General features: G+C 48.7%; 1 long non-coding RNA gene across 2 annotated transcripts; it reads right to left on the reverse strand.

Moving 5' to 3' along the window:
* Positions 1 to 26,660: 26,660 nt before the first annotated feature.
* On the reverse strand, positions 26,661 to 67,570 carry LOC146072146 (uncharacterized). 2 transcript variants are annotated; one of them, XR_014472987.1, is made up of 4 exons: positions 67,207 to 67,570; positions 44,718 to 44,841; positions 34,562 to 34,614; positions 26,661 to 28,571 (listed from the first exon to the last, which is right to left on the reverse strand). It is a non-coding gene; the product is annotated as an uncharacterized LOC146072146 (long non-coding RNA). The 2 variants fall into 2 exon arrangements; XR_014472995.1 differs by lacking the exon at positions 34,562 to 34,614 and having other exon boundaries at positions 67,207 to 67,565.
* Between the last annotated feature and the right edge of the window lie 76,609 nt (positions 67,571 to 144,179).

The following is a 144,179-nucleotide window of genomic DNA, read 5'->3' on the forward strand; positions in this document are numbered from 1 at the left end:
TGACCCCCCCTCCCCCACTTGCGGCATTTCTGACCCCCACTCATGGCACTTCTGACCCCCCTCCCCCACTTATGGCACTTCCAATGCCGCCCCCCCTTCCCCCACTTGCGGCACTTCAGAAGCCCCCCCCCAACCCCACCCTCACCATAAATAAACTCACCCTGGTGGTGGCCTTGTCTCATCAGTGTCAGCGGCGGTCCTGGTCCCCATGGATGGTGGTCCGGGTCTCCCTCATCCATCGGCGCAGCATCGGAGCGGAGGATTTTTTTTTTTAAATAAATTAAAAATGGCCACGGGCAGCCAATCACAGCTAGCCATGTCATTGCCTTGCCCCCTAGAGCTGGCTATATTAGCCAGCTCAAGACAGGGGGCAGCCAGTCCAACCAACAGCGGAGGAAGAGCAGAGAAGAGCTCCAGAAGAACAAGCCCTGGGATGTGGGGGCCATGCAAAAGAGCTGAAAAGGCCACCGCCCCAGGTGAAGACTCTGCTGAAGCCTTGGGGGGGGGGGGGGGGGCTTAGTGAAGACAAGATGCAGTTTAATAAAATATTAACCTGTGTTTATGTTTTTATTTTAATATTTCCTTTACTGCACCGATGGGCCTCTAATAGCCCACATGCTGATACCTGTGGTTCTCCTAAGTACAAGCATGTTGGGGCAGGCTTGCTGGGACCTGTAGTCCTACTATAAAAGACAAAATTACTGTTTAAACAAGCTATCAACCCTGCACCCACCACCCTGGTGTGCAGGGGATAGCCCCAGGCTTCAGCCCAGGTGTGGGGTGCTCTGGAGAGGGGGGACTCCTTTATTCAGGGGGGGTCCACACCTCCCCAAAAACTCCAAGCATGGGCTGCCTAGTTAGGTTGGGTAATTCTTTGGCCATGGGACCCCATCAAGTGTGTCCCCTGACTATGGCATTACACCCCCTGCAAGTGGAGCCTGGTGCTGGTCCCCAAAATACAGGGGACTCCAATTAATTTTGTTTCCAATGTTTTGGAAACCAGGGCTGGCTCAAGAGACTGGTGCTGAGCCTCAAACTACGGGGGACCCCCACTCACTTTGGAATCAGGACCAATCCAAGAGCCCTGGGCTGTTCATGCTCGTGGGGAGGGACCCCGCTCCATTTTTTTTTACATCATTTTATTATTTTTATATTATAGACAAAGAAGATGACCCTCCACCAGGCTCTATTCCAACCCATTATTTCAATTTGAAGAGTTTTTTTTTATTCCCCTGAAGTCACAAAAGACTTTCTGTTAGATATATGAAATCTCTCATGCTGAATCTCCCATTATGAATCTTTGGCACAAATCTCTCCATGTGTAGGGCCCTTAAGAATAAGAAACCAAGATACTGTATACAGTAGGGGCCAGTCTCCTAAACTCCAGTTTAGGGAAGCTAGGAGTTACAGGCTGGGAGGACAATATGGCAAATATTCTTCTGTTACAACAAGGCAGTAATTTTGCTATCCTGTCAACAGAGGTTGGACACTGCCAAACAAACTTGCTTCCAATCTCTCATCTCTTCGCATGCCACAAACCCTAAGTGGCTTTTTAACACATTTAAGTCTCTTCTGTACCCTTCCTCTCCTCCCCCACCGGCTACCATCAGTGCACAAGATCTTGCATCCTACTTTAAGAACAAGATTGAAAACATCCAAGATGAAATGGTATGCTCTTCCACAACCTCTAACCCTCTCTCTTCCCCACCTGAACCCTCTGCCACTTTCTCTTCATTTGAGCTCACAAGACAGCACTGACTAAAATGGTGAATGACCTGGTAACTGCCAAATCTAAAGGCCAGTACTCACTATGTATTCTTCTTGATCTTTCTGCTGCATTTGACACTGTTGATCATACTCTTCTCATACAAACACTGCACTCCCTAGGTCTTAATGATACAGCCCTTTCCTGGTTCACATCTTACCTATCTGATCGCTCTTTCAGTGTTCACTTATCTGACTACTTCCTGTTCACTACCTCTGTCAGTCAGAGTTCTGCCTTAGTCTTAGGTATTCTGCTTTTCTCAATCTATTCATCCTCTCTTGGCAAACTCATCAGCTCTTTCAGATTTCAGTATTATTTATATACGGATGATACTAATATCTATCTGTCAACCCCAGAGGTGTCACCAGTGGTTTTGGGCCGAGTCTCTGAATGCCTCTCTGCCATCTCATCTTGGATGCCTTTACTTATATTCCCACCAACTAAGAACAGTTACCTGTTAGGAGTTGCTGGGACAGCACGACAGAAATATAACTGCTGGAGGCACAGACGGACAGAGGCAGGCTGGATGGAACTCACTGCTTTATCATAACTCAGGAACAGGTACACGGTACAGGAACAGATTCAAAAACATGATAACAGAACTCAGGAACTCAGGATACAAGGACTCAGGATACAAGGACTCAGGATACAAGGACTCAGGATACAAGGACTCAGGATACAAGGACTAGGCATAAGAAGCTCTCAGCAAACTCACATGAAGCTCACAAACCGAGAACTATCAAAGGCCCTGAGCTCAGGGCCAATGCCTCTTTAAAAGGCAGCTAAGACCAATAGCTGCTGCACATGGAGACAGGCCCACAATCAATCACATGTGCAGCAGCTGGGAATGGCACTCTGAGAACAGCCCAGCCCAGCTGATTACACCAGCTGGGACTGTCCTCAGCAACCACAACCCTGCATGCAGGGCCAAACAGCAGCACCTCTGGCCACACAGAGGTACTGCAGGATGCAAAACAGCAGCAGCACCTCTGAGTAACCAGAGGCACTGCACACAAGACCAAAATGGCAATGCTGCCATAACATTACCATCCTGATATCTCCATCACTGTTGACAACTCGACAACCTACCCTACCCCACAAGATCGTTGCATAGGGGTCATCCTCGACTCTGAACTGTCCTTTGTTCCCCACATTCAATCTGTCACCAAATCATGTTACATGCATCTAAAAAAACATAACAAAAATAGACCCTATCTCACTCAAGACACTACTAAATCTCTTATCCATGCACTCATTATATCCCGCATTGATTATTGCAATAGTCTCCTAACTGGTCCTCCCAAGAATAGACTCTCACACTGCAATCAATTCAAAATGCTGCTGCTAGGCTGATCTTTCTAGCAAGACGCTAATCGTCTGCTGATCCGCTCTGCCAGTCCCTCCATTGGTTACCTGTGTTTTACAGTATTCAATATAAACCCTTCTGCCAGCATATAAATATCTCCCATCTCGACCACTCCGCTCTGCACAAGATCTGCGTCTCTCTTCTGCACGGATCACCGGCTTCCATTCACTATTACAGGACTTTTATCGTGCTGCTACCACCCTATGGAATGTTTTTCCATGCATAATAAGACTCTCCACTAGCCTCCTAACTTTCAAGCGTTCCTTGAAAACTCACCTCTTCAGGTAAGCCTATCATTTTTAAGTTCCATACGCATAACTCTCTGAGGCACTTATGTATCATATAGCTTCCCTTCTGGACCTACAAGCTATGCTATTACTGGTGCCTGTCCTTATGTTTCCCTCCTATATCACTATAGATTGTAAGGTTGCAGCAGGGCCCTCCTACCTCCAAGTCTGTCTGTTGTTACCCAGTTTGTGTTATCTCTGTTTACATTTGTAAAGCACAACTGAATCTGCTGCACTATATAAGTAACTGTAATTACAGTGCTTCAGAGACTCCTCTCTGTAGTGGTAGGCTACAAAGATTTGACACTCAACTCCAGACAAATGGACCTTAGCAGTCCATTCAGGGTGTTATCGGTTAGAGTTCAAATGCATCCCTGTAATAACAAGATTTGTACTATGAAGAAATCCATCAACAGGGGAAGAAGTCGAGGCCCTACATCAAATAATTTGTGATCTATTAAAGTCAACTGCGATGGAACAGGTTCCTTTTCAGGAAAGAAGAAATTTGTTTTTATTCCAGAATGTTCCTAGTACATAAGCCATCAGGTGGACAATCCTAGACCTAAGAAATCAAATTCATGAGAGTAGTTCAAGAAGTTTACATGGAAACATTAAAATTGATCCTGTTGGGAATAAAATAACTACATTTCATGGTGTCAATAGATTTAAAAGACGCCTATTTTCATGTTCCAATATTCAAGAAAGACAGGAGATTTTTAAGATTATGTATCCTTGAACAGAATCTTGTCCTTGAATCAGAAGTTTACTTGTCTTCCATTTGGCCTTTCCACATCCGTAAGAATCTTTACAAAAATTCTACTGTCCCTGGTTGCACACATAAGGATACAGGGAGTCAAGGGCGTAACTAAGATAGGTGCAAGGGGTGCAGCTGCTATGGGGCCCAGAGCTGAAGGGGGCCCATATTTACCATCTAAGTGATATGTTTTAAATGCATTTATCACCATCAGTTGATTAATATGGGGCCCTTACAAACTTTTGCTATGGGGCCTACGAATATCTAGTTACGCCCCTGCAGGGAGTGGTAATATGGCCATATCTCTATGATCTGTTGATCTGCAGTAAGACAAAAGGAATGGTGAGACAAGCAACAGGAAAGATTATTTCTATTATAGAGTCTCGCGGTTGGTTAGTTAACCAAAAAAAAGTAATTTGAATTAAAATCAGAAGTTGCTGTTTCTAGATGTAGTTATAGATATGGTAGAGTATACAACTACCCTGTCAGAAGACCGATGCGTTTAGATCCAATTTCTGGCTGCAGTGGTACAGAGAGAAAATAAGAGTCCCTTATGCCTGATACTTTGTCTGCTAGGAATGATGGCATCCACAATAGATATTATACCTTGGGCAAGGTGGAGGATGAGAGGTCTTCAGAAAGAAGTGCTACACTTTGTAAGAAAAGGCATAGCACTGGAATACAGGATTAACCTAAGTCAAGAAGCAAGTCATTCCATACTGGTGGTTAAGCACAAGTCTGAAAAACAGGAAAACAACCTCAATATACACTTAGGGGAAGAAACTTGTCAAAATACATGGTCACAGCAAGCCAATAATTAATAATAAAGGCTGGAAAAAAGGTGTTAGTCCATCGAATTCAACCTATCTGACTTGTAACTACTTACTTGATTAAGTCATATCTATAGGATTCTCTTAGTTGCCAAAAATGCATCCAGTTTTTTTTTTTAAATTCATTAACAGTAGTGCTGTAATCACCCCCACCGGCAATGAGTTCCAGAATGTTACTGCTCTAATGGGGAAGAATCCTCTTCTTAATTCAGTATGGAATATCTTTTCCTCAAGCCTCAGTACATACCCGGGTGTCAGGGCTCGGGTCTCTGGTGTTCCCAGTTGTGGCAGCAGTGGCCTAGTGGTGGATGCTAAGAACTGGAACACAGGAGGCTTTAAGTAGGAACAGTTCATTGAAGTATAACTGGCACTGCGGGCACAGCTAGGTGGGGGGAGTTGACAAGACTCTGGTCAGAGGCACATAGTCTAACACCACCAATGGTTTTCACCTGGGACCCCCGCAAGGAGGTTCGGACTCTGCTGCATTCAGTGGCGAGGTTGCGGCCCTATGACCTGAGTTCCCCACAGCTAACTGGCCAGTCACGGGAGATGGATGGTGACTAGTGGCAGCTTGTAACTGAGGAATTTGGAACTTGGTACTTGATATTTTTTCTGTGCAGGCCTAGAAGGCCGGAGTGATAATGGTGGCTTAAGAGCCAGCATGGAGGGTTGATGACCTGGAAGCTGACTCGTTATACTGTAGACAGCCTGGGAGCCAGAGGGTAGTCGAAAACCTGGAAGCCAGAGGGGTATTGATGACCAGGGAGTCGACGGGAGCTTGTCGACGACCTGGGAGTCAACACAGGAGTTGACAGCCTGGGAGACAACATGGCTGTTGATTACTTGAGAGTCGACAGGAGCTTGTTGATGACCTGGGAGTCGCAAAAGGGAAGAGGTGGTTAACCGCTCAGGATCCTCATTGTGATTGAGGAAATTAGGACCCCCCTAGAATATAGTTCGATGTGGCATCTGCCATAGGATCGACTGTCGGGAGGTGTGCTACCACTGGACAATATTGAGATAACTTTAATGAGAAAGAAGAAAGAAAAGAATGTCCTTAACGGGTGCACCTCAATGGTCCTTAAGTGAATAAAATGTAACCTTTATTGATGTTATTAAAACTTAGCGAAATATGACAAAACACACATGTAACATTGAAACGTGAGTACAGGGGAAGGATAGGTGTGTTTATTAAAATCGGTGGCCTACTCGTATGGTACCAGTATAATGTTATATTAACAGGTATGTCTCAGGGTTGATAGAGATGTGCTCAAGTTAAATAAATTTATTGCTGTGTCTCAGTGTCTTTATTTTGCAAATAAGATGTAATACCCACAAAGATGAAACGGGTTGGTATGTATATAAATACACTGATCCCCTTAGGGGTAGGTGATTCCAGGGAGATAGTATATTAGGGTTCTTTTGTGATTAGTAGGCGGGGTTTAGACTGTAACTCCCAATAGGGGCTGAGTTATCAACTGTTGCTCAGATTGCTATAGTCGACAAGGTGTCACCTTTTTAATAATTGCATCACACTTGTAATTTCTGTAGATGCATCAGATATAATTTTAATCCATAGAGCAATAATAGTGGTTCTTATTGTCTGTATATTAGCCCAATGGCTTCTGCAGAAAAGTTTATTGTCAGAGTAAGTCTGCAGATTGGCGGGGGCGTGGCCACGGCAGGACGAGAGTGAGGGTGTGCGTCTGAGCTCCCCCGTGCACGCCGCTGCTAAAGAGATCCTGCTGCCAATGGTTTAACGGGCTAAAGCCGAGTAGAGAGTACCTGCCGAGAGTGCCTGCTTGCGGTCCAGTTTTGTGCTTGAGCTCCGGAGCATTCGCCCGGCCGGGTGAGAGACGGCGCGTGGAGTCGGGCTTGCTAGCTGGGGTCCTCACTCCTTACGGATCCCGTCTCCGGCAGTGCCTGTCCGTGGAGCGGGCGCCGGTCTGTGACGTCAGACGCCGCCAGGGATCCCGTAGTGCTGCGGGTGTGAGCCGCTGCGGGCGGGAGAACCAGCGGCGCCTGGATACAAGGGGCTGCCTGCATAACTGTCTCTAAGGGGTTACCCGACGGCTACAAGATCGTACCCCCAGCCTAAAAGTGCTTTATACGGCCCCGGGTAGCTGCGGGTGTGAGACGCAGCTCCTGGGAGGACAATTGAAGCAAGGTGGTGGCCGGCTGCTGTGGAGAGGTCCCCCGGTGTCCTGGTGTCCATCTGAGGCCATATAAGAAAGCATACCAGGTCCGTGTGAGAGATGGGCTATTGGGCTGGATCCCATACCCAGAGGACCATTTCCTGAAAACTGTGGGGATTGAACGGAGGCCCCTGCTGTGGGATACATCTGTGGACGAAGAGCCGGTGGTGGTGGGTGAGTCCCAGTGGGTATAACCCACTCAACGTGCCTGGTTTATAAAGACTGTGCAGCCAGAAGGGTCAATTTTCTGTTTGGTGTGCCCTGAGGTTCCCTGAGAGCGGTTCTGGACTGTGAGCGCGGTACTATATGGTGCTAGCTGGGCCAAGTATACCAAGTCTAGAAATCTACAGATTAAGTACGAGACTGTCTTAACGTGGGGCCGGAGGGTCTACCTGCCGTTGAATTTAATTTTTTTTTGGGTGACTCCTGACAATACCTGGTAAAGTACCAGCACTTGACAGTTAGCCCTGTGTAAATACGGTTCATTAAGTCTGGGCCAAGTATATTAACATCCAGAAACCTATAAAGTGAGGGTGAAACTGTGTAATTCTGTGCCGGAGGGGCTGCTTGTAGCTGAATTGTGCATTATGGGTAAAACAGGTCAAAATACGGCGGCGGCCAGATTGGAGAAGTTTGCCCGTTCCCAAGCAGGCAGCAGCTCCCAGACTAGTACCCCTCTCTCTACCCCTACGAAGGAGAGCATAAATCCACCTCCTTCAGAGGTAACACTACAACAAGTCCTTGAGGCTATTAACACCTGTGAAACTCGCCTACTTGAACAAATAAACAAAGTTCAGTCCGATATCACACTCCTCAGGAATGATGCTCAAAAAATTCGTGAGAGAATGACTGAGGCCGAGAACCGCATATCTACAGTGGAGGACATTGTGGGCCCTTTACAGATTCAGGTTAAATCCGTCAGTGACCAAATGTCCGATATTCGTAAAAAAATGTCCGACATGGAAGGTAGACTTAGACGGAATAATATCCGATTCATCGGTTTTGAGGAACGCATAGAGGGTAATGCCCCTGAAAAATTCTTGGAGGAGTGGTTATTTCAGATGTGTGGCAACAAGGCCTTCTCTGCTCAATTTGCTATAGAGAGAGCTCACCGCATCCCAGGTCAGCCTCCTCCCCCGGGAGGTCCATCCCGTACTTTGATAGCGAAGTTCCTAAATTATAGGGACCGGGACAGTGTGCTACGGCTGGCCAGGGAAAAGGGGGATTTTTCCTACAATGGAAGGAGGATCTCGGCCTTCCCGGACTTTCCCTTAGATGTCCAGAAGGACCGTGCAAAATTTAAGGACATCAAAGGTCGCCTTAGAGAGTTGGAATTAAAATATTCCATGCTCTATCCGTCTAAGCTGAGAGTGATAGCGGATGGGGCTACGAAATTTTTTTTCACTCCTGGAGAGGCGGCAAGTTGGCTTGATGCCACTTATCCGGGCAGGAAACAGGTGGCACTGAGCTAAAATCTATAAATGAAGTGTCCTGTTTCTGTTGTGGTAACAATTTGCATGTGTTTACTTTAGTTATCTCTCTTTGTTGTGGTGAACCCTAAAGGTTATCTGGACAACTGCTTTGGCAGTGCTAGGAGCAAGTTGAGCTCATAATATAAGTCTGTAGGTAAATAATGAGGGGGATTTGACGTTTGATTATTGAAATTCTGTGGAGGGCGGCGGGGGTGCACGGGGGAGGGCGGGGGTAGATCTCTTTGGTGGCCATTAGTTGATTGCTCTAGGAGGCTACTGTAGCTGGAGATAGCGTAAAGGGGTGATTTTTGTGGAGGGGGGGTAGGGATACAGGTATGCCACGGGAAATGGTTATACAGGGAGGGGGAGGGGGGAGGGGAGGGATGGGTGTTTATGTTTGTCTATGTATTTGTGTATGTCCGTTCACAGCAAAATTCAGCAGAGATCGTTCCATATATTGGCACCTGAAGGGCCTAGAAAACTGGCTAAAGTGCAGGCAGCCTATGAAATATGAACCTAAATGTTGGTCCACTGTATATATGTTAAAGAAGGTGGCCCATTGGCTAAATCTGTTTTAAGGCCCTACTGGTCAAATTATTGTTTATGTTAGAGAATGTGGGATATAGGTGGATCTCTTGTGCAGAATAAATGGTTAAAGTCTTGACCTGGAATGTCAGAGGTCTGAACTGTAGGGTAAAAAGAGCTTTGGTCTTGAAACAATGTAGGAGTTTGGACTCTGACATTATTTGCTTGCAAGAGACTCACCTGCCTAAAGAGCGTTTGGGTTCTTTAAAATGTCCATGGATAGGGCACAGCTTCCATGCCCCTTTCTCTTCTTCCTCTCGGGGGGTAGCCTTGTTAGTCAGGAAATCTGTGGTTTTTGATGTGGGCTCCGTGAAGATCGACACCAGGGGTAGATATATTTTTTTGGAGTGTGCAATAGACCATGTACGGTTTTGTATCCTCACAGTATATATCCCACCCCCGTTCTCATACGATGTGGTGAGAATGGCGGTGGAATTTGCAGCATCTTTTCCGGACAATATAGTAATTTGTTTGGGGGATTTTAATAAGGTACTTCAGCCCCACCTGGACAGATGGAATAGGCCTGAGAAAGAAAGACCTAGGGAAAGTAATACATTTTTTGAGTTTATAGAAGAGATAGGGTGGAAGGATCCCTGGAGAATCAGGAACCCAGACCGTCAGCAGTTTTCCTGTTAATCTTCATCCCATAGAGTGTTCTCAAGGATCAATATGATTCTGGTCTCTGAGAATGCCCTTACTAAAATTAGGCATGTAGACTATAGGGCAAGGGGGATTTCAGATCATTCTCCGGTCACTATGGAGATTGACCTAGAGTTCCAGACAGGGTTCAGATACTGGAAACTGCAGGCATACTGGTTGCAACAAATGGGGGAACAGGGGGTGATGGAGAAAATGATAGATGAATTTTTTGAAGGAAATGATGGGTCCTCTACAAATCTTGTCGTGTGGGACGCCTTTAAGGCGTATTTAAGGGGGGCGTTTATTAAAAGGATAGCCTTCCTGAAGCTTTCTAGTAGAAAGAGGGCAGGTGAATTGGAAGAGAAAATGATTAGTCTTGAAAACACCTTCCTGTCCAATAAGACAGATTCAGCAAGGTTGCTGTGGCTGGCTGCCCAAAAAGAGTGGGTGGAGTTTCTCCAGGAGGTAACCTGCCGACGGCTTACCTCAGGGTTAAACAGGTGGTACGCTGAATCGGATCGGACTGGGAAATTTCTGGCACATATTATGAAACAAGAGAGTCCATCTAACATTATATCCTTGATTAGGTTAGAATCAGGCCAAGAGGTGACCAATACCCCTAAAATATCAGAACTATTTTCCACACACTTTGAAGAGGTATATAGGTCTAAATTAAGTCGCAGTAATGAAGAAATTTGTCAGTACCTGGCAGGGTTGGAACTTCCAATTCTGCTGTCCTCCGCAAGAGATATATTGGAGGCCCCCCTGACAGTGGAGGAAGTGATCGTTGCGATCAACTCCTTTCCAGGGGGTAAAGCCCCTGGTCTTGATGGCCTCCCCGGGGAGGTGTACCAGAAATATATTGGGAAACTGGGCCCTCAGTTGTTAAGGGTTTTTCAATGTATGGAAAAAGAGGAGTGTATACCTCAGTCTTTGACAGAGGCTGCAATTATTATGATCCCCAAAAGTGGCAAAGATCCGACACGAGTTGACTCGTACAGGCCTATATCATTGATAACGGCAGACGCAAAGATATATGCTAAAATATTGGCAACCAGACTTCAGAGAGTAGTCGATCAGGTGGTCCATCCCGATCAAACGGGCTTCATGGAAGGGAAGTCGACCATGATTAATCTCCGAAGAGCATATACCTACCTTCAGAATGAGGAGCTGAGGGGGTCGGATGCAGTGCTCGCGTCTTTCGACGCGAACAAGGCATTCGACTCAGTCGAATGGCCTTTCTTGTGGAGGGCTCTGCAGGCCTTTGGGTTTGGGGAGATGTTTATAAAACGGGTCTCACTGTTATATCAAAATCCAAGGGCTCGAGTGACCATCAATGGGTTTACATCCCCCTCTTTCTCTCTCTCCAGAGGGACTCGCCAGGGATGCCCTCTATCCCCTCTGCTGTTTGCAGTGGTGGTGGAGCCTCTGGCGTGTGCATTGAGATCAGCCCTGGGGGGAGAGAACGGGGGTAGGGGTCATAGCAGGAACTTAGTTTCATTATATGCAGATGATCTGCTGGTTGGTTTATCGATGCCTGGGGATTTATCTGTGGTAATGCAACTTATACAAGAGTTCGGGGGATATTCCGGCCTTACAATGAACTGGGATAAATCTAACTATATCCAGCTGGGAATTGAGGGTGGGCTGAGCCCAGTACCCGAAGGTCAGCTAAAGAGGGTGGAAAAATTCAGGTATTTGGGTATTGCTTTTACCAGAAACTCAGGAGATTTCATTTCCCAAAATATAATTCCATATATTAGTTTATTAAAATCTAAATGCCGTAGTTGGTCCAGACTCCAGATATCTCAGATTGGGCGGGTTAACCTGGTTAAAATGGCATTATTGCCTAAATTTTTGTATATAGTGCAACATTCCCCAGTTTTTATTCCGGATGAGCACTTTAGGAAGATTAAGAGCATAGTCTCCTCATTTATCTGGCGGGATAAAATGCCTAGAGTAAAATTGGATGTTATGAGCCGGGATAGAGATAAAGGGGGAATGGCCCTTCCGGATTTCAAAATATATTACATGGCCGCTCAGATGGTTCAAATATGTGCGTGGGTAAGGCCAGGAGAAGACTCAGCTGAGTTGCGAAGTCTTGTGGAGTGTGTGGATCCAGACTATACACCTCTCCAGAGACTGTTTGTGAGAGGGCTCCGGAGGGACCTCCCTCCTATAATCAGCCAAGCGGTTAAAATCTGGAGGTGGTCCTGTAAACTAACAAAAGCAGTTGGTCTCGATCCGGACACTCCAATCCTTTCACTAACAGGCATGGGGGACCTCAAGGAACAACAAGGAGGGCTAGTGTGGAATACCTATGGGGTTAATACATTAGGCCAATGGTGTCTGGACGGGGTGCTGAAATCATTTTCCCAGCTGCAGGCAGAATTTAGTATTCCTAAGGCAGTTTTCTTTAGATATCTTCAAGTAAGGAGTGCTATGACTGTAGGGGGCAAGTCCACCAGGTGGGAGGTGGTGGAGGCCCCGTGCAAAACCTTCATTAAACAACTAGCGAAGGGTAAGCGCTTGTCTAAAATGTATCACTTTCTACATTCATTTGTTCAATCTGAAGAATTAGGGGCTCTACGGGAAAAATGGACCAAGGACATCCCCCAGTTAGATGAAATAGGCTGGAGGGTGGCCTTGGACGGCCCACGACAAGCAACAAACTTGATGCGGACTCAACAGGTCCAATTTAACATTTTACACAGGACTTATGTAACGCCTGTTAGATTGAAAAAAATTGCTGGGGGTGGGTCTGATAGGTGTCCGAAATGTGGAGAAGGGGACGCCACTCTTGACCATTTGTTGTGGAGCTGTAAGATGGTTAGTAGGTTTTGGGATGAAATAATTAAAACTCTGGTCCTGATTGGTATCCCACGAATTGTCTTAAATAAACTGAATTTGGTCCTCGGGATATGGGCAGAAGGGACAATCCCCCGGGAAATGAAACAGTTGGCAAAGAACCTAGCGGCCCTAGCGAAGGTAATAATTGCACGTAGGTGGATGTCCCCTTTGGGACCACTCCACGGAGAATGGGTTAATTTAGTTAATCAGACTAGTGAACATGAAAAATATGTGTATGCATCCCGGGGCTCGAGTACCAAGTACCTGGGCATCTGGGGATATTGGAATAGGTCAGCAGACCATAGAGTCAATAACAGTGAGAGGATGAATGTATAAGCACTGGTTTTGTGATTAAATTTTAAATTTAAATAATTAGATAATATAGGTGTAGTTGCACATATGAGGAGATTTCCTCTCTTACACAGAACGAGGTTTAATAAACTCACTAATAATAGAAATTTTTTTTTTTTTTTTTTTTTTCTTCTTTTTCCTTCACTGATATCCCATTAGATATTCTTACAGTAGGCACGTGATGTGAAATGGGTGCACATAATAGTGCTAGAGGAGATTCTAGTGAAAATTGTTGTAGGTAGTATATGTACACGGCGATGTTCTTGCCACATTATGATACACTTAGTAAATTTGGAGTATAAATCAATAGATAGTCTAACAATTTGGTTTTTTTTTTTTTTTTTTTGGTGTATACAATGTGATATTTAGGTTTTTTACTCTCCGGATTGAGGGACTTTATGGGTCTATTATGGTATATCACCTAAGGCATAGGGCCGGGCTTATAGTTAGTAGGGGCTAAAAGTTAACTGTGGAGTACGGTCTACAACAAGTGAAGGAGCCCAATAAGTAGGTCTGGTGGGCCAGGTAGGGGCTATTGGAGAGGAGAATGGATTGGGGGGTGGTGTAGGGGCTGTGTGCAACAGGCCAGGGGACACTGTCTTGGATAAAGCTGATTGGTCCTTCTGGTGGGAGTTTTTGGGAGTTGTGTTGTGAACTTGTCTATGTCTGTTTTGTGTTTGGCTACATGAGGTATTGTTTTTAAATTAATGAACTGTGAAATTTCTGTACAATGTAGGTACTTGAAAAAGCTGGAGGCGAAGCGCGCGCCGGCTAGCGGTGGTGCCTACTCGTTCGCCATATACTAGAATTGTATTTTGATTTCTGACATTTTACCCACAGGTTCATGTACTCAGAGGTGTCTTGTACCGGCTACTGACCCTGTATCCTCGGGTAGGGTAGCAGCGGCTACTAGACACGAGTCTGGCTGACAACATGCCAATGTGAGCATGTCACGCACCAGCTAAAGACTAATCCCGGTAATACACTGAGACGCAGTCAGTTACCTCACATGGCCATAGAGCCATTATACTGACAAAAGTAACGACTCTGGCCACTTCACTCAGTGTATTACATACCTCTGGGATTATAGATATTATTGCACCATGTGTCCCTTGTGAATAAACTTTCAATCTATGCTGATCAACAGCAGACGTGTGTTACACCTGCTGATCAAACTTATATACAGTGGCAACATCAGGGTTAAACTGCACCCTCTATAAGTGAATACCTACCTCATATACTTGGAGCTTATCACCATAGTATGTTATAAAAACAAAGTCTATTAGGTAACAGTGTGTAGACCACCACTACCAACATATCCTACCCATATAAGACAGAAAATTGTTAATATAAATGTCAGAGGTGATAATGTTGCAATAAATGTTTGGACACTGTAACAACTGTTCCCCACACTTGCAACATCTATTAACAGTTGTACCCAGACAGCTATTTTATCTGTGAAAGCCTGAACCTAATACACAAAAATATCTTAAAGATCTCTGCTCCGAGAAGCATACCACAACCATTGTATATATAAATTTATACAGGAGGGATATCATTAAAACTATCAACTAAGTTTACACACAGCGGGAACATACCAGGGTTATTTGAAGTGTGTCATCACTATGTGCTATAGAAATTAGGGTTTTTCTGTGTGTTGATACGGTGTCGATCATAACAGTCGACACATCATCCGTGACCTTCATAATCTGTTAAAACTCAGGAACTTACCTTCATTTAGGCCAAGGGGTGACACTAGGCTATGATAAGGTGTCGTTTTGACTCTGTAATTAATTATTTCCTGTGTATGCAATACCACCAATCTGCAGACTTACTCTGACAATAAACTTTTCTGCAGAAGCCATTGGGCTAATATACAGACAATAAGAACCACTATTATTGCTCTATGGATTAAAATTATATCTGATGCATCTACAGAAATTACAAGTGTGATGCAATTATTAAAAAGGTGACACCTTGTCGACTATAGCAATCTGAGCAACAGTTGATAACTCAGCCCCTATTGGGAGTTACAGTCTAAACCCCGCCTACTAATCACAAAAGAACCCTAATATACTATCTCCCTGGAATCACCTACCCCTAAGGGGATCAGTGTATTTATATACATACCAACCCGTTTCATCTTTGTGGGTATTACATCTTATTTGCAAAATAAAGACACTGAGACACAGCAATAAATTTATTTAACTTGAGCACATCTCTATCAACCCTGAGACATACCTGTTAATATAACATTATACTGGTACGATACGAGTAGGCCACCGATTTTAATAAACACACCTATCCTTCCCCTGTACTCACGTTTCAATGTTACATGTGTGTTTTGTCATATTTCGCTAAGTTTTAATAACATCAATAAAGGTTACATTTTATTCACTTAAAAGGACCATTGAGGTGCACCCGTTAAGGACATTCTTTTCTTTCTTCTTTCTCATTAAAGTGACCTGGGAGTCGACATGGGCATTGACGGCCTGGGAGCCAACTCGGCTGTTGACGCCCTGGGAGTCGATAGGAGCTTGTTGGCAACCTGGGTGTCAACTCAGGATTTGACGCCTGTTAGCCAACACGGCTGTTGACGGCCTGGGAGCTGACACGGGAGTTAACAGGAAACTGGAGAGTTGACGACTGTTTTGACTTGGGAGTCAAAAGGTGGTATGGCCCTTTAAGGGCAACAGCAAACTCTGCTTGAAGATGCTAGAGTGCTCTATCCTCTTCATTTTGGAGCTGGAAGACAGCTGGGAAGGTAACCTGGCAGGTGAGGAGAGCCAGGGAGCTTTAATTTCAGCAGCAGATTGCACAGGGTTTTGCACAGGGTTACCACAGGGACTCTGGACAGGATCCTGGAGCCTTGGAATGCTGAGGAATGGATACACAAAGGAATCAGACAAGTTGTTCAAGGCAGGGGTAATGGGCCATAGGTCTTACCTATATCCCCCCAGCTGGTCTGTGATTGACTGCAAGCTGCAGCAGCAATTAAGTCCAGGAAGTACCTTTGCACACATTTGGTCACATGAGTCAGTGCACAGGTCAGAGCAACAAAGTCACCGGTAAATCATTGGACAACAGAGTCATGTGATTGCAGGTGTCATGGCGGCACCAACGTGGCATGGGCCCTGGACCAGCATGGGACGTTGGCAATAGTTCTGGGCAATGCCACTCAGATCCTACCATGGAAAGTACCCAAGGACAGTACAGGATAGGGGCCTGCGCCACAAGACACACCAGCGAGCGGGTAAGGAATGTGGACGCATGCGCAGATGCGAACACACACCACGGTTTCTGACACCACATATCAAAAGTATAGGCCTATTAGTGAAGAAATCATCTCCCAGTTCCATATGATTCCCAATTCTTTATATGAACATGCTAATCATATCACCTCTCAACCTCTGTTTCTCCATTGAAAACAAATTCAGCCTGGTTAACCTATCTTTGCATTCTAGTGATTGGAGACCTTTTACTAGCTTAGTCGCCCTTCTGTGTACCTATTCCAATTCATTTATGTCCTTTTTAAGGTGCGGTGATCAGAACTGAACACATTATTCCAAGTGTGGTCTCACCAATGCCTTGCAAAGAGGCACTATCACATTGGCATGTCCAGTGTCACGTTTCGTGAAGCACCAGCTGGAGTGTAACGGAGGCTGGGTGCTTTGATGTAGGGCTGTTGCATGAATGATAGAAGGGAGTGAAGCAATTGGATAAAATAAAATCTTTTTTAATAAAGATACTGCGGTACAAGATATGAATGATGGCACAATGAATAACTGTAGATTTTGATAAATTGGAAGAAGACAATAACATACAATACTTATTGAAAGAGCTTTGACGAATGATTGATAAGTTGAATGATTGGATGATTGCAGGATTGGATGATTGGGTGATTGTATGAATGATTGGATGATTGGATGAAGGATTGGATGATTGGTTGAAGGATTGGATGATTGGATAAAGGATTGGATGATGAAGAAGAAGTCCAGTTGAATCTGTGCTGAGTAGGATCGTAGCTGCAGAACCAGGGATGCGACCGCAGATAATAACCATCAGGAATAAAGTAGAAGATGACACCCTTTGGGGGGTTAACCTTGTCCTATCCTTATAGTCGGCATAGGGTTCCGTGATGATATGGTAAAGCAGTGGACGATCAGCAGGGAGATTGGAGTAGACTTTCACCAGGTAGCACAAGAGAATTGTAGTGGGAACTACTGATAGCCAGGAGTACTCAATGATGTTAGCGGGTGGACACCATTGCACTGACTGCCGGTCTGGCCCGGCTAGTCAGTATTTGAAGGTTGAGCTGAGCAGTGATTGGCTGCGCATATGACCTCACAGATTGGAGCCGCGCAGCATAGGCTGTAGTAACCAAGAAGATGGCCACCGCCAGATGCGGAGACAGAAACCAGCCGGCAGTGAGTGTATGCAGAGGCGCTGCAGCAGGCGTGTCCAGCCAGAGGCCTAACCTGACACGGACCCATCATGGTGGCTCATGCCTCACGCCACCCAGAGCCTGCATGGCATGAGACTGCACACCACCACTGTCACCTGGCGGCGACAGAGTGACAGAACGCAGATAGCCAGCATGGGAATCATCAGCGGAGGTGAGCGCCAGGGCAGAGGGTAACCTATCAGTGGTCTGTGGGCTCGGGACAGCACAGAGAGCCAGGGTAGCTAACATGGTGGTCGTGACATCCAGAGAGCAATAATGCACTTCTGGGATCTGATTGTGGATATGCATTTAAGGGTGTTGTCAGACAAAGTTGCTGTTATACAGATGGAGCCTGCTTCAGCAAGCCTTCTCTGGATAGCCATGCTGAGCCATGGCGAGCCAAGGCCTATTGTTCTCAACTGCATTACAATACATAGAACAATACAGTAGGGGATTAGCATAGGATTAAGTCTGACAGCGCTGGCTCACTTAATCATATTAAAAGGCTAGATGAGGATGGCACTATCTGTAATTTACTTGAATCGACAGGTTAGAACCAAAAAACAACTTTTATTTCAAAAAAACTGTTTGGGGCAGAAAAAAAGTATTTTCTCCATGTCAGCATTGTATGTCCCGGGAAAAAGAAACATCATTGCAGATTTCCTCAGCAGGCAAAATATACTGCCTGGAGAATGGGAACTAGAGCAGAAAATGTTCATAAAGGTGGTAGAAAAATTTGGTGTGCCTCAGATAAACTAGTGGCAACAAATTCGAACAAGAAGCTTCATCGCTTCTACTCAAGGTATCACCTACCAGAAGCAGAAGGGGTTGACACTTTCTCTATAAAGTGGGAGTCCGACCTGGTGTACATGTTCTCTCCCCTTTCAATGATTTCCCATACTCTGGAGAAAATAAGGGAAGAATAGACCACAGTGATAGCGATTCTCCTTTTCTGGCCGAAAACAGGATGGTTTCCCACGACATTGAGGATGTCAGTACTAGACCTGCGGCAGTTACCAATATAACCCAAGTTACTGCAACATGGGCCGCTGAGTCATCTGGATCTGTGAACACTCCATTTAACAACCTGGAAATTAAACGGTCAATATTAAACAAGAAAGGCATTTCAGATCAAATAGTGCAACTTCTAGTGAAGGCTAGAAAAAAGCTTTCTTCTACTACAATATATTTTACAGGGTTTGGAAAAAAACTATCTTCAGAACCACTCCATTCCAATTTCCCTTATTGTTATAGGGAGATACTCAAAAGACTGGGTAGGTAAAGGGAAGGGGAGTATACTGGATTTACCAAGGTGGGTGGAGTTAGGGGAAAAAACTACCTGTCTCAGAGCTGGGCAATGGGATGTTTATCCCACAGTAATGGCTGCCATTGAGTGGTTCTGAAGAAACAAATTTATCATAAGTATAATTTGCAATTCTCATATAGTAAAATGTCCTGTACATCATTACCAGACAGTAAAGTAAGAGAGTGAGATATAAGCAGTGGCGGTATTTACCTATGGGATACAGGAATGAAGCCCCCCAGGGAATATCTGCCAGTGGCTTCACTGGGACTGGCAGTGACCTCTTATTGGAAGTCCTACCTGCCATTCACCCACATAACAGGCAAACCCATTGTGAGGTGTACCCTCCTTCCGTGACTGCCAGTCCAGGCTGCCATAGGCAAAGAGCTGGATTCCTGGAGGAAGCTGCTCTCTGAATCACTGTTCAGACCTACTGTAGTAGGCTTTTATAGGCTACAGCTGACACAGCCCATTGATGATAGGCAATGTACAGATAGAGCCGCTCTCATTCATCTTCCTTAAGCCATGGCCCAACATGGCTCACCATGGCTATCCTATTGTTCTCAGCTGCAATACAATACATACAACAATAAAGTAGGGGATTAGCATAGTAATCCAATTACTTAATCCTATTATAGGAATGGATGAGATTGGCTACAACTGTACATGCACAGTATTTCTGCTGGTTCTGTGCATGTGGTGCCTGACTCCTGCAATGTACAGGTGCCAGGACACTGGCAGCAGGGACCAATGGTGACCTGCAGAGACTTGGCAGGGAGCAGCAGAGACTGGTGCAGCCTACCTGGTGCCGCAGCTGGCGGCAGCCCCCCTCCAGCTCAAAGGTAGAAGCAGCCACTGGATATGACAATGTTACAGCCCAGGGACGGAAATCTGGTGAGGCATAGATGACCGTTAATATAGATCGGTGATGGTTGACAATTATCCCACATCATGGTGACATACTGTAGGCTTAGCACCGTGGGTGGTCTGGTGATAAGAGGAAGCACACATCTCGGACTAACATCTCTACAAAAAGTTCTAAATCTTGTGATGAAAGAATATACATACAGTTAGTGATGGGTACAAGTATTTTATGTAATTACAGGGATTTTAAAATGTTGGTGCAAATTGTAATACACAACAGTTTTAGTGGTTATTACAGAAGATAATTATTTCTCCCCTTTTCCCCATGCATTTATTGGTTAGTAAAATATGGAAACCAATCAGTACTGAGAAGTCTGTTTGGGGAATTGAACCAGCTCTGTCTGGAAAGCAATGCCTATTTACTGAATCCAGTACACACAACTAAAATGGGCAGGGAAGGAACTACTGGCGGTGAAGATGGTGCAGTGCACTGGGGCCCAAGCCATATCATGGGGCCCGCTGCAGCACTGCCATCTAAACTGGAAGCCAACGTTTCCATCGTTTTCTTTTTACAAAAGTGCTAGCGCAAACCCCACCTTCCCCCCAAAATCCCACCCACCCGCCAGTCACAGACATAGACGTTGGGGATGCTGAGCTATGGGGGGATGCTGCACATCGATCGGATCTCTGTTGTGGATCAGCGGCACTGCTCCCCTAGCCCAGTGACAGTCGCAGTGTGGGCTGGGACCGCTGACTTCTGAGCTGTCTGTGAATGTGCAGCCTGCATCGGGCTGCAGGATGGAAAACAGAGCCAGAAACCTGCCACATCTAACTTCCTCCTGCCAGAAGAGACCAGCAAAGATAGAGGAGGAAATGTGGGATATAAGGAAAGTGGGCAAGGAGGGTGTTATGGGATGTGTACAGGAATGTCAGGGACTGTCAGTAGCTACCAGATGGCCATATGGGGGGAGGAGATAGAGGATTATGGGGTGTATATTGGGGGAAAGGATAGAGGGTAATGGGGTGTATATTGCTGGACAGGAACTAAAGTGTATGATGTTTTGGGGGTAGCAGTATTTAGGGTGTTTCTAGGAGATAGGGGGAGTAAGGTATGTTGGGATAGAGAGGTATGGGGTGCATGTGGGAAGACATGGGCAGTAGTAGTGTGTGGTTGGACAGGGGAGTAGTGTAAGGGTACAGGGGTATGGTGCTAGCTGTTAGGGGGTGTATGTGGGCTGTGCAGCGGTGACAAAGGGGCTGGAGAAGTGCAGGGGTAACGGGCGTAGAGGTGCAGTGGGATGGAGAGGTTCAATGGTGACAGAGAGGTGATTGGGACAGAGAGGTGGAGGGAGTGAGAGATTCAATGGTGATGGGGATGGAGAGGTGGAGTGAGAGAGATATTCAGGGGTGACAATGGCCACTCTGGAGAGATGGCTCTGTGTAGTGTGCGGTCAGCTCTTTGGCTGCTTAGGGGCTTAAACCAGTGTTGACGGACATTTGAAATATGGCTCCTGCACACCAGCCTATCAGAGCTCATGGACGGGCAGCCACAGTTAGCAATTGGCTGACGGACTGCAAGCTCCAAGTGGCTCAATAGCCTCTGTAATATTTAAAATGTTTGTCAGCGGTGGTCTGAGCTGCTCAGCAGCATAGGAGCTGAGCACCACCACACAGGGCCGAGGCAAGCTATCTCCTCCCCTCTTATATGGCACTAATTTTTACGGTTGCCAACTGGGTGCTGGATGTAACTAACGGAGGCTGGAAGCTGGAGATCAGACATGAGCCCGTAACCAGGACCGCTGGTTAGGACAGCCACAGCAAAACCTACACTGACTCTATTGAGTCCCCCAGGCAAATGTCAAACTCCTGCAGGAACTAGGCTTCACCTGTGGCCGCTGCGTTCAAAGGAGTGAGTTAGGCCCGCTCCAGCCCCGATGCAGCCAGGTCTTATGGACGGACAAAGGGTGAGCGATCGTCAGGGGTTTACTCAAGAGGATGATCTGACTAACGGCCCTAACTAAGTAAGAGCCCCTATCTGCCGGCACCTGGCCAATGACGGGAGTGCGACCCAGTCGCAGGCACGTGACAGACTCGTGTAATCTCCAAACAACAGGTATAACACAGCACAGCGAATCCCCAAAGCAACCCAATACAGAACGGGGAGCCCTGCCTAACAAGGAACTGGAATGACGGGCAGAGGGTAACAGAGAAATGTGCACTGGAAACCACCAGAGAAATAGGCAGGCTAAGCCCACGGCAGGGCGAAGTCCAGAACCCCCAACTTAAACTACGGGCTGAGCAGCCCCGAAAACGAAAGAAATCGGAAAGCCGCTGAGTAAAAAGCGAGATAATATTAGGCTCCACTGGAGCACTTACGTGACCCACAGAAAGCGGGTAACGGTGGATCAGGGCCAGGCACGGAAGCAGGGCCGCAAATGTATTGGGACCCATAATGAGACAAGGGAACTGGGAGCTGAGCTGCAGAGAATATATCCTGAGATCCAAACAGGAGACCAGAACAAGGGACATGGTAGCGTAGCTGAGAGCTGACAGAGAGTTCCCTGCACAGGAAGCTGGAAATAAACACTGGTAACAGCAAGCTATCACTGGCAGGATTCCACAGATCAGCATGCCTTATCAAGGCCTTAGGTGATTGATAACACCTGGTGGATATCCAGGCAGCTCCCAAGCAAGTGCTAAACAAGCTAATTACCTCACAACCTTGTGAATAATTGCTCACAGAATATTGAGATGATGTGGCACAGACCTACCACTGGAGGCCACCAGTGAGTCAAATGCCAAACTCAAACTGAACAAAAAACCAAAACAGACTGAACCATTCAACCTGGTTCCTGACACTAATATGGGATGTCTGTAAGGGGCACTACTGGGGGAATTATGTGTAAAGGACATGTAATGGACTTCATGAAGTGGCATAATGTGTAATGGGCATTATAGTGTGTGTCTTAATGTGTAATTGGCAAGACGGTGTGCGGCAATGTGTAGGGGGCACTGCAGTGTGCGGCAATGTGTAATTGGCATTACAGTGTGCGGTAATGACCATTACAGTGTGAAACAATATGTAATAGGCATTATGGTGTGCAGCATAAGGTTTAACGGGCACTACAGTGTGCGGCATAATGAGTAATGGGCATTAGGGTGTGCGTAATACAGGCACAGTGTGTCTAAGGGTATATTTCAGATTGCTATCTCTGGTCAGACCTAGTATTTTGATCCTGGGTCCAACCATTTCGCCCATTATACACAATTGGTCCATTTTTGTCCTTTCACATTGCACATCGACCTGGGAATAACCTGGTTATGAAAGAGGTTTGAGGAGCTCTACCTGGTGCAAAGTGTACACTACTACAAGTGGCACTACTATGTGGTGTAATGTGAGTGTAATGGGGGGGCGGGCCCAAAGCATATTTTTGCACCGGGGCCCACAGCTTGCTAGTTCCGCCTCTGAATATGGGGGTGACCGTGGTTCCTCCAGCCTCCAAAGTGCTCAATCAGTAGACTCTGCAAATGCTGTAAATACTGAAATTTGTGCTTAGAGCTAACACATCATTAGGGTGTTTGTATACATTAAATAATGTATAAATTTATAAAAAAATATTTGTTATTGAAATATATGAAAATATTAATAAAATACTGGTAATTCACAGAAATAAATGTAAGTAGTATTTCAAAAGACAAAGATATGCTATTGTATCATGTTCTGTAAAGCTGTGTCTTATGTCGAGGGATTGCTGGGTGATTAGTACAGTAAAGGCTTTTACACAAAACTTGGACCTTTTAAAGCACTGTAACATACATCCCAACTGACACAGTAGGTAGTAGACGGGAGCCCAGTATGATCTTAGCGAACTGGGCTATTCTCCGTAGTGAAATCACATCACATTGGATCGCACGCCATTTATGGTGCTGTGAGATCCGATGCAATGCGATGAGATGTCCATTTTGTTAATATTATATGCACAAGAGTACTTATACATTGAAATATAGCATGGGATCGCACGACACCATCCGATGCAATGCAATATTTCATTGTATGGTCACCCATGTAGATGCGATGTGATATTTCATTGTATGTCCACCCATTACTTAATATTAAGTGTTCAAGAGTGCTTATACAATGAAATATTTCATGGGATTGCACGGCACCATTCACACTGTGCAATCCAATGTGATGCAATATTTCATTGTATGGCCACCCATGCTAAAGATATGATGGGTGCTTCATTGTGAAAGCACCCATGAAATTTTTTGGGTTTGTTTTTGCACACCCACACTATCCACGCGATCCCGAAGTGTAGCGAGCACAGCAGAACACATTCTACCAACCTTATTATACCCCCACTATCCATGTCGGGGTGGAGTGGATTTTATATAGTGTAGCGAGCTGAACTCGCCACTGAGCCCATGTATTTCGCGTCCGCTCGCCACACCATATAAAATCAACTCCACCCCGACGTGGATAGTGGGGGTATGAAAAGGTCAGGAGGATGCATTTAGCTGCGCTCGCCAGCGATAGAGACTGGGACGCGTCTCACGCGCATGCGCGTCCCAGAATTGCAGAGACTGGGCAGCGTCTCCCTGCCTTTGCTTCAGGGAGACGCTGCCCAGTTCGGGGGGGGGGACGGGCGGCGAGGGGAACCGGTGGAGACAGCGGGGGAGGTATCGGTGACCCCCGCTGAGCTCCATTGCCACGGGGCGCGCGGGCGTCTTGTGCCCGCGCGCCCCCTGGTGGGAGCCGGCACAGCAAGGACAAGACCGGCTCCATCTGTATGAGCAATAATCAAAATATAATGAACAATAATTACAGGAATAAAAGACTAAAGAAGTATAAAAAAGCAGTCACTGTGAGAGCACTGAAGTAGCCTTTGGCAGTAGGGTCCGCGCGTGCAGAATTTTTTCAAATGGATTGTGAGCTCCCAAACTTTTCCTCCACATGAATTCATGTAGATATGATTCCAAGTCGTGTCTTGCAGTGCCTCTTTGCCTTTTATTTCTCCATTTGTAGGCCCCCCACATCCGCTCGATATTTTGGGTGTGGGCCCCTGAATCAGGGTCCACAAAATTTAACCTGTGATTGACCCTGGAATTTTCATAGCCTGCCTGCTGCAGTTCCTGGGTAGTTTACGCCCTCCAGAATATATAACTGACCCAGGAACAACATGAGCATTTATAGTAGCCATAAGGGTAGTGGCATCTCACCTTTCAACGGCAGTCAGGAAGCAGGCCCCTGTCTCCCTGCATATACCGCCAAATACCCATTTCTGGGGAAGCATCCTCCCAACGTTGTATTTGCGCTTCACAAATAGGCTCCTATCGACCTTTACCACCATGCCAGGGCCTCCAATTTGTTTCTGCGCCTGGGACAAGACATCCATGGTGCACGCCTCCCTCATGAGACCGTTGTACTGCACCGTCGTCTTTATAGATATGTGCAGCTCCCTCTGGCAGTACTGCACTCTCGTCAGCTCCTGTGCCCAAGAATAGACAAAACGAACGCTCGAACTCTGACCTTTTTCCGACAACACTTAATGTGGCAGTGCCACGTCCCTTCCTTTACAGAGAGCCTTATTGGATGGCCGTTCACGCAAGTCTGAGTAACGGGCAGCAATTGCTTTTGCTGAAAAAACAGCACAGCCTCCTCCTCTGATGTAGGCAGGGTGAACATGGACATTTGCTCTCCTGCCATGCCTGCGCCTTGCACACCGGTCACAGTAACACTGGCAGAACTCTGAGAAGCATCCAGCACTGTCAGCTAATCACTTCAGAGTCAGTGCCCGGGAGAACTTACGCAAGTTCTGACTGACTACGCTATTTCCGCAGCTTAAGCTTATTCAGAAAGCATAGCTACGGTAACTGACAAATGTCAGTACTCCATCCATATACACTAGTGGAATCGTATCCCATTGAATCGCATTGATCGCATGCCACTAAAACGGGACATGATGTGCGATGTGATGTGATTTCCTTCCGCAAGCGTCCGTATGTTAATTGGGCACCCGGTTACTACATAAGTACCACACAATTACAGCAGGATAGTCCTGCTAATTGGAAACTGTCCTGCTGTCCCTCCCATGGTTATCAATGTCCCGCAGGTGGAGGGGCAGTTGGGGGGGAGGCGGAGTGCATCACTGCTCTGATGAAGAGATTCCACGTGCAGCCTCACAACTACAGTGCAGGGAGGGAGTTTAAGGAGGGAGCCAGGGGCTGCCCAGCTGCTAGAGGAGTGCTGAGAACGCCCCCAAAAATTATAAAAACAGGAATCGTGGCCTTAGGCCATATCCCCACTGCCCAAGGCCATGCCCAGCTGGCGAGTAGCTCCACCCCCTTCTCGGTTAATGGGGGGCTTTGGTGCGGCTTGTCACAATTTTAGGATAGCAAATGTTGGGAGGGTTGCTGTAAGCAGCAGTATCCGGCTGTTTATTTCTTATTATTATTATAATCTAGGACATTCATTTTGCCTTTTGCTTCTGTAACCATTGCAATTCTAACAATGGGGGTTATTCAGATTCACTCGGAAAGGCACAATCAGTCTCTAATAGACAAAAGCATATGCACTGCAGGTGGGGCAGATTTTACATGTGCAGAGATAGCTAGATTTGGGTGTTTTATTGTTTCTATGCAGGGTAAATACTGGCTGCTTTATTTTTACACTGCAATAGAGATATCAGTTTGAAGTACACCGCTCACCCAAATCTAACTCTCTCTGCACATGTTACATCTGCCCCACCTGCAGTGCATATGGTTTTGTCCATTAGAGAGTGATTGTGCCTTTCCGAGTGAATCAGAATAACCCCCAATGTGTAACTTAGTATGTGTACCTCATTTACTGAACTAATTATACTTAGGATTTATTATGGTCATATAGTTCATTAATTCATTTAGTTATTGACAAAATACTGTACTTTAAATACCATTTGCATTCATTAGCCATATATGAGTGTAACAATAAGCTGTTTATTCATCATTTTCAGCTGGGAAAAAGTGGAAATTGCATTTATAGTGAAACAATATATTCACATGGAATCTTGAATACATATACTGTAAGAGTGTAATCTAGAACCTTTCCTACTAAATTGTAGACTGAGATGCCTACTACTCTATACCATCCATAGATGTGTATGCTCAGATCCCCAGCATGTGGTTGTCCTGAAACCACCCAGTAATGTTCATTACCCATACATAAGATGTAACTGAGATGCCTACTACTCTATACCATCCATATATGTGTATGCTCAGATCCCCAGCATGTGGCTGTCCTGATACCACCCAGTAATGCTCATTACCCATACATAAGATGTAACTGAGATGCCTACTACTCTATACCATCCATAGATGTGTATGCTCAGATCCCCAGCATGTGGTTGTCCTGAAACCACCCAGTAATGTTCATTACCCATACATAAGATGTAACTGAGATGTCTACTACTCTATACCATCCTTAGATGTGTATGCTCAGATCCCCAGCATGTGAGGGACCTGATACCACCCAGTAATGCTCATTACCCATACATAAGATGAAACTGAGATATCTACTACTCTATACAACCCATACATTAGTTGCATATAGTAAGTTCTGCCACACGTGAGTGACCTATTGCCACCCAGCGATGTCCATATCTCATACATAAGATGTATCTGAGATGCCTACTACTCTATGCCATCCATAGTTGTACATAGTTACTGTAGCTATACAGCATGTGAGTTACCTATTGTCACCCAGCTATGCCCCTCACCAATAAATGAGATGCAGCTGAGATGCCTACTACTCTATGCCCCATAATCATGAATGCTCAGCTCTGCTGTATGGGAGATTAGACAGCATGATATAAAGTAAGTGACTGGGGCATTCTACACCGCATCTGCCCCAGGCTACATAATTGAATGTTAAAAATAATGGTAATGATACATCCTCTGCAGGATATGATGTCAAATTATGAAAAACCTTTGTTTCCCACACACAGAATCTCCCTTCTGTTCCTCTCAGGTCTCATCAGTATATTGTAGCATTTGGGGAAAAATATGCAGCCCAGAACCCCAATACATGAAGCTAATATAGCAAACACCTCTACAGTGACCATGTGTTTCCCCTTACTGCTCAGATAGGCCGGGATGGCACAGACCCACACACTGCAGAACATCAGCATGCTGAAGGTGATGTACTTGGCCTCATTATAGATGTCAGGTAATGTCCTCACCATGAAAGCCAGAACAAAGCTCACAGCTGCCAGGAGTCCCAAGTACCCCAACATGAAATACAGAGATAACACAGAACCCTCATTACATTGGATGATGATAGTCCCAGGGAATGTGTCCATGTTATACTCTTGGAATGGAGAAGAGACTGACAACCAGATGGCGCCATTCAGGACCTGGACAGATGAGCAGATCACCACTAAAGCATTTGGCAGTTTGACTCCCAGCCATTGTCTCCAGTAGCTTCCGGGTCTTGTGGCCTTAAAAGCGATGCACACCATGATAGTCTTAGCCAGGACTGAGGACACCACAATAGTAAATGTGATTCCAAAGGAGATTTGGCGCAGCATGCAGGTTATATGTACCGGACGGCCAAGGAAAAGGAATACGCAGAGTATGCTCAGCATGAGAGAGATGAGGAGAAGAAAGCTAAGGTTCCGGTTGTTGGCTCTGACAATATGATTGTTCCAATATACAGTAAAGACTCCAATTATGAAGATAATTACAGCAGAAAATAATCCGGCTGTGACAGAGAAAACTGAAGCTACAGCGTCCATTTCATATGACAGAAAGTCCTGTGCCTTGGCAATGCATGTGTTCCTTCCGTCATTAGGCCATTCATTATCAGCACATCTCACACAGGTTTCTGCATCTATGGGGAGAATATGACATAAATATAATATTATAGCAGCAATTTCACCATCATTCTCCCTCAGTCCTATTCCGGTAGGAACCCCGGTACTTGTTTCCTAGCACGGCGCCCGCGATTTTCATTGTATCAATCGTGGCCACAAAAATCACATCGATCGCATCGCATGCGATGCGATCGATGTGATCGACCCAATTTTTATATTGGAATCAATGTAAAATGGTCCCTGAGACCCGATTTTACATTGATTTCAATGTAAAAAGCCTCAAAACCCCCTTTTTTTTAACCCCCCCCCCCTCATGGTTGAAATGCCACCCCATTGTTAACGCCACCCCACTATTGACGCCAACCCGAAGCGTGGCGAGCGTATCGAGATCGCGAGGGGCGGCGGTACGCGTCCTCCGACCTTTTCATACCCCCTCTATCCACGTCGGCGTGTAGTTGATTTTATAAAGTGTGGTGAGCGCAGCGAGCCACCGAGCCCGAAGCATGGCAAACGCAGTGAGCCCCACGAGGGGACGCGCATAACTTCACAGGTATACGCGTCCCCTCGGGGGGCTCGCTGCGCTCGCCACGCTTCGGGCTCAGTGGCTTGATGCGCTCGCCACACTTTGTAAGATCAACTCCATGCCTACATGTATAGTGGGGGTATGAAAAAGTCAGAGGACGTGTACCGCCGCCCCTCGCGGGCTCGCTGTGTTTGCCACGCTTTTGGTTGGCATTAATAGTGGGGTGGCGTTAACAATGGGGGGCAGTAACCATACTTAATACCCATTACAGGGGCATATACAATGAGAATTTGGCCATATTGGCCGATTTCCCATTGTTTCCTATGTAAAATCGGGTTGATCGCGTCGATCGCATCGCGGGTGGCCCGCGACCGACGCGATCAACACGATCAACACGATTTTAACTTAAAAAGTCAATTAACATGGTTCTCTATGAGAATATCGCATTGATCACGTCGTTCGCATCGCGGGTGGCCCGCGATGGACGCGATCAACGCGATTTTCACTTTTACCGGCAATTAAGCTGGTAATTGACATAAAATCAGGTCCATCGCGTCGAAAGCATGCCTTAAGTACCTTAACTTAAGGCAAGTGATCAACCCCGATGGGCGACGTGCTAGGAAACAAGTACCAGAACCCCTTACACCTTGGATGCATTGTATGCTTACAATATTTTTATCTACGTGAGTCCAATGTATTAGTACATTAGTTATATTGTATTTTTAATGGAAATATTGTGGCAATTTCTAATTCCGATGGAGGTCTCCCCGGGTCCTCACCTCCGGTCCCCAACACTTGCCCTCTCCTCTCCGCACCCACTAACCCTGTCCATCTACCTGAAGTGGAGACGGACAGGGTCCCACTGCCCAGCCGCCGACTGAATGGGATACGTGTGCATGCGAGACGCTCGTGTGTCCCAGTCTAATGGAGTCCCTCTACACCAGCGTTGGCCAGCGGGCAGGTTCTGGCCAGCACCGGTAATGAAAGAGAGGGGCTCCATCTGTAGCTTTAAATTGTAAACTCTGGCTACTAGGCACTCAGCAAAGATTGGGCGGAAATGGGTGGGTTGGGAGAAGGGCATGCAATGGCAGAACTATCTGGGGGAAGATGAGAGATCTATTGGAAGGAGAGAGGGTATAAAATAGAAAAAGGAGCTGTTTCCCAAACCGAAACGTATTGATTAAATTTGACTAAATAAAATTGCCAAGAAACATAGTGTATAGAGTTATAAATAACTACTTATTGTGTATTGTCTTGTCTTTTGGTCAGTGTACGTAGAAACACGCAGCATTGTAAATGTATGTAATTCTTCTATGTTTGTCTGCTGGAGCAAGGAGACGCTCCAATATTTGTACTTGTATGATCTTAACTTAAAAATTTAAATAAAGATATATAAAAAAAAAAAAAAAAGAATATTATAGCAGCAATTTCACCATCATTCTCCCTCAGTCCTTCTATTCCGGTAGGAACCCCTTACACGGTGGACGCACTGTATGATTACATTATTTTTATCTATGTGAATCCAATGAATTAGTACATTTGTTATATTGTTGTCTTTTTATTGGAAATATTGTGCCAATTTCTTTGCTTTCCTTTAAGAAAATATTGATTGTAAATATATGTGACTAAGGTTTAAAGGAAGATCCACCTTCAGTGTCCTCTGCTGAAGAGAAAGACAAAGGGATAGATGTATCAAGCTTTGAAAAGTGATAATTGGAGAGTTATAAGCAACCACCCAATCAACTCCTAACTGCCGTTACAGGCTGGGTTTGAAAAATGACAGGTAGGAGTTGATTGGCTGATTGTTCATTACTCTCCACTTTATCACCGTTTGAAGCAGATTTTTTAAAATTAATGTTTTATTGTTATAATAAATTCACTTGTCGCTTGTATGTGTTATTTTTCTTTTTCTATTACATTTTTATTGTAAATTATTCATTAAAATAATAGCGGGGTACAGAAGGTAAAGAGGAAGGGGGGGGTGTTAAGAAGCAGCAAATGATAAAATACTATTTGTCTCACAAGTCACATCAGACCAGAAAATGCACCAACATTCCAGTCTACAGCCACACATAACAATAATATCAATGTACAATAAAGAAACATATCTACTGAGTACATAGTATAGATAAGTCAGGAGTACTGCTGTATATAGTCGAGTGGCCCATCTTTTCACTATAATGGCCCTTATTCTGGTCGGTGCGGATATATCCGCGTGCGTTCGGGCCGCCGATGTTTTGTGTCTGCGCATGTGCAGAGGCATCTCTGCGCATGTGCGAGCGGGGCGTACGGCCAAATCCCGCATGATATGTGAACACTCCGAACAGGGGGTGGAGAGGGGCGTGAAGGGCTATTTGTGCTCATTACCATATGCATACGCCCCGCGTTTCATGGGCGTTCCCATGCAAACGCTGGGCGTACGTATGGTAATGCGGCCGTGACGCACGTGTATGGGAGGACATATGACATCGCCGGATGTCAGCTGCCCACCAAGATCCCTGCTTTTGCACGGAAAAATGTCCGTGTGGTCTGAGGTTGCGGGAGCTGGTGGAGCACTCGGTCCTGCATTCAATGGTCTGCGACCATCGAATGATGGGGGAGGTTCTCTTACATGGAGGAGGCGTATTCCGTGTAAAATACACGTGCGGTCCGTTCGGCCAGCTTCTTACCGCGTACGGACGGAATTGGCGATCCGTATGGAAGGCGGGGTTTCGCACGAACGGTCCTGGCCGCATAATCGGATCCGGCCGCACCGACCATACAAGCCATTTCATGACTATCGAATTTAGAGAATTAGTGGTTATGTACCTTGTTTTGTATAGCTCCTATGGATGGAATTATATCAGATTTTCATAGTTTAGCAATAACAGCCTTGGTGGCAATAAGGACCAATAACAGTGGCGTAACTTCAAAAATTGTGCCCCCCCCCACCAAAGGTTTCTGGTGCTATATGAATGTCTTACAATACATTTCAGTGTAAGTATCCCTCTGCAAACAACGCTAAGATGCCCAATTTCATGTTATTACATACTTCCAGATATCCTGGATGAGAGTTAATATTTATCTGCGCTAAGTGTTATCCGGGGAGACCCTTATATAAATCCTTTTTATTTAAGGAGATATGTCCTTTTTTATATCAGTTGTCTGACCTGCATATATCCCATATCCGAATTTAAGCGGCTTATCCGCCGGATCAAGTGCAGTCAGAGCTCAATGTGATTATTTATTGGACCTCTCCACTTTATGAATCAACTTATATGATGCAGCCTATACCTGTTCACACAGGGATTGTTACCCAGTAATTAGCAATGTTAACGCTGGGATGAAAATGGCTGTCTTATTTATTATTTATTTTAATAACAGTCATAAGTTTTATAACAGTTTCATAATCCTCAGGGCTAATGAATGAGGGTCTAGGAGTAGTTTGTAATACTACTCTTCTACCAATCCCCCTGTTTATTATACCCGTTAGTAAGTGGTTTACCGCGGGTAGCGCAGTAATTAATAATGTTAATTTAAAATATTACTCATACATCAAGTCACTTTTCATTTTATTTACTGGAGGTGTAATACCAAAACTAACTTGCAATGGGCATCTATCCCCCACCGTGCTATGCTGGCTGGTGGAACTGCTTTACACTTAGCAGCGCGAGTGGCACACAGCGGTATTCCTCAGATCACCCGCAGATATCCGGGGGTCCGTGTATTCATATACATGTACCCTCTCTCTCTGCCGGGCTGCGGAAATTGCTAGTCTATGAGGTAACACTCTGTTATGTGCCGCTGTCAATGTATATGTAGGTCCCGGGTAACACGATATGCGTGTTCCTGGCACTTGCTGCTCACTCGTGCTTGTTCTAGACTCCTATCACTGACATTCACTTATAGGTATCTATACAGTCATAAAGAACATTTACAATCACTGTGGCGTTGTTTGCTAATATATTCCCTATGTGGTACAACTATGCTGACTAAACACACATGTTACATACTCTCTAACTGCCTACGATCGTTTCACTATTGTTTCTTCAAGGATGCCTTGAGGAAGCGATAGTGAAACGATCATAGGCAGTTAGAGAGGATGTAAGGTGTGTGTGATGTGGGGCAGTTGTAACATGTGCAGAAGAGTTACATTTGGGTGGGGTGTGCTGAAACTGAAATCTAAATTGCAGTGTAAAAATAATGCAGCCCATATTTACCCTGCACAGAAACAAAATAACTCTCACAAATCTAACTCTCTATACATGTTACATCTGCTCCACCTGCAGAGTACATGGATTTGCCCATTTTCCAAACAAATTTGTACTGAGCTCATATCTGAATAAGGCCCATAGGGTGGAGAGGAATTTAACATTTAAGGAATTATTGAAAATGCGGTATTGAAGCTACATGTATGGCCGACAAATCAACCTAGCTAGATATAGTTGTCGCACAGTCAAAACCGAACAACCCCTTATGAAGTCCGATTCTGATGAAACGCTTGGGTAAATTCTAGTGTGAAAACATTCTGGGTGACATTTAATAGAGTCCGATTTTGATATTTTGGCGATGATTACGAAACAAAATGGCGTTATCGCATTTTTTTCACAAATCGTCCATTTAATAGGGTGCGCAAAGGGCCGTATATTGTATTTTTTGTTCAGGAATCACACTTTCTTAATGTGCAGAAAAAAAATCGCATTCTGCTCGCATCCAGATGTTTTCGCACAGAAAAGTATACAAATCACTTATTTAATGGCATGAGAAAACAGAAAAATTGCACTTTTGAGGTGTCTATAATTCACACTTTTTTCAGACCAGGTTCTGATGGGCGAATTGGTTAGAGACATGCACAGATCATTGTGATCTGTGCATGTTTCTGGTGTAAAAATAGATTTAAATAAAAAATTGAAAAAAAAAGAGCCGGTCCTGGTTTCATAAAATCACGGGGCAAACCAAATAGAGGTCCCCTGGATTTCATAAAACCCGCACCAGGCTCAATGGCCGGTCCTGGTTCCCAAAATACTGGGGACAAATACGGGGTCCCCCGTATTCCAAGAACCAGCACCGGGCCCAACCAGCCAGCAGGGTAATGCCACAGCCGGGGGAGGCTTTTTATACAAGTCCCCCCGGCCAAAGCATTCATCCCCCTGACCGGTCAGCATGGGCAGTGGTCCTGGGGAAGTGGGGTCCCCCCCTCCAGAACTTACCTGCTCATGCTGAAGCCCAGGGCTGTCCTCGATGCCCCTGGGCTGTGGGCATTGAGCTGATATTTGGTGTAAAAATAGAAAAACTATTGTGTATTGCTGTGACACTACAAGTCCCAGCAAGCCTGCACCACATGCAGGGACTTGGAGAACCACAAGTCCCAGCAGGCGGGGCAATACAGGGCCTGCTGGGACTAGTAGTGCCCCAGCAGTACAAATAGTTTAAAAAATACACACACACACACACACACTTACAGTAAAAATGTATCTCATACGTAGTCCATTCATCCATACTCACCTATGTTGATAGTAGATTGGTACCGTTCTCCTGTAGAGTCCATAGTGGGGTACCTGTGGATAGAAAACATACTCACAGTAACGCTGTTCCCATGGTCCGGTCTTCTGTTTACTTCTGGGGCTCTGCCACCCACCAGCCTATGATGGTTCGGTAAAACCCCCATGCCGGACCATCATTGGCTGGTGGGCGGGCCTAAATAAAAAGTAATAAATAAAAAGTAATTGTGTGACAAAATGTATTTGATTGATGCCAGGATAAACTAAAGCTTCCCCTGTGAAATACACTGATCTTTCACGATTCTTAACACTGTCCAGGGACGGCCTGGGAACAGAAATCAGTCCTGGCATTTTGAGCACACAGACCCACCTGTAGTAGGCGGGACCCTTGCTCGGTGAAGCCGCATGGCAAAACAGTTTTCATGGAACAAAAATATCTTTAGCAACAGTTACAGTATCTGTGCATCATTTCTCATCCTGAGGGTGGGGGTGGGAGAGACAGAGAGAGGGGGGTGGGAGAGACAGAGAAAGGGGGGTGGGAGAGGCAGAGAGGGGGGTCAGATAGAAAGAGGGGGTGGGGGGTGGGAGAGACAGAGAGGGGGTGGGGGGTGGGAGAGACAGACAGGGGGGTGGGGGTGGGAGAGAAGAGACTATAGATAGACAGATGGACAGAGAGTGAGAGAGACAGGACAGAAACCAGGAGGAGGAGGGGGTGGGGTAAATAAAATACACAATAACAATACTACCTTCTACTGTATGATCCCAGCTCCTGAATGTGATGTCTGGATTCAGGTCTCTCCCCACGCTGCTGCCTGCTCCTGCCTCCGAACTGCTGCATGGACTTGCCATCTTCCTCTGTCACTTCATTTAGTTTTCACTTTGTGCTCAAATAAGAGCACAAAGCAAGAGACACCTAGAGGCACCCAGTGATACTGCAGTGAGCAGTGACTGACTGAGAGGAGAGCAGCAGCAGCAGCTGTCTTGTGTACTCCAGCCGGCCAGCACATCCACCCTCTCCTCAGAAAAGACTCAAAAAACTCAAATTCGGCCCAACTGACCATCGGCCCTTCTGGCATTTGCCAGAAGGGCCAGGTGGCCAGCTCGGCCCTGACACTGGCTATCCCCTCTTGGTGTGGGGTTAGTGTATAGTGCCAAAATATCACAGGTCACAAACCTGTAGTTGGGGTTCTATTTTAACCCTTCTATGAGCTTGATAAAGCTGGTGTTGTCTTGAATGTGTGATCTCAGAGAGGAAGGGTGACCCTGCATATAGCTGTTAACATATTGTGATATTGTAAGCTCCACTGGGGCAGGGACTGATGCGAATGTTCAAATATTCTCTGTGTGCGCTATATAAGAAACTGATATGTAAAAAGGGGATAGAGATAAATCCTCAACCAGCGCTAATATATAATAAATATGCAAACTTCCCTTGTATGGGGTTATTCCTTTGTACAGTTTTTCCCTTGAACTTCACAGGGACGTTTTCACATCAGCAAGCCTCAAATGTAGATATATGTGAAAATATAAACATGGGAGATATCATCGCATAAAACTGTATTTAATTTTCACAAAGATATAAAACATGGGGGTACAATGTTAAAGAAAGTTTTCCTTGGTATCTGAATAAGCATACAAAGTGCACTGGGCTATCAGCTTAGGCCTGGAAAGGTAATTACCGGATGGATTGGAACCGTTAGCGAAAACAGTTCAGAAAGACATATGGTAAGTCACATACGGATCCCGGGTCACGCAGGTGCTCTCACAGTCGATGGGTAACTTCCTCTCCTGGGCGTCTGCCTGGCCCTGTGTCCACCAACGCGTTTCGGATCCCTCTGGATCCTTTATCAAGGTGTATGCTTTGAGGGTGTCTGAATCTCTATTTATTTAAAAAGCAGCCAATCGCGGGTGTTCGTTTTCCCGCTCTTTTGCGGGTGTAAATGAAGCTTCTTTCCGGGTGTACATACATCACTTCCGGGTGTGCGCTGGCCGGAATGACGTTCGCGTCACTTCCGGTTTCGGCCAGACACCAGGATGTTTGGTGCGTGCTGCGGGGAGCTGAGTGAGTGCCGCGCGCACTTCCGGTTCCTGTTTCTGGCTCCACTGGGTGTAGTTGAAGCCAGCGCTGAGGTGTATGTAGCATCTATGCTACTTCCGGTTTTTTCAGCGTTGCGATCACGTGATACATGCTACTGAGGGCAAAACATTCTGCCCACATATCAATCCAAAGCAGTTCATATAAAGTCCATATAATTCGTGCAAAGTCCATATAAAGTCCATTTATTTTACTAGGACTCCAAATTATCTATAAATACAAAGAATGAAAGGATGAAAATAGCAGCATGGAATACGGTTTAAAAATGACGGTATAAAAATGGCAATAATCTAAGAAATGTGGATAAAATGATTTATGGGTAAAAGCAGAAGGATAAAATATCATGTGACATCATAAAAACCATTTTAGCTCAAAATCTGCATTTATACCATTTGGTTTGAGCGTATTAAAATTATAGATCATTTGCATTTCTGTTTTAGCAAGTTGAGTATTTAGATCTCTTCTTCTGCTGTTCCCTTCCACGTATTTAATACCCATAAATAATTTAATATGTTTGATGGAGCATGCATGAGTGCTTTTAAAGTGCTGAGAAAGTGAGTGTGTTTCCACACCCTTTTCAATGTTCCGTATATGTTCACTCATGCGTACTTTCAAAGGACGTGAAGTTCTACCAATATAATATTTTTCACATGAGCACCCGATCAAATAAATAACATTTTTGACATTGCAGGTTATGAACTCTTCAATTTTTTGTTCTTTGCCATTAATGTTAACTTTTTCCACCTTTTTCTCGCCCTTAATGTTAATGCATGCTTTACACGACCCGCACCTGTGAAAACCTCTTGTGCGGATCCCTCGCCTTAAGGTGTTGCTGGAATGCATGCTGCGGGTCAGTTTGTTCGCTAGGTTCGGGGCTTTCCTATAAATAAATGAAGGATTTATTGGTATTTCATTTCCAATAACAGGGTCCTTTTTCAGAAGGTGCCAATGTTTTTTTATTGAATATTCGATTTTTTTATGTTGACTATTATAGTCTGTGATGAAGGCCCATTTCTTGTCGTCCTTCTTTTTTGTCATCGGATTTTTGTTTTTCAATAGACTTGATCTTTCTATAATATCTACTTTTTCCATTTCTTTTTTTACAATGTTGTTCTTATATCCACTTTCCACAAATTTCTCAGCCATGATTTTAACTTGTTCTTTATAAATAGTTTCGTCCGTACAGTTGCGTTTGAGGCGTTTAAACTGTCCCTGAGGGATGCAATTGAGCCAGTTTTTGTGGTGGCAACTGTCTAAGTGGATGTAACTTTGTGAGTCTGTGGGTTTATTGAATGTTTTTGTTTTTAAAACACCTCCTTCCTCATAAATAGTTATGTCTAAAAAGTCCACAGACACATTGCTTATGTTAAAACTGAATTCGATGTTAAAAGGATTGTCATTAAGAAAAACACAAAAATCGTCTAAAAGGGCACGGCTTCCTTTCCATAAAAACAACACATCATCAATGTAGCGGGCCCAGGACACCAGGTTCGCTCTGAAAGGGGTGTCCGACCATATATACTCCGACTCCCACTGTCCCATGAATAAGTTCGCGTAACTCGGAGCGAACCTGGTGCCCATTGCAGTTCCGACCCGCTGCAAATAAAAATCTCCTTTAAACATAAAATAGTTATTGTTAAGAATAAAATATACTCCTTTTACTAAAAATTCTTGGAGAGTGGAGTCTAAAGTGCTTTTCTTAAGTGCATTAGTGATGGCTTCGATTCCATGTTGGTGATTAATCACAGTATAAAGTGATTTGACGTCCACCGTCACTAAAAGATACCCCTCTGCCCATTCGTAGTGGGGAATTTTTTGCAGTAAGTCTTTTGTGTCCTTTAGGTGTGATTTATTCAAGAGGACCAGGGGCTGTAGAAAAAAATCTATAAACTCCGATAGATTTGATGTGATTGACTCCATTCCGGATACAATCGGACGCCCTGGAGGTACCAGGGGGTCCTTATGTATTTTGGGTAATACATATAATACTGGAGTCATGGGTTCTGTTATCCATAAAAAACTGGCTTCCTTCTCCGTTAAAGTGCCGTTCTTTTGAAAGATGTCTAAAAGGATCTTTAGATTTTCCATTATCTTTTTTGTGGGGTCCGATCTTAACTTTTGGTACGTCTCGGTATCCCCTAGCTGCCTATATACTTCTGTTTCATATTTTTCTGTATCCATCACCACCACCCCTCCCCCTTTGTCAGCGGGTTTAATGGTGATGGTGTTGTTCTCTTTCAAAGTTTTCAGACTCTCTCTCTCCTTACGTGTTAAATTATATTTGGTTCCTGTAGTTTCCATCCTTCTTATGTCTTCCTGTACAGAGATGCTGAATGTTTCCACCCAGCTTCCCTTTACGTGGGATGGAAAAAAGATGGACTTTGGTTTGAATTGAGATCTGTATTCTGTCTGGTCTTCTTCAGTGTTAATGGATTCCTGTCCCAAGAAGAATTTTTTTAAGCAAATCTTACGGACAAATTTGTTTATGTCTACGAATGTTTGAAATTTATTTATGTTGGCCGTCGGAGCGTATTTTAATCCTTTCTCTAGGATATTAGTTTCTTCTTTTGATAGAATATGACTGCTAAGATTAAAAATTTTAACCTTGCTGATAATTGTAGGATTTTCGTTGGGTTCCTTTGACTCTTTTTGCTTTCTTTTCTTGTTTTTATTCTTTCGTTTGTTCGCTGTTTTTCTTTTCCCCCCCCGTGTGCCTCTATGTACGTTTTTTTTTATCTGAGATGATAACCGTCTCGTTTCCCTAAAAAATGAGTTGATTCTCGATCTCTAAGAGGGGAGTACCTGTTTGAGTTCACCCTTCTCCACTCTGAGTTGTTGTGTCTATCTCTCTGATGAGGCCGGTCTTCTCGCCATGTTTGTCGATTTCTATTTTCTCGTTGATGAGGATTATTGCTAAAGTAATCATCCTTTTTGAAGTGATCGTAATTTTCATATCTCACTCTGTGGTTATCGAATTTTTGGTGGATTTCCTGTGTTTTTCTTGGTTTTACGTTCTCTCTTCTAAATTGTACTTTCTGAGTCGGAATGTTTTTGATTATATCCCTACGTTTGGGATAGTTTCTTTCGATTGAAGAATACTCTGGCCTCTTTCTATCCCCTTCTACTGTTTTTTCAGATGGTTTAGGTGTGCTATAGGGGCAAGTTGCATCATGTTCGATTTCTGATGTAGAAAAATCATCTTCCGAATCTGAAGCGCCATCCTGAGCATCTTTTTTATCTCTAATGAATTTGCGCATCTTTTTATCCACCAGGGCTCTCTCGTTCTTTTTGATGCTAGTTTCTACCCGGGCCTCCAAAGTCTTGTATTCGGGCATATTTTCGAAGGGAGCGATCAAGTCCTTATAGATTTTGATTTCCTCGTCAAGTCTAACCAGGTCTTTCCTCCTTTCTTCTATTATAAGTGACATCAGTTGAAAAGAGCAGCTGAAGGTTATCTTATGCCATTCATCTTTAAAATTCTGTGAAGATGTGCTGAAAGATGCTTTTTTGTGTATTTTTAAGCCCTTTGGTATGAGTTGGTGGGCTTTATACTGTTCTAAGGTCACGGTTTCCCACCAAGCTCTATTTTCCTTTAGCATGACCTGTTCTAGTTTTTTCATGAGAACGAGAGAGCCCTGGTGGATAAAAAGATGCGCAAATTCATTAGAGATAAAAAAGATGCTCAGGATGGCGCTTCAGATTCGGAAGATGATTTTTCTACATCAGAAATCGAACATGATGCAACTTGCCCCTATAGCACACCTAAACCATCTGAAAAAACAGTAGAAGGGGATAGAAAGAGGCCAGAGTATTCTTCAATCGAAAGAAACTATCCCAAACGTAGGGATATAATCAAAAACATTCCGACTCAGAAAGTACAATTTAGAAGAGAGAACGTAAAACCAAGAAAAACACAGGAAATCCACCAAAAATTCGATAACCACAGAGTGAGATATGAAAATTACGATCACTTCAAAAAGGATGATTACTTTAGCAATAATCCTCATCAACGAGAAAATAGAAATCGACAAACATGGCGAGAAGACCGGCCTCATCAGAGAGATAGACACAACAACTCAGAGTGGAGAAGGGTGAACTCAAACAGGTACTCCCCTCTTAGAGATCGAGAATCAACTCATTTTTTAGGGAAACGAGACGGTTATCATCTCAGATAAAAAAAAACGTACATAGAGGCACACGGGGGGGGAAAAGAAAAACAGCGAACAAACGAAAGAATAAAAACAAGAAAAGAAAGCAAAAAGAGTCAAAGGAACCCAACGAAAATCCTACAATTATCAGCAAGGTTAAAATTTTTAATCTTAGCAGTCATATTCTATCAAAAGAAGAAACTAATATCCTAGAGAAAGGATTAAAATACGCACCGACGGCCAACATAAATAAATTTCAAACATTCGTAGACATAAACAAATTTGTCCGTAAGATTTGCTTAAAAAAATTCTTCTTGGGACAGGAATCCATTAACACTGAAGAAGACCAGACAGAATACAGATCTCAATTCAAACCAAAGTCCATCTTTTTTCCATCCCACGTAAAGGGAAGCTGGGTGGAAACATTCAGCATCTCTGTACAGGAAGACATAAGAAGGATGGAAACTACAGGAACCAAATATAATTTAACACGTAAGGAGAGAGAGAGTCTGAAAACTTTGAAAGAGAACAACACCATCACCATTAAACCCGCTGACAAAGGGGGAGGGGTGGTGGTGATGGATACAGAAAAATATGAAACAGAAGTATATAGGCAGCTAGGGGATACCGAGACGTACCAAAAGTTAAGATCGGACCCCACAAAAAAGATAATGGAAAATCTAAAGATCCTTTTAGACATCTTTCAAAAGAACGGCACTTTAACGGAGAAGGAAGCCAGTTTTTTATGGATAACAGAACCCATGACTCCAGTATTATATGTATTACCCAAAATACATAAGGACCCCCTGGTACCTCCAGGGCGTCCGATTGTATCCGGAATGGAGTCAATCACATCAAATCTATCGGAGTTTATAGATTTTTTTCTACAGCCCCTGGTCCTCTTGAATAAATCACACCTAAAGGACACAAAAGACTTACTGCAAAAAATTCCCCACTACGAATGGGCAGAGGGGTATCTTTTAGTGACGGCGGACGTCAAATCACTTTATACTGTGATTAATCACCAACATGGAATCGAAGCCATCACTAATGCACTTAAGAAAAGCACTTTAGACTCCACTCTCCAAGAATTTTTAGTAAAAGGAGTATATTTTATTCTTAACAATAACTATTTTATGTTTAAAGGAGATTTTTATTTGCAGCGGGTCGGAACTGCAATGGGCACCAGGTTCGCTCCGAGTTACGCGAACTTATTCATGGGACAGTGGGAGTCGGAGTATATATGGTCGGACACCCCTTTCAGAGCGAACCTGGTGTCCTGGGCCCGCTACATTGATGATGTGTTGTTTTTATGGAAAGGAAGCCGTGCCCTTTTAGACGATTTTTGTGTTTTTCTTAATGACAATCCTTTTAACATCGAATTCAGTTTTAACATAAGCAATGTGTCTGTGGACTTTTTAGACATAACTATTTATGAGGAAGGAGGTGTTTTAAAAACAAAAACATTCAATAAACCCACAGACTCACAAAGTTACATCCACTTAGACAGTTGCCACCACAAAAACTGGCTCAATTGCATCCCTCAGGGACAGTTTAAACGCCTCAAACGCAACTGTACGGACGAAACTATTTATAAAGAACAAGTTAAAATCATGGCTGAGAAATTTGTGGAAAGTGGATATAAGAACAACATTGTAAAAAAAGAAATGGAAAAAGTAGATATTATAGAAAGATCAAGTCTATTGAAAAACAAAAATCCGATGACAAAAAAGAAGGACGACAAGAAATGGGCCTTCATCACAGACTATAATAGTCAACATAAAAAAATCGAATATTCAATAAAAAAACATTGGCACCTTCTGAAAAAGGACCCTGTTATTGGAAATGAAATACCAATAAATCCTTCATTTATTTATAGGAAAGCCCCGAACCTAGCGAACAAACTGACCCGCAGCATGCATTCCAGCAACACCTTAAGGCGAGGGATCCGCACAAGAGGTTTTCACAGGTGCGGGTCGTGTAAAGCATGCATTAACATTAAGGGCGAGAAAAAGGTGGAAAAAGTTAACATTAATGGCAAAGAACAAAAAATTGAAGAGTTCATAACCTGCAATGTCAAAAATGTTATTTATTTGATCGGGTGCTCATGTGAAAAATATTATATTGGTAGAACTTCACGTCCTTTGAAAGTACGCATGAGTGAACATATACGGAACATTGAAAAGGGTGTGGAAACACACTCACTTTCTCAGCACTTTAAAAGCACTCATGCATGCTCCATCAAACATATTAAATTATTTATGGGTATTAAATACGTGGAAGGGAACAGCAGAAGAAGAGATCTAAATACTCAACTTGCTAAAACAGAAATGCAAATGATCTATAATTTTAATACGCTCAAACCAAATGGTATAAATGCAGATTTTGAGCTAAAATGGTTTTTATGATGTCACATGATATTTTATCCTTCTGCTTTTACCCATAAATCATTTTATCCACATTTCTTAGATTATTGCCATTTTTATACCGTCATTTTTAAACCGTATTCCATGCTGCTATTTTCATCCTTTCATTCCTTGTATTTATAGATAATTTGGAGTCCTAGTAAAATAAATGGACTTTATATGGACTTTGCACGAATTATATGGACTTTATATGAACTGCTTTGGATTGATATGTGGGCAGAATGTTTTGCCCTCAGTAGCATGTATCACGTGATCGCAACGCTGAAAAAACCGGAAGTAGCATAGATGCTACATACACCTCAGCGCTGGCTTCAACTACACCCAGTGGAGCCAGAAACAGGAACCGGAAGTGCGCGCGGCACTCACTCAGCTCCCCGCAGCACGCACCAAACATCCTGGTGTCTGGCCGAAACCGGAAGTGACGCGAACGTCATTCCGGCCAGCGCACACCCGGAAGTGATGTATGTACACCCGGAAAGAAGCTTCATTTACACCCGCAAAAGAGCGGGAAAACGAACACCCGCGATTGGCTGCTTTTTAAATAAATAGAGATTCAGACACCCTCAAAGCATACACCTTGATAAAGGATCCAGAGGGATCCGAAACGCGTTGGTGGACACAGGGCCAGGCAGACGCCCAGGAGAGGAAGTTACCCATCGACTGTGAGAGCACCTGCGTGACCCGGGATCCGTATGTGACTTACCATATGTCTTTCTGAACTGTTTTCGCTAACGGTTCCAATCCATCCGGTAATTACCTTTCCAGGCCTAAGCTGATAGCCCAGTGCACTTTGTATGCTTATTCAGATACCAAGGAAAACTTTCTTTAACATTGTACCCCCATGTTTTATATCTTTGTGAAAATTAAATACAGTTTTATGCGATGATATCTCCCATGTTTATATTTTCACATATATCTACATTTGAGGCTTGCTGATGTGAAAACGTCCCTGTGAAGTTCAAGGGAAAAACTGTACAAAGGAATAACCCCATACAAGGGAAGTTTGCATATTTATTATATATTAGCGCTGGTTGAGGATTTATCTCTATCCCCTTTTTACATATCATGTTCTTTTCTGGGTAAACGAAGAAATACCCGCGAGATAAAACCATCCCGGCAGCTTCTTTGCGCACTGTGGTGTATACCGACCCTATATTTGTATTCCTTATATAAGAAACTGTTAATAAAATAATAAAATAAAATAATTACAAGTTAAACTTCCGATCCCAGAAATAATAGGTCACCCTGGGGGATTGTGCAGTGATTTGTGAATTTTTGGAAGGTGATAATAAATGGGAGTGATGGGGTGGAGGAAAATAAATTTGTCACGTTTAATTATCCCGTCTTCTAAGGCAGGAATTACCAATGACCTAAGGTTAATTTGAAATTCAGCTGTGTAGTAATGCAATATGGAATTATTGTGCATTCATTGCCTCTGCACTTCATGTGACATCACCAAACCAAGATAGTACAATATTGTATGTACTGTACCTGTACGATTCGATATTTCTCCTTCTGAGCACGGGACACAGTCATAGCAACAAGCATGTTTTCCTCCCACTGGAGCCTTCCGGAACCCAGTACGACACCTCTCAGAACATCGAGCTCGTGGCTTCTATTAAACAAAGTTAAAGTTTAAGAGGTGTAGCTGAGACTCTGTCATATCACCCTATAACCCTATATAACCAATTATCCAGCATTGACATACTGGCTACACCATGTGGTTTTACTAAAATGGACACATTATGGTATCTCTGAGACTTTGGACAATGTTGTTATATTTAATGGTTTAATTACATTGCTATTGGAAGCAGCATGTGCTGTGTACACTCTGTCAGTGTTAGGAGAGGTGGAGACAGATAGGACCAGTGGTGGATTCGGGAATTTTTGTTGATATATTTAAAGATAGAGCCATCCTCATCTAGACCTTTAATAGGATTAAGTGAGTAATAGGATTACTCTGCTAATCCCCTACTGTATTGTTCTGTGTATTGTATTGTAGCTGAGAACAATAGGCTTTGGCTCACCATGGCTATCCAGAGAAGGCTGGCTGGTGAGGGCTCCATCTGTATACTGAGTCACATAATCTGACGCCCACCCACCTGCCCGACACCATGAGGAGGCTGCTTACTGTCATTTACCTGCCATCGGCCCTCCCCTGTCAGCAGTTCTAGCCCTAGCCATTTGAATTCCTTACGCAAGATTTTGACTGGGGCACCCTAGCGTGCCTCTAGTTCCTACATCACCCAGCAGCACAGATAATATATGCAGCCAGAAGCACCCATAGGATTTCCAATGTTTGTACCCTGTACCAACAACAGCATTGGTACCTCCAGACCCCATATTTTATTAGGGACAGTGTGTTCCAAAGGCCAGGAAGGGGCATGGCCACACAAAATTACCCCCAACTCAAATTACAACACACAGCAATTGTCAATCGCACAAGATGCCAATTTTTTGTGGAATCAATAATCAGATACTGCCCCCTATTCTGTTCATCTACTGTTTATATTACACTCTAGGGTTTTAGGGGTGTGCTACATGTACAAAATATAGGGCCTTATTCTAGTTCACTCTTTCATACAAAATCCTTCTTAGATGGACAAAAGCATGTGCACTGCAGGTGGGGCAGATGTAACTTGTGCAGAGAGAATTAGATTTGAGTGGGGTTTTACTTCAAAGTGAGATCTATATTGCAGTCTAAAAATAAAGCAGCTAGTATTTTCCCTGCACTGGAACAAAATAACTCACCCAAATCTATCTCTCTCTGCACATTTTACAGCTGCCCCCTGCAGTGCACATGGTTTTGTCCATCTAATCAGGGCCGGTGCTAGGGTGTCTGGCCCCCTCCTGCAAACCATACATTTTGCACCCTTTCACATTGCCATTGCAACAAGCTGCAGCCCGATTGTGGGAGTGTATTCAACATTGCAGGCACTAAAGGTGATTGCAAGGTTTGTCCAAAGTAGACAGAGGAAGAACGCGAGGGTTTTTGGGGCACACTTATATCAAATAGATGGTATATCAGTATGTGGAAGTGGATTAGATTTAAAACTTAGCTTTTATTACACAAGTTAATATAAGAACATTCAATAATTGGATAATTTAGTATAACATAACATCAAACATTATGAAAAAACACCACAACAAGTAAAAAACTTTAGCAGTCGTGAATTGCACTATAATTGGGTGAAAATGATTGGCAACGGGATATCCAATTTAATTTAAACACATGTAAGAGGAATTATATTAGCACTGGGAAGTATTTAGTACCATTAATTATATAGTAATTTCTACAGAACTTTAATGCTCCTCTGGTTGCACATTCCACACTTTATATGTACACAATTGGTTAGACAATCTGAGTTTTGATCATCCACACGGAGAGAGAGGTGAGAGGTGAACAGATAGATTTGGTATTATAGGGGAAAACTACTCACTAGATCAACTGCTGCTTCTGCTTTCTGGGTATAAAGTCACTGCTTAGCTGCTTAGTTCGGAATGGTATCAGGCGGCACAGTGGTGTATGACAGTATAACCTTACAGATGAGAGACCCCAAGAAGTTGTGAGCAGCTAAGAGCCACTTCTGCTGTTCACCCGGTGTGAACCAGTTGAATGAGAGAGTGGCGGAGTAGATGTAGACTTTGTTAGTGGGAAAAAAAGGGGTGAATATGTACCCACTGTATCTCGGATGTGTCTGAGTTGCCAGCAATGTAATGCTATGCAATCATGCACTTGCAGGGGTCAAGGAGTTGTTACTTGAATAAAGAGACACTATTGCAATATTTAGCAATTGATGCTTACACTTGCACTTACAATATGTTAATAAATCTCATAAACCCGCATAAGACACATGAAAACAGTGTAATTTCTCAATTGAGACAGTTTTAGTTGGAGAGTGAGAAATTAGAAAAATAAATACATTGGCACATCGGTATTTAGGAAAAATGTCCCTGAGATTAGGTAATCAAATTTGTATGGTCACATAGGAGAAAAGAGCATGTAATCTCCCAATAGAAAAAACTGTAAATATATTTCTTACAGATGTGAACTTGTTAATTAAATGAAAGCAGTTTCAGTTGGTAAATAAGAATTACAGAGACAATTAAGAGATGATTAGACTTGAAAAATGGATTTGAGCGATATGCACGCTCTGTGCAATCACAGGAAATAGCATATATAGTAGAAGAACAGTTAAGCTGATAAGTAGTGACTTAAATAAAGTATGAGAGCGATAAATTGTATCACTTTAACCAATCTGGTAATCACCTGTAATTGCGGAATTCATATCAGTGACTACAGTCTGTTTAAATAATGGCAGGGAGATTTAATAGCCTGCTTGATCAAATCATTATGCACCAGACTTTATAGAGAATAAGTATTATGCATATAGATGAGTAAGAAATTGTATATCAATAAAATATCCCATCGCGCTGTTCACAGCAGGATTGAGCTCTGATGACGAAGCATGTGGGGAGAGACGCACAATACCTGTATCGGTATGTGTGTCCTCCATGGGGCTGGGCAGGCGATGTCAGTTGGCGTTGCGCCCGGTGATCGTCCTCTAAGTGCTGCCGCAATGTGCACACTATCCGGGCGGGTATGTCCGGGGGTCGGTGCTGCCGGTTACAGTAAGCGGGGGTTCCCTCGTGTGGACTGACACAATCTTACCTCAAAAGAGGTGCGTGGGGAGGTGCCTGTAGATTTCCCGTGGGTGGAGACACGTGTTTCGCCTGGAGGGGCTTGTTCACGGTGGCGTCTAAAGGTGCCCATACACGCTGCGAGAATCGCATACGTTATGGGCTAGATCACATCGTACGGCATTCATGAAATGTGTGTGTGATGCGATCCGAAAGCAGTACAAAAAGTATGTGCAGCACTTTTTGTACAGTGCGGTGCGATGCCCGCCGGAGCGCACATTGCATAGCACACTGCTATTGCAGGAGGCAGTGACAGTGAGGGACAGCTTTAGCAGAACAGGGAGGGAGACAGCGCCTTTTCAGCATTGCGCCTCCCTGCTTTGCAGGAGTTGCTGAGTGGGTAGCGCCGGCCCTGCATCTCCTACTACCCCGCAGCCAGTCGGTGTTCCCCAAGGGTCAGTCCTTGGCCCTCTCCTCTTCTCCCTCTACACCACCTCTCTGGGCACCCTCATCAGCTCCCATGGTTTTCATTACCACCTTTATGCTGATGATACCCTAATCTATCTCTCCTCCCCTGACTTATCCCCATCACTCCTGTCCAAGGTCTCCGAATGCCTCACGGCCATCTCAGCCTGGATGACCCAACGCTTCCTGAAACTAAACATGGCTAAAACTGAACTTCTAATCTTCCATCCCCCGAACATCCCCTCTTCTCCCACTATCTCCATCAGCATTGGCGAAACCGAGATCACGTCCACCGACCAAACGCGCTGCCTCTGTGTCATCATTGACTCCTCCCTCTCTTTCACCCCCCACATTCGTGCTCTCTCACAATCTTGCCGCTTTCACCTACGCAACATCTCACGCATCAGACCATTCCTCTCCACTGACGCGACCAAAATTCTCATTCACTCTCTTGTCATCTCCCGCCTTGACTACTGCAACATCCTTCTCTCTGGGCTACCTCTCACCCGCCTCGTACCTCTCCAATCCATTCTTAACGCTGCTGCTAGGCTCATCTTCCTCTCCCGCCGCTCTACCTCTGCCTCCCCCCTCTGTCTATCTCTTCACTGGCTCCCCATTCCTTTCCGAGTTCTCTTTAAACTCCTCACCACCACCTACAAGGCTCTCTCCTCCTCCACAGCTCCCTACCTCTCTTCACTGATCTCTATCCACACTCCCTCCCGTCCTCTTCGCTCCATCACTGACCACTGACTGACCTCTCACCTAATCACCTCCTCCCACTCCCGTGTCCAAGACTTCTCTCGTGCTGCCCCCCTGCACTGGAACAACCTCCAGCCACCCATCAGGCTATCTGATTCCCTTACCTCCTTCAAGCGCTCCCTCAAAACCCACTTTTTTCGACTAGCCTATCCCTCCTCCTAACCTCTTTTTATCCTCCTATCCTGCCTCCGTTCCCCTCCGTTCCTACTTATCCTATTGTATTTTGTTCGTCCACCCACCTATTTTTAGTATGTTAACTCTTATGAGTAGGGTCCTCCTTCCTCACGTACTCACCCTACCTCATTACCTCACCTGTGCTCCTGTCCTGTTCTTCCCTTCCTCTACTTCATCTTCAGTCTCCTCGAAAATTTTGACACCTACTTCTGAACTGATGCTGATTTTAGTTCTACCAGCTATACCCCTATTTATACTGTATATGGACACCATCCTGTAATCGGGAGTGAAAGCTCAGATGTGAGTCCCAGATCTGGGAGAAGGAGACACTCAGAATCAGTGCTCCATCATCACATAAAAAAAACTGGGGGGTGTAACACTGAGCCTGCTGGTGCAGACATTAGACTGGGCAGAGTCTCAAGGAAAAGCTGACAGAATAAAAACCTGCGGTAATACAAAGCTAATGCCCTGTGTGGTTAGAAGTAGAGATGTGCGGTGGAAACTTTTTCGGGTTTTGGTTTTGGATCTGGATTGGTTTTGGCAAAACCACCCTTACGGGTTTTGGTTTTGGATCTGGATTTTTTTTTTGAAAAATTGATAAAAAATTGCTAAAATAATAGTTTTCAGGCATGTTTTTGCCCCTAAAGTGTTATTAAGCTCAATGACATTAGTTTCCACTCATTTCTAGACAATTTTGATCACTTCACAGCTCACAAAATCGTTTTCATTTACTGTAGTAGGGCCATAAGGTTATCCCGAGGTAGCTGGATGACTAAGCTAGGCGACAGCAGTGGGCATCACATACATGTGGACCTTACACTTCCAACCTGGCACATGTTGGAAGCAGAGCAGCACTACAGGGGCAGGCATGGTCGCAGTTTAATAACCCCCCCCCCCCAAAAAAAAAAAAGAGCAAAGAATACAAAGATGTGCAAGTTGAAATTGTCCCTGTAGCTGCACTCCTCTGTTAGAACCTCCACACAAGTACCAAGAGCCCAATGTGGATTGATTTTGCAGTTTGGCATGTGCAGCCAAGGAGCAGTGGGTTTTTGGTGCAGCATTGACTGTGTCTGCAAGGTAGTATCTGTTTGGATCAGTTTAATATCCAACAAGACCCCTATCTGGCGTGAGGTCACGTGGTTTGTGAACACTGGGAGCATTACAAGTTACCTCCTTATCAAGTTTGATCAGACTGGCTAGGCGTGCGTTCCATTTCCTCCCTCACCACTTCACCACTTTACATGTGTTCCTCCCGAAGCCACGCACTTGGTCTAGTACGCTGACCATCAGCAGCTGTTGGGACTTATTCTTCCCAAACATGTATCAATCCATCCATACTATCCCAAAAGGAGGATAAATACTCTGGATGTCACTGATGACATATATTCTTCCCCAATAGAGAAGGACCGATCTTCGTTCAAAGCTATACTAGTAGCTGCGCTCCTCTGGTAGAAGATCCAATCAAGTACCAAAACCCCTGTTTGGCTTGATTGTGCACTCTTCCTCATGTTCAGCCAAGGAGCAGTGGGCGTTTTGTGCAGCACTTATTTAGTCTGCAAGGTAGTATCTGATTAGATCAGTTTAATATCTAACAAGACCCCTATCTGGCGTGAGGTCACGTGGTTTCTGAATGCTGGGAGCATTACCAGTTGCCTCCTCATCCATCACCTAATGGGTGGAGGGGGTGGGGTAAGTGGTGGCAGGGGTGGGTTAATTGGTGGCCTCCACCTCTCTAGGACCCCAGGTTAGGAGATCCCTATATAGTCTACCCTTATAGACCGCTATCTAGGTAGTAGGGTCAATTTGTCTGCGACATCTGTCACCCAATTCACCGCTAAGGATAATTTGTTTGAGCTGGCAGGCTAGGTGTGTTTTCCCTTACCTCCCTCACCACTTCACCAAATCACGTGTGTTCCTCCCGAAGCCACGCACTCGGTCTAGGAATGGATAAGACCATGGATGTCCCTGAGGACATGTTTTCATCCATCATGGATGGGGTGGAGAGCGAATCACCCATCTCCCCACCATTAATCCATCAAAGATTTAAAAATTTATGACGCTACAAAGAGCCAACAAATGACTCAGAAAGAGGTGCAAGAAAGATTTGCTGGGGCCCTGCCACCCAGCCATCCATCCATCCAGGACATCCCATCCAAAAAAGAAGTACGATAGGAATGGATAAGACCATGGATGTCCATGAGGACAAATTTTCATCCATAATGGATGATGTGGAGAGAGAAACCACCCATCTCCCCACCATTCATCCATCAAAGATTTATAAATTTAGGGTGCTACAACAGCCAACAAATGACGCAGAAAGAGGTGCAAGAAAGATTTGCTGGGGCCCTGCCACCCAGCCATCCATCCATCCGGGACATCCCATCCAAAAAAGAAGTACGATAGGAATGGATAAGACCATGGATGTCCATGAGGACATATTTTCATCCATAATGGATGATGTGGAGAGAAAAAATCACCCATCTCCCCTCCATTCATCCATCAAAGATTTAAACATTTAGGACGCTAGAAAGAGCCAACAAATGACGCAGAAAGAGGTGCAAGAAAGATTTGCTTGGGCCCTGCCACCCAGCCATCCATCCATCCGGGACATCCCATCCAAAAAGAAGTACGATAGGAATGGATAAGACCATGGATGTCCATGAGGACATATTTTCATCCATAATGGATGATGTGGAGAGAAAAAATAACCCATCTCCCCTCCATTCATCCATCAAAGATTTAAAAATTTAGGAGGCTACAAAGAGCCAACAAATGACGCAGAAATAGGTGCAAGAAAGATTTGCTGGGGCCCTGCCACCCATCCATCCATCCATCCAGGACATCCCATCCAAAAAGAAGTACGATAGGAATGTATAAGACAATGGATGTCCATGAGGACATATTTTCATCCATAATGGATGATGTGGAGAGAAAAAATCACCCATCTCCCCTCCATTCATCCATCAAAGATTTAAAAATTTAGGACGCTACAAAGAGCCAACAAATGACGCAGAAAGAGGTGCAAGAAAGATTTGCTGGGGCCCTGCCACCCATCCATCCATCCATCCGGGACATCCCATCCAAAAAGAAGTACGATAGGAATGGAGAAGACCATGGATGTCCATGAGGACAAATTTTCATCCATAATGGATGATGTGGAGAGAGAAACCACCCATCTCCCCACCATTCATCCATCAAAGATTTATAAATTTAGGAGGCTACAAAGAGCCAACAAATGACGCAGAAAGAGGTGCAAGAAAGATTTGCTGGGGCCCTGCCACCCATCCATCCATCCATCCATCCATCCGGGACATCAAATCCAAAAAGAAGTATGATAGGAATGGATGAGACCATGGATGTCTAAGAGGACATATTTTCATCCATAATGGATGATTTGGAGAGAAAAAATCACCCATCTCTCCTCCATTCATCCATCAAAGATTTAAAAATTTAGGACGCTACAAAGAGCCAACAAATGACGCAGAAAGAGGTGCAAGAAAGATTTGCTGGGGCCCTGCCACCCAGCCATCCATCCATCCGGGACATCCCATCCAAAAAGAAGTACGATAGGAATGGATGAGACCATGGATGTCCATGAGGACATATTTTCATCCATAATGGATGATGTGGAGAGAAAAAAATCACCCATCTCCCCTCCATTCATCCATCAAAGATTTAAAAATTTAGGAGGCTACAAAGAGCCAACAAATGACGCAGAAAGAGGTGCAAGAAAGATTTGCTGGGGCCCTGCCACCCATCCATCCATCCGGGACATCCCATCCAAAAAGAAGTACGATAGGAATGTATAAGACAATGGATGTCCATGAGGACATATTTTCATCCATAATGGATGATGTGGAGAGAAAAAATCACCCATCTCCCCTCCATTCATCCATCAAAGATTTAAAAATTTAGGACGCTACAAAGAGCCAACAAATGACGCAGAAAGAGGTGCAAGAAAGATTTGCTGGGGCCCTGCCACCCATCCATCCATCCATCCGGGACATCCCATCCAAAAAGAAGTACGATAGGAATGGAGAAGACCATGGATGTCCATGAGGACAAATTTTCATCCATAATGGATGATGTGGAGAGAGAAACCACCCATCTCCCCACCATTCATCCATCAAAGATTTATAAATTTAGGAGGCTACAAAGAGCCAACAAATGACGCAGAAAGAGGTGCAAGAAAGATTTGCTGGGGCCCTGCCACCCATCCATCCATCCATCCATCCGGGACATCAAATCCAAAAAGAAGTATGATAGGAATGGATGAGACCATGGATGTCTAAGAGGACATATTTTCATCCATAATGGATGATTTGGAGAGAAAAAATCACCCATCTCTCCTCCATTCATCCATCAAAGATTTAAAAATTTAGGACGCTACAAAGAGCCAACAAATGACGCAGAAAGAGGTGCAAGAAAGATTTGCTGGGGCCCTGCCACCCAGCCATCCATCCATCCGGGACATCCCATCCAAAAAGAAGTACGATAGGAATGGATGAGACCATGGATGTCCATGAGGACATATTTTCATCCATAATGGATGATGTGGAGAGAAAAAAATCACCCATCTCCCCTCCATTCATCCATCAAAGATTTAAAAATTTAGGACGCTACAAAGAGCCAACAAATGACGCAGAAAGAGGTGCAAGAAAGATTTGCTGGGGCCCTGCCACCCAGCCATCCATCCATCCATCCATCCATCCAGGACATCCCATCCAAAAAGAAGTACGATAGGAATGGATAAGACCATGGATGTCCATGAGGACATATTTTCATCCATCATGGATGATGTGGAGAGAGAAACCACCCATCTCCCCACCATTCATCCACCAAAGATTTATAAATTTAGGAGGCTACAAAGAGCCAACAAATGACGCAGAAAGAGGTGCAAGAAAGATTTGCTGGGGCCCTGCCACCCATCCATCCATCCATCCATCCGGGACATCAAATCCAAAAAGAAGTATGATAGGAATGGATGAGACCATGGATGTCTAAGAGGACATATTTTCATCCATAATGGATGATTTGGAGAGAAAAAATCACCCATCTCTCCTCCATTCATCCATCAAAGATTTAAAAATTTAGGACGCTACAAAGAGCCAACAAATGACGCAGAAAGAGGTGCAAGAAAGATTTGCTGGGGCCCTGCCACCCAGCCATCCATCCATCCGGGACATCCCATCCAAAAAGAAGTACGATAGGAATGGATGAGACCATGGATGTCCATGAGGACATATTTTCATCCATAATGGATGATGTGGAGAGAAAAAAATCACCCATCTCCCCTCCATTCATCCATCAAAGATTTAAAAATTTAGGACGCTACAAAGAGCCAACAAATGACGCAGAAAGAGGTGCAAGAAAGATTTGCTGGGGCCCTGCCACCCAGCCATCCATCCATCCATCCATCCATCCAGGACATCCCATCCAAAAAGAAGTACGATAGGAATGGATAAGACCATGGATGTCCATGAGGACATATTTTCATCCATCATGGATGATGTGGAGAGAGAAACCACCCATCTCCCCACCATTCATCCACCAAAGATTTATAAATTTAGGGTGCTACAACAGCCAACAAAACGACGCAGAAAGAGGTGCAAGATGACATTGTCCTTGGGCCCTCCCACCCACCCTTATGTTGTATACAGGACATGCACAGTTTAACAAACCAATCATTTCAGCGACAGGGACTTCAGCGGCAGGACTGTCAACTGTGGCTGAAATGATTGGTTTGTTTGGACCCCCACGAAAAATAAATGGCAATGGGCATTGCACAAACTGGCTTTACAAGATGTCATCCTCAGCATCAGATTCCTCAGCCTCATCTTCTTCTTCACCTACAATTAATTTGTCGTCGCTGGAATCAACCAATACCGGAGGACTGTGTGTATTAGGAGGACGTTAGTGCTGGTGAAGGAGGTCAAGTTCGTGGAATTTGAAATGAATTTTTATGAACATCATCTTCTCCACGTTTTGTGGAAGTAACCTCCTACGCCGATCGCTAACAAGGTTCCCAGCTGCGCTGAAGACTCTCTCAGAATATACACTGGAGGATGGACAACTTAAGTAAAGCAAAGCCAGTTTGTGCAAAGGACGCCACATTGCCTTTTTTTCTTGCCAATAATGGAATGGACAATCTGACATACCTATATCGATGCTATCGGCAAAGTAGTCATCCACCATTCTTTCAATTGTGATAGCATCATAGTCAGTAGCAGTCCACATGTCCATTATGCTAGGAAGCTCCTTCAGTCCGGACCAGATGTCAAATATATTTCCGGACTGAATAGCAGTGGGTCTCTTAGGAAAATTTAGCTTTTTACTCGCAACCCCAGTGGTAGAAATTGAAGGAGAAGTTGTGTGCCTGCCACTTTCCGATTCAGCTGACAAATTTTGGAGCAAGAGGTCTTTGCACCTCTGCAGATTTGTTCCCATTGGTAACAAAGACACAATGTAAGACTTAAACCTAGGATCCAGTATTGTCGCCAAAATATAATGATCTAATTGTAAGAGATCGACGTCCCTTGGATCCTTGCAAAGTGAACTAATAGCGTGATCCACTAGTCCTACATATTTAGCAGATTCACTCTGCTTCAACTCCTCCTTCAATTTCGCCAACTGGTCTTGCAAAAGGCCTATCAAGGGAATGACCTGGCTCAAGCTGGCAGTGTCAGAACTAACTTTGCGTGTAGCAGCCTCAAAGGGCTGCAGGATCTTGCACACCACGGAAATTATTCTCCACTGAGCTTGACTCAGGTGCATTCCCGTTCCTCTCCCTATGTCATAGGTCAAGGTGTAGGTTTGGATGGCCTTTTGCTGCTCCTCCATCCGCTGAAGCATATATAGCGTGGAATTCCACCTCGTGACCACCTCTTGCTTCAGCTGATGGCAGGGCAAATTTAGCTTTTCTTGCAAGTCTTGCAAGAAATGGTGCACCACCAAATTTACTGTGTGAGCAAAACATGGGACAGGTTGGAATTCGCCCACATGTAATGCACTCACAATATTGGTGGCATTGTCGGATACCACAAATCCCGAGGAGAGTCCAAGTGGGGTAAGCCATTGCGCAATGACTTCCCGTAGTTTTTCTAGGAGGTTTTCCGCTGTGTGCTTTTTACTGAATCCGGTGATACACAGTGTAGCCTGCTTCTGAATAGCAATGGGAGATGATGTTGCTGCTGATGCTGTTGGTGCTGCTGCTGAAGGCAATACATCCACCCAGTGAGCAGTCACAGACATGTAGTCTTTTGTTTGCCCTGTTCTGCTTGTCCACATATCCGTGGTTAAGTGGACAGTGGGTACAGAGGCATTTTTAAGGACAGTAACAACGCTTTTTTAATGTCCGTGTACAGTCTGGGTATTGCCTTCCTGGAGAAGTGGAACCTAGATGGAATTTGGTAACGGGGACACAGGATCTCTAGCAACTGGGTAAAACCCACAGAATTAATTGCGGATACTGGACGCACGTCTATTACCAACATAGTTGTTATGGCGTCAGTTATATGCTGTGTAACGGGGTGACTGCTGGCATACTTTATCCCCCTTTCAAAGGATTGACTTACAGTCAGTTGCTTGGCTAAGTGATCAGGACTAGCATTCCTGGTCCCCTTCCTGGAAGCAGCAGCACCAGCAGCAGCCGCAGAAGCAACAGGTGTAGCTGTTAAGGATGCTTCTGAGGAATCCAGGATAGGAGAGGATTCAGTCAGGATCATGATATTGGGTGCAGGACTACTTCCCAATCCCATAATCTCTGAGGATGGGGATGATGCAGGTGTTTGAGGAGATTGCAGGACCTTGGATTTAACAGAGAAAGGGGAGCAGGACGGTGATGCTGGGCGGGCTGCTACATGTTTGTTCACAGTTTCTTTTGACAAAAACTTCTGATGGATGCGCTGCAAATGACGTAACAGTGAGGAGGTCCCAAGGTGCGGCACGTCCTTACCTCTACTTACAATAGCTTTGCAAACGCTACACATGGCTTGACAGTTGTTGTCTGGATTTGGGTAGAAATAATTCCATACAAACGAGGTGGATTTTTTGGTATTTTGCCCTGGCATGACAATGGGCTTTTCCACACCCCGGACAACAACTGTCTCCATCGGTGCCTTAAAACAAACAACATCATCCTCAACATCGTCATCATCCGCATCCCTCTGTGTGCCAGCTTCACCAACAGAATCCACATCCTCATCCAATTCCTCAGAAGCATCCTCAATAACCAGGTCAAAATCTTAACTGGGGATGCTCTTGCACACACTTGCAGAGGGCATGCAAATTGTGGAATGAACCTCCTCTTCACAAACAGTATTTGAAAGGTCCGGCTCACATATGGCATCCGCGGACACACTTAGACTCTCCTCTGGGATTTGTGACATTTGTGAACTCGCCTTTGTCTTAAAAACTTTCATTCTTTTTTTTGTAGTAGCAGAAGGGCTACCATCATTCTTCTGAGATGCTGTACCATCAGTCAGAAACAAAGGCCAAGGCCGTAGCCTTTCCTTCCCACTGCGTGTGGGAATATTGGCATATTGCCAATTTTATTTTTCTCCGCACGTGACTTAATTTTTTTTTTATGGACCATTGTAAAATGAGATTTCTGCTTTGCTTTTACATGGCCTCTAGGCCTTTGACCATCGGCCTTGACATCATGAATCTGACTGGTGGTAGCAGCTTCAGAAGTTCTATCAGGTTGCTGATCTCCCACTATTTCCTCCTCCATCATCCTCCAAAAATTATTTTTTTTTTTTTATACTTTTATTTATTTTTCTGATTTTTTTACACTGGACACAGCCTGTGACATTGGACACTGCCCCTGGTCACTGGACACTGCCCCTGGACACAGCCCGTTACACTGGATATATGTCGTCACACTGGACACAGGATATATGTAGTCACATTGGACACAGGATATATGTTGTCACACTGGACACTGGATATATGTCGTCACACTGGACACTGGATATATGTTGTCACACTGGACACTGGATATATGTCGTCACACTGGACACTGGATATATGTCGTCACACTGGACACTGGATATATGTCGTCACACTGGACACTGGATATATGTCGTCACACTGGACAATGGATATATGTCACGCTGGACACAGGATATATGCCGGCACACATTACATGTCACACTGGACACAGGATATATGTTGTGACTTGTGACACTGGACACTGGATATATGTCGTTACACTGGACAATGGATATATGTCGTCACAGTGGACACAGGATATATGTCGTCACACTGGACACAGGATATATGTCGTCACACTGGACACTGGATATATGTCGTCACACTGGACACTGGATATATGTCGTCACACTGGACACTGGATATATGTCGTCACAGTGGACACAGGATATATGTCGTCACACTGGACAATGGATATATGTTGTCACACTGGACACTGGGTATATGTTGTCACACTGGACACTGGATATATGTCGTCACACTGGACACTGGATATATGTCGTCACACTGGACACTGGATATATGTCGTCACAGTGGACACAGGATATATGTCGTCACACTGGACACAGGATATATGTCATCACACTGGACACAGGATATATGTCGTCACACTGGACACAGGATATATGTCGTCACACTGGACACAGGATATATGTCGTCACACTGGACACAGGATATATGTCGTCACACTGGACACAGGATATATGTTGTCACACTGGACACAGGATATATGTCGTCACACTGGACACTGGATATATGTCGTCACACTGGACACTGGATATATGTCGTCACACTGGACAATGGATATATGTCACACTGGACACATGATATATGCCGGCACACATTACATGTCACACTGGACACAGGATATATGTTGTGACTTGTGACACTAGACACAGGATATATGTCGTCACACTGGACACAGGATATATGTCATCACACTGGCCACTGGATATATGTCGTCACACTTGACACAGGATATATGTCGTCACACTGGACACTGGATATATGTCGTCACACTGGACAATGGATATATGTCGTCACAGTGGACACAGGATATATGTCATCACACTGGACACAGGATATATGTCGTCACACTGGACACAGGATATATGTTGTCACAATGGACACAGGATATATGTCGTCACACTGGACACAGGATATATGTCGTCACACTGGACACTGGATATATGTCGTCACACTGGAGACTGGATATATGTCGTCACACTGGACAATGGATATATGTTGTCACACTGGACAATGGATATATGTCGTCACAGTGGACACAGGATATATGTCATCACACTGGACACAGGATATATGTCGTCACACTGGACACAGGATATATGTCGTCACACTGGACACAGGATATATGTCGTCACACTGGACACAGGATATATGTCGTCACACTGGACACTGGATATATGTCGTCACACTGGAGACTGGATATATGTCGTCACACTGGACAATGGATATATGTCACGCTGGACACAGGATATATGCCGACACACATTACATGTCACACTGGACACAGGATATATGTTGTGACTTGTGACACTGGACACAGGATATATTGTCGTCACACTGGCCACTGGATATATGTCGTCACACTCGACACAGGATATATGTCGTCACACTGGACACTGGATATATGTCGTCACACTGGACACTGGATATATGTCGTCACACTGGACAATGGATATATGTCGTCACAGTGGACACAGGATATATGTCGTCACACTGAACACAAGATATATGTCGTCACACTGGACACAGGATATATGTCGTCACAGTGGACACAGGATATATGTCGTCACACTGGACACAGGATATATGTCGTCACACTGGACACAGGATATATGTCGTCACACGGGACACTGGATATATGTCGTCGATCTGGGCAATGGATATGTCACGCTGGACACAGGATATATGCCGGCACACTGGACACAGGATATATGTCGTCACACTGGACACTGGACATATGTTGTCACACTGGACACTGGATATATGTCGTCACACTGGATATATGTCGTCACACTGGACAATGGATATTTGTCGTCACAGTGGACACAGGATATATGTCGTCACAGTGGACACAGGATATATGTCGTCACACTGGACACTGGATATATGTCGTCACACTGGACACTGGATATATGTCGTCACACTGGACAATGGATATATGTCGTCACACTGGACACAGGATATATGTCGTCACAGTGGACACAGGATATATGTCGTCACACTGGACACAGGATATATGTCGTCACACTGGACACTGGATATATGTCGTCACACTTGACACTGGATATATGTCGTCACACTGGATATATGTCGTCACACTGGACACAGGATATATGCCGGCAAACATTACATGTCACACTGGACACAGGATATATGTTGTGACTTGTGACACTGGACACAGGATATATTGTCGTCACACTGGCCACTGGATATATGTCGTCACACTGGACACAGGATATATGTCGTCACACTGGACACAGGATATATGTTGTGACAATGGAGGCTGGATATATGTCGTCACACTGGACACTGGATATATGTCGTCACACTGGACAATGGATATATGTCACGCTGGACACAGGATATATGCCGGCACACATTACATGTCACACTGGACACAGGATATATGTTGTGACTTGTGACACTGGACACTGGATATATGTCGTTACACTGGACAATGGATATATGTCGTCACAGTGGACACAGGATATATGTCGTCACACTGGACACAGGATATATGTCGTCACACTGGACACTGGATATATGTCGTCACACTGGACACTGGATATATGTCGTCACACTGGACACTGGATATATGTCGTCACAGTGGACACAGGATATATGTCGTCACACTGGACAATGGATATATGTTGTCACACTGGACACTGGGTATATGTCGTCACACTGGACACAGGATATATGTTGTCACACTGGACACAGGATATATGTCGTCACACTGGACACTGGATATATGTCGTCACACTGGACACTGGATATATGTCGTCACACTGGACAATGGATATATGTCACACTGGACACATGATATATGCCGGCACACATTACATGTCACACTGGACACAGGATATATGTTGTGACTTGTGACACTAGACACAGGATATATGTCGTCACACTGGACACAGGATATATGTCATCACACTGGCCACTGGATATATGTCGTCACACTTGACACAGGATATATGTCGTCACACTGGACACTGGATATATGTCGTCACACTGGACAATGGATATATGTCGTCACAGTGGACACAGGATATATGTCATCACACTGGACACAGGATATATGTCGTCACACTGGACACAGGATATATGTTGTCACAATGGACACAGGATATATGTCGTCACACTGGACACAGGATATATGTCGTCACACTGGACACTGGATATATGTCGTCACACTGGAGACTGGATATATGTCGTCACACTGGACAATGGATATATGTTGTCACACTGGACAATGGATATATGTCGTCACAGTGGACACAGGATATATGTCATCACACTGGACACAGGATATATGTCGTCACACTGGACACAGGATATATGTCGTCACACTGGACACAGGATATATGTCGTCACACTGGACACAGGATATATGTCGTCACACTGGACACTGGATATATGTCGTCACACTGGAGACTGGATATATGTCGTCACACTGGACAATGGATATATGTCACGCTGGACACAGGATATATGCCGACACACATTACATGTCACACTGGACACAGGATATATGTTGTGACTTGTGACACTGGACACAGGATATATTGTCGTCACACTGGCCACTGGATATATGTCGTCACACTCGACACAGGATATATGTCGTCACACTGGACACTGGATATATGTCGTCACACTGGACACTGGATATATGTCGTCACACTGGACAATGGATATATGTCGTCACAGTGGACACAGGATATATGTCGTCACACTGAACACAAGATATATGTCGTCACACTGGACACAGGATATATGTCGTCACAGTGGACACAGGATATATGTCGTCACACTGGACACAGGATATATGTCGTCACACTGGACACAGGATATATGTCGTCACACGGGACACTGGATATATGTCGTCGATCTGGGCAATGGATATGTCACGCTGGACACAGGATATATGCCGGCACACTGGACACAGGATATATGTCGTCACACTGGACACTGGACATATGTTGTCACACTGGACACTGGATATATGTCGTCACACTGGATATATGTCGTCACACTGGACAATGGATATTTGTCGTCACAGTGGACACAGGATATATGTCGTCACAGTGGACACAGGATATATGTCGTCACACTGGACACTGGATATATGTCGTCACACTGGACACTGGATATATGTCGTCACACTGGACAATGGATATATGTCGTCACAGTGGACACAGGATATATGTCGTCACAGTGGACACAGGATATATGTCGTCACACTGGACACAGGATATATGTCGTCACACTGGACACTGGATATATGTCGTCACACTTGACACTGGATATATGTCGTCACACTGGATATATGTCGTCACACTGGACACAGGATATATGCCGGCAAACATTACATGTCACACTGGACACAGGATATATGTTGTGACTTGTGACACTGGACACAGGATATATTGTCGTCACACTGGCCACTGGATATATGTCGTCACACTGGACACAGGATATATGTCGTCACACTGGACACAGGATATATGTTGTGACAATGGAGGCTGGATATATGTCGTCACACTGGACACTGGATATATGTCGTCACACTGGACAATGGATATATGTCACGCTGGACACAGGATATATGCCGGCACACATTACATGTCACACTGGACACAGGATTAGGGCTAAATAAATCACAACAGGGCACGGGCCACAGGACAGCCCCTGGACAGTGGACACTGCAGCCCCTGCATGTGAGCACTGCAGCACCTAGTTAGTTAAATCACACTACAGGGTTCAGGCCTATAAACAGTCACTGACTCTCAATACAAGTCTACAACACAGGGCAGTGAGGGCACAGGGCAGGTCACGGAGCACAGCACAGCACAGGGCAGTGAGGGCACAGGGCAGGTCACGGAGCACAGCACAGCACGGAGCACATGGCACGGAGCACAGCACAGGGCATTGAGGGCACAGGGCAGGTCACAGAGCACAGGGCAGGTCATGAAGCACAGCACAGCACGGAGCACATGGCACAGGGCACAGAGCACAGAGCACAGCACACGGAGCTTACCAACCACCCTCTTCCCTCTCCAAGATTGGAGTGAAGATGGCGGGGCACGCGTGCGTCTTTTATAAGATCCCGCTCCCGCGAGAATCTGACAGCGCGATGATGACGTTCGGCATCGTTATTGGTCCGGAATTCAGGCGGGAACTCCCGAGCCGGCTCGGATCTGACCCGGATCCCCAATATTCGGATCTGACGGATCTCGGGAATCCGGACCCGCTTATCTCTAGTTAGAAGCACAGCACTGAGTCATGGCACCTGTTGCAAGTTCACGTCATGGGGCCCTCACTCAATATATAATCCAACATGCAGACATTGTCCCTGACAGGGAAAACAAACACACAATAGTCCCCTCATGGAAAACACACACATATTGGCCTATACAATAAAATTAGACATCTAGATTTAGACTCGATGATTTAGTGACACCATAGCCAGAAAAAAATATAAAAAATCTTTTCCCAGCCCCTACAGAAACCTGACATCACCTGCAGGGGTGTAACAGATACTGTAGCTGCAGAGCTAATCACAGGAGACCAGCCTCCTGGTGCCCCAGAAAATGCAGACCAGACTAGTGGGTTGAAAATTGGCCCCAGTATTCTTCACCTCAGCATCTGATCACTATACTCACTCCCTCATCCCATCACCTTTTCAGCCAAAGCACCCATCAATATCCTTAGCCACAGCCCTGTCACCTTCCTCGGCCCCATGCACAGCTACCAACAGTAATCATGAGGCCTTCCTATAACTAAATAGGCCCCCTGGAGTATGGTGCTGTGGGCATTATAGGGGAGACCATTAATGCATGAATATGGAAGGGCTGCAACTGGAGAGTCACTGTACCTGGGGATTCAGGACAGGGAGCACTGGACCTATTGGGGCACAGGGGTGGTATGCTTGAGTGGGTGCTGGCACTAAAGTATGTCCTACAACATTTAAATGCACTCGTGTCACACCAGTCACAGTTGGTACATCTGTGTTCAGTATCACCCCATTTTGCCAGGCCTTGGCACAGATTAAGACCTGTTAACATAACTGTGTTATTAAAAAAGATAAAAGAGAAGGATAATTGGGACAGGAGAAAATGTGGGAGGCAGGGATCAAAGGGTAGGGGGTTCTTGCATACTCACCACCACCTACAAGGCTCTTTCCTCCTCCACCGCTCCTTACCTCTCTTCACTGATCTCTATCCACACTCCCTCCCGTCCTCTTCACTCCGCCGTCAAGACTTCTCTCGCACTGCCCCCCCCCCCCCTGCACTGGAAAAACCTCCCGCCACCCATTAGGCTTTCTGATTCCCTTACCATCTTCAAGTGCTCCCTCAAAACCACTTCTTCTGACTAGCCTATACCTCTTCCTCCTCCTAACCTCTTTTGCTCCTCCTATCCTGATTACCCTACCCCTCCATCCATTCCCATCCGTTCCTACAGTACTTATCCTATTGTTTTTCATTCATCCACCCACCTCCTTTTAGTCTGTTAACTCTTATGAGTAGGGCCCTCCTTCCTCACGTACTCACCCTACCTCTTTACCTCACCAGTAGGCAGGCCAGTCATGTGCGGGCAGGCAAGATACTGTGACACAGTATAAATAAATGTAACTTACAGTACTAAATGACAGTTGCTCATGTGCCTTTGACCCCCCCCCCCCCCCCCTCTCCGAATCCACCTCTGGAACGAGCCTGCTGTTTATTAGTCTATTCTTTTGTTGATGTTGAGTTCGATTTTCAGCACATTTTACAAAACAACTGCCGAGTCTCCTGGAATGTCCGTGAGACTCCCGGAATTATGGGACTCCCGAAAGAGGGCACCTTCCTCCCGGAACATCGGCTGCGCGCTACCGCATTGGCTACTGCGCATGCGCCAGATATCATTGATGACAGGATGATGCCGTATCATTGCGTTGTCGACTTTATTGCCATTATCTGGCGCATGCGGGGGAAGCCAGAACAGCACCCACCTGTCCGTGTCCGAGCAGCCCTTCACCAGGCACTCTGCCAGCACACATCCGACAGCCAGCTGCACAGCGCAGGCAGCCAGGCAGTGGCCGCACTCACCAAGACCGGAGCAGCCTGCTCTGCAGATGCCATGGCTGCTGCAGATCTCTGTGACTCCCTCCTTCAGGTATAGCAGATGGAGGCTGGATGTTATGCTGCCAGCCTCATACCCTATGTCACATTGAATAGCTGCACGCCCTCTCTCTCCATGTACAGTCCACTCTCTGTTGCCTCACACACACTCCCCTCACTACAGTGCAAAGAGCAGACGTGCTCAGCTGTCACATTGGATAAAATGTAAATTGTCTTAACTCATGTCTGTGTCATTATCTGGCACACGGGGGTGGGAATATGATTATGATTTTAGGAACGATCACCTCCACACTCCCCGGGGACCTTTAAGTAACAGCTCCCCCCGACACCGACCTAAGTCAGTCACCTTACAGGCGCAGCCCCTTCCCCATCCATTAATCAGCCAGTCTTCCCCATCCACTGTTAAAGGGCATGCATACCCACCAGAGCCGATTGTATAGATACCGCAAGGCCCACCCCCTGGTGATTCAAGGCCCGCCCCACTGGTGATGTAAGGCCCGCCCCCTGGCTTTTTACTTCCCTGAAATGATTTCTCAAAAGTAGGCAACCCTGTAGTAAATCTGTAATTTGCAATATTCAACAATTTATTCTCTATGATCAGTATTGCTCACCAGTATATTCTATTGATGATATGTGAATATGACTTTACTCAAGTTCCATTTTGTTATATTAAACATTAATTTGTGAAAATACAAAAAATCAGTCCAAAGCAACTGTTACTATATACAGAATACACTGATTTGTTGGTATGGACAACACTTCTGCTTGCCATCTTTGGAAGGTTTGATTACTCTCCCCTTACATCTAATGTCAATGTGAATTTAGAACTTACCTTTCCATGTCTCCAGATTATGGCCGATGATATAATATATAGTTTCTCATCTACCAATTTTCCTGCTAATCTTACTACTAAATTTATATCATTTCCTTTCGGAAAAGTGACCCAACTTTTTAAAGTTAAAGAAAGTGGCAATTCTCCTTTTTCATTAAAAAATATCTTGTCCCCAGTATGATCCTTATAAATTACATTTTTTAAGTACCTTTGAAGCTTTGGAAGAAAAACAGGAGATTGAACATGTTAGAGATGAAAACAAGTAAAATATAGAACATTATAAAGGTGAGATAATGCAATACAGTAGATTGATGTGGGTAACATATAGAAACAAAGCTTATAACTTCACACGGCACCACAATGTCAGAAGAATATAATAATAATAATAATAATAATAATAATAATAATAATAATAATAATAATAAATTGCTGAGATGTGTAATAAAATAATAAAAATGTACTTCCGTTATTCTGAACAAAGTTCCATCCTGCTCCAAAGTATTTTCTTCAGATGAGTATCCAACTCAGATATTATATATGCACAGGAGAGAAAAGGCTTAAAATAGTGAAGCATGTTTTTGATACAAGAAACATACAAATAAAATACATAGAAATCCAGGAGGAGGGGCGCGGCCTGGCTGAGCAGGGAGCAAGACATACACAGAGTGAACTCCAACGATTGGCCCCATAAAAAGGCTCTCCACACTTCCCAGTGACAAGGAACATCCTCCCTGCTACTGCCACATACCTGCTGGACACCCTCCGTAGTGCGGGTGATGGTGCTGCGGAGCCGGGGGGGGGGGGGAGAAATCTCTCCATGCAGGTTGCGGCCCTCACTCTCTCCGAAGCTACGGCCTCAATTTCAGCACTATCCCCGAGGCGGAGCACCGGGTCCCCATCGCGCCAAGCAGAGAACTCCGGGGGCGGCCGGAAGCATTGATTATACCTCAGGGGGTCAGAGGTGAGCACCCCTGCCTCCCCTGGTACCCGTATTCAGCCTGAGTGGACCGGTGGACGTGGACTAGAGAGAACACTCCGCCCGTCCCTTAGTGTCCGAGGACCAGGTGGCCATCTTGGTTGTGGCAGACTCAGGTTGCCCAGCACTGCCTGCCTGTATTTAATGAGCTTTGACTGGCTATACATGTTCTGTGCCCTTCAGCATTTTTTATATTGAAGCTGGTTGCTGGGGATAACACATTCATACCCACTAGTGTCACACGCCGACGTCCGGTATCTCCAGTACCCGGACGGTCGGCGGATGGAGAGCGGGGCTGTGAGGCTGGTGACGCTGCTCGGCAGCGTTCCAAGCCTCCCTTTCAGTCCGGGCGTCGGGGCGTTGCTAGGCAACGGCCCCGACTTCCGCCCGGCAGCCGTGCTCGCACGGCGCGCCTGACGTCATGCAGGCGGCGCCAAATTTGAATAAGAAGCCGGCGTCTGCTGGGCACAGATGCCGGTTATAGCGTCTCCTTACGCCTGCCCGGTCCCTGGCTCATTCCAGCGCTGCCCTGTTTCCTGGATCCCTCCCAGGGGATCTCCGGTCTTCCTGCCTGTCTCTGCTGGATGTCTGCTTCTGAGCGTTTTCCTCCAGTGACCTGTTCCGCTCCGCTGTAGGTACCCTGGGTCAAGTAAGTGCTCCTTGGGAGCCTGGTTTATTTCTGTGGAGCCGCCGAGCTCCTTTTCTTTCTTATCTGGCTGTGCTCATATTGGTTCCGCTCCCCTGCTGGGGCAGTGGACCTGCCCCGCCGTGGGCCTAATTCTTACCATCATTCTATCTATTTTTTTTTACCCTTGCTCTGGTCCTCGCCTTCCTTTTTCTATCTGTCCGAGGCAGGGCCTTCCTTTCCTATCCACTCCTGTTTGGGGGTTTTGGGGATTCGCTATCTAGCATTGTATTGTTTTATTGTGGAGATTCCCCGTCAAGTGCTCCTTGTGTCTGCGACTGGGTCGTACTCCCGTTATTGGCCTGGTGCCGGCAGACAGGGGTTGTCTTTCAGTTTAGGTCCGGTAGTTAATATTTCCTTTTGAGTTACCCCTGACGATCACTTCTCCTTTGTCCATTCATAGACCTAGCTGCATCGGGGTTGGAGCGGGCCTAACTCGCTCCTTCAAACGCGGCGGCCACAGGTGAAGCCTAGTTCCCGCAGGGATTGGTCATCTGCCCGGGGTACTCAACAGAGTTAGTATAGGGTTTGCTGTGGCCATCCTAACCGGCGGTCCCGGCTGCTGGCTCACGCCTGATCTCCCATTCCCTGTTCCAGGTTACCAACACCCTGTGCCTAGCGGCAAGCTTAACATTATAACCGGCCCAACAGGTTATATAAAGAAGGTTTATATAACAACTCCTTGTTTAGAATTGCCGTGGGAATACTATGAATCCTACTCCCCAGACATTCTCAGATCAACTTCAAGGGCTAACTCAAATGGTCCGGGATCTGTCCCTAAAGGTAGCCTCCCAGGAGCAGAGGATGCGTCCTCCAGAGTCAGGGGTGTCGGAGCCAAAGGTTAACCTGCCCGATCGATTCTCTGGGGATCGGAGGGCTTTTTTCAACTTTAGAGAGAGTTGTAAATTGTATTTTCGACTTCGACCCCGGTCATCCGGTTCAGAGTCTCAGCGGGTAGGCCTGGTGATATCTTTATTACAGGGGGACCCCCAGACATGGGCCTTTGGGCTTCCTTCTGACAGTCCGACCCTAGCTTTGGTTGACAGCTTTTTCAGTTCGTTAGGTTTGCTGTAAGATGACCCTGATAGAGAGGCCTCCGCGGAGACTCATCTCCGAGCCCTTAAACAAGGGAAAGACCCGGCCGAAGTATATTGTACAGAGTTCCGCCGTTGGTCGAATGATTGCGGATGGAATGACCCTGCTTTACAGAGTCAGTTTCGCTGTGGCCTGTCCGACATCATCAAGGATAGCCTTATCCAGTACCCCGTACCCAGTTCCCTTGATAAACTGATGGAACTGGCGATAAAGATTGACCGTCGTCTCCGGGAACGGAGGTCGGAGCGGGGCATCCAAGCTCGCTCTCTTCCCTATGTTCCTCTAGTTCCAGAGGAGGTTGACGAGCCCATGCAGATTGGGGTGACTCGTATCTCTCCGGAGGAGAGAAATCGTAGGTTGACTTCAGGTCTTTGTTTATATTGCGGTAACAAAGGGCATATCCTTAAGAACTGTCCCAATAGGCCAGTAAAAGCCTTGGCCAAGTGAACGAGGAGAGGGTTCACTTAGGCCTGCAATTATTTTCCTCTCACGATTCGGTATTGGTGCCATGTAGCATTTCTTTTCAGGAAGATAAATTTTCCGGCACTGCATTTATTGATAGCAGTGCAGCCCGAAATTTCCTTGATATCAGTTTGGCCCAGAGACTGGGTATTCCTCATTTGAAACTCCAGGGCCTCGTTACTCTTCGAGGTTTGGATGGGAATATCTTGTCCAATGGGGCAGTTTCTTTTCAGACTCCCTCAGTCTCGATGACGGTCGGTTTATTTCATAGGGAGCATATTTCATTTTTGTTAACTTCTTGCCCTCTCGTTCCCATAGTTTTGGGATATCCTTGGTTAGTCAAACATAATCCCATTATTGACTGGAGTGCGGCGCAGATAGCCCATTGGAGTCCTTACTGTAAGCAGCATTGTCTTCATACTTAAGCCTTGGTGGCTTCTGCCTCCCTCCCTGGGATCCCTTCCCCTTATCAAGACTTTGCGGACGTATTTTCTAAGGGGAAAGCTGACAGTCTTCCGCCTCATCGTCCATACGATTGCGCGATCAAGATAATTCCCAATGCTCCTTTGCCCAAAGGTAGATTGTAAGCGTTATCTATCCCGGAGACGAAGGCGATGGATGAATACGTACAGGAGAGTCTCAAGAAGGGGTTTATCCGCCCGTCTAAGTCCCCTCTCAGCGCAGGGTTTTTCTTTGTGGCCAAGAAGGATGGTTCCTTAAGGCCCTGTATTGATTTTCGTTCCCTAAATAAAATCACGGTGAAAAACACCTATCCCCTTCCTTTGATTACAGTACTTTTTGACCAGTTACGATCCGCTACGATTTTTTCTAAAATCGATCTCAGAGGTGCTTACAATGTCATTAGGATCAAGGAAGGTGACGAGTGGAAAACAGCCTTCAGTACGCAGACGGGGCATTATGAGTATTTGGTGATGCCCTTTGGCCTCTCTAATGCGCCCGCTGTTTTTCAGGACTTTATCAATGATGTCCTTCGTGATTTTTTGGGCCAATTCGTAGTCGTTTATTTAGACGACATCTTGATTTTTTCACAAGACTTGAGATCACATAGAAGTCAGGTTCGGCAGGTTCTGCAAAAACTGAGGGAAAATCAGTTATTTGCCAAAATTGAGAAGTGTGAGTTCGAAGTCACACAAGTTTCTTTCTTGGGTTACATTATTTCTTCTCAGGGTTTTCAAATGGACCCCAAGAAGCTTCAAGCTGTGGTGGATTGGGCCCGTCCTACCAGTTTAAAGGCAATCCAATGTTTTCTTGGCTTTGTCAATTATTATAGACGTTTCATTGATTCTTTTTCTTCCATTGTTGCGCCATTGGTGGCTTTAACCAAAAAAGGTGCTGATCCATCTCGATGGTCTCCTCAGGTGGAGCAGGCCTTTGAGTCCTTGAAACAAGCATTTGTTTCGGCTCCTGTTCTGAAACATCCTGATCCTGACCTTCCCTTTCTGGTGGAGGTGGCCGCCTCCGAAGTGGGGGCGGGAGCAGTGTTGTTCCAAAGGGATCCGGTATCACTGTATTTACATCCCTGTGCGTATATGTCCAGGAAATTTTCACAGGCAGAGGCCAACTATGATGTTGGGAACAGAAAATTGTTGGCCATCAAGTGGGCCTTTGATGAGTGGCGTCATTGGTTGGAAGGAGCAATTCATCAGATTCTCGTTCTCACGGATCACAAGAATCTGCAATATATTGAGACAGCTAAGAGGCGGAACGCTCGACAGGCTCGGTGGGCGCTGTTTTTTATGCGCTTTAACTTTGTGATCTCTTATAGACCGGGCTCAAAAAACATCAGATCTGATGCACTGTCTCGGTGTTTTCTTCCTCAATACGATGACAAGGCCAGCAAGACTTCCATCGTGCCTAAATCTTGTATCCATGCTGGAGCCCAACAGATGCTGGAAGGTCTCATCCGTCAAGCGCAGAGTCAGGCGCCAGCCCAAACCCCCACCAACAAGTTATATGTTCCTCCATCTCTTAGACGCAGGGTCCTTTCTGAGTTTCATGATTCCAAACTTGCCGGCATCCATGAGTCTTCAAAACCTTGAAACTTCTTTCCTGTGTCGCTTGGTGGCCTGGTATGTCACGAGATACCAGGGAATTTGTATTATCCTGTCAAGGTTGTGCTCGGCATAAGGTCCCTAGGCCTCGGCCCATCGGGGAACTGATCCCCTTATCCGTTCCTGTCAGACCCTGGTCACACTTGGCCATGGATTTTATTGTAGGACTACCTGTATCCGCCCACTGTCAGGTGGTGTGGGTCGTTATAGACAGGTTTTCTAAGATGGCGCACTTTGTGGCTCTGAAACAATTGCCATCGGCCAAGGAGTTGGTAACTCTGTTCTTGCAGCATGTTTTTAGGTTGCACGGTCTACCCTCAGATATTGTTTCTGATCGCGGTCCGCAATTTGTGGCGCAGTTTTGGAGGCTCTTCTGCACAGCGTTAAAAGTTAAGACCAGTCTAACTTCGGCTTTCCATCCCCCGTCCAGCAGGCGTTATATGCGGGTGCTGTCCGGGTTACTTTATAGCCCTGCAGGTGTGTGTTGTATTTTAGCCGTGCAGTGCACGGCGGGTGGCGGGCAGCGGGGATGATCAGGGCACTGGCTGTGGCTTCTCTCCCCCATAGAGGAAGTTGTGGCTCAGGCTGTAGCCAGCAGGGACAGAGGGAGAAACAAACAAACAATCGTGGCGCTGCTACAGGGGAGTCGGCTGACAGCTGCCCAACATGAGTGCAGTTGCTGAGTGCTGGTGAGTGAGTTCAGATGGTCTCTGTACCAGCTGAACGTGACATGCAGAAGCAGCAGATATAGCAGCCTGGAAGAGGACTCCATGGAGCAGGGTAGCCCAGGGGCAGCAAGTGAGTGCTCACAATGTACCCCTAATGCCCACCATAGGCGTGCACACGGGGGTGCACAGGCACATCCTTATGACTGTCAGCAGCAGTGTGATGCTGCTGCCAGTCTCAGAGCCGGACGGGTTGGCTGCTGTTGCAATGCTGCTGCTGAGCTGACTCAGCCACAGACCTGCTCTGCCTCACTAGTCAAAAGTACTGGCAGAGGCAAACCAGGCTTTAGGATTCCCCGCTTGTCCCCTCCCCCAGCCGGCTAGCAGTAGCCTGGGCTACTGATAGTTTTCAAAGGGGGCGTGGCCTAATCACGGACCCCCCATGGCCACGCCTCCTTTTGAAAACTATCATGCTCCTTTGCTTGTGCATGGGGTAGCTTTGCCTGGGGATTACTGTAGCTGAAGACCTGCTTACTGATCTGTGGCATGCTGCTCCAGGCTGAAGGTAATGTGTGCATGGACTGGGGAGGCACCAGTGTGTGAGAGCATAGTTTGTAAGAGGAACAGGGGGGGGGGGGGCTGATTCAGGATCACTCGCTAAGCAGCGTTCTTTTGCTGCTTAGCGAGTGGAACGCCGCCCTCCGAACGCCCACCCCCTGTGTAATATGAATATGGATCAGTATGCGCTGTGTAATTTGAATATAGGTCACTATGCACTGTGCAATGTGAGTATGGGTCACTATGTGCTCTGTAATGTGAATATGGTTCACTACGTCCTGCTTAATGTGAATATGGGTCACTACGTTCTGCGTACTTTGAATATAGGTCAATATGTCCTGCGTACTGTGAATGTAGGTCACTACGTCCTGCGTACTGTGAATATAGGTCACTACGTCCTGCGTACTGTGAATATAGGTCACTACGTCCTATGTAATGTGAATATAGGTCACTACCCTCTGTGTAATGTGAATATAGGATACTAATCGCTGTGTAATGTGACTATGGGTCACTACGTGCTGGGAAATGTGAATATGGTCACTACATGCTATGTAATGCGAATATGGACAATACTCAGCAATTTTACCAGTGGCCTTTACTGCTGCTCTGCCGGACTGATGATGAATAGAATAAAATGGGTGCAGGGAGTACAGCGTGTGAAAGGGGTGCTTTTCTGTGAAAAGGGGCGCTATATCAGAGATAGAACTAGCTCCTCCCAGTGCCCCCCGTGTGTACGCTGTCTCCCCCGGTGACCCCCGTGTGTACGCTGTCTCCCCCAGTGACCCCTGTGTGTACGCTGTCTCCCCCAGTGCCCCTCGTGTGTACGCTGTCTCCCCCAGTGCCCCTCGTGTGTACGCTGTCCCCCATTGCCCCCCTGTGTACGCTGTCCCCTTCCCATTGCCCCTGTGTGTACGCTGTCCCCTTCCCAGTGCCTCCGTGTGTACGCTGCCCCCCCCCAGTGCCTCCGTGTGTATGCTGCCCCCCCCCAGTGCCCCCGTGTGTACGCTGCCCCCCCAGTACCACCGTGTGTACGCTGTCCCCCCCAGTGCTCCCGTGTGTGCTCTGTCCCCCCCAGTACACCCGTGTGTGCTCTGTCCCCTTCCCAGTGCCCCCGTGTGTACGCTGTCCCCTTCCCAGTGCCCCTGTGTGTACGCTGCCCCCCCAGTGCCCCTGTGTGTACGCTGCCCCCCCAGTGCCCCTGTGTGTACGCTGCCTCCCCCAGTGCCCCCGTGTGTACGCTGCACCCCCAGTGTCCCCGTGTGTACGCTGTCCTCCCGAGTGCCCCCGTGTGTGCGCTGTCCCCCCCAGTGCCCCCGTGTGTATGCTGCCTCCCCCCAGTGCTTTCGAAGGTACAGTGCCCTCGTATGTATGCTGTCACCCCCAGTGCCCCTGTATGTACGCTGTCCCCCCCCAGTGCCCCCGTGTGTACAGTGCCCCCCATGTGTGCGCTGCCCCCCTCCTCCGTGTGTACACTGCCCCCCTCCTCCGTGTGTGCACTGCCCCCCTCCTCCGTGTGTGCGCTGCCCCCTCCTCTGTGTGTGCGCTGCCCCCCTCCTCCGTGTGCGCGCTGCCCCCCTCCTTCGTGTGCATGCTGTCCCCTCCTCCGTGTGCGCACTGTCCCCTCCTCCGTGTGCGCGCTGCCCCCCCTCCTCTGTGTGTGCGCTGCCCCCCCTCCGTGTGTACGCTGTGCCCCCCCTCTACATTTGTACGTTGTGACCCATTCTCCGTGTGTACGTTGTGCCCCCTCCGTGTGTACGCTGTGCCCCCCCTCCGTGTGTACGCTGTGCCCCCCCTCCGTGTGTACGCTGTGCCCCCCCTCCGTGTTTACGCGGTTCCCCCCCTTCCGTGTGTACGCTGTGCCCCCCCTCCGTGTGTACGCTGTCCCCCCCCCCCTCCGTGTGTATGCTGAGCCCTTTAATATTATTATTTATTATATTTCCTGCCCAGACGCTGACCTCCCCATGCCACCGCCAGGACTGAGGAGCTTCCACAGCCTGCGGACCAGATTCAGGCGCTTCCATGAGTTGCCTCCGCCACCGAGAAGGCAGAAAGAAGACACCCGGGCCATCAGAGGAGCAGCTGCATCCAGGTAAATCCGTCCCCCCACTGTCCCTGTGTGTACCCTGTCCCCCACCCCACTGTCCCCGTGTGTACGCTGTCCCCTTCCCAGAGCCCCCATGTGTACGCTGTCCCCTTCCCAGTGCCCCCATGTGTATGCTGTCCCCCGTCCCCAGTGCCCCCGTGGGTACGCTGTCCCCCCACCCCCAGTGTCCCTGTGTGTGCTCTGTCCCCCCCCAGTACACCCGTGTGTGCTCTGTCCCTTCCCAGTGCCCCCGTGTGTATGCTGTCCCCTTCACAGTGCCCCCCTGTGTACGCTGTCCCCTTCCCAGTGCCCCCGTGCGTATGCTGCCCCCCCAGTGCCCCCGTGTGAACGCTCCCCCCAGTGCCCCCGTGTGTACGCTGTCCCCCCCAGTGCCCCCGTGTGTATGCTGCCTCCCCCCAGTGCTTCCGTGGGTACAGTGCCCCCGTGTGTATGCTGTCCCCCCCAGTGCCTCCATGTGTATGCTGTCCCCCCCCAGTGCCCCCGTATGTATGCTGTCCCCCCCAGTGCCCCTGGTATGTACGCTATCCCCCCTCTGTGTGTGCGCTGCCCCCCCCTCCGTGTGTGCGCTGCCCCCCTACTCCGTGTGTACGCTGCCCACCCCCTCCGTGTGTACGCTGCCCACCCCTCCGTGTGTACGCTGCCCACCCCCTCTGTGTGTACGCTGCCCACCCCCTCCGTGTGTACGCTGTGCCCCCTCTCTGTGTGTACGCTGTGCCCCTCTCTCTGTGTGTACGCTGTGCCCCCCTCTCCGTGTGTACGCTGTGCCCCCCTCCGTGTGTATGCTGTGCCCCCCCACCGTGTGTATGCTGTGCCCCCCAACGCCGTGTGTATGCTGTGCCCCCCCTCCGTGTGTATGCTTGCCCCCCCCTCCGTGTGTATGCTGTGCCCCCCCTCCTTGTGTATGCTGTGCCCCCCCCTCTGTGTGTACGCTGTGCCCCCCTGTGTGTACGCTGTGCCCCCCTCCGTGTGTACACAGAGCCCTTTAATATTGTTATATATTAAATTTCCTGCCCAGACGCTGACCTCCCCATGCCACCGCCAGGACTAAGGAGCTTCCACAGCCTGCGGACCAGATTCAGGCGCTTCCTTGAGTTGCCTCCGCCACCGAGAAGGCAGAAAGAATACACCCGGTCCATCAGAGGAGCAGCTGCATCCAGGTAAATCCGTCCCCCCACTGTCCCTGTGTGTACCCTGTCCCCCACCCCACTGTCCCCGTGTGTACCCAGTGCCCCCATGTGTACTTTGTCCCCCTTCCCAGAGCCCCCATGTGTATGCTGTCCCCTTCCAAGAGCCCCCATGTGTACGCTGTCCCCTTCCCAGTGCCCCCGTGTGTACGCTGTCACCTTCCCAGTTCCCCCGTGTGTACGCTGTCCCCTTCCCTGTGCCCCCGTTTGTACGCTGCCCCCCCAGTGCCCCGTGTGTACGCTGCCCCCCCCAGTGCCCCCGTGTGTGCTCTGTCCCCCCCAGTACACCCGTGTGTGCTCTGTCCCTTCCCAGTGCCCCCGTGTGTACGCTGTCCCCTTCCCAGTGCCCCATGTGTACGCTGTCCCCTTCCCAGTGCCCCCGTGTGTACGCTGCCCCCCCCCAGTGCCCCCGTGTGTACGCTGCCCCCCCCAGAGCCCCCGTGTGTACGCTGCCCCCCCAGTGCCCCCGTGTGTACGCTGCCCCCCCAGTGCCCCCATGTGTACGCTGCCCCCCCCCAGTGCCCCCGTGTGCGCTGTCCCCCCAGTGCCCCCGTGTGTACGCTGCCCCCTCCACCAGTGCCCCAGTGTGTACGCTGCCCCACCAGTGCCCCCGTGTGTATGCTGTCCTCCCCAGTGCCCCTGTGTGTGCGCTGTCCCCCCCAGTGCCCCCGTGTGTATGCTGCCTCCCCCCAGTGCTTTCGAGGGTACAGTGCCCTCGTATGTATGCTGTCTCCCCCAGTGCTCCTGTATGTACGCTGTCCCCCCCAGTGCCCCCATGTGTACAGTGGCCCCCGTGTGTGCGCTGCCCCCCCTCCATGTGTGCGCTGCCCCCTCCTCCGTGTGTGCGCTGCCCCCCTCCTCCGTGTGCGCGCTGCCCCCCTCCTCCGTGTGCGCGCTGCCCCCCTCCTCCGTGTGCGCGCTGCCCCTCCTCCTCCCTGTGCGCGTTGCCCCCCCTCCATGTGTACGCTGTGCCGCCTCTCCGTGTGTATGCTGTGCCCCCCTCTACGTGTGTACGTTGTGCCCCCTTCTCCGTGTGTACGCTGTGCCCCCCTCTCCGTGTGTACGCTAAACCCCCACCCCCTTCGGGTGTACGCTGTGCCCCCCCCTCCATGTGTACGCTGTGCCCCCCCCCCCCCCCCTCCGTGTGTACGCTGAGCCCTTTAATATTATTATTTATTATATTTCCTGCCCAGACGCTGACCTCCCCATGCCACCGCCAGGACTGAGGAGCTTCCACAGCCTGCGGACCAGATTCAGGCGCTTCCTTGAGTTGCCTCCGCCACCGAGAAGGCAGAAAGAAGACACCCGGGCCATCAGAGGAGAAGCTGCATCCAGGTAAATCTGTCCCCCCACTGTCCCTGTGTGTACCCTGTCCCCCACCCCACTGTCCCTGTGTGTACGCTGTCCCCTTCCCAGAGCCCCCATGTGTACGCTGTCCCCTTCCCAGTTCCCCCAATGTGTACGCTGTCCCCCGTCCCCAGTGCCCCCGTGTGTACGCTTCCCCCCCCCAGTGTCCCTGTGTGTGCTCTGTCCCCCCCAGTACACCCGTGTGTGCTCTGTCCCTTCCCAGTGCACCCTTGTGTATGCTGTCCCCTTCACAGTGCCCCCCTGTGTACACTGTCCCCTTCCCAGTGCCCCCCTGTGTACGCTGTCCCCTTCCCAGTGCCCCCGTGTGTACGCTGCCCCCCCAGTGCCCCCGTGTGTACGCTGCCCCCCCAGTGCCCCCGTGTGTATGCTGTCCCCCCCAGTGCCCCCGTGTGTATGCTGCCTCCCCCCCAGTGCTTCCATGGGTACAGTGCCCCCGTGTGTATGCTGTCCCCCCCCCAGTGCCTCCATGTGTATGCTGTCCACCCCCAGTGCCCCCGTATGTATGCTGTCCCCCCCAGTGCCCCTGGTATGTACGATATCCCCCCCTCCGTGTGTGCGCTGCCCCCCCTCCGTGTGTGCGCTGCCCCCCCTCCGTGTGTGCGCTGCCCCCTCCTCCGTGTGTACGCTGTGCCCCCCTCTCTGTGTGTACGCTGAGCCCCCCTCTCCGTGTGTACGCTGTGCCCCCCTCTCTAAGTGTACGCTGAGCCCCCCTCTCCATGTGTACGCTGTGCCCCCCTCTCCGTGTGTACGCTGTGCCCCCCTCTCCGTGTGTATGCTGTGCCCCCCCCTCCGTGTGTATGCTGTGCCCCCCCACCGTGTGTATGCTGTGCCCCCCAACGCCGTGTGTATGCTGTGCCCCCCCCTCCGTGTGTATGCTGTGCCCCCCCTCCTTGTGTATGCTGTGCCCCCCCCCTCTGTGTGTATGCTGTGCCCCCCCCCTCCGTGTGTACGCTGTGCCCCCTGTGTGTACGCTGTGCCCCCCTCCGTGTGTACACTGAGCCCTTTAATATTGTTATATATTCAATTTCCTGCCCAGACGCTGACCTCCCCATGCCACCGCCAGGACTGAGGAGCTTCCACAGCCTGCGGACCAGATTCAGGCGCTTCCTTGAGTTGCCTCCGCCACCGAGAATGCAGAAAGAAGACACCCGGGCCATCAGAGGAGCAGCTGCATCCAGGTAAATCCGTCCCCCCACTGTCCCTGTGTGTACCCTGTCCACCACAACACTGTCCCCGTGTGTACCCAGTGCCCCCATGTGTACGCTGTCCCCTTCCCAGAGCCCCCATGTGTACGCTGTCCCCTTCCCAGAGCCCCCATGTGTACGCTGTCCCCTTCCCAGTGCCCCCGTGTGTACGCTGTCACCTTCCCAGTGCCCCTGTGTGTACGCTGTCACCTTCCCAGTGCCCCCGTGTGTACGCTGTCCCCTTCCCAGTGCTCCCAGGTGTACGCTGTCCCCCCCAGTGCCCCCGTGTGTACGCTGCCCCCCCCAGTGCCCCCGTGTGTGCTCTGTCCCCCCCAGTGCCCCCGTGTGTGATCTGTCCCTTCCCAGTGCCCCCGTGTGTACGCTGTCCCCTTCCCAGTGCCCCATGTGTACGCTGTCTCCTTCCCAGTGCACCCCGTGTGTACGCTGCCCCCCCAGTGCCCCCGTGTGTACACTGCCCCCCAGTGCCCCCGTGTGTACGCTGCCCCCCCAGTGCCCCCATGTGTACGCTGCCCCCCAGTGCCCCCATGTGTGCGCTGTCCCCCCAGTGACCCCGTGTGTACGCTGCCCCACCAGTGCCCCCGTGTGTACGCTGTCCTCCCCAGTGCCCCTGTGTGTGCGCTGTCCCCCCCCAGTGCCCCCGTGTGTATGCTGCCTCCCCCCAGTGCTTTCGAGGGTACAGTGCCCTCGTATGTATGCTGTCCCCCCCAGTGCTCCTGTATGTACGCTGTCCCCCCAAGTGCCCCCGTGTGTACAGTGGCCCCCGTGTGTGCACTGCCACCCCTCCATGTGTGCACTGCCCCCCTCCTCCGTGTGCGCACTGCCCCCCTCCTCCGTGTGTGCGCTGCCCCTACTCCGTGTGTATGCTGTGCCCCCTCTCCGTGTGTACGTTGTGCCCCCTTCTCCGTGTGTACGCTGTGCCCCCCTCTGTGTGTACGCAGTGCCCCACTCTGTGTGTACGCTGTGCCCCCCTCCGTGTGTACGCTGTGCCCCCCCTCCGTGTGTACGCTGTGCCCCCCTCTCCGTGTGTACGCTGTGCCCCCCCTCCGTGTGTACGCTGTGCCCCCCCTCCGTGTGTACGCTGTGCCCCCCCTCCGTGTGTACGCTGTGCCCCCCCTCCGTGTGTACGCTGTGCCCCCCCTCCGTGTGTACGCTGTGCCCCCCCTCCGTGTGTACGCTGTGCCCCCCCTCCGTGTGTACGCTGTGCCCCCCTCCGTGTGTACGCTGTGCCCCCCCTCCGTGTGTACGCTGTGCCCCCCCCTCCGTGTGTACGCTGTGCCCCCCCCTCAGTGTGTACGCTGTGCCCCCCCTCCGTGTGTACGCTGTGCCCCCCCTCCGTGTGTACGCTGTGCCCCCCTCCGTGTGTACGCTGTGCCCCCCCTCCATGTGTACGCTGTGCCCCCCCCTCCGTGTGTACGCTGTGCCCCCCCTCCGTGTGTACGCTGTGCCCCCCTCCGTGTGTACGCTGAGCCCTTTAATATTATTATTTATTATATTTCCTGCCCTGACGCTGACCTCCCCATGCCACCGCCAGGACTGAGGAGCTTCCACAGCCTGCCGACCAGATTCAGGCGCTTCCTTGAGTTGCCTCCGCCACCGAGAAGGCAGAAAGAAGACACCCGGGCCATCAGAGGAGCAGCTGCATCCAGGTAAATCCGTCCCCCCACTGTCCCTGTGTGTACCCTGTCCCCCAACCCACTGTCCCCGTGTGTACCCAGTGCCCCCATGTGTACGCTGTCCCCTTCCCAGTGCCCCATGTGTACGCTGTCCCCTTCCCAGTGCCCCCATGTGTACGCCTTCCCCCGTCCCCAGTGCCCCCGTGTGTATGCTGTCCCCCCCCCCAGTGTCCCCGTGTGCTCTGTCCCTTCCCAGTGCCCCCGTGTGTACGCTGTTCCCTTCCCAGTGCCCCCCTGTGTACGCTGTCCCCTTCCCAGTGCCCCCGTGTACGCTGCCCCCCCAGTGCCCCCGTGTGTACGCTGCCCCCCCAGTGCCCCCGTGTGTACGCTGTCCCCCTCAGTGCCCCCGTGTGTGCGCTGTCCCCCCCAGTGCCCCCGTGTGTATGCTGCCTCCCCCCCAGTGCTTCCGTGGGTACAGTGCCCCCGTGTGTATGCTGTCCCCCCCAGTGCCCCCGTATGTATGCTGTCCCCCCAGTGCCCCTGTATGTACGCTATCCCTCCTCCGTGTGTGCGCTGCCCCCTCCTCCGTGTGTGTGCTGCCCCCCTCCTCCGTGTGTGCGCTGCCCCCCTCCTCCGTGTGTACGCTGTGCCCCCCTTCCGTGTGTACGCTGTGCCCCCCCTCCGTGTGTACGCTGTGCCCACCCCCTCCGTGTGTACGCTGTGCCCCCCCTCCGTGTGTACGCTGTGCCCCCCCTCCGTGTGTACGCTGTGCCCCCCCCCTCCGTGTGTACGCTGTGCCCCCCCCCTCCGTGTGTACGCTGTGCCCCCCCCCCCTCCGTGTGTACGCTGTGCCCCCCTCCGTGTGTACGCTGAGCCCTTTAATATTATTATTTATTATATTTCCTGCCCAGACGCTGACCTCCCCATGCCACCGCCAGGACTGAGGAGCTTCCACAGCCTGCTGACCAGATTCAGGCGCTTCCTTGAGTTGCCTCCGCCACCGAGAAGGCAGAAAGAAGACACCCGGGCCATCAGAGGAGCAGCTGCATCCAGGTAAATCCGTCCCCCCACTGTCCCTGTGTGTACCCTGTCCCCCACCCCACTGTCCCCGTGTGTTCCCAGTGCCCTCATGTGTACGCTGTCCCCTTCCCAGTGCCCCCATGTGTACGCTGTCCCCCGTCCCCAGTGCCCCCGTGTGTATGCTGTCCCCCCCCCAGTGTCCCCGTGTGCTCTGTCCCTTCCCAGTGCCCCCCTGTGTACGCTGTCCCCTTCCCAGTGCCCCCGTGTGTACGCTGCCCCCCAGTGCCCCCGTGTGTATGCTGCCTCCCCCCCAGTGCTTCCGTGGGTACAGTGCCCCTGTGTGTATGCTGTCCCCCCCAGTGCCTCCATGTGTATGCTGTCCCCCCCCAGTGCCCCCGTATGTATGCTGTCCCCCCCAGTGCCCCTGTATGTACGCTATCCCTCCTCCGTGTGTGCGCTGCCCCCTCCTCCGTGTGTGTGCTGCCCTTCTCCTCCGTGTGTGCGCTGCCCCCCTCCTCCGTGTGTGCGCTGCCCCCCTCCTCCGTGTGTGCGCTGCCCCCTCCTCCGTGTGTGCGCTGCCCCCCTCCTCCGTGTGTACGCTGTGCCCCCCCCTCCGTGTGTACGCTGTGCCCACCCCCTCCGTGTGTACGCTGTGCCCCCCCTCCGTGTGTACGTTGTGCCCCCCCTCCGTGTGTACGCTGTGCCCCCCTCTCCGTGTGTACGCTGTGCCCCCCTCTCCGTGTGTACGCTGTGCCCCCCTCTCCGTGTGTACGCTGTGCCCCCTTCTCCGTGTGTCTGCTGACCCCCCAGTGCCCCCGTGTGTACGCTGACCCCCCAGTGCCCCCGTGTGTACGCTATCCCCCCAGTGCCCCTGTGTGTGCGCTGTCCCTCCCAGTGCCCCCGTGTGTATGCTGCCTCCCCCCCAGTGCTCCCGTGGGTACAGTGCCCCCGTTTGAATGCTGTCCCCCCCCAGTGCCTCCATGTGTATGCTGTCCCCCCCAGTGCCCCCGTATGTACGCTGCCCCCCCAGTGCCCCCGTGTGTACGCTGCCCCCCAGTGCCCCCGTGTGTATGCTGCCTCCCCCCCAGTGCTTCCGTGGGTACAGTGCCCCTGTGTGTATGCTGTCCCCCCCAGTGCCTCCATGTGTATGCTGTCCCCCCCCAGTGCCCCCGTATGTATGCTGTCCCCCCCAGTGCCCCTGTATGTACGCTATCCCTCCTCCGTGTGTGCGCTGCCCCCTCCTCCGTGTGTGTGCTGCCCTTCTCCTCCGTGTGTGCGCTGCCCCCCTCCTCCGTGTGTGCGCTGCCCCCCTCCTCCGTGTGTGCGCTGCCCCCTCCTCCGTGTGTGCGCTGCCCCCCTCCTCCGTGTGTACGCTGTGCCCCCCCCCTCCGTGTGTACGCTGTGCCCACCCCCTCCGTGTGTACGCTGTGCCCCCCCCTCCGTGTGTACGTTGTGCCCCCCCTCCGTGTGTACGCTGTGCCCCCCTCTCCGTGTGTACGCTGTGCCCCCCTCTCCGTGTGTACGCTGTGCCCCCCTCTCCGTGTGTACGCTGTGCCCCCTTCTCCATGTGTCTGCTGACCCCCCAGTGCCCCCGTGTGTACGCTGACCCCCCAGTGCCCCCGTGTGTACGCTGTCCCCCCAGTGCCCCTGTGTGTGCGCTGTCCCTCCCAGTGCCCCCGTGTGTATGCTGCCTCCCCCCCAGTGCTCCCGTGGGTACAGTGCCCCCGTGTGTATGCTGTCCCCCCCCAGTGCCTCCATGTGTATGCTGTCCCCCCCAGTGCCCCCGTATGTATGCTGTCCACCCAAGTGCCCCTGTATGTACGCTATCCCTCCTCCGTGTGTGCTCTGCCCCCCTCCACCGTGTGCGCGCTGCCCCCCCTCCATGTGTGCGCTGCCCCCTCAACCGTGTGTGCACTGCCCCCCTCCTCCGTGTGCGCGCTGCCCCCCTCCTCCGTGTGCGCGCTGCCCCCTCCTCCATGTGCACGCTGCCCCCCCTCCTCCATGTGCGCGCTGCCCCCCTCCATGTGTACGCTGTGCCCCCTCTCCGTGTGTACGCTGTGCCCCCCTCTACGTGTGTACGTTGTGCCCCCTTCTCTGTGTGTACGCTGTGCCCCCTCTCCGTGTGTACGCTAAGCCCCCACCCCCTTCGGGTGTACGCTGTGCCCCCCCTCCGTGTGTACGCTGTGCCCCCCCCCCTCCGTGTGTATGCTGAGCCCTTTAATATTATTATTTATTATATTTCCTGCCCAGACGCTGACCTCTCCATGCCACCGCCAGGACTGAGGAGCTTCCACAGCATGCGGACCAGATTCAGGCGCTTCCTTGAGTTGCCTCCGCCACCGAGAAGGCAGAAAGAAGACACCCGGGCCATCAGAGGAGAAGCTGCATCCAGGTAAATCCGTCCCCCCACTGTCCCTGTGTGCACCCTGTCCCCCACCCCACTGTCCCCGTGTGTACGCTGTCCCCTTCCCAGAGCCCCCATGTGTATGCTGTCCCCTTCCCAGTGCCCCCATGTGTACGCTGTCCCCCGTCCCCAGTGCCCCCGTGTGTACGCTGTCCCCCCCCAGTGTCCCTGTGTGTGCTCTGTCCCCCCCAGTACACCTGTGTGTGCTCTGTCCCTTCCCAGTGCACCCGTGTGTATGCTGTCCCCTTCACAGTGCCCCCCTGTGTACGCTGTCTCCTTCCCAGTGCCCCCCTGTGTACGCTGTCCCCTTCCCAGTGCCCCCGTGTGTACGCTGTCCCCCCCAGTGCCCCCGTGTGTATGCTGCCTCCCCCCCAGTGCTTCCATGGGTACAGTGCCCCCGTGTGTATGCTGCCCCCCCCCCAGTGCCTCCATGTGTATGCTGTCCCCTCCCAGTGCCCCCGTATGTATGCTGTCCCCCCCAGTGCCCCTGGTATGTACGCTATCCCCCCCTCAGTGTGTGCGCTGCCCCCCCTCCGTGTGTGCGCTGCCCCCCCTCTGTGTGTGCGCTGCCCCCTCCTCCGTGTGTGTGCTGCCCCCCCTCCTCCGTGTGAACGCTGCCCACCCCCTCCGTGTGTACGCTGTGCCCCCCTCTCTGTGTGTACACTGAGCCCCCCTCTCCGTGTGTACGCTGTGCCCCCCTCTCTGTGTGTACGCTGAGCCCCCTTCTCCGTGTGTATGCTGTGCCCCCCTCTCCGTGTGTACGCTGTGCCCCCCTCTCCGTGTGTATGCTGTGCCCCCCCTCCGTGGGTATGCTGTGCCCCCCCACCGTGTGTATGCTGTGCCCCCCAACGCCGTGTGTATGCTGTGCCCCCCCCTCCGTGTGTATGCTGTGCCCCCCCTCCTTGTGTATGCTGTGCCCCCCCTCCGTGTGTATGCTGTGCCCCCCCCCTCCGTGTGTACGCTGTGCCCCCCTGTGTGTACGCTGTGCCCCCCTCTGTGTGTACACTGAGCCCTTTAATATTGTTATATATTCAATTTCCTGCCCAGAGGCTGACCTCCCCATGCCACCGCCAGGACTGAGGAGCTTCCACAGCCTGCAGACCAGATTCAGGCGCTTCCTTGAGTTGCCTCCGCCACGAGAAGGCAGAAAGAAGACACCCGGGCCATCAGAGGAGCAGCTGCATCCAGGTAAATCCGTCCCCCCACTGTCCCTGTGTGTACCCTGTCCACCACAACACTGTCCCCTTGTGTACCCAGTGCCCCCATGTGTACGCTGTCCCCTTCCCAGAGCCCCCATGTGTATGCTGTCCCCTTCCCAGAGCCCCCATGTGTACGCTGTCCCCTTCCCAGAGCCCCCATGTGTACGCTGTCCCCTTCCCAGTGCCCCCGTGTGTACGCTGTCACCTTCCCAGTGCCCCCGTGTGTACGCTGTCACCTTCCCAGTGCCCCCGTGTGTACGCTGTCCCCTTCCCAGTGCCCCCGTGTGTACGCTGTCCCCCCCCAGTGCCCCCGTGTGTACGCTCCCCCCCCCCAGTGCCCCCGTGTGTGCTCTGTCCCCCCCAGTGCCCCCGTGTGTGATCTGTCCCTTCCCAGTGCCCCCGTGTGTACGATGTCCCCTTCCCAGTGCCCCATGTGTACGCTGTCCCCTTCCCAGTGCCCCCCGTGTGTACGCTGCCCCCCCCAGTGCCCCCGTGTGTACGCTGCCCCCCCAGTGCCCCCATGTGTACGCTGCCCCCCCAGTGCCCCCATGTGTGCGCTGTCCCCCCATTGACCCCGTGTGTACGCTGCCCCCCCACCAGTGCCCCCGTGTGTGTACGCTGCCCCACCAGTGCCCCTGTGTGTACGCTGTCCCCCCCAGTGCCCCCGTGTGTATGCTGCCTCCCCCCCGGTGCTTCCATGGGTACAGTGCCCCCGTGTGTATGCTGTCCCCCCCCCAGTGCCTCCATGTGTATGCTGTCCCCTCCCAGTGCCCCCGTATGTATTCTGTCCCCCCCAGTGCCCCTGGTATGTACGCTATCCCCCCCTCAGTGTGTGCGCTGCCCCCCCCCCTCCGTGTGTGCGCTGCCCCCCCTCCGTGTGTGCGCTGCCCCCCCTCCGTGTGTGCGCTGCCCCCTCCTCCGTGTGTGTGCTGCCCCCCCTCCTCCATGTGTACGCTGCCCACCCCCTCCGTGTGTACGCTGTGCCCCCCTCTCTGTGTTTACACTGAGCCCCCCTCTCCGTTTGTACGCTGTGCCCCCCCTCTCTGTGTGTACGCTGAGCCCCCCTCTCCGTGTGTACGCTGTGCCCCCCTCTCCGTGTGTACGCTGTGCCCCCCTCTCCGTGTGTATGCTGTGCCCCCCCTCCGTGTGTATGCTGTGCCCCCCCCACCGTGTGTATGCTGTGCCCCCCAACGCCGTGTGTATGCTATGCCCCCCCTCCGTGTGTATGCTGTGCCCCCCCCTCCTTGTGTATGCTGTGCCCCCCCTCTGTGTGTATGCTGTGCCCCCCCCTCCGTGTGTACGCTGTGCCCCAGTGTGTGTACGCTGTGCCCCCCTCTGTGTGTACACTGAGCCCTTTAATATTGTTATATATTCAATTTCCTGCCCAGAGGCTGACCTCCCCATGCCACCGCCAGGACTGAGGAGCTTCCACAGCCTGCAGACCAGATTCAGGCGCTTCCTTGAGTTGCCTCCGCCATGAGAAGGCAGAAAGAAGACACCCGGGCCATCAGAGGAGCAGCTGCATCCAGGTAAATCCGTCCCCCCACTGTCCCTGTGTGTACCCTGTCCACCACAACACTGTCCCCGTGTGTACCCAGTGCCCCCATGTGTACGCTGTCCCCTTCCCAGAGCCCCCATGTGTATGCTGTCCCCTTCCCAGAGCCCCCATGTGTACGCTGTCCCCTTCCCAGAGCCCCCATGTGTACGCTGTCCCCTTCCCAGTGCCCCCGTGTGTACGCTGTCACCTTCCCAGTGCCCCCGTGTGTACGCTGTCACCTTCCCAGTGTCCCCGTGTGTACGCTGTCACCTTCCCAGTGTCCCCGTGTGTACGCTGTCCCCTTCCCAGTGCCCCCGTGTGTACGCTGTCCCCCCCAGTGCCCCTGTGTGTACGCTTCCCCCCCAGTGCCCCCGTGTGTGCTCTGTCCCCCCCAGTGCCCCCGTGTGTGATCTGTCCCTTCCCAGTGCCCCCGTGTGTACGATGTCCCCTTCCCAGTGCCCCATGTGTACGCTGTCCCCTTCCCAGTGCCCCCCGTGTGTATGCTTCCTCCCCCCAGTGCTTTCGAGGGTACAGTGCCCTCGTATGTATGCTGTCCCCCCCAGTGCTCCTGTATGTACGCTGTCCCCCCAGTGCCCCCGTGTGTACAGTGGCCCCCGTGTGTGCACTGCCACCCCTCCATGTGTGCGCTGCCCCCCTCCTCCGTGTGTGCACTGCCCCCCTCCTCCGTGTGTGCGCTGCCCCTCCTCCATGTGCGCGCTGCTCCCCCTCCTCCGTGTACGCGCTGCCCCTCCTCCGTGTGTACGCTGTGCCCCCTCTCCGTGTGTACGTTGTGCCCCCTTCTCCGTGTGTACGCTGTGCCCCCCTCTCCGTGTGTACGCTAAACCCCCACCCCCTTCGGGTGTACGCTGTGCCCCCCCCTCCGTGTGTACGCTGTGCCCCCCCCCCTCCGTGTGTACGCTGAGCCCTTTAATATTATTATTTATTATATTTCCTGCCCAGACGCTGACCTCCCCATGCCACCGCCAGGACTGAGGAGCATCCACAGCCTGTGGACCAGATTCAGGCGCTTCCTTGAGTTGCCTCCGCCACCGAGAAGGCAGAAAGAAGACACCCGGGCCATCAGAGGAGCAGCTGCATCCAGGTAAATCCGTCCCCCCACTGTCCCTGTGTGTACCCTGTCCCCCACCCCACTGTCCCCGTGTGTACCCAGTGCCCCCATGTGTACGCTGTCCCCTTCCCAGAGCCCCCATGTGTACGCTGTCCCCTTCCCAGAGCCCCCATGTGTATGCTGTCCCCTTCCCAGAGCCCCCATGTGTACGCTGTCCCCTACCCAGAGCCCCCATGGGTACGCTGTCCCCTTCCCAGAGCCCCCATGTGTACGGTGTCCACTTCCCAGTGCCCCCATGTGTACGCTGTCCCCTTCCCAGTGCCCGGTGTGTACGCTGTCCACTTCCCAGTGCCCCCGTGTGTACGCTGTCCCCTTCCCAGTGCCCCCGTGTGTCTTACACTGAAATTTAAAATTTAAAATAAATAAAAAATAAATTGAAAAAAGCTATGAAATTACATTGACAAAAAACCTTACGGTTTCACATGTCCCATTAAGGCTTCTTACACATGATATGGCATTTCTGAAACCTGTTGTAACTCTTCCACTCAAACGCCAAAAAGCAATGAAATTACGATCATTAAGGCTGACGCCTTAATAGACGTGTTCCATGCGCAATACAGATATGCATAGGTTCTAAAAGATAGCGGGTGCTAGAATAAACACTATTACTAGAACTATCCCACTGAGGGTCCAACTTCTTTCACACACACTACATATATCCATTTAATTTAGTATTCACATGCAGTTACCAAAAACATCTTTCATAATTGCAAAAACTATAATACTATGCATCTACACTTTCTTCTCCTATACGCCTTCATGCTGTTCTGTCTTCCCCGATACCTACTGCTGTGTGTATTGCCTCATCTGCGCCAATGTGTCTTTCCCCATCTGCGCTGCCCTGTCTTTCCACACAGATGCCACTGGCTTCCCCTCTATTAGTGATACTCTGTCTCCCCCTCCATTCATGCTGCTCTGCCCGCCTCATCTATGACACAGTTTCCCTCCATCTGTGCTGCTCTGTTTTCCCTTTATCCCCTTTGCTCTGAACCCCCACCCCCATCAGTGCTGTCTTTCCTCCAACTGCTCCTCTGTTTCCCACCCAATCGCATCACTCTGTCTTACCTTCCCCAATCTGTGCCACTCTTTTCCACCCATCTGCTTTGTTAGTCCCCCATCAGTGCTGCTTAGCCTTCCTACCATCTACGCATTTCTATTGCTCACCATCCGCACCACACTGTCTCCTACCCCAATCAACACCACTTTTACCCCATCCTCTCGGCTCTGTTTACTGCTCAGACCTTCAGTTGCATAGACTGCATGTGTGTATTCCAATGAGCACACAAATCTGTGAATTAGCAGCTTCACCATTGTGTGAGTGACAGCAATCTCACTCTGTGAGAGTGCTGAATCTGCACTTACCCACAGGCTGTGATGGCGTACCATATCTGTATTGCGCAAGGAACACGTCCATTAAGGCGTCAGCCTTAATGATCGGAATTTCATTGCTTTTTGGCGTTTGAGTGGAAGAGTTACAACAGGTTTCAGAAATTCCAGATCATGTGTAAGAAGCCTTAAAGGGACATGTGAAACCGTAAGGTTTTTTGTCAATGGAATATATATATATATATATATATATATATATATATATATATATATATATATATATATATATATATATATATATATATATATATATATTCGTGTAGGGAAACGCACACACTTCAGTTCAAGTAGTGGGAGTGCCAGGTCTATATAAAATATAGAGATTTATACCAATGGTCAATACCGTTGATAGGACCAGCACATCCAAATAAGCCCAAATCTTAGAAGAATTCAACACACATTTAATGTGAAATAGAAGTATATAAGGCCAATATACTTATCACGGGCAGCAGTGGATCTGACATGGACAATTGCAGCATGGATCACACATAGTAGTGGTGTCCGTGAACCAAACCAGTAACCCTGACGGGCCGTTTCGGCGCAGAGGCGCCTTTTTCAAAGGGTATCACCTGGTATGGGTTCAGTTAGACCTTAAATAGGGAGCAAATTAGTGCATACTCACATCCTCACGTGCGCCGCAGACGCCATCCTCGCCGGCGCGTCCTCCCACCGCTTCTCCACTTCCGTCTGGTTCCCTGTACTAGCCGGAACTTGATATCGGGCATAGGAACCAAAAGACTGGTCTAAGGAGTGCGGGGAACCAGAAGACGACCGCACAGCACCGGATGTTGTCATTCCGGCGTCATCGTTGGCATGGAGACGATAGAACATAGGGTGAGTGATTACGTCAGTGTGATAGAATGCAGGGTGAGTGATAACGTCAGTGTGATAGAATGCAGGGTGAGGGATTGCGTCAGTGTGATAGAATGCAGGGTGAGGGATTGCATCAGTGGGATATAACGCAGGGTGAGGGATTACGTCAGTGTGAAAGAACGCAGGGTGAGGGATTGTGTCAGTGTGATAGAACGCAGGGTGAGGGATTGCGTCAGTGTGATAGAATGCAAGGTGAGGAATTACGTCAGTGTGAAAGAACGCAGGGTGAGGAATTGCATCAGTGTGATAGAACGCAGGGTGAGTGATGCATCAGTGAGATAGAACGCAGGGTGAGGGGGTTAAGTCAGTGTGAAAGAACGCAGGGTGATGGATTGCATCAGTGTCAGAGAATGCAGGACGCGAGTGAGGGATTACGTCAGTCTGATAGAACAGAGGGTGAGTGATTACGTCAGTGTGATAGAATGCAGGGTGAGTGATAACGTCAGTGTGATAGAACGCAGGGTGAGGGATTGCGTCAGTGTGATAGAATGCAGGGTGAGGGATTGCATCAGTGGGATATAACGTAGGGTGAGGGATTACGTCAGTGTGAAAGAACGCAGGGTGAGGGATTGCGTCAGTGTGATAGAACGCAGGGTGAGGGATTGCGTCAGTGTGATAGAATGCAAGGTGAGGAATTACGTCAGTGTGAAAGAACGCAGGATGAGGAATTGCATCAGTGTGATAGAACGCAGGGTGAGTGATGCATCAGTGAGATAGAACGCAGGGTGAGGGGGTTAAGTCAGTGTGAAATAACGCAGGGTGATGGATTGCGTCAGTGTCAGAGAATGCAGGACGCAGGGTGAGGGATTACGTCAGTGTAATAGAACGCAGGGTGGGGAATTACTTCAGTGTGATATAACGCAGGGTGAGGGATTATGTCAGTATGATAGAACGCAAAGTGAGGGATTACATCAGTGTGTTTGTACGCAGGGTGAGGGATTGCGTCAGTGTGACAGAGCGCAGGTTTAAGGATTGCGTCAGTGTGATAGAACGAATGGTGAGTAATTGTGTCAGTGTGATAGAAAGCAGGGCGCAGGGTGAGGGATTACGTCAGGGTGATAGAGAGCAGGGTGAAGGATTGCATCAGTGTAAAAAAAACGCAGGGTGAGGTATTGCGTCAGGGTGATAGAATGCAGGGTGAGTGATTATGTCAGTGTGACAGAACACAGGGTGAGGGATTACGTCAATGTGATAGAACGAAGAATGATGGATTACATCAGTGTAATCGAACGCAGGGTGAGGGATTGCGTCAGTGTGATAGAACGCAGGGTGAGGGATTTCGTCAATGTGATGGAACGCAGAGTGCGGTATTGCGTCAGTGTGAAGGAATGCACGTTGATGGATTACTTTAGTGTGATAGAACGCAGGCTGAGGGATTGCGTCAGTGTGATAGAATGCAGGGTGAGTGATTGCGTCAGTGAGATATAACGCAGGGTGAGGGGGTTAAGTCATTGTGAAATAACGCAGGGTGAGGGATTGCGTCAGTGTGATACAATGCAGGGTGATGGATTGCATCAGTGTGATAGAATGCAGGACGCAGGGTGAGGGATTACGTCAGTGTGATAGAACTCAGGGTGAGGAATTACGTCAGTGTGATAGAACGCAGGGTGAGGGATTACGTCAGTGTGTCAGAACGCAGCTTGAGGGATTGCGTCAGTGTGATAGAACACAGGGTGAGTGATAGCGTCAGTGTTATAGAGCACATGGGCCCTTATTCTGAATCGAGCGGTACGCGTGCGGCCGTACCGCCGATGTTTTCAGTCTGCACATGCGCAGAGGTCAATCTGCGCATGTGCAGGCGAAATCGCCGCACATAACGTTTCTACGCCGCAAAGGGGGCGTATAGGGGCGTGAGGGGCTTCATACACTCATTTCCCTATGCATACGCCCCGCGTTTCATGGGCGTTCCCATGCAAACGCGGGGCGTATGCATGGTAATGAGGCTATGACGCCAGTGATGGGGGCGGAAAGCTGACATCGCCGGATGTCAGTTCTCCGCCCCCATACAAGCTTTCACACGGACGATTGTCCGTGTGCTCTCAGCTTGCGGGAGCTGGTGGGGCGTGCGGCCCTGCCTTCGATGGTCGCCGACCATCGAATGCAGGGGGCAGCTCCCACCATGGTGGAGGCGTACGCCCCACTATTTTCATGCGGATCGCCAGCCGTCCGTGTACGGACGGCCGTGGCGATCCGTATAGTAGGCGGGGATTGGTTGGTGCGGCCGGAGCCCCGTATGCGGCTCTGGCCGCACCGATCAGAATAAGGGCCATGGTTATTGACATAGGCGTGCGCAGAACATTTTATTAGGGGGTGCACCTTCTATTGTGCATGTCTAACAACACCCATTGGGTGCATCTAACACCACCAATCAGGCGTGTCTAACATCATCTATTGGCACTCACTACAATATGAGAAATAATTTTTGCCCTGCGCTCACTTTCTAGGGTGGACATACTCCAACCCGGCAGCCCTTTCGACCATTGGTCATTTTGGTACTTATGTATTATCTGGGCGCCCGATGTTTTGATCAGGTCGGAAAAAATGGGTCAATCGCATCGCATGCAACCAAATCGCATGCGATGCGATCAACGCAATTTTTACATTGGATGCAATGTTAAATGGTCCCTGAGACCCGATTTTACATTGGGTCCAATTTTAAATGCCCCCCAGACCCCATTTTTTATTGTATACCCACCCTATTCATACCCCCACTATCCAAGTGGGCATGGAGTTGATTTTATATAGCGTGGCGAGCGCAGCGAGCCACCGAGCCCGAAGCGCGGCGAGCGCGCCCTGCGAGTGGACGCGGATTACTTAAAAGGTAAACCGCATGCGCTCGCCACGCTATATAAAATCAACTCCATGCCCACTTCGATAGTGGGGGTATGAACAGGGTGGGTATACAATAAAAAATGGGGTCTGGGGGGCATTTAACATTGGACCCAATGTAAAAATCGCATCGATCACATCGCATCACATGCAATTTGGTTGCATGCGATGCGATCGACCCGATTTTTCCGAAAAAAATCGGGTCCATCGCATCTGATTTTATGCCTTAAGTTAAGGCATACAATCATAAAATCGGGCGCCAAGATAATACATAAGTAGCGTCTTCTTTAGCGCGGACAAACCTGAACCTTACTCACTACAATATAAAAGACTCTCAGCCACAACATAATATCCTGCCTATTCTTATTACTCTGTGTTACAGTACATGCAAATAAAGTCAAAAAAATATACAGTATGGATGACACAGGTATGTAGTGATACAACAATGGTCTAGTACAATTCACAATGCAAAACACACAGAATTGATTGATGGGCGATTCTATTAATAGAATACAGTTCTAAAAAGTCTTTGGTAAGGCATACGGTCATTTGGTCTACAGCATGATGGTCGACAGTCATTAGGTCAACACAATTATGTCGACATGGGAAAAGGTATTGCTGGTTGCTAGCGGCAGGGAGGTGTTTATAAGGGCGGGCACAGCATAAGGGGGTGCCTGTGCACCCCTAACACTCTATGTGCGCACATCTATGGTTATTGATTACATCAGGTTGATAGAGCTCAGGGGGGAGGGATTCCGTCAATGTGATAGATCGCAGGGTGAGGGATTAAGTCAGTGTGATAGAACGCAGGGTGGGGGATTACGTCAGTGTGATAGAACGCAGGGTGAGTGATTACATCAGTGTGATAGAACGCAGGGTGAGGGATTATGCCAGTGTGATAGAACCCAGGGTAAGGGATTGTGTCAGTGTGATAGAACGCAGGGTGAGGGATTGCGTCAGTGTGATAGATCGCAGGCTGAGGGATTGCGTCAGTGTGATAGAACGCAGGGTGAGGGATTGCATCAGTGTGATAGAACGCAGGGTGAGGGATTGCGTCAGTGTGATAGAAGGCAGTGTGAGGGATTACGTCAGTGTGATAGAACGCAGGGTGAGGTATTACGTCAGTGTGATAGAACCCAGGGTGAGGGATTGCGTCAGTGTGGTAGAATGCAGAACGCAGGGTGATGGATTATGTCAGTGTGATAGAATGCAGGCTGAGGAATTACGTCATTGTGAAAGAACGCAAGGTGAGTGATTATGTTAGTGTGATAGAACGCAGGGTGAGGGATTTTGTCAGTGTGATAGAACGCAGGGTGAGGGATTGCATCAGTGTGATAGAATGCAGGACGCAGGGTGAGGGATTATGTCAGTGTGATAGAACTCAGGGTGAGGAATTACGTCAGTGTGATAGAACGCAGGGTGAGGGATTACGTCAGTGTGTCAGAACGCAGGGTGAGGGATTGCGTCAGTGTGATAGAACACAGGGTGAGTGATAACGTCAGTGTTATAGAGCACAAGGTTATTGATTACGTCAGTGTGATAGAACACAGGGTGAGTGATTACGTCAGTGTGATAGAACGCAGGGTGAGTGATTATGTCAGTGTGATAGAACGCAGGGTGAGTGATTACGTCAGTGTGATAGAACGCAGGGCAAGGGATTGTGTCAGTGTGATAGAATGCAGGACGCAGGGTGAGGGATTAAGTCAGTGTGACAGAACACAGGGTGAGGGATTACGTCAATGTGATAAAACGCAGAATGAGGGATTTAATCAGTGTGATCGAACGCAGGGTGAGGGATTGCGTCAGTGTGATAGAACGCAGGGTGAGGGATTGCGTCAGTGTGATGGAACGCAGAGTGCGGTATTGCGTCAGTGTGAAGGAATGCACGTTGATGGATTATGTCAGTGTGATAGAACGCAGGGTGAGTGATTACGTCAGTGTGATAGAATGCAGGGTGAGTGATTATGTTAGTGTGATAGAACGCAGGGTGAGGGATTACGTCAGTGTGTTAGAACGCAGGCTGAGGGATTGCGTCAGTGTGATAGAACGCAGGGTGAGGGATTACGTCAGTGTGATAGAAAGCAGGGTGAGGGATCACATCAGTGTGATAGAACGCAGGGTGAGTAATTATGTCAGTGTGATAGAAAGCAGGGTGAGTGATTACATCAGTTTGACAGAACGCAGTATGAGGGATTGCATCAGTGTGATAGAATGCAGGACGCAGGGTGAGGGATTACGTCAGTGTGATAGAACGCAGGGTGAGGAATTACGTCAGTGTGAAAGAACGCAGGGTGAGGGATTGCGTCAGTGTGATAGAACAAAGGGTGAGGGATTGCGCAGTGAGATAGAACGCAGGGTCATGGTTTACGTCAGTGTGATAGAACGCAGGGTGAGGAATTGCGTCAGTGTGATAGAATGCAGGACGCAGGGTGAGGGATTACGTCAATGTGATAGAACTCAGGGTGAGGGACTGCGTCAGTGAGATAGAACGCAGGGTGAGGGGGTTACGTCAGTGTGATAGATCGCAGAGTGAGAGATTACGTCAGTGTTATAGAACGCAGGGTCATGGCTTACATTTTTGTGATAAAACGCAGGGTCAAAGATTACATCAGTGCGATAGAACGCAGGGTGAGGGACTGCGGCAGTGTGATAGAACGCAGGGTGCGGTATTGCGTCAGTGTGAAGGAATGCAGGGTGATGGATTACGTCAGTGTGACAGAACGCAGGGTGAGTGATTATGTCAGTGTAATAGAATGCAGGCTGAGGGATTGCGTCAGTGTGATAGAACGCAGGGTGAGGATTTACGTCAGTGTGATAAAACGCAGGGTGAGGGATTACGTCAGTGTGATAGAACGCAGACTGAGGGATTACGTCAGTGTGATAGAATGCAGGGTGAGGGATTGCCTCAGTGAGATAGAACGCAGGCTGAGAGATTACGTCAGTGTGATAGAGCACAGGGTTATTGATTATGTCAGTGTGATAGAGCGCAGGGGGAGGGATTCCGTCAGTGTGATAGAACGCAGGGTGAGTGATTACATCAGTGTGATAGAATGCAGGGTGAGTGATTATGTCAGTGTGATAGAACGCAGTGTGATTGATTTCATCAGTGTTATAAAACGCAGTATAAGGGATTGCATCAGTGTGATAGAATGCAGGACGCAGTGTGAGGGATTACGTCAGTGTAATAAAACGCAGGGTGAGGTATTGCATCAGTGTGATAGAGCACAGGGTTATTGATTACGACAGTGTGATAGAACGCAGTATGAGGGATTGCATCAGTGTGATAGAATGCAGGATACAGGGTGAGTGATTACGTCAGTGTGATAGAACGCTGGGTGAGTGATTTTATCAGTGTTATAGAACGCAGTATGAGGGATTGCATCAGTGTGATAGAATGCAGGACGCAGGGTGAGGGATTACGTCAGTGGGATAGAACGCAGGGTGAGGGATTACGTCAGTGTGATAAAACGCAGGGTGAGGGATTGCATCAGTGTGATAAAGCACAGGGTTATTGATTTCGTCAGTGTGACAGAGCGCAGGGGGAGGGATTCTGTCAATGTGATAGAACGCAGGGTAAGGTATTGATCAGTGTGATAGAACGCAGGGTGAGTGATTACGTCAGTGTGATAGAACGCAGGGTCATGGATTATATCAGTGTAATAGAACGCAGGGTGTGGGCTTTGCGTCAGTGTGATAGAACGCAGGGTGATGGATTGCGTCAGTGTGATAGAATGCAGGACGCAGGGTGAGGGATTACGTCAGTGTGATAGAACGCAGTGTGAGAAATTACATCATTATAATAGAACGCAGGGTGAGGGATTGCGTCAGTGAGATAGAACGCAGAGTGAGGGGGTTATGCCAGTGTGATAGATCGCAGAGTGAGAGGTTATGTCAGTGTGATAGAACGCAGGGTCATGGCTTACGTCAGATTGATAGAATGCAGGGTGAGGGATTGTGGCAGTGTGATACAACGCAAGGTGCGGTATTGCGTCAGTGTGAAGGAATGCACGTTGATGGATTACGTCAGTGTGATAGAACGCAGGGTGATTGATTACGTCAGTGTGATAGAACGCAGGGTCATGGCTTACGTCAGTGTAATAGAATGCAGGGTCAAAGATTACATCAGTGTGATAGAACGCAGAGTGAGGGATTGCGGCAGTGTGATAGAACGCAGGGTGAGGGGGTTACGTCAGTGTGATAGAACGCAGGGTAATGGATTAAGTCAGTGTGATAGAACGCAGGGTGAGGGATTGCGTCAGTGTGATAGAATGCAGGACACAGGGTGAGGGATTACGTTGGTGTGATAGAACGCAGGGTGAGGAATTAAGTCAGTGTGATAGAACGCAGGGTGAGTGATTATGTCAGTGTGATAGAACGCAGGGTGAGTGATTATGTCAGTGTGATAGAATGCAGGGTTAGTGATTACGTCAGTGTGATAGAACGCAGGGTGAGTGATTAAGTCAGTGTGATAGAACGCAGGGTGAGGGATTGCGTCAGTGTGATAGAACATAGGGTGAGGGATTACATCAGTGTGATGGAGCACAGGGTGAGGGATTGCGTCAGTGTGATAGAACGCAGGGTGAGGGATTACATCAATGTGATAGAACGCAGGGTGAGGGATTACATCAATGTGATAGAACGCAGGGTGGGTGATTATGTCAGTGTGATAGAACGCAGGGTGAGTGATTATGTCAGTGTGATAGAACGCAGGGTGAGGGATTACATCAGTGTGGTAGAACGCAGGGTGAAGGATTGCGTCAGTGTTATAGAACGCAGGCTGAGGTATTGCGTCAGTATGATAGAACGCAGGGTGAGGCATCACATCAGTGTGATAGTACTCAGGGTTAGGGATTACGTTAGTGTGATAGAATGCAGGGTGAAGGATTGCGTCAGTGTGATAGAACGCAGGGTGAGTGATTACGTCAGTGTGATAGAGCACAGGGTTAGTGATTACGTCAGTGTGATAGAGCGCAGGCGGAGGGATTCCGTCAGTGTTATAGAACGCAGGGTGAGGTATTGTGTCAGTGTGATAGAGCATAGGGTGAGTGATTATTTCAGTGTGATAGAACGCAGGGTGAGGGATTACATCATTGTGATAGAATGCAGGGTGAGGAATTGCGTCAGTGTGATAGAATGCAGGACGCAGGGTGAGGATTACGTCGGTGTGATAGAATGCAGGGTGAGGAATTGCGTCAGTGTGAAAGAACGCAGGGTGAGGGATTTGGTCAGTGTGATAGATCGCAGGGTGAGAGATTACGTCAGTGTGATAGAACGCAGAATCATGGATTACATCAATGCAGGGTCAGAGATTACGTCAGTGTGATAGAACACAGGGTAAGTGATTGCTTCAGTGTAATAGAACGCAGGGTGCGGTATTGCATCAGTGTGATAGAGGACAGGTTGAGGGATTGCGTCAGTGTGATAGATCGCAGGGTGAGTGATTGTGTCAGTGTGATAGAATGCAGGGTGAGGGATTACGTCAGTGTGATAGAATGCAGGGTGAGGGATTACATCAGTGTGATAGAACGCATGGTGAGGGCTTACGTCAGTGTGATAGAATGCAGGGTGAGGGATTATGTCAGTGTGATTGAATGCAGGGTGAGGGATTACGTCAGTGTGATAGAACGCACACAGGGTGAGGGATTGCGTCAGTGTGATTGAGCGCATTCTGCAGAAATTTCTCACAGGCTAGTTTTCCATCCCAATCTAACCATCCCTCCCTGCTTCGCAGCAATCCAATAATGGGCACAGGTCACTTCCAGTATGTGTTTCAGCATAGGGGGTGGGGGCCCGTAGAGATATCAGTGTATCGGGCCACAAGAATTATGTTGCCAGCCCTGTGCATGTTATATTAAGGCTACATGTTTTATGAACAATATTTACTCTGTAAGTGGTGAGGGAGAAATGTGAGCTCTGGTTTGAGGTGTGATGTGAGTAGAACAATGTGAGCTATGGAGGGCAGTGAGGTGTGAGGAGAGCAATGTGAGCTTGGGGATATTGAGATGTGAGTAGAGCAGTTTGAGCTGTTGGGTCATTGAGGTGTGAGGTGCGGGGGAAAGGAGGGAAGTGGCCTCTCCAGAGCCGCGAGCTACCCACAGAGTCCACTGCCCCCTGCATCAGGGTGGGTATACAATAAAAAATGGGGTCTGGGGGGCATTTAACATTGGACCCAATGTAAAAATCGCATCGATCACATCGCATCACATGCAATTTGGTTGCATGCGATGCGATCGACCCGATTTTTCCGAAAAAAATCGGGTCCATCGCATCTGATTTTATGCCTTAAGTTAAGGCATACAATCATAAAATCGGGCGCCAAGATAATACATAAGTAGCGTCTTCTTTAGCGCGGACAAACCTGAACCTTACTCACTACAATATAAAAGACTCTCAGCCACAACATAATATCCTGCCTATTCTTATTACTCTGTGTTACAGTACATGCAAATAAAGTCAAAAAAATATACAGTATGGATGACACAGGTATGTAGTGATACAACAATGGTCTAGTACAATTCACAATGCAAAACACACAGAATTGATTGATGGGCGATTCTATTAATAGAATACAGTTCTAAAAAGTCTTTGGTAAGGCATACGGTCATTTGGTCTACAGCATGATGGTCGACAGTCATTAGGTCAACACAATTATGTCGACATGGGAAAAGGTATTGCTGGTTGCTAGCGGCAGGGAGGTGTTTATAAGGGCGGGCACAGCATAAGGGGGTGCCTGTGCACCCCTAACACTCTATGTGCGCACATCTATGGTTATTGATTACATCAGGTTGATAGAGCTCAGGGGGGAGGGATTCCGTCAATGTGATAGATCGCAGGGTGAGGGATTAAGTCAGTGTGATAGAACGCAGGGTGGGGGATTACGTCAGTGTGATAGAACGCAGGGTGAGTGATTACATCAGTGTGATAGAACGCAGGGTGAGGGATTATGCCAGTGTGATAGAACCCAGGGTAAGGGATTGTGTCAGTGTGATAGAACGCAGGGTGAGGGATTGCGTCAGTGTGATAGATCGCAGGCTGAGGGATTGCGTCAGTGTGATAGAACGCAGGGTGAGGGATTGCATCAGTGTGATAGAACGCAGGGTGAGGGATTGCGTCAGTGTGATAGAAGGCAGTGTGAGGGATTACGTCAGTGTGATAGAACGCAGGGTGAGGTATTACGTCAGTGTGATAGAACCCAGGGTGAGGGATTGCGTCAGTGTGGTAGAATGCAGAACGCAGGGTGATGGATTATGTCAGTGTGATAGAATGCAGGCTGAGGAATTACGTCATTGTGAAAGAACGCAAGGTGAGTGATTATGTTAGTGTGATAGAACGCAGGGTGAGGGATTTCGTCAGTGTGATAGAACGCAGGGTGAGGGATTGCATCAGTGTGATAGAATGCAGGACGCAGGGTGAGGGATTATGTCAGTGTGATAGAACTCAGGGTGAGGAATTACGTCAGTGTGATAGAACGCAGGGTGAGGGATTACGTCAGTGTGTCAGAACGCAGGGTGAGGGATTGCGTCAGTGTGATAGAACACAGGGTGAGTGATAACGTCAGTGTTATAGAGCACAAGGTTATTGATTACGTCAGTTGATTATGTCGACATGGGAAAAGGTATTGCTGGTTGCTAGCGGCAGGGAGGTGTTTATAAGGGCGGGCACAGCATAAGGGGGTGCCTGTGCACCCCTAACACTCTATGTGCGCACATCTATGGTTATTGATTACATCAGGTTGATAGAGCTCAGGGGGGAGGGATTCCGTCAATGTGATAGATCGCAGGGTGAGGGATTAAGTCAGTGTGATAGAACGCAGGGTGGGGGATTACGTCAGTGTGATAGAACGCAGGGTGAGTGATTACATCAGTGTGATAGAACGCAGGGTGAGGGATTATGCCAGTGTGATAGAACCCAGGGTAAGGGATTGTGTCAGTGTGATAGAACGCAGGGTGAGGGATTGCGTCAGTGTGATAGATCGCAGGCTGAGGGATTGCGTCAGTGTGATAGAACGCAGGGTGAGGGATTGCATCAGTGTGATAGAACGCAGGGTGAGGGATTGCGTCAGTGTGATAGAAGGCAGTGTGAGGGATTACGTCAGTGTGATAGAACGCAGGGTGAGGTATTACGTCAGTGTGATAGAACCCAGGGTGAGGGATTGCGTCAGTGTGGTAGAATGCAGAACGCAGGGTGATGGATTATGTCAGTGTGATAGAATGCAGGCTGAGGAATTACGTCATTGTGAAAGAACGCAAGGTGAGTGATTATGTTAGTGTGATAGAACGCAGGGTGAGGGATTTCGTCAGTGTGATAGAACGCAGGGTGAGGGATTGCATCAGTGTGATAGAATGCAGGACGCAGGGTGAGGGATTATGTCAGTGTGATAGAACTCAGGGTGAGGAATTACGTCAGTGTGATAGAACGCAGGGTGAGGGATTACGTCAGTGTGTCAGAACGCAGGGTGAGGGATTGCGTCAGTGTTATAGAGCACAAGGTTATTGATTACGTCAGTGTGATAGAACACAGGGTGAGTGATTACGTCAGTGTGATAGAACGCAGGGTGAGTGATTATGTCAGTGTGATAGAACGCAGGGTGAGTGATTACGTCAGTGTGATAGAACGCAGGGCAAGGGATTGTGTCAGTGTGATAGAATGCAGGACGCAGGGTGAGGGATTAAGTCAGTGTGACAGAACACAGGGTGAGGGATTACGTCAATGTGATAAAACGCAGAATGAGGGATTAAATCAGTGTGATCGAACGCAGGGTGAGGGATTGCGTCAGTGTGATAGAACGCAGGGTGAGGGATTGCGTCAGTGTGATGGAACGCAGAGTGCGGTATTGCGTCAGTGTGAAGGAATGCACGTTGATGGATTATGTCAGTGTGATAGAAGGCAGGGTGAGTGATTATGTCAGTGTGATAGAATGCAGGGTGAGTGATTATGTTAGTGTGATAGAACGCAGGGTGAGGGATTACGTCAGTGTGTTAGAACGCAGGCTGAGGGATTGCGTCAGTGTGATAGAACGCAGGGTGAGGGATTACGTCAGTGTGATAGAAAGCAGGGTGAGGGATCACATCAGTGTGATAGAACGCAGGGTGAGTAATTATGTCAGTGTGATAGAAAGCAGGGTGAGTGATTACATCAGTTTGACAGAACGCAGTATGAGGGATTGCATCAGTGTGATAGAATGCAGGACGCAGGGTGAGGGATTACGTCAGTGTGATAGAACGCAGGGTGAGGAATTACGTCAGTGTGAAAGAACGCAGGGTGAGGGATTGCGTCAGTGTGATAGAACAAAGGGTGAGGGATTGCGCAGTGAGATAGAACGCAGGGTCATGGTTTACGTCAGTGTAATAGAACGCAGGGTGAGGAATTGCGTCAGTGTGATAGAATGCAGGACGCAGGGTGAGGGATTACGTCAGTGTGATAGAACTCAGGGTGAGGGACTGCGTCAGTGAGATAGAACGCAGGGTGAGGGGGTTACGTCAGTGTGATAGATCGCAGAGTGAGAGATTACGTCAGTGTTATAGAACGCAGGGTCATGGCTTACATTTTTGTGATAAAACGCAGGGTCAAAGATTACATCAGTGCGATAGAACGCAGGGTGAGGGACTGCGGCAGTGTGATAGAACGCAGGGTGCGGTATTGCGTCAGTGTGAAGGAATGCAGGGTGATGGATTACGTCAGTGTGACAGAACGCAGGGTGAGTGATTATGTCAGTGTAATAGAATGCAGGCTGAGGGATTGCGTCAGTGTGATAGAACGCAGGGTGAGGATTTACGTCAGTGTGATAAAACGCAGGGTGAGGGATTACGTCAGTGTGATAGAACGCAGACTGAGGGATTACGTCAGTGTGATAGAATGCAGGGTGAGGGATTGCCTCAGTGAGATAGAACGCAGGCTGAGAGATTACGTCAGTGTGATAGAGCACAGGGTTATTGATTATGTCAGTGTGATAGAGCGCAGGGGGAGGGATTCCGTCAGTGTGATAGAATGCAGGGTGAGTGATTACATCAGTGTGATAGAATGCAGGGTGAGTGATTATGTCAGTGTGATAGAACGCAGTGTGATTGATTTCATCAGTGTTATAAAACGCAGTATAAGGGATTGCATCAGTGTGATAGAATGCAGGACGCAGTGTGAGGGATTACGTCAGTGTAATAAAACGCAGGGTGAGGTATTGCATCAGTGTGATAGAGCACAGGGTTATTGATTACGTCAGTGTGATAGAACGCAGTATGAGGGATTGCATCAGTGTGATAGAATGCAGGATACAGGGTGAGGGATTACGTCAGTGTGATAGAACGCAGGGTGAGTGATTACGTCAGTGTGATAGAACGCTGGGTGAGTGATTTTATCAGTGTTATAGAACGCAGTATGAGGGATTGCATCAGTGTGATAGAATGCAGGACGCAGGGTGAGGGATTACGTCAGTGGGATAGAACGCAGGGTGAGGGATTACGTCAGTGTGATAAAACGCAGGGTGAGGGATTGCATCAGTGTGATAAAGCACAGGGTTATTGATTTCGTCAGTGTGACAGAGCGCAGGGGGAGGGATTCTGTCAATGTGATAGAACGCAGGGTAAGGTATTGATCAGTGTGATAGAACGCAGGGTGAGTGATTACGTCAGTGTGATAGAACGCAATGTCATGGATTATATCAGTGTAATAGAACGCAGGGTGAGGGATTGCGTCAGTGTGATAGAACGCAGGGTGATGGATTGCGTCAGTGTGATAGAACGCAGTGTGAGGAATTACATCATTATAATAGAACGCAGGGTGAGGGATTGCGTCAGTGAGATAGAACGCAGAGTGAGGGGGTTATGCCAGTGTGATAGATCGCAGAGTGAGAGGTTATGTCAGTGTGATAGAACGCAGGGTCATGGCTTACGTCAGATTGATAGAATGCAGGGTGAGGGATTGTGGCAGTGTGATACAACGCAAGGTGCGGTATTGCGTCAGTGTGAAGGAATGCACGTTGATGGATTACGTCAGTGTGATAGAACGCAGGGTGATTGATTACGTCAGTGTGATAGAACGCAGGGTCATGGCTTACGTCAGTGTAATAGAATGCAGGGTCAAAGATTACATCAGTGTGATAGAACGCAGAGTGAGGGATTGCGGCAGTGTGATAGAACGCAGGGTGAGGGGGTTACGTCAGTGTGATAGAACGCAGGGTAATGGATTAAGTCAGTGTGATAGAACGCAGGGTGAGGGATTGCGTCAGTGTGATAGAATGCAGGACACAGGGTGAGGGATTACGTTGGTGTGATAGAACGCAGGGTGAGGAATTAAGTCAGTGTGATAGAACGCAGGGTGAGTGATTACGTCAGTGTGATAGAACGCAGGGTGAGTGATTATGTCAGTGTGATAGAATGCAGGGTTAGTGATTACGTCAGTGTGATAGAACGCAGGGTGAGGGATTGCGTCAGTGTGATAGAACATAGGGTGAGGGATTACATCAGTGTGATGGAGCACAGGGTGAGGGATTGCGTCAGTGTGATAGAACGCAGGGTGAGGGATTACATCAATGTGATAGAACGCAGGGTGAGGGATTACATCAATGTGATAGAACGCAGGGTGGGTGATTATGTCAGTGTTATAGAACGCAGGGTGAGTGATTATGTCAGTGTGATAGAACGCAGGGTGAGGGATTACGTCAGTGTGATAGAACACAGGGTAAGTGATTGCTTCAGTGTAATAGAACGCAGGGTGCGGTATTGCATCAGTGTGATAGAGGACAGGTTGAGGGATTGCGTCAGTGTGATAGATCGCAGGGTGAGTGATTGTGTCAGTGTGATAGAATGCAGGATTACGTCAGTGTGATAGAATGCAGGGTGAGGGATTACATCAGTGTGATAGAACGCAGGGTGAGGGCTTACGTCAGTGTGATAGAATGCAGGGTGAGGGATTACGTCAGTGTGATTGAATGCAGGGTGAGGGATTACGTCAGTGTGATAGAACGCACACAGGGTGAGGGATTGCGTCAGTGTGATTGAGCGCATTCTGCAGAAATTTCTCACAGGCTAGTTTTCCATCCCAATCTAACCATCCCTCCCTGCTTCGCAGCAATCCAATAATGGGCACAGGTCACTTCCAGTATGTGTTTCAGCATAGGGGGTGGGGGCCCGTAGAGATATCAGTGTATCGGGCCACAAGAATTATGTTGCCAGCCCTGTGCATGTTATATTAAGGCTACATGTTTTATGAACAATATTTACTCTGTAAGTGGTGAGGGAGAAATGTGAGCTCTGGTTTGAGGTGTGATGTGAGTAGAACAATGTGAGCTATGGAGGGCAGTGAGGTGTGAGGAGAGCAATGTGAGCTTGGGGATATTGAGATGTGAGTAGAGCAGTTTGAGCTGTTGGGTCATTGAGGTGTGAGGTGCGGGGGAAAGGAGGGAAGTGGCCTCTCCAGAGCCGCGAGCTACCCACAGAGTCCACTGCCCCCTGCATCAGGGTGGGTATACAATAAAAAATGGGGTCTGGGGGGCATTTAACATTGGACCCAATGTAAAAATCGCATAGATCACATCGCATCACATGCAATTTGGTTGCATGCGATGCGATCGACCCGATTTTTCCGAAAAAAATCGGGTCCATCGCATCTGATTTTATGCCTTAAGTTAAGGCATACAATCATAAAATCGGGCGCCAAGATAATACATAAGTAGCGTCTTCTTTAGCGCGGACAAACCTGAACCTTACTCACTACAATATAAAAGACTCTCAGCCACAACATAATATCCTGCCTATTCTTATTACTCTGTGTTACAGTACATGCAAATAAAGTCAAAAAAATATACAGTATGGATGACACAGGTATGTAGTGATACAACAATGGTCTAGTACAATTCACAATGCAAAACACACAGAATTGATTGATGGGCGATTCTATTAATAGAATACAGTTCTAAAAAGTCTTTGGTAAGGCATACGGTCATTTGGTCTACAGCATGATGGTCGACAGTCATTAGGTCAACACAATTATGTCGACATGGGAAAAGGTATTGCTGGTTGCTAGCAGCAGGGAGGTGTTTATAAGGGCGGGCACAGCATAAGGGGGTGCCTGTGCACCCCTAACACTCTATGTGCGCACATCTATGGTTATTGATTACATCAGGTTGATAGAGCTCAGGGGGGAGGGATTCCGTCAATGTGATAGATCGCAGGGTGAGGGATTAAGTCAGTGTGATAGAACGCAGGGTGGGGGATTACGTCAGTGTAATAGAACGCAGGGTGAGTGATTACATCAGTGTGATAGAACGCAGGGTGAGGGATTATGCCAGTGTGATAGAACCCAGGGTAAGGGATTGTGTCAGTGTGATAGAACGCAGGGTGAGGGATTGCGTCAGTGTGATAGATCGCAGGCTGAGGGATTGCGTCAGTGTGATAGAAGGCAGTGTGAGGGATTACGTCAGTGTGATAGAACGCAGGGTGAGGTATTACGTCAGTGTGATAGAACCCAGGGTGAGGGATTGCGTCAGTGTGGTAGAATGCAGAACGCAGGGTGATGGATTATGTCAGTGTGATAGAATGCAGGCTGAGGAATTACGTCATTGTGAAAGAACGCAAGGTGAGTGATTATGTTAGTGTGATAGAACGCAGGGTGAGGGATTTCGTCAGTGTGATAGAACGCAGGGTGAGGGATTGCATCAGTGTGATAGAATGCAGGACGCAGGGTGAGGGATTATGTCAGTGTGATAGAACTCAGGGTGAGGAATTACGTCAGTGTGATAGAACGCAGGGTGAGGGATTACGTCAGTGTGTCAGAACGCAGGGTGAGGGATTGCGTCAGTGTGATAGAACACAGGGTGAGTGATAACGTCAGTGTTATAGAGCACAAGGTTATTGATTACGTCAGTGTGATAGAACACAGGGTGAGTGATTACGTCAGTGTGATAGAACGCAGGGTGAGTGATTATGTCAGTGTGATAGAACGCAGGGTGAGTGATTACGTCAGTGTGATAGAACGCAGGGCAAGGGATTGTGTCAGTGTGATAGAATGCAGGACGCAGGGTGAGGGATTAAGTCAGTGTGACAGAACACAGGGTGAGGGATTACGTCAATGTGATAAAACGCAGAATGAGGGATTAAATCAGTGTGATCGAACGCAGGGTGAGGGATTGCGTCAGTGTGATAGAACGCAGGGTGAGGGATTGCGTCAGTGTGATGGAACGCAGAGTGCGGTATTGCGTCAGTGTGAAGGAATGCACGTTGATGGATTATGTCAGTGTGATAGAAGGCAGGGTGAGTGATTATGTCAGTGTGATAGAATGCAGGGTGAGTGATTATGTTAGTGTGATAGAACGCAGGGTGAGGGATTACGTCAGTGTGTTAGAACGCAGGCTGAGGGATTGCGTCAGTGTGATAGAACGCAGGGTGAGGGATTACGTCAGTGTGATAGAAAGCAGGGTGAGGGATCACATCAGTGTGATAGAACGCAGGGTGAGTAATTATGTCAGTGTGATAGAAAGCAGGGTGAGTGTTGATAGAATGCAGGATGCAGGGTGAGGGATTACGTCAGTGTGATAGAACGCAGGGTGAGGAATTACGTCAGTGTGAAAGAACGCAGGGTGAGGGATTGCGTCAGTGTGATAGAACAAAGGGTGAGGGATTGCGCAGTGAGATAGAACGCAGGGTCATGGTTTACGTCAGTGTGATAGAACGCAGGGTGAGGAATTGCGTCAGTGTGATAGAATGCAGGACGCAGGGTGAGGGATTACGTCAGTGTGATAGAACTCAGGGTGAGGGACTGCGTCAGTGAGATAGAACGCAGGGTGAGGGGGTTACGTCAGTGTGATAGATAGCAGAGTGAGAGATTACGTCAGTGTTATAGAACGCAGGGTCATGGCTTACATTTTTGTGATAAAACGCAGGGTCAAAGATTACATCAGTGCGATAGAACGCAGGGTGAGGGACTGCGGCAGTGTGATAGAACGCAGGGTGCGGTATTGCATCAGTGTGAAGGAATGCAGGGTGATGGATTACGTCAGTGTGACAGAACGCAGGGTGAGTGATTATGTCAGTGTAATAGAATGCAGGCTGAGGGATTGCGTCAGTGTGATAGAACGCAGGGTGAGGATTTACGTCAGTGTGATAAAACGCAGGGTGAGGGATTACGTCAGTGTGATAGAACGCAGACTGAGGAATTACGTCAGTGTGATAGAATGCAGGGTGAGGGATTGCCTCAGTGAGATAGAACGCATGCTGAGAGATTACGTCAGTGTGATAGAGCACAGGGTTATTGATTATGTCAGTGTGATAGAGCGCAGGGGGAGGGATTCCGTCAGTGTGATAGAACGCAGGGTGAGTGATTACATCAGTGTGATAGAATGCAGGGTGAGTGATTATGTCAGTGTGATAGAACGCAGTGTGATTGATTTCATCAGTGTTATAAAACGCAGTATAAGGGATTGCATCAGTGTGATAGAATGCAGGACGCAGTGTGAGGGATTACGTCAGTGTAATAAAACGCAGGGTGAGGTATTGCATCAGTGTGATAGAGCACAGGGTTATTGATTACGTCAGTGTGATAGAACGCAGTATGAGGGATTGCATCAGTGTGATAGAATGCAGGATACAGGGTGAGGGATTACGTCAGTGTGATAGAACGCAGGGTGAGTGATTACGTCAGTGTGATAGAACGCTGGGTGAGTGATTTTATCAGTGTTATAGAACGCAGTATGAGGGATTGCATCAGTGTGATAGAATGCAGGACGCAGGGTGAGGGATTACGTCAGTGGGATAGAACGCAGGGTGAGGGATTACGTCAGTGTGATAAAACGCAGGGTGAGGGATTGCATCAGTGTGATAAAGCACAGGGTTATTGATTTCGTCAGTGTGACAGAGCGCAGGGGGAGGGATTCTGTCAATGTGATAGAACGCAGGGTAAGGTATTGATCAGTGTGATAGAACGCAGGGTGAGTGATTACGTCAGTGTGATAGAACGCAATGTCATGGATTATATCAGTGTAATAGAACGCAGGGTGAGGGATTGCGTCAGTGTGATAGAACGCAGGGTGATGGATTGCGTCAGTGTGATAGAATGCAGGACGCAGGGTGAGGGATTACGTCAGTGTGATAGAACGCAGTGTGAGGAATTACATCATTATAATAGAACGCAGGGTGAGGGATTGCGTCAGTGAGATAGAACGCAGAGTGAGGGGGTTATGCCAGTGTGATAGATCGCAGAGTGAGAGGTTATGTCAGTGTGATAGAACGCAGGGTCATGGCTTACGTCAGATTGATAGAATGCAGGGTGAGGGATTGTGGCAGTGTGATACAACGCAAGGTGCGGTATTGCGTCAGTGTGAAGGAATGCACGTTGATGGATTACGTCAGTGTGATAGAACGCAGGGTGATTGATTACGTCAGTGTGATAGAACGCAGGGTCATGGCTTACGTCAGTGTAATAGAATGCAGGGTCAAAGATTACATCAGTGTGATAGAACGCAGAGTGAGGGATTGCGGCAGTGTGATAGAACGCAGGGTGAGGGGGTTACGTCAGTGTGATAGAACGCAGGGTAATGGATTAAGTCAGTGTGATAGAACGCAGGGTGAGGGATTGCGTCAGTGTGATAGAATGCAGGACACAGGGTGAGGGATTACGTTGGTGTGATAGAACGCAGGGTGAGGAATTAAGTCAGTGTGATAGAACGCAGGGTGAGTGATTACGTCAGTGTGATAGAACGCAGGGTGAGTGATTATGTCAGTGTGATAGAATGCAGGGTTAGTGATTACGTCAGTGTGATAGAACGCAGGGTGAGTGATTAAGTCAGTGTGATAGAACGCAGGGTGAGGGATTGCGTCAGTGTGATAGAACATAGGGTGAGGGATTACATCAGTGTGAGCACAGGGTGAGGGATTGCGTCAGTGTGATAGAACGCAGGGTGAGGGATTACATCAATGTGATAGAACGCAGGGTGAGGGATTACATCAATGTGATAGAACGCAGGGTGGGTGATTATGTCAGTGTGATAGAACGCAGGGTGAGTGATTATGTCAGTGTGATAGAACGCAGGGTGAGGGATTACATCAGTGTGGTAGAACGTAGGGTGAAGGATTGCGTCAGTGTTATAGAACGCAGGCTGAGGTATTGCGTCAGTATGATAGAACGCAGGGTGAGGCATCACATCAGTGTGATAGTACGCAGGGTTAGGGATTACGTTAGTGTGATAGAATGCAGGGTGAAGGATTGCGTCAGTGTGATAGAACGCAGGGTGAGTGATTACGTCAGTGTGATAGAGCACAGGGTTAGTGATTACGTCAGTGTGATAGAGCGCAGGCGGAGGGATTCCGTCAGTGTTATAGAACGCAGGGTGAGGTATTGTGTCAGTGTGATAGAGCATAGGGTGAGTGATTATTTCAGTGTGATAGAACGCAGGGTGAGGGATTACGTCATTGTGATAGAATGCAGGGTGAGGAATTGCGTCAGTGTGATAGAATGCAGGACGCAGGGTGAGGATTACGTCGGTGTGAAAGAATGCAGGGTGAGGAATTGCGTCAGTGTGAAAGAACGCAGGGTGAGGGATTTGGTCAGTGTGATAGATCGCAGGGTGAGAGATTACGTCAGTGTGATAGAACGCAGAATCATGGATTACATCAATGCAGGGTCAGAGATTACGTCAGTGTGATAGAACACAGGGTAAGTGATTGCTTCAGTGTAATAGAACGCAGGGTGCGGTATTGCATCAGTGTGATAGAGGACAGGTTGAGGGATTGCGTCAGTGTGATAGATCGCAGGGTGAGTGATTGTGTCAGTGTGATAGAATGCAGGGTGAGGGATTACGTCAGTGTGATAGAATGCAGGGTGAGGGATTACATCAGTGTGATAGAACGCAGGGTGAGGGCTTACGTCAGTGTGATAGAATGCAGGGTGAGGGATTACGTCAGTGTGATTGAATGCAGGGTGAGGGATTACGTCAGTGTGATAGAACGCACACAGGGTGAGGGATTGCGTCAGTGTGATTGAGCGCATTCTGCAGAAATTTCTCACAGGCTAGTTTTCCATCCCAATCTAACCATCCCTCCCTGCTTCGCAGCAATCCAATAATGGGCACAGGTCACTTCCAGTATGTGTTTCAGCATAGGGGGTGGGGGCCCGTAGAGATATCAGTGTATCGGGCCACAAGAATTATGTTGCCAGCCCTGTGCATGTTATATTAAGGCTACATGTTTTATGAACAATATTTACTCTGTAAGTGGTGATGGAGAAATGTGAGCTCTGGTTTGAGGTGTGATGTGAGTAGAACAATGTGAGCTATGGAGGGCAGTGAGGTGTGAGGAGAGCAATGTGAGCTTGGGGATATTGAGATGTGAGTAGAGCAGTTTGAGCTGTTGGGTCATTGAGGTGTGAGGTGCGGGGGAAAGGAGGGAAGTGGCCTCTCCAGAGCCGCGAGCTACCCACAGAGTCCACTGCCCCCTGCATCCCCTTTTGAAGAAAGTGGTAAATTGATTATTTGCATGTTTTTGCAATTTTCATGGATGGACATTGATATTTGTAAAACTGGTTCTTGCCAAGCACCTAGGCCCTATACATATATATATATATATATATATATATATATATATATATATATATATATATATATATATATATATATATATATATATATATATATATATATATATATATATATATATCATGTGTGCGCATTAATGGGAATGGTGCCCTGTATGGAAGATACCGGTATTATGGCCCTTATTCTGATCGGTGCGGCCCGATCAGAATATGCGGCCATGACCGTGCAGGCGAATCCCCGCCTTCCATACGGATCGCCACCTGCCGTCCGTACGCGGATATGTGGCGATCCGCATGAAATTGGACGGGGATACGCCTCCTCCATGGTGGGAGCAGCCCCTGCATTCGATGGTCGCCGAACATCGAATGCAGGGCCGCACGCTCCACCAGGTCCCGCAACACAAGACCACACGGACACTTGTCCGTGTGAAATCTTGTATGGGGGCGGGCAGCTGACATCCGGCGATGTCAGATGCCCGCCCCGTACCCACGCGTCACGGCCTCATTACCATGCATACGCCCCGCGTTTGCATGGGAACGCCCATGAAACGCGGGGCGTATGCATAGGGTAATGAGGCTAAGTAGCCCCTCACGCCCCTCTACGCCCCCTGTGCGGCGTATAGAGAATCCTTGCGGCGAAATCGCCTGCACATGCGCAGAGTGACCTCTGCACATGCGCAGAAGATAAACATCGGCGGCCCGTACGCAAGCGGGAATATCCGCATCGATCAGAATAAGGGCCATATGTTACTAATACAGATGTAGGAGCCACTCTACATGAGACCAGCAGTCTGTATACTCACCTTGTGTACATGTGTTTTAAAAACAGTTTTTGTTCCATTTTTGTTGAAAAATAAAAACATATTATGTAACGCTTGTGCCATAATATAGACAGCGAGATATACTCTGTAGGGAAGCATATCAAAACTATAAGCTGCTTCCAAGTCAGGCGTCTCCTCTGATGTACAGTTTCTAGGAGGAGTAGCAATGCCATATTTTAAATAGTAATTTTTTAATTGATTATTAGAACTGCATCCGTAAACCATTATCCAGATATCCTCCAATAATGGGTCAAATGAGTGATTGGATGGATTGTAATGATCTATATATTCCTGTGCCCCAGGGATGTCATGTAGAGGAAGTGAGAGAACAAAACTGCAGTTAGCTGGGGCTCCATCCCCAGAATCCACTGTAATCTCTGGGACATCTGCCCATGAAGATGGAAGAATAAATGTCTTATTAGCAAACACTCCCGCCAGTTCATGGATAAACACTCTAAAGAGCATTGAGATTGTGCCACAGATTATTATAATCTCAGTAGTAGAACGCTGAATAACATTCCTAATAGCTGACAGTTTAGAATCTTTCTTGCTAACTACTCGAACCATGAATTCAGTGCATATTGCATGATCTAATAACTGTCTGCTGAGTTGTTGGAGCTCCCGCTCTCCGCTGTCATCATCTGATGTAATGATCCCGACCCAATTCCACCCAAAATATTTCACTATTAGAGCAATTGCCGCAATTTCCTTGTTATTGTTGTGAATTGTTCGATAAAAATGTGGATAAATCCTTTTGTCACTGAGCTCAGGGTCCTTTGTTCCATAACTGATCTAGAATATATATATAATACATGATTCAGCTGATAACCGGCACTGTTTATGGCCCAGTGATGCACTCCTGCATCATCGCTAGGAAGGTGGTTCATCTGTTTTTTTCCAGCATGTATGATGATTATGGTTCATTTTTCATCCATCATCCAAGGGATGATGGCCAATGGATGAGCTACTGCAGACCCGCCCTGGGGGGCTTTATATTTTTCATTTAAAAAATGCCACAATCACATGAAAAAACCTTCTGGTCTAGATTCACAGAATTGTACCAAGAGAATGAATGAATGAATGCTGAGAAAAAGTTACGATTATTTTGACAGAAGCAAGAATTTAACGGTATTCCAACAATTGATGGACTATTGCAAAAAAATGATGAGGCCAACATTACTTGGAGAAGAAGACGATACAAAATTTGAGGACCATCTTAAAAAAAGAACATACGTAATTGCTTTAAAGATTCACATCGTTCTTGTGCAGTCTTCTTTGACAAATGTTACCATCGCCAAGGTGCTTGACTCGCTGTGGGTGTGCCGGGGTGGACCACCAGTGTTTTATGTGCATACAGATGGAGCCGCTCTCAGGCACTCCTGGCGATTCTATAGCTCATGCTCCCCATTCTCCCAGAAGTTCTGAAGCCCTCTGCCTATCTCCCCATTCATTGCCGGCCCCTGCTCCCACCCCATCTCCCTGAAGTGAAGATGTGCATGGAAGCTTTCTTTCCCTGTACCCCACCCCGCCTTACTGACGGGGATGCGTGATCGAGTGAGCCCGCCCACAAATCACTGCCCTCTGCCAGCGCTCGCCAGCTAGGGGGATCTGTCGAGCACTCAGCAAGGCTGAGGGCGGCTCCATCTCTACAAAACATTGGGCATACCCATATATATTCTACAGAAAAAAGTTTGGTGGGTTTGGCGCTCTCCGGGGGTGATATGTTTTTCAGCTGCGGGGCTCCAGTTAAAGAGGGAGGCCACCCTCTTGGCAATAATGGATAAATACAGGGGTGTCTGGAGACCTGCGCTTTGCCTGTTGTGCGGTGAGAGAAAGGCTGTCTAGACGTTGATGTGTATAACAAATGGTTTATTGAATAAAGCAAGAAAAAAACAACTATATTCTGCAAAGTGGCAGGTATTGGGTTAAATGTGCCAAAGAAACTGGGGGGGGGGGAGGGGGGACAAAAAAAGGGGGGGTGGTTGTCAGCTCACTGTTGCACCTGAAGAGGTGTCTGCAGTCTGGCTGACTTGGTAACAAGAGGAAAAAAAAACAATCGGGGCGAATGTGTGCAATGACTGTTTTAATGTTCACAGAATTGCATGCCTTTAGTTACGAATAGGGGAGGGAAGAACCATGTAATGATGTCCTGGAGGTTCCCTCTAAGCGGATGAATGAAATGAAAGTCTGGGGGGGGGGGTTTGAGGATAAGTCTCACTGATAGCTGGTGATGGTGCAAATAGTGTCACCAGTGGCTGGCGTCCCTGCACTGCTGGTGGTGCACTAGCACATACCTTTAATCCTTGGCTTTCTCTCTGACCGTCCCACGTAGTTCTAGTCTGTGTGCGCCTGCAGAGCCCTGCAGGACACTGTCTGTTCCCCACGCTGCTTCTACACTGGTATCCGCTTCCGGGTTCTGCCTGTCAGCATAAGCCGGGAGCGCGGTACAGCGGAGTAGCGTGCGCTCGACTCCCTTGTTGGAGGGAGGAGACTTGATGAGTGTAGGGTATAGCTCCAACGCGTATCGACCTGCTGTAGATCTTCTTCAGGAAGAGTGTGTAAGCTGTGAGGGAGTTGAATCCTTATATTGGCTGTTCGTGAATGCCCGGTGGCCATCTTTGATGCTGGAAAGCCTGCCCTGACTGAGAAAACTTATTGTATATGCGTCCAAACGGCCGCATATACAAATAAAAATAATAATAAAAATTAAAATAAAATAATAATAATGGGTTAAACGACACTCTTGACCTCCTGGGTTTGCTGTATGGGAGGTACAGGTGTATAATGGGGATCTTCCTGAATATTCCTGACAATGAGATCAGGTCTATCAGCACAATGTAATTAAAACAAGACCAATAGTCCATATTCAGGAAGATTTCCATTATACACCTGTACCTCCCATACAGCAAACCCAGGAGGTCAAGAGTGTCGTTTAACACATTATTATTATTTTATTTTTATTATTATTTTTATTTATTTTTTATTTCACCCTTTAATGCACAGTACCCCCCACATATGCAAGGACCTTTCCCCTAAAGAAGGTGACCACCTTCCATTTATACTAAATAATTCATTTCCACCAGCCTTTACATACGTTAAGGGCATTTTTCCCTTAACCAAGATGGCCACCGGCCGTTTGGACGCATATACAATGAGTTTTCTCAGTCAGGGCAGGCTTTCCAGCATCAAAGATGGCCACCGGGCATTCACGAACAGCCAATATAAGGATTCAACTCCCTCACAGCTTACACACTCTCCCTGAAGAAGACCTACAGCAGGTCGATACGCGTTGGAGCTATACCCTACACTCATCAAGTCTCCTCCCTCCAACAAGGGAGTCGAGCGCACGCTACTCCGCTGTACCGCGCTCCCGGCTTATGCTGACAGGCAGAACCCGGAAGTAGCGGATACCAGTGTAGAAGCAGCGTGGGGAACAGACAGCGTCCTGCAGGGCTCTGCAGGCGCACACAGACTGGAACTACGTGGGACGGTCAGAGAGAAAGCCAAGGATTAAAGGTATGTGCTAGTGCACCACCAGCAGTGCAGGGACGCCAGCCACTGGTGACACTATTTGCACCATCACCAGCTATCAGTGTGACTTATCCTCAACCCCCCCCCCCCCCCGGACTTTCATTTCATTCATCCGCTTAGAGGGAACCTCCAGGACATCATTACATGGTTCTTCCCTCCCCTATTCGTAACTAAAGGCATGCAATTCTGTGAACATTAAAACTCATTGCACACATTCGCCCCGATTGTTTTTTTTTCCTCTTGTTACCAAGTCAGCCAGACTGCAGACACCTCTTCAGGTGCAACAGTGAGCTGACAACCACCCCCCCTTTTTTTGTCCCCCCCCCCAGTTTCTTTGGCACATTTAACCCAATACCTGCCACTTTGCAGAATATAGTTGTTTTTTTCTTGCTTTATTCAATAAACCATTTGTTATACACATCAACGTCTAGACAGCCTTTCTCTCACCGCACAACTGGCAAAGCGCAGGTCTCCAGACACCCCTGTATATACCCATATATATACTGAGAGTGCCTGCTTAGTGACTCCTGGGTTACGTGGTGGATAAGAGTGCCAGGGACACGGGGAGAAATCATTCAATGGTAAGTAAACATCAAGTGATTTCTCCTCTGTACATGCACATGTGAACAGATGTGTATCCCTGCACAGGAGTGTGTAAGGGTGTGGGGCATTTGGTCGTCCTGCATTAACCTTCACCATGGCTTTAAGTGAGCAGGTCTGAATCAGGCACAAAGTACTGTATATATCACATGTGCTTATATTTTTTTCTAATTTCAGCCAACTCCGGTCTTGGAAATGGAGACTGCCGGCATGCAAGAAGTCTTTGTAAAAGAGATTGACCTAGAACATCTAACTACAACTCTCCATCCACCATCATGGAGGATAAGAGCTGCATCATCAAGTGCAATGGCTGCGACATCTTCACTGTCAGAGATAGTTTTTGAGGAACGTGGAGAAATTTCTTCAAAAGCCCCCAGACAAATTTGCACTTTTTGGAATGCATGTGGCTGCCGAAATGCGAGAAATGTTACAAGAACAAGCACTTTGTTTCAAGGAAGTGGGACAAAAAATCAATTTCCTGAGAGCCCTATTATCATCCTCATTCCCAACTATCCACCGGTGACCAAATCCACCATCCACCCCCCACCTTTTCCTCATGGGAAAATCCTCCATCAATCACCCCATTTCTTTCATTGGTTTCACCTCTCACAACAGCCCCAGCACCACATCGCCTTCCACCAGTGGAATTTACTCAGCTATTTGCAGTTGTTCATTTGAACCATAAGGGTGGTCCATGGACATTATTTGTTTCTTGTACATGAACACTGTGATCTCTATTATGTACTATTATGTGTGTTTTTATTTTTTTTATTTGGCTTCATTTTGTATCTTTTTCCAAACTTCAAATATGTCAGCCTTGTCTTTTTTTTTTTTTTTTTTAATGAGCTGTACCTCCACAATTGTTGGAATGCCTTATGTTATTGTCAAAGTAATCTAGGCATTTTGATCCATTGATACAATTCTATGAATCCGGTCCTAATCTGGTTTGTGTATTTTACCACAAAGTTATATTAAGGTTAATATTTACTAAATAGTGTGTTTTGATTTACCTCATATGTAGGGGTATTTTGCATGTAAATAATAGTTAAAAGTAGGGAAGCCAATCCCGGGGCATTTTTTTCAATCCCGCGATTCGGAATTGAAAAATGCTCAATCTCGGAATTCCCGGGATCCTGGGATTGGCTTCCCTAAAAAAAAAAAAAATCCCTGCATGTTTACTTACAATGGCATGGTGATGTTGCCGGGAGGGTGGGCGTGGAGCCGGGAGGGGTCGCGAGGTCGGTAGGCGGGGTATCTAGGATAGGAGCAGGCAGGAAGCAGGGTGGAGGAGAGAGTTCTCTGTGAGCTGGGTGGTTAGGCGGGATCTCCGGGAGCCAGAATGTTCAGGACACTTTTTCTTAGGCTGTCTGTGTGGCCTGCGTAGTGGGACCTTTGACCTCATCACGCTGCGCAGGGCCGCACTGCCGGGGACAGGGGAAGTCGGACAGCATCTGAGCAATGCTCAGACGCTGCCCGGCATTAGAGTGCGCATGCGCAGTCTAATCCCGAAATCCCGGGATTGGATACACCAATCCCAGGATTGAAACCCCGGGGTTTTTGGCCACCATAGTTAAAAGGTTTTAACAATTAAATGTTGACCGCAATAAATGCGGTACACTTTAAATAATATAGACCCATGTTATTGCTACCCTCCAATGGTTTCCTACATTTGCATATAGATAAACCATTGATGGATAGGAATAACCAGTGAAGGGAATTAGTAACCAGTGAATATTAGTATTGATTGGACATTCATATTTATATTTACAAATACGAATGAATACACCATTGATAGAATATTACAGAAATCACCAAAAGAATGGTGGCTCCTGATTTACAGATGGAGCCGGGCTCTTCTTTGCAGGGGATGGCGATGGCGATGCCTTCTGCCATCCCCCACCACCCGCTATCTGTTTTTGCGAAAGGGGACGCGCGCGTGTCCCCTTCCGACGGCTTCCCCCGGGACCCCGCCGGCTTGTCAGCGGTCACCCGGGGTCCCCACCGCCTCCCCGCACCCCCCTAAACCTATCCGTCTCCCTGAAGCGGAGACAGACAGGTTCCCGACCCCCCCGGTGTACGGACACGGAGATGCGTGTGCGCGGGAGATGCACGCGCGTCTCAGTCAGATGGCAACCCAGGCTGCTGGCGGATCGCCAGCAAAAAAGAGCCCGGCCCCATCTGTACTAAGCAGCCGTATTGAAAATACGGACGCTAATTGGCGTAAAACAGCCGCGAATGGCCGGCCAAATATGGCAGGAAAATACACTTCATTTTCCTGTCGTATTTGGCTTTAGCCAGTGTGTAAAAAATAGAAAAAATAAATATATATTTTTTTAAACGGCGTGGGGTCCCCTCCACAGCCGTAACCAGCACCAGGCTGAAAGAGCCGGGCTGGTAATAAAAAAATCAGGATACCCGGCAAATAGGGGTTCCCCGAATTTTTAAAACAAGCACCAGGCTCAAGGTCCGGGGCTGGTTCCCAAAATATGGGGGCAAAAAATTAATAGGGGTTCCCAGTATTTTAAGAACCAGCCCCAGGCCAAACCAGCCAGCAGGGTAATGTCATAGCTGGGGGACACTTTTTATATAAGGTTCTGCGGCCAAAACATCACCCTACCCACCAGTCAGCCTTCCAGGACTAACCTGACCAGGCTGAAGCCTGGTGCTGTCCCCGATTACCCTGGGCAGTGGTCACCGGGCTGATTCAGTGTAAAAAAAAAAAAAAAACTATTGTTTAATACTGTGAAATTCTGAGTCCCAGCAAGTCTCCCCCGCATGCTGGGGCTTTGAGAACCACAAGTCCCAGCATGCGGGGCATTAAAGGGCCCACTGGCACTTGTAGTTCAACAGTATTCAAAATAGTAAAATAAACACACACACACACACAGACACATGAAAAATAAAACTTTAATACTGTACATTCAAAGTCCACACATACTGATACTTACCTATCTTGATCCCGTCGGTAGGTCCCTGGGTCTGGTGCTCCGGGGTCCTGGCCTCCATGGTCCGTGGTCCAGTGCTCCATGGTCCGGGTGCTGGTGCTCCAGGGTCCAGTGCCTTGGTTCCTGGGTCTGGGGCTGTAGAGTCTGGGGTCCTGGGCCTTGGTTCCAGGGTCCTGGGCCTTGGTTCCAGGGTCCTGGGCTGGTTCGCGGTCTGGGGCTCCAGGACTGCAGAGTCCAGGGTCCAGGATCCGAATAAATCCATAGGAGTACCTGTGGAAGGAAATCTAACTCACCAAGCTCCTCCAGCAAGATCAAATCCTCTTCTGTCCTACATAGTCCTGGTCTTCAGAAAATAACAAACACCGGACTGTTTCATGCCGGTACCCGAGATGGACTGAGAAGAGATGCAGAAATTTCATCTTCCGCGCCTCTCCTTCGAATGATTGTATTGGCCACCTAGTGGCCAATCAGGTGCCTAGAAAGTCTTTTGGGAACCAGCCCTGGACCGTGAGCCTGCTGGTTATGGCTGTGGGGGGACCCCACGCCGTTTTTTTTATTTATTTATTTATTTTACCATTTTTTTTACACTCTGTAGCTTGCACGGATCTGACTGATACGTGTAGACTGGCTATATGAATTATATGGCCGCTAATATGAATGGTTATGGATGGTTACAAAGCAGTCATATTTGACTGCTTTGTAAATTCCCCTCCGGAACACAACTTTGCCGGTGGCTGAAACAGCCGTATGCAGTCGTATTAAGAATATGAATACAAAATGTCATAGTCATATTCTTAATAAATTTCCCCCTTATTTTGTAGTGTAGGACTGCAATGTATTTAAGGGAGGGTGCATTGGACCCACAATTTTTTGAATTTAGCAAGATTATTAATAATATACCATATCATACAAGCACGCACGAAGGAGGGGTGGAGGATTCCGAGTACCTAGAAATCCCCCTGGCCGCCGATGTATTGTTTAGTGCTTTACCATGTTTTTTTTGTTCCCCGTCTATTAAGGTCCAGCATGCCTGGGTCAGCTGCTGAGTGGCAGTGTCGGTCCTGCTCCCTCCTTCCTGCTGCGGCTGCAGTCTCTGTGAAGATGCAGTTACTGGCAGGCAGGGCAGTGGCAAACGCAGTATTTTTAGAGAGGGGTTTTCAAATATAATCCTAAATCTCCCACTGTGCAACACATTGGAGTAAGTACAGGAGTCTGGGGGAGCAGTAACAGCCCTGAAAATTGTTTTTTTTATACACAGGATACTGTATTAATATTTAACAGTACAGATTTTATATATAGCATAGGCTTTTTAAAATAAGATAAGTGGTCAGGAAAAGGTTAAACATATGATAAATACATATACAAATATATTATAATCAGTAATGCACTTTCTAAGCTCACAATCTCCCACTTCATGGTAAGGCTTCTGTCTCTTCCTTCTGGCAGCTACTCTCTGGTCCATTGTTGTCATAAGTTAAGTAACTTACAAAGAGGAGGGGGGTTTACAGGCAACCAGACCCCCCCCCCCCCCCCTCCCCATGCATTTGCCTATGCAGGGGGAGCAGCTCCTCTCAGGCTGATATTGTGTTGTTACAGCCTGAGAGGAGAGAGAATTGAGCACAACAGCTGTGCTGTTTTGAACCAGCTGTCTGCAAAGTAAGTGGGGGCAGGGGTGGCCAGCCCTTAATGTTAATGTCCCACAAGGGAGCTGGCACATATGTTTGGTTCTGCACACTGGAGGGAAGGGGGCAGTGGCCTGTTTGTGGGGGAGAGGTATCTGAATATGTCTGACATGTCTGCCTATGGGGGGTGGGTTGTGCTGGAGGGGGGTCTCAGAGACACAACTGTATACATGTATACTGTATTACAGATGCGGTCAAAATCCAGACGGTCAAAATCTCGAAAGGGTCAAAATCCCGAATGGGTCATAATACTGACAAAGACAAAATCCCGACATTTGAAATCCTGACAAGGTCAAAATCCCGACATATAGAATGTACAGGTGAAACAGTCAACATGACCTTCCTTCGACAGGTTGCGAGGTCGACATGGTTTTTTTCACTGTTTTTTGACCCATGTGCCGACAGGTGGTATTTCGTGCCCTACCATCCACTAGGGCGTGGTGTGAGAATAAAATAGTGTGCCGAGTGCAGCGAGGCACCGTGCCCGAAGGGGCTGCGGTTCACTTTCAACTGTGTCAATGTTGACTGTGTCGACATTCGGGTAAAAAAAACAGGGAAAAAACCCATGTCAACCTTGCGACCTGTCGAGGGTGTCATGTTGACTGTTTCACCTGTACATTCTATATGTCGGGATTTTGATCCTAGCTTCGGGGAACCAAATGTAGTGCCACGTAGCGAACCTGGTCCCTGTATAAAACACGGTATACCGATACCTTCAAAGCGGTATCTTTTTGCAGTACTTATTGCTTAAATGTAAGTACAAAAACTGGTACAATTTCCTTATAAACCCTTCCAATTATTGCGAATAATAGACAAGACTCAGTATTTGTTCCGGAATAAGGGTATAGAATCCTTAACCATATATTTCTGTCCCTAGCGGACAACAGGGGGTTACACACATATGGAAGCAGGTAACAGGATATACAGACTGCTATACAATACAAAATAGGTTCTAAACTAACAAGGGAAAATCAACAGATATAAATACTATCAGCCACAATATAGAATACACATACAGGAATGCACAGTTACCGTCTCAACAATCGAGGTGGCGCAAACTCGGTCCGAGCTCCTCTGTATTCTATCGAGATTACAGTCCAGGAAGAAGAAAAAGTACAAAGAGAAAGCTCCCAGGTTGTGTTTAACCTCTTATAGTGTCCAGGTAGAAGGGGCAGTGAGGGTCTCTATTGGTCAGGAGATCAAGTGTCGCTTCTCGTGGATTGGTGTAGGGGAGTGCACCCAGGGCCGGCGCTACCCACTCAGCAGCTCCTGCAAAGCAGGGAGGCACCATGCTGAAAAGGCGCTGTCTCCCTCTCTGCTCTGCTAAAGTTGCCTCAGCCCTCACTGTCACTGCCTCCTGCATGCTGCCCGCAGCGCCTGTCTGACAGCGGACAGCAGTATGGAGAGGCTGAGCAGCTCCCTGCACCGCGCACACACTGTCCTCCTCCTGTGACCTGCCCCCTCTTCCTCACGGACACTTGCGCTGAGGCATGTAGCGCTATCTGTAAATGCCTGGATGACATGTAATTTCCGGATCCGTCCCCTACCCATTGCTCCCTGCGCCTGTCAGCTGTCAATCAAATGACAAACAGGCAGCAGTGCCGCCTCCCCTTCCTTCCCTCTTCTCAGTGTGCTGTGCCAGTGCCACTGCCAGTCCTCAACACTCCGCCCCCTCTATCTCCTCCCCTCTTCTTCCATCTCCACCATCTCTCTGTTAAAACAAAGACGGCCGGGTTCCCGACGGCCGTCGGCTATTTTCCCTCATGGGGGTCCACGACCCCCATAGAGGGAGAATAGAATAGGTGGCAGGCGTAGCTCGCCACCGTGCCCGAAGCTTGGCAAGCGCAGCGAGCCCGCAAGGGGCTTTGTTGCGCTGGCCACGCTGTCTGAGACCAGGCAGTCGGGATCCCGACGTCAGGATAAAGACTGTCGGGATCCCGACTGTCGGTAAATCATACCACACCCCACCTTTAGTGCCTGCAACATTTTCGGACACAGCACTGAGATGGTTTATGCATACATGTACATTCACCCGAGTTCCTCCATAGGAATGCATGTTGCATACGCTTCCACAATCGTGCTGCAGCTTGTTGCAATGGCAATGTGAAAGGGCGCAAAATTTATGATTTGCAGGAGGGCGCCAGACACCCTAGCACCGGCCCTGAGTGCACCTCTGTGTCTTTGTCTCAAGGAGTCATCATAGGGGTCCTAAATTGGACTAGGGAAACCTGTTATATCCGGAAATCCCAGTTACACTGTCCTCGTGGCAAATGTGATCTTTAAATATGTAATTGATCTATAACTTTCAACTGTTACAAGTTGCGTACTTTAGACAAGAACCGGAGCACTGCGCATGAGAGACGGAACACACAGATGCAAAATATGTATGGGAAAGGTTGTGATTTATCATTTAAACTATGTGCTGGGGATTAAAACCAAATTATCTATATTTTATTATCAGTAAGTGTGAGATTTGAATTTATGTATAACTGTATGGCTGCGCATGGGGTTCACCTTATTATAAAACCTGATTCCTATACCTAGTTTGCATCACTCTGCGAACCAAGATGGCGGCCATACCATTCTATTGTGGTGTATATGCAACTCGACTTTGACAGTCCATCCTTTGACAGTAAAATAATACTCACATTTCAAACCTACCTGGAAACACAAAAGAAATTCATAACCCTAATAAAAATTATCTGAGTTACATGATTATTCATAAAAGGGGAATAAACCATTGTGCGTTATGTCCATTCCTAGATTATTTGTAAATGGGGAACACATTTACCTAACAATTTATTCATGGGTGACAAGGGGCAGCAATATACAAATTTTTGGGACCAAAATAAAAACACGGGTGTTACATTTATTTACATTTTCAGATATGGTATCGCTCAGTGGATGGTGGCTTCGATTATAGGGTCATATACCAAACCCTTATCTTCCTTGGTGTCTCTGGTTCTTACACTCATAATTTCAGTATGTTTTGTTTTTCCCCGGGTCAGCATTTTAACACATTTAAACAACAGTATAGAAATTATGAATGGCACCAAAAACACAGAGAAGCAGCTTTCCTAAACTGGCTATCATTCCTTGAGCCCATTCTCCTAGTCCCGAGAACAATGCATTGGGATTAACCAGGGGGTCCATTGGCTGACCTTGTCACCTATTTCGGCCAGGCTGATATTGTGTTCCCTCCTGAACTCCCATTTAAGCTGAAGAATCTCATCCATCCGATGAACGATGATTTCCCCAGGGTCTTCAGTGTTGTTTGTAATATACGTACAACACGTTACTCCATACTGGGTGGAGAGGGTGACACAATATCCTCCTGTCATGGCTGTCAGATTGTTTAATATCATGTTGCACTAATGCTCTCTTGTAAGCTTGCAACTCCTTTCCGGTGTATCTGAGCGTGTCATCATAGATCTCTGTGATGTTGTCTATCAAGCTCGCTAGTGCTTGGATATACTTGAAGTTTATAACTCCTCTGGCAGTATTGGTAATATCTAACGCAATGAGGAGCTGAATCTTTTCTAATTGTCAAATCCCTTTTTGTGGATTTGGTCATAATGTATATGAGTGTAAGGAGGTGATATACCTTGGTGGATATTTACCATTTACTCATGAGTAAGGGTCATCACTTCAGTCAGCACTCTGCCCAAATAACATACTCTAACGTAGTTCATGGAGAGCCATTTGTATAGCTGTCTACCACAAATATAGTAAAAATCATCTGGGTGGAAGCCTTGCACTTGATAACAGCCACTCTGTCTAGTAGCTGGAGAGCCACCAAAAGTCTTCTAATGTATGATGCATGCGCCACTGGTGTGCTAGCTGCCGTCATGAAATTTCTGAGGCGCCATAGGGCCCCGAAATCATGCACGACTCCAAAAGCATTTCAAGTGTTTGTATATATGAGGTGAGGTGGTCCAAGGGGTTCAGCCTCCAAAATACCTTCTCCATCTACCACTGTGTAGCCTTTGCACAGCTCTCCCATTTCTGTTTGTCTATGACAGCTGCCATCAGTGAACAAGGTTATGTCTACCTCACCTAATGGGCTGTCGCTTATGTCAGGACGTCCTGTAAAGGTCTGATTCAGGTAGGTCATGCAATCATGTCTGTCCTCGCTTCTGTGAGGACTCCCGGGCTCATGGGTGCACGTAGAGACCTAGCGCTCGTATCCGCCTTGAGAAAGGCAGTGTTTACAGCAGTGCACAGTCCCGGGAGGACCTCGGTTCGTGGATCACACAGTAAGGCCACAAAAGCGAAGGTACAAAACGCACCTTTATTTCATATTATCAATACATATGAAAACCATAACCCCACCACTAATACTACACAATACAAGTAGCCTACAATATACACAGCACACACTAACTATATCAGAACCACACAAAGATGAACACTTCCCCTTCCCTTTCACAGTCAATAGTCACCTTGGGCAGTCTCTGAGCTGTGGCTGGTGGAGCCTCGGTGAGGGGGGTTGCAAAACCCCGGCGGAGGTATGGGCTCCACTGAGCCAGGGCCGATGCACGCTGCCGGTCCTGCAGGTGATGAATCCCAGCTGCTTGGCCTGTGGGTGCTGTCAGGGTGCTGGCACGCTGGATGCAACCGCTGGCTGTGGTATGGGATCCACTGCGCCAGGGCCAACTGCCCACTGCTGATGTTCTGGTGGGGTCTTGAGGGACCTCAGTTTCCTCCCATGGGATCCTGCCTTGCCGGGTCAGGGATCCTGGATGGATGCCGAAAGAAGAACCCAGAGCTGCTGTTTCAGCCCATTTTATCCTTGAGTTCTGCGACCGGATTGGTTGTTGCTTGAATCCTAAGATGTAAATGCCCCTGAGTCCTGTGTAGGGATTGGCTGCTGCTGGAGCCCTGGAAACTTGTTGTTCTCTGGGACTCTCTGGCCCCCTGCTGGTCTGGTGCCGGCCAGTCTATAACAAGTCCCCGGGGAGAACAAAAGGCCAGGAACCATTGCTGATAAGGGGGTGGCCCAGGTATGAAGTCAAAACAGACCATATTGTGGATTGTAAGGTCTCAGTCTATTCAGCTGGCTGATGCTTCCTGTAGGAGAGGGGGGATGAGATAAGGCATCTCCTGCTGGATTCAGACACCCTTAGAGAAATAGTACAGTTCTGCCTCCAGCGTGGCCGTCTCAGGCCTGCAAAGGTCTGGTAGTCACTGGGCGCTGTTTAGGAATAGCTGGGTGCCTGCCCCCCTGTGTTGGGGTGCAAGCACGGTAGGCCTTTAGGGGGCTACCCACTGACGAACTGGGGTGGGGCATCCGAAGGTTTGTCACATTCCTCCCCCTTCCTAAACCTGGTCGGAGGGGCTGGTTCTTGGATCAGGGCCAGTCAGGAGGATCGGGGCCAGTGGTTTCCTGGGAGCGGGATCCGGCTCCTCCTGTCGGGACAGTCCATCCGCATTGGCGTGGTCCTTCCCCTTTTTGTGAGAAATAGAAAAATTATAAGCTTGGAGGGCAAGGTTCCACCGTAGTAGCCTCCCGTTCTCTCCAGATGTTTTTTAAAGCCAGCTCAGGGGGTTGTGGTCGGTCAGGACAGTGAACTCCTTCCCATAAAGATATGGTTGGAGCTTCTTTAGGGCCCACACAATGGCCAGGCATTCCTTTTCGATGGTGGCATAGGCCTTCTCTCGCTCCACCAGTTTCCGGGACAGGTACACTATGGGGTGGTCTCGGCCATCTGCCCCTACTTGGCTTAAGACGGCCCCCAGCCCATGTTCTGAGGCATCGGTCTGAACCAGGAACCGTTTGTCAAAGTCGGGGGTGGCTAGCACGGGGGAGCTGGCCAGGGCCAATTTGAGTTGGGAGAAGGCATGGTCACAGGGGGCTGTCCACGCTATCTGTTTGGCATGCTTCTTTTTTGTCAAGTCGGTCAGGGGCTGGGCTATGGTACTGTATTGGGGTACAAACTTCCAGTAGTACCCAGCAGTCCCCAGGAAGGCGCGGACCTGCTTCTGGGAGGAAGGCCGGGGCCAGTTTAGAATGGCCTCTACTTTAGCGGGCTCCGGGAGCAGCTGCCTGCTTCCCACTCGGTGTCCTAGGTATTGGACCTCAGCCATTCCCATGTGGCACTTGTCGGGGCAGATGGTTAACCCGGCTCGCTGGATCTGGGTCAGCCCCTCCCTAACGTGAGTCAGATGCTCCTCCCAGCTGGCACTAAAGATAGCTATGTCGTCCAGGTAGGCGTGGGCAAACTCCTGGCACCCCTCCAGCATGTTATCCACTGTGCGCTGGAAGGAGGCAGGGGCATTCTTCATCCCAAATGGCAGCTTCGTGAATTCGAAGAGGCCACAGGGGGTGGTGAATGCAGAGCGCTCCTGTGCTCCACTGGATAGGGGTATTTGCCAAAACCCTTTGCTCAAATCCAGGGTGGACACATAGCGGGCCCCACCTAATCTGTCCAACAGCTCATCAATTCGTGGCATGGGATATGCATCGGTCACCGTTACCTCATTGAGCTTCCGGTAATCCACGCATAACCGGGTGGTACCGTCTTTCTTCGGCACCAGCACCACCCCGGCTGCCCAGGGGCTACGGGAGGGGACTATTACTCCAAGTTGCAGCATCTCTTCTATTTCGGCCATCTGCCCCTACTTGGCTTAAGACGGCCCCCAGCCCATGGTCTGAGGCATCGGTCTGAACCAGGAACCGTTTGTCAAAGTCGGGGGTGGCTAGCACGGGGGAGCTGGCCAGGGCCAATTTGAGTTGGGAGAAGGCATGGTCACAGGGGGCTGTCCACGCTATCTGTTTGGCATGTTTCTTTTTTGTAAAGTCGGTCAGGGGCTGGGCTATGGTACTGTATTGGGGTACAAACTTCCGGTAGTACCCAGCAGTCCCCAGGAAGGCGCGGACCTGTTCTGGGAGGAAGGCCGGGGCCAGTATAGAATGGCCTCTAATTTAGCGGGCTCCGGAAGCAGCTGCCTGCTTCCCACTCGGTGTCCTAGGTATTGGACCTCAGCCATTCCCATGTGGCACTTGTCGGGCGGATGGTGAACCCGGCTCGCTGGATCCGGGTCAGCACCTCCCTAACGTGAGTCAGATGCTCCTCCCATCTGTCACTAAAGATAGCTATGCCGTCCAGGTAGGCGTGGGCAAACTCCTGGCACCCCTCCAGCATGTTATCCACTGTGCGCTGGAAGGTGGCAGGGGCATTCTTCATCCCAAATGGCAGCTTCGTGAATTCGAAGAGGCCACAGGGGGTGGTGAATGCAGAGTGCTCCTGTGCTTCGCTGGATAGGGGTATTTGCCAAAACCCTTTGCTCAAAGCCAGGGTGGACACATAGCGGGCCCCACCTAATCTGTCCAACAGCTCATCAATTCGTGGTATGGGATATGCATCGGTCACCGTTACCTCATTGAGCTTCCGGTAATCCACGCAGAACCGGGTGGTACCGTCTTTCTTCGGCACCAGCACCACCCCGGCTGCCCAGGGGCTACGGGAGGGGACTATTACTCCAAGTTGCAGCATCTCTTCTATTTCGGCCATCTGCCCCTACTTGGCTTAAGACGGCCCCCAGCCCATGGTCTGAGGCATCGGTCTGAACCAGGAACCGTTTGTCAAAGTCGGGGGTGGCTAGCACGGGGGAGCTGGCCAGGGCCAATTTGAGTTGGGAGAAGGCATGGTCACAGGGGGCTGTCCACGCTATCTGTTTGGCATGCTTCTTTTTTGTCAAGTCGGTCAGGGGCTGGGCTATGGTACTGTATTGGGGTACAAACTTCCGTTAGTACCCAGCAGTCCCCAGGAAGGCGCGGACCTGTTCTGGGAGGAAGGCCGGGGCCAGTATAGAATGGCCTATACTTTAGCGGGCTCCGGAAGCAGCTGCCTGCTTCCCACTCGGTGTCCTAGGTATTGGACCCCAGCCATTCCCATGTGGCACTTGTCGGGCGGATGGTGAACCCAGCTCGCTGGATCCGGGTCAGCACCTCCCTAACGTGAGTCAGATGCTCCTCCCATCTGTCACTAAAGATAGCTATGCCGTCCAGGTAGGCGTGGGCAAACTCCTGGCACCCCTCCAGCATGTTATCCACTGTGCGCTGGAAGGTGGCAGGGGCATTCTTCATCCCAAATGGCAGCTTCGTGAATTCGAAGAGGCCACAGGGGGTGGTGAATGCAGAGCGCTCCTGTGCTCCGCTGGATAGGGGTATTTGCCAAAACCCTTTGCTCAAATCCAGGGTGGACACATAGCGGGCCCCACCTAATCTGTCCAACAGCTCATCAATTCGTGGTATGGGATATGCATCGGTCACCGTTACCTCATTGAGCTTCCGGTAATCCACGCAGAACCGGGTGGTACCGTCTTTCTTCGGCACCAGCACCACCCCGGCTGCCCAGGGGCTACGGGAGGGGACTATTACTCCAAGTTGCAGCATCTCTTCTATTTCAGCCATCTGCCCCTACTTGGCTTAAGACGGCCCCCAGCCCATGGTCTGAGGCATCGGTCTGAACCAGGAACCGTTTGTCAAAGTCGGGGGTGGCTAGCACGGGGGAGCTGGCCAGGGCCAATTTGAGTTGGGAGAAGGCATGGTCACAGGGGGCTGTCCACGCTATCTGTTTGGCATGCTTCTTTTTTGTCAAGTCGGTCAGGGGCTGGGCTATGGTACTGTATTGGGGTACAAACTTCCGGTAGTACCCAGCAGTCCCCAGGAAGGCGCGGACCTGTTCTGGGAGGAAGGCCGGGGCCAGTATAGAATGGCCTATACTTTAGCGGGCTCCGGAAGCAGCTGCCTGCTTCCCACTCGGTGTCCTAGGTATTGGACCTCAGCCATTCCCATGTGGCACTTGTCGGGCGGATGGTGAACCCGGCTCGCTGGATCCGGGTCAGCACCTCCCTAACGTGAGTCAGATGCTCCTCCCATCTGTCACTAAAGATAGCTATGCCGTCCAGGTAGGCGTGGGCAAACTCCTGGCACCCCTCCAGCATGTTATCCACTGTGCGCTGGAAGGTGGCAGGGGCATTCTTCATCCCAAATGGCAGCTTCGTGAATTCGAAGAGGCCACAGGGGGTGGTGAATGCAGAGCGCTCCTGTGCTCCGCTGGATAGGGGTATTTGCCAAAACCCTTTGCTCAAATCCAGGGTGGACACATAGCGGGCCCCACCTAATCTGTCCAACAGCTCATCAATTCGTGGCATGGGATATGCATCGGTCACCGTTACCTCATTGAGCTTCCAGTAATCCACGCAGAACCGGGTGGTACCGTCTTTCTTCGGCACCAGCACCACCCCGGCTGCCCAGGGGCTACGGGAGGGGACTATTACTCCAAGTTGCAGCATCTCTTCTATTTCGGCCATCTGCCCCTACTTGGCTTAAGACGGCCCCCAGCCCATGGTCTGAGGCATCGGTCTGAACCAGGAACCGTTTGTCAAAGTCGGGGGTGGCTAGCACGGGGGAGCTGGCCAGGGCCAATTTGAGTTGGGAGAAGGCATGGTCACAGGGGGCTGTCCACGCTATCTGTTTGGCATGCTTCTTTTTTGTCAAGTCGGTCAGGGGCTGGGCTATGGTACTGTATTGGGGTACAAACTTCTGGTAGTACCCAGCAGTCCCCAGGAAGGCGCGGACCTGCTTCTGGGAGGAAGGACGGGGCCAATATAGAATGGCCTCTACTTTAGCGGGCTCCGGAAGCAGCTGCCTGCTTCCCACTCGGTGTCCTAGGTATTGGACCTCAGCCATTCCCTTGTGGCACTTGTCGGGGCGGATGGTGAACCCGGCTCGCTGGATCCGGGTCAGCACCTCCCTAACGTGAGTCAGATGCTCCTCCCAGCTGTCACTAAAGATAGCTATGTCGTCCAGGTAGGCGTGGGCAAACTCCTGGCACCCCTCCAGCATGTTATCCACTGTGCGCTGGAAGGTGGCAGGGGCATTCTTCATCCCAAATGGCAGCTTCGTGAATTCGAAGAGGCTACAGGGTGTGGTGAATGCAGAGCGCTCCTCTGGGGTATTTGCCAAAACCCTTTGCTCAAATCCAGGGTGGACACATAGCGGGCCCCACCTAATCTGTCCAACAGCTCATCAATTCGTGGCATGGGATATGCATCGGTCACCGTTACCTCATTGAGCTTCCAGTAATCCACGCAGAACCGGGTGGTACCGTCTTTCTTCGGCACCAGCACCACCCCGGCTGCCCAGGGGCTACGGGAGGGGACTATTACTCCAAGTTGCAGCATCTCTTCTATTTCGGCCCGGACCTGTCTCAATACTTCTGGGGTTATTCTGTACGCCGCCTGTCAGCAAGGTTTGGCCTCCCGGTGTCCACATTGTGGGTGGCCAGTGGGGTGCAGCCCGGACGGCAGGTGAACTAGGCTTCATGCTCCCGGAGCACCTCCCCCAGTTCCTGCTGCTGTTGGGGTTCCAGCTGGGTGCCTATTTGCACTGCCTCAATGCCCTGGTTTTGTCGAGCTACCTCTAGCAGGTCAGGGAGGGGGTCTAGCTCGGTCTCACCCATGGGTGGGCAGCACACCACCATCGCCCCTAGGTGCCTCTCCACGTACCCCTTAAGCCGGTTTATGTGGAAGACGCGGCATTGCCAGCCCCCTTTGTCTAGGGATACTAGGTAAGAGACGTGACCTTTTCTCTCCATGACGGTGTAGGGACCTGCCCACGTGGCCTGGGGCTTGTTATGCTTCAACGGTATCAGGACCATCACTTTCTGCCCCGGGACCATTTCCTGGAGGCGAGCATGCTGGTCATACCATCCTTTTTGTTTGTCCTGGGCCTGGACTAGGTTCTCTCTGGCTAAGCCCATCACCCGCTTCAGCCGCGCCTGCAGTTGTTCAATGTACTGCAGAACCAGCTGTTCGGGGTCTCGGAAGGTCCCTTCCCACCCTTCCTTGACTAGGTCGAGGGGTCCCCGTACTGAGTGGCCATACAGCAGCTCAAAGGGGGAGTAGCCGGTGGACTCTTGCGCCACCTCTCGGTAGGCAAACAGGAGTTGCGGCAGCGCCTTCTCCCAGTCCTTCCCCTCTGAGTGGACGTATGCTTTGAGCAGGTTCTTGAGGGTTCCGTTGAACTGTTCACACAACCCTTTGGTTTGGGGGTGGTAGTGGTGGTCCGGAGAGCCCTCACCACCCACTTCTCCCACAGGGTCTTCACTAGCTCTACCTGAAATTGGGATCCCTGGTCTGTGAGCACCTCCTGGGGGTACCCCACTCTGCTGAAGATGTCCACCATGGCCTGTACCACATGGTCCGCATCTATGGAGGCGAGAGCCACTGCCTCAGGGTACCGGATGAGGATGTACTTTTTGCCGGACCGACTGGGCACCTTAAGGGGGCCTACAAGGTCTATCGCTACCCTTCTGAATGGCTCTCCTATGATGGGCATGGGCAACAAGGGGGCTTTGGTTGGGGCGCCGGCTAACCGCTGGCAGGTGTCACAAGAGGTGCGATACTCTTTTACCGCACGTGACACCTCCGGCCAGAAGAAGTTCTTCACTAGCCGGTTCCGTGTTTTACGGGTGCCCAGGTGGCCGGCAGCCGGGATGTCATGGGCCAGGGCTAGGAGCTCGGGTCTATAGGCTGCGGGGACTATCAGTTGTTTGGGTGAGGTGCCGGGCCCCAGGTCAGGCCTTACGGGGACTATCCTATACAGCAGCCTGTTCGGCGGCCCGGCGCAACTCGGCCAATGAGGGATCCGTAGCCTGGGCCTTCCTAAACTTCTCTCGGTCGCCCTCCCCCAAGTCAGGTACAGTCGGGAGGTCATGGCTACTTGGTTCACTCACCCTCTCAGGACCGGGGCCTTGTTCCAGGGTTGCACGCCAGGACAGCGCCTGGGTTGGGGTCGGGATCCGTAGTCGGGGGTTCGGGTCTCCCCTCCCTACTCCCCGAGTTTGGCTTCTGGTAACGGGTTGCACAAAATGGGTCACGAGTCCTTGCCCAAGGTCGTTACCTAAAATGACCTTAGCGGGCAGTCCGCTGAGCACCCCCACTTCTATGGTTCCTTGCCCGGCCTTCCAGTCCATTCGAACCCGGGCTACAGGAATATCCCGCTCCTGGCCTCCTGCGGTGCGGATGGTCACTCGCTGTTGTTGCAGAAGGAGGCCGGGAGGAATTAGGTTGGGCTCCACCAGGGTTAGAGAAGCTCCAGAGTCTCTGAGTCCAGTTACTTCCCGTCCGTCGACCCATACTGGCTGCATGTGTCCCCGCATATTTTTCGGGGCAGGTGCCCCCGGGTCGCCTACCAGGTCAACGGCATAGACCCCCTCATTGTCCTCATCCCCATCGGTATATAGGTCCTCCTCCTCTTCACCGGGCCCCTTTGCCGGCAGCCCGTAGACAAGTACTACGGGGGTGGGGCGGTCTTGACCCCGGGGGCAGTTCCTCTGCAGGTGCCCTGGCTGTCCACAGCGGAAGCAGTCCCGAGGTCCAATTGGGGTTCGGGATCTGGGTATGGGGGGTGGGAAGTTGGCTGCCGGGGCTCTCGGGGACTCCCACCGTGGGACCAAGGGTTTGGTAGGGGGCTTCCCTTGGCGGGGAGCCCTGAATGGCTCGCCGTAGCCCGGTGGAGGGGGTAGAGAGCGTGTTCCTCCACCCCGAGCAGTTAGCCAGGAATTCGTCGGCTAGGCTGGCGGCCTTCCCCGGGCTGATGGGGTCGCGATCCGCCACCCACTCCCGGAGGTCCACGGGTAATTGGGCCAATAATTGTTCCATTACCATCAGATCTGCAATCTGCCCAGCGCTGGCCGCCTGCTTCCCTTCAGTCCACTTTCGGTAGAGGCTCTGCAGCTGTGAGCCATACTCCACGTAGGAGCTCCCTTCCTTCTTCCTAATACTTCGGAAGCGCTGGCGGTAAGTTTCAGCAGTGATCTAGAACCGGGCCAGTAGTGCCTTCTTCAGCTCGGCATAGTCCCCACAGGCCTGTACACTGAGTCCTTGGTAGGCTTCCAGGGCCTTCCCGGTCAGGCTCGGCCCAAGGTACTTGGGCCAGTCCTCTGGACCTACCCGGTGGACTCCCATCAGGTTCTCAAACATCTGAAGGTGCGTGTCAATGTCCGTCTCGGCCTCCCGGAATGGAGGCACATCCCGGAACCCTAGGCGGGGCCCCCAGCATGTCCAACGCTGCAAGGAGTTGGGCCGGGATGGTATCCCTCGCCGGCTGTGCAGAGGTCCCCATGCCGGTGTCCTCCGCAGGGCTTGTGGCAGTCTCGTCGTCGGGGCCGGCCGGGTGTGTGCATACCCACTCGCCGAGCCGACCAATGAGGACTTCCCGGGTGTCCGTATCCGCAAAGGCAATGTCTTTGGACTGGCATAATACCTGCAGCTCTGGCTTGCGTGCCCTCAGGTAGGGATGTTCGCGCTTCTGTCGAGCCCGCTGCTCCTCACTCTCCTGCATTTTAGCCTGCTTAGGGTCTGGCTTATGTATTCCTCCCTGTGTGGTTCTATACTAACAGGTTATGGGCTATTGTGCCAACAGAACCTGGCCGTATAACGATACGGGCCCCTGGTTCTGCCTGGTTTACAGGACTGTGTGATCCCCACTGCTTGCCACCAATTGTGAGGACTCCCGGGCTCAAGGGTGCACGTAGGGACCTAGCGCTCGTATCCGCCTTGAGAAAGGCAGTGTTTACAGCAGTGCACAGTCCCGGGAGGACCTCGGTTCGTGGATCACACAGTAAGGCCACAAAAGCGAAGGTACAAAACGCACCTTTATTTCATATTATCAATACATATGAAAACCATAACCCCACCACTAATACTACACAATACAAGTAGCCTACAATATACACAGCACACACTAACTATATCAGAACCACACAAAGATGAACACTTCCCCTTCCCTTCCACAGTCAATAGTCACCTTGGGCAGTCTCTGAGCTGAGGCTGGTGGAGCCTCGGTGAGGGGGGATGAAAAACCCCGGCGGAGGTATGGGCTCCACTGAGCCAGGGCCGATGTCAGGGTGTAACAGGACAGAAACGAAAGCAGAACAAAGGTCGATAATAGTGAAATGAGTACAGTGCGGCGGAATTTGCGTCAGGATAACAGCTGGGTTTGGCACTACGGGGAATTGGCTCTCAACTACTTTGTTTGCCCCTCTTCGATCCTGCACTAATCTGTAGCCCCTCCCTCCACTCTTCCTCACTGGGAAGATGGGACTATTAGCCATGCTAGAGGTACAAACTATCATTTCCTGTTGTAGTAATCGCTGCATCACTGGGTACCCTCCTAGCTCAACCTCAGGTTTTAAAGGGTATATCAGTATTTTTGGCGCTATCCTGCCTTCTTTTAAACTAATTTATACCGGGCTACATTCTCCATTAACTCAGCATCCTGTCCATCTTTAGTCCAAAGGGAACTTGGAATTTGAGCTGTAATTTCAGCTACCTTAGATGGATTAGGATACATAACATTTGAGTGCAGCATTAACCTCTGAGGATTGTCCAGCAAATCTTGCACCTCTTGTGCAATGTTCCCTGGAGTATCTAAGAATACGCCCTCTGGAGTACAGTAAATGACACATCCCATTTTACAGAGTAGGTATCTACCTAGAAGGTTAGTCAGAGCTGCTGCAGCAAACAGGAAAGAGTGTTTGGTATGCAGAGGCCCAATTGTAACCTCTGCTGGTCTCATCAATGGGTAATGCTGCACTTTTCCTGTTACCCCAATTGCTGCTACCATTTGATTGGTTCAACCCAAATTAAGAGGAGTGTTGAGAACAGACCTGGCCGCCCCTGTATCAACAAAAAAGGTTTGTTTCACACCAGCCACATTTATCTTCACCTGAGGCTCTTCTCTCAGGTGTTGTGTCAATCTAACCGGCTGTAGGATACAGGTATGACCTGTTTGCTATTGTTGCATCTGTGTCGCCCTTAGGACATTGTCAGCTAAAAGGTGGGGTGGAGGCATGTGTCGTGATCTATCTGCTTCTTCCCATTGTTTTGTGGTCGATACCTATGTGTCTCCCCTCGGTGTAGTTCCCACTCCCTTCTATGTGTGGCATTTCTCCTGGGGTTTGCTGACATGCAGTTCCTAGATGCCTTGCGGCATCTCTAGGTGCTGTGTGTTGTGTGCGTTTGATTGGGGCATTACTGAAAGCCTGAATGCTAACTGCCATCACTTTCTCAGTCTGCATCTCTTTATGTTTCTTAATATTTTTCTCATGGTCAATGGCTGATTCTCTCAATGCCTCCACTGACATTCCTCTCCAGTTGGGGAAAGAAGTTTGGACTCTAGTGTTCAAACTTTCCTTGAGACCCTCTATTAGTACAGAGACAATAATTCCACTAAGGTGTGTGTTATCCTTGGGATCAGAGATACCAGTGTGTTTTGACACTGCCTGTAAGGCACGGTTGAAATATTCTGCTGCCGATTTACTATCTTTCTGTTATTATACTCAACCGTTGAGGAAAATATACACCCAATTGTAGATTGATTCGGTGTATATTTCAATGGTTGATTTCATTAGTCAAAGCTCATCATCCTTCACACCACTATCCTAAATTAATTTCAGGATGTCTATGTGCGAAGGGAGACAAGATCTCAGCGAGAATCCTCCAATCTTTATTGGTGAGTTTGTCAGAGTTTCCCAAATGTCTGATACATTTCTGACAGAGTGTGAGATCTTTTCTGGGATCTGGGAAATCTAAGATGATTGACCTCAGTTCCAAACGTGTCGAAGGATTTTGCATATTTATGTTCCTTATAGGTATCACTCCATCTCTGTCCGCCTTTCCATAAGGAACCTCCAGCATGCATAGAGGGTAAGTTTGTACCACGTCTGTACTGCTGGAAGATAGCTTGGGGACAATTGTCTCTGTACTGTGTTGTGCATTCTTACCTGTGACCTTGGTTATGTTGTTGACATCAGCAGTCTCCTCTGCTAGAGCTACAGCAGCAGCAGCCTTTGCTGGCTCAGCCTTTCCTTCATTCATATTAATTGCATACGAGACGGCTGACATCAAGAACACTTCATTTTAATCTGCCTTTTCCTTGTGAGGGGATAAAACAGGGTACAAGTTTTTTTTTTATTTCCCTTTTCACAGTAACTCCCCCTCTGGTACATAAGGAGGAGAAGGTGCAGTAGCATTCCTGGGGCTGATTGCATTTACATCCACTAAACACCCACTTCCCATTTGAGCTTGGCCTTCCTTTTGCCACAAGTTTAAAATATCAGGTACTTGTGTAATATCTGGGCCTTGAGAAAGCTACGTAGAGCAGTGAAACATGTGTTGGTTAGATCTAGACTGAAATGTCAGTTAGCAGAAATATCTTTCAAATGTGTTTAGTTATTTAGAATTTCCCTATGTGTTACACTGATTACTAAGGATTCTCATGCTATGTTCCTGATATGAGCAGCAGAGGGCACCCTTGCCTGCAAAAGTATTCAAACTTGGGTACTTATGTAGTAACTGGGCTGCCGATTTTGAAATCGGGTCCATCGCATCGCATCGCACCCGACCATATCGCATGCGATGCGATGCGATGCGATGCGATGGACCCGATTTTTCCATAGGATTCAATGTTAAAATGGACTGAGTCCATTTTAACATGGAATTCAATGGGAAAAAGGGGTCCTTTTCATACCCCTACTATCCAAGTGGGCATGGAGTTGGATATAAACCTGTGGCGAGCGTAGCGAGCCACCGAGCCCGAAGCGTGGCGAGCGTAGCGAGCCCCGCGAGGGGACGCAGAATACCGTCCCCTCGCGGGGCTCGCTTCGCTCGCCACGCTTCGGGCTCGGTGGCTCGCTACGCTCGCCACAGGTTTATATCCAACTCCATGCCCACTTGGATAGTAGGGGTATGAAAAGGACCCCTTTTTCCCATTGAATTCCATGTTAAAATGGACTCAGTCCATTTTAACATTGAATCCTATGGAAAAATCGGGTCATCGCATCGCATCGCATCGCATCGTATGCGATGCGATGCGATATCGCATCGCATCGCATCTGATTGTATGCCTTAACTTAAGGCATACAATCAAAAAATCGGCAGCCCAGATACTACATAAGTACCCAAACTTGTACTAAGCAAGGTTTTTCCCAGATCTGCTCATATAATAATTGATAGGTGGCAGCAATAGAGGCAACTATTGCCAGAATTGTTAAGACCACCCAGTCCCCAATTTAGGTGACTGTATCCAATTATCAATATTTGAACATAGCAATCAGCAATCCTTTTTCCTGAATACAAAATACTGATCATGAAGCAACTTAATGTTATGCTCTCTTTTTGTAAATAACAGACAGTATCCCAGCTGACCTAATATCTAATTAGGTATACAGCCGGAACTGTCTGCATCATATCTGTTAAATACCTACCTGACAACCACGGTACCAATTATAGGTGACTGTGTCTGTCTGGGAATATTTTTTGAACATAGCATAGGGGACCAATATACATCTACCCCTGGGCCTCATGCATTTAAAGTGCCCATGACTCTTTAGCGGATTAGCTGAGAGTCAACCAAAGTATCAGTGACCTAATAGTAAAAACACATTTTGGGTACCAAACACAAGAATTTTTATTGTCAGAGGTATTTATAAAATAACAACATCCTCTAGACAATAAATAAATTATTTTCTCCACACATTGAAAATCTGCTTAATAAATAAAACTGACATTCTCCAGTCAAGATCTTTTTAGGATCACTTTTTCCTCAATTCTTTATCACCTAAACACCATCTGTGTGTATATGTTTGTGCGTATGATTTTAACCTCTTTAAATTCACTGCGGCTTCCCACCATGTTATATAATGGGACCTTTTAACAATATAACTCATTAAAAGTTAAATTTTATGTGATTAATTTTTTGTCCAAGTGCGTTCCCTAAACAACAGTCCTTTTTTCTTCCTGTTTATTGCCTAACTATCACTGTTTGGGAACTGCACCCCCGCGAACCGATCCAATGTGGGGATTTGATCTGCGGATCATATACATCTAAATTCTCTTAGAGTGCAGACATACCACCAGCTCCACAAAGGAGCAAACCCGTATCCATAATGAGGCCCTATCCCCCAGGACCCAAGAACGCCAAATGGACGACAAAATTATTTGGGTTAATAAATTCAATCCAGCCAGTCAAAAAATCAAAAAAGTGGTGAATTCACATTGGCCAATAGTCACATCAGATGTCAGTTTACCTGCTTTGCAAAATAAAAAAGCCATGAATTCATACACACGAGGGAAGAATTTGAAGGACTACTTGGTGCTAAATGATGCAACATTTCCCCTCCCCAAAGATCCCACCTTTTTGGGTACTCCCAAGGTTGGGTGCTACAGGTGTTGTGGGTGCACCACCTGTAGCTATATGATTCCCTGGGACTCTTTCCATTACCCCTACTCAGGGAAAAAGTTTAAAATTAAACATAGAGTGGGATGTTCTACAAAATTCGTCACCTACCTTATTAGTTGCCCTTGTGGCCTTCATTATGTGGGGAAGACTGACCGAACCTTCAAGGAGAGGGCTGCAGCCCACCGTTCGGCCATCAAAGCTGCCATTAACTTGGGCCATAGCGACCAACCAGTCGCAAGACACTTTTCTGAAGCAAGATACAATTTGAACACTTTAAGGTACCGCATCATTGATCATGTCCCCCCACTGTCCAGAGGGGGTGATAGATCTTTGCGGCTTCTCCAGATGGAGAGCCGCTGGATCTTTCGTTTGGATACCCTGGCACCCAGGGGTCTAAACGAACACACCGGTTTATCACACTTCCTATAAAGACATCATACACACTAGGGTCTGTCAGTCGCCGTTGAAACATCTACGGCGCGGCTCAAGTTGGTTAGACAGGCTGCATTGGGCACCACACATAGTTCCTCAAGTTGGAAGGATGCCCCTTATTCAATTGGATACATTACATTGGATTTGTCCCCATCCCGTGGATAGAATCGTTTAGACTTGTACACTCTGTTTTTAATTGTTCGTTATATGTATTTTTTGTACGTTTTCACTGTGTAGACATTTTATGATATTTTAAGTAGCACTGTCACTTTAATTGCGTCGCCATATTGGATGTGTCTAGTTTGACTTTGCAACGCATATTAGCACTTTACAGTGTTGTCATAACACCTTCATTTCAGCACAGCACTTGTACAATCTCCGATCTGGTTATCACCAAGATCATTAATGCACCTTTTTTTCAGATTTGTGTAGATGTGGTATCCACCTCTCGGGCTCCCGGCCGGGACGCAACTCACGTGACGTCAACATTAGACGCCGGGGACGCTGGACCGCGCTGCGAGCACCGACAGGACCGGAGCAGGTATTTAAATTGTTTTTCTCACTTGTGATATTGTTTGATGTTTTGAGCACCTTGATAAAGAGGCAACCAGCCTCGAAACGTTGGTGATATTATCCGCCTGGTGTGGTTCTTTTGCCTGCGAGTGCCGCCGTACTTCCCCCCCTGTGTACACTGACAGCCTAGAGCTGCCATAGGACGGGCACCGCTTTATACACATTTGGACAGAGTTTCTTCTCAGCAGCTTGGAGTGCCGCAAACCCCCCCTCGCATATATATATATATATATAACGACTGGCACTTGGTACATCCAATATCATCAGTGAGGTGCCTTCCACAAAAATAATACAGCAACGCTCTTCAAATACAATGAAGACTGGAGGCGGCACTCTCAGTGAAAAAGACAAACTTGTATTCAAGGCATGGTGATGGTAAAAATCACAGTGAGAACAGTGTCAGCATTTGTGGGTTGACAGTTTCCAGGCTTGCGCCTCTTCCTCAGGACTGCTGACTGTGCAACATAACTTAACAGCAAACAGTGAAGTGCATATATATATACATTAGAGATGAAAGGGTCCGGATCCCCGAGATCCGACAGATCCGAATATCGGGAATCCGGGCCAGATCCGAGCCGGCTCGGGAGTTCCCGCCTGAATTCCGGACCAATAACGAGGCCGAACGTCATCGTCGCGCTGTCGGATTCTCGTGGGAGCGGGATCTTATAAAAGACGCACGCGCGCCCCGCCATCTTCACTTCAATCTTGGAGAGGGTGGTTGGGAAGCTCTGTGTGCTCCGTGCTGTGCTCTGTGCCATGTGCTCCGTGCTGTGCTGTGCTCCGTGACCTGCCCTGTGCCCTCACTGCCCTGTGCTGTGCTTTGCTCTGTGACCTGCCCTGTGCCCTCACTGCCCTGTGCTGTGCTCCGTGACCTGCCCTGTGCCCTCACTGCCCTGTGTTGTAGACTTGAGAGTCAGTGACTGTTTATAGGCCTGAGCCCTGTAGTGTGATTTAACTAACTAGGTGCTGCAGTGCTCACACGCAGGGGCTGCAGTGTCCACTGTCCAGGGGCTGTCCTGTGGCCCGTGCCCTGTTGTGATTTATTTAGCCCTTAGCCCTGTGTTGTGATTTATTTAGCCCTGAACCCTGTGTTTTTTGTGATTTAACTAACTAACTCAGTGCTGCAGTGCTCACACACAGGGGCTGCAGTGCTGCTGAGTAGTACACTGTGTACAGGGGCTGCAGTAATACAAGGGGCTGTGTCCAGTGTGACGGCCTATATCTTATCCATTGTCCAGTGTCACGAGTCACTCACGACATATATCCTGTGTCCTGTCCTGTGTGACGACTGACGACATATCCTGTGTCCAGTGTGACGACATACAGGGGCGTAGCTAAGGGTTCATGGGCCCTGGTGCGAAAGGTCAGCTTGGGGCCCCCCTACATACAACAAAATTAAAATCTCGGTCTGTTTATATTTTAATACATCAAGTATAAAATAAAAGCTGACAAGCCTGACAGGACTGGAGTCAGTGCTGTTGTGGAACTACACGTCCCAGCATGCCCTGCCACAGATTTTAGATAATGGATTTCTAAAACTGTGACAGGGCATGCTGGGACGTGTAGTTCCACTGTAACAGTGGAACTACACATCCCAGCAGTTTTAGCAATTTTTCACATAAACTCAAAAGCCTGACAGGAGTCACTGTAGTCCGATACAGGGCGCCGGGTGGTCCTGCTCCTGGCAGCCTACTCCACTCCGCTATGCTACATCAGCTGGCTCAGCCCAGGCTGTGTCGGGCGCCGATGTGCTGTGTGATGGGCGGAAGCGGAGGGAGAGGGAGGGGGAGGTTGGAGCCGATACTACAACAGAGCAGGAGACTAACGTGTAGGCGGCGGCGGCACACACGCGAATACGCAGCGCGGCTGCGGCGACTGTCCTTCCTCTAACACACCGGACACCGCTCTATCTGCAGCATCAGGGGGATCCGGAACCGCTGCAGCCAATCACAGCTCAGATACGGCCACCGTGTCCCGTCCCCAGCCGCAGGCAGCCAATAGGAAGGGGACCCCTTGCCGCGTGACGTCAGCGCGACGCACGCGGGCCCGCAAAGCAGCACTGGGAACGGGTGCATCCTGTTCGCTTCCATCTTCCAGGACGGCCGGACAGTGGCGGGGGTTGGGCCCCCCTGGCTCAGGGGCCCAGTCGCATCTGCGACCGCTGCGACCTCTGTAGCTACGCCACTGACGACATATATCCTGTGTCCAGTGTGATGACATATATCCAGTGGCCAGTGTGACGACAATATATCCTGTGTCCAGTGTCACAAGTCACAACATATATCCTGTGTCCAGTGTGACATGTAATGTGTGCCGGCATATATCCTGTGTCCAGCGTGACATATATCTATTGTCCAGTGTGACGACATATATCCAGTGTCCAGTGTGACGAAATATATCCAGTGTCCAGTGTGACGACATATATCCAGTGTCCAGTGTGACGACATATATCCAGTGTCCAGTGTGACGACATATATCCTGTGTCCAGTGTGACGACATATATCCAGTGGCCAGTGTGACGACAATATATCCTGTGTCCAGTGTCACAAGTCACAACATATATCCTGTGTCCAGTGTGACATGTAATGTGTGCCGGCATATATCCTGTGTCCAGCGTGACATATATCCATTGTCCAGTGTGACGACATATATCCTGTGTCCACTGTGACGACATATATCCAGTGTCCAGTGTGACGACATGTATCCTGTGTCCAGTGTGACGACATATATCCTGTGTCCAGTGTGACGACATATATCCTGTGTCCAGTGTGACGACATATATCCTGTGTCCAGTGTGACGACATATATCCTGTGTCCACTGTGACGACATATATCCTGTGTCCAGTGTGACGACATATATCCTGTGTCCAGTGTGACGACATATATCCTGTGTCCACTGTGACGACATATATCCATTGTCCAGTGTGACGACATATATCCAGTGTCCAGTGTGACGACATATATCCTGTGTCCAGTGTGACGACATATATCATGTGTCCAGTGTGACGACATATATCCAGTGGCCAGTGTGACATCTAACCATTGTGTGACGGCATATATCCAGTGTCCAGCGTGACATATATCCATTGTCCAGTGTACAGGAGCTGTGTCCAGGGGTGGTGTCCAGTGTGACGGCTGTGTCCATTGTCCAGGGGCTGTGTCCAGGGTGACGGGCTGTGTCCAGTGTACAAGAGCTGTATCCAGAGGCTGTGTCCATTGTCCAGGGGCTGTGTCCAGGGTGACGGGCTGTGTCCAGTGTCCAGGGGCAGTGTCAAGGGGCTGTGTCCAGGGGCAGTGTCCAGTGTCCAAGGGGCTGTGTCCAGTGTGACAGGCTGTGTCCAGTGTAAAGTAAGAAAAATAAATAAAAGTAATAAATAAAATAAAAACACATTTTTGGAGGATGATGGAGGAGGAAATAGTGGGAGTGCTGAAGCTGCTACCACCAGTCATGACAAGGCCGATACCTCTTTGTATTTGCTGTTTGGAGCAGTTCTCTTTTTTTGGGATAGTTTATTAAACTGCCACCCTGTCTGCCCCTGCAGTGCCGCTCTGCCAGGTTGGAAGTGTAAGGTCCACATGTATGTGATGCCGACTGCTGTCGCTTAGCTTAGTCATCCAGCTACCTCGGTATACCCTTTTGGCCCAACTACAGTAAATGAAAACAATTTTGTAAGCTGTGAAGTGATCAAAATTGACTAGAAATTAGTGGAAACTAATGTTATTGAGGTTAATAATACTTTAGGGGCAAAAACTGGCCCAAATTCTGTTATTTTAGCCATTTTTAGCATTTTTTCATAAAGATCCAGATCCAAAACCAAAACCCACAAGGGTGGTTTTGCCAAAACCAATCCAGATCCAAAACACGAAGGGAGATCCAGATCCAAAACCCGAAAAAGTGGCCGCCGCACATCTCTAATATACATACACAGGGCCGGCTCTGGGCGATGATTCCTAAGGGTGGCCTCAGTCCGGGACGGATACAGGCAGGGGGAGGCGAGGTGGCA

This window comes from Crinia signifera, chromosome 1, assembly GCF_055691185.1.
Source record: "Crinia signifera chromosome 1, ASM5569118v1, whole genome shotgun sequence".
Taxonomy (NCBI): domain Eukaryota; kingdom Metazoa; phylum Chordata; class Amphibia; order Anura; family Myobatrachidae; genus Crinia; species Crinia signifera.